At 45.9% G+C, this 144,179-nt stretch overlaps 1 protein-coding gene, 2 long non-coding RNA genes and 1 other non-coding gene across 6 annotated transcripts in view; 3 read left to right on the top strand and 1 right to left on the bottom strand.

Moving 5' to 3' along the window:
• Positions 1-27,258: 27,258 nt before the first annotated feature.
• Usp46 (ubiquitin specific peptidase 46) lies at positions 27,259-94,128 on the bottom strand. 2 transcript variants are annotated; one of them, XM_050149843.1, is made up of 9 exons: positions 93,953-94,128; positions 67,074-67,154; positions 62,594-62,807; positions 59,822-60,051; positions 47,557-47,633; positions 37,836-37,919; positions 35,624-35,821; positions 31,202-31,280; positions 27,259-30,664 (listed from the first exon to the last, which is right to left on the bottom strand). In XM_050149843.1, the coding sequence occupies exons 1-9, from the start codon at positions 93,986-93,988 to the stop codon at positions 30,563-30,565; spliced, it is 1,101 nt and encodes a 366-aa protein (XP_050005800.1). In that variant the 5' UTR covers positions 93,989-94,128; the 3' UTR covers positions 27,259-30,562. The 2 variants fall into 2 exon arrangements, with proteins under 2 accessions (XP_050005800.1, XP_050005801.1); XM_050149844.1 differs by lacking the exon at positions 93,953-94,128 and adding an exon at positions 91,450-91,581.
• A 20,025-nt stretch (positions 94,129-114,153) lies between these two features.
• On the top strand, positions 114,154-118,949 carry LOC126506336 (uncharacterized). Of its 2 annotated transcripts, XR_007593185.1 has the most exons (4): positions 114,154-115,904; positions 116,973-117,438; positions 117,665-117,729; positions 118,154-118,949. It is a non-coding gene; the product is annotated as an uncharacterized lncRNA (long non-coding RNA). The 2 variants fall into 2 exon arrangements; XR_007593184.1 differs by lacking the exons at positions 114,154-115,904; positions 116,973-117,438 and having other exon boundaries at positions 117,445-117,729.
• On the top strand, positions 117,841-117,962 carry LOC126506636 (small nucleolar RNA SNORA26). The gene has a single exon (XR_007593288.1). It is a non-coding gene; the product is annotated as a small nucleolar RNA SNORA26 (small nucleolar RNA).
• Positions 118,950-138,033: 19,084 nt separating the features above from the next.
• LOC126506446 (uncharacterized) overlaps positions 138,034-144,179 on the top strand; it is a 34,044-nt gene continuing 27,898 nt past the window's right edge. Inside the window, exon 1 of the long non-coding RNA XR_007593221.1 lies at positions 138,034-138,328. This is a non-coding gene — a long non-coding RNA (uncharacterized lncRNA). The remainder of the gene's footprint in view (positions 138,329-144,179) is intronic.

Raw genomic sequence — 144,179 nt, forward strand, 5'->3', positions numbered from 1 at the left:
CACGGAGCCAAAGAATACTTGGGAGCTTCTGAGAGGCTCCCTGCACACCCCTGAATTTACTCACCGCGACCAAAGCCAGCTCGGTATGAAGTGCTGGTCTGGAACTTGCTATATAGACAAAGCTGGCCTCAAACTCATAGAGATCCACCTGCCTCTTCCTTGAGAGCTGGGATCAAAGGCATGTGCCATCATGTTATTGACTGAATGATTAATTTATTGACTGATTGATTGGTGGTTTTGAGAAAGGGTTTCTCTGTGTAAGCCCTTGCTGTCCTGGAACTTGTTCTGTAGACCAGGCTGGCCTCGAACTCAGAGATTCACCTGCTTCTGCCTTCCAAGTGCTGGGATTAAGGGCATGTGCTACCACTGCCTAGCTCATTTGTATTTTTAAATCTAAAATTGCCATGTTTAGCTATCACAGTATAACACGTACACGATCTTGGTATTTCTGCCTCCATGTCCTTGTCTCTTCCTGGGCACCTTTCAAGGCAGCACTGACTCTGGAGAACGCTGCTTAGGATGTCCAGCCATGAGCTCACTCCTGCTTTCAGGCAATCTGTGAACGTACTTTAAAGCCTACTTCCCTGGCGGCATGCGCGTCTGAACTCCTGAAGGGTTGCCCGGAGACTGCGTGTTCACCCTTGTTCGCTTCCAAGTGTGGAGCTCTTGTTTTCATTTTCTGTTGGTAATTACATGCTGGCAGCAGAGTCTGGGCGAAAATCAATCCCAGCGGATTTAAGTGTCTCCCGATTGATCTCTGCTCTGGATTTTTCCATCACGGCCATCATCGTCATCAATGATTGCCGGCACTGATAACTTACCGTGTGCCGGGCACCAGGCTCAAATATTGTCATTTGTGTCATTTTCTGCAAAATAACCTGTGAGTTAGTTATTATTTTAATTCCTCATTTTAAGTGTAAAGCCAGGGGCCTAGTGTTAAATAGCTCAGCAGAAGACAGGCTACATGATGCCTCAGGTTGAGCTCCACAGACTTGGCAGCTGGGGCCTCTCCCCACCACACCCCCCACACTTGCTCTCGTCTTCCCTCTGGGTGTCACCCAGTCTCAGTGGCCTCTCTCCCTAAACCGTGGGTGAAGCAGAAGACGTAAACTAAGAACACCCTGGTGCCTTAACCATTCCCAATCAGGAGGCAAACTTCTGCCTTGCTGGGAGCAAGAAGAGGCAAATTTCCCCACACGGTCCTATGTATCGGGGTGATAGATTGATGCATTTGGGAGACGTCAGAAGGAACCCTCTTGGGCTTGCAGAAGCTCCTTTCCCCACTCCACACGGTGAGTTTACAGAGTCTGTGGGAGTCCTGACTTGTTTAATCGCATGACTGCATCCTTGAGGGGAATCTGAAGCTTACCCACGGCACCTACAGAGAGTGAATAACCCCTGAGCCTCCACACAGCCACCGTGGCAAAACAGACATCTGAGCCAATACTCCCCCTGGGGTGTGAACGCTTTCAAGTGAACCCTTAAAATGAAATTTTTCTCATATTTTTGCTTTTCAAACTAATGTCCATGGTCTCTTTAGTCTTTTTTTAAAGGGAATCAATAGAGTGGTGAGTTAGAAGCCAGGGGCCATGACAGAATTTACCCGGCTTTTAAGAAAACGGGAATGTATCCACAGTCATACCACATGCATAGGGCAGCTTCAGGGAGGGGGACTCAGACGGCTTCTTGGAAGGCTGTGGAGATGCCCCCAAGAAGAGGCAATCTGCAGAAGCAGAGTCCTAGCAGGGATTCCATGACAACCATCACTGGGGTACGGTGTAATAAGAGAAGCGAGCTGGGAAAACCGGCTGCCTGTTATCTCGCAGACATTGCGAATCCTCTCACTGTTCACTGCTCTCAGCGCTGTTTGGAGGTACCCGTTGTATGGGCGTGTGTGTGTGTACATGTGTGTGTGTGTGTAGCCTTTCCTAACATCATCCTACATCTCTTCCTATCTTAAAAGGCCTCAGGAACTAGCTCCGGAGCCAAGTAAGAAGGGGAGAAACTTTTGCACACAGCCTGTGGGCTGGAGAGCTCTTGGTAGGAGTGACAGGCCCACTACCACTAAGTCCTATGCACAGTGGGATTCTTTACTGAGAGTTCTAGAAAGGTTATCTACTCCGTGGCTGTCACTTGTCTCTAAGCCACCCTCGGCAGTAGAGCCACCGTGGCTTTGGGAACCACTGTTCTAGAGGTGTGGGTCCTTCCCCCAGTGACCTGCCCTGATGAATTCAGGTACATGGGGCTTCTAATGGAGGGGCCCATCTCTCCCCCTGTGATTATCGCCCTCGAGAGTTCTTCCCGTGTCCTCTGGAATGACCCCCAGCAGGCGTGAACCCAGGTGGAGTCAGCCGCGGATGGATCAGGTGAGGCTGCTCACTTGATACTGGCCGGTCTCTCTTTACACTCTTTGGCACAGCAGGGAAGAACCAGAGGAAATTTTTGCTTCTTTTGCTGCTTCCAGTCTGCTGGGAATATCATGGGATTTACATTTAAACACAGCAAGACCAGCTTTAGGGACGACCTAAGTCACCCGCTCTAACTTAGTAAGAAAACACCTGTCACACACTTGAGTCTCTACGTCTTAGCAAACACAGAAGAGAAATGGCCACACGGGACCAGTGACAGTGACTTGTGATGATCGCCCACCCTGGAGTGTCTGCACGAGATGTCACTGCCCCCACTGATAACATTCCAACTTTTAATAGCTGTGCATTCTCTACTGGACTCGGAGGCACGTGTGGCACTGATGCCACAGCTGTGGGCATCCGCAGCCTTCCCTTCTCATATTGGTCGAGGCCCAGAGTATACACACGTGTTTATCTGAAACTCTGTCCCCCAAGACACTTTAGATTTACATTCTAGATAGAGTATAGATCATAGAACTCCACAGTTAGGGATGTTGGGGTCCTCTTTTACCACTCAAGATACTCAAAGTTTCATCTTATCACAATAGAAGGCACAGGGTTAAGCAAGACGGTAACGGGCATATGCTGGCCTGGGTCTATCAGGGTCCTTTCACCCTCCTTCCGCCAGCTGTTGCTGCTGTCCTTTTCCCTGGGAAATCCTGCCCTTCTGTTCTCCCCATATGGTTCAGGGGCACACTGCCTCCCCAAAGGTGATTTCACAGAGCACGCATGACCTCAGTCAAGTGGCGTGTTCAAAATTCTCACTCACAGTCACAGGCTTGAGCTACCAGGACACACTTTTGCCGGGACCAGTGAAATGCACTGGGTCCTTCAGTGGAAACATCTGTGCGAAAACGACCTGTGTTCTTAATAAATTAAAAATCACAGACCCCGTGGGAGAGCCTTGAAACGGGAGGGCCCAGAGAATGGCGATAAACTACAGAATTGGAGTCAGGGAAAGAGGAAATGAAAGCTGGATGTTATTGAAGAGAGAAGATCCTGGGGAGGTTATTACAGCCTTGAATCAAACAGCGCTGGAAGCTAGAAACAACCCTAAGCTTCCCGGTGAATGAGTAAGCTGTCTGTCAGCTCGGCAGCGCTAGAACAAGCGCCCGAGACAACGTCCCAAGAGGCAAGGTTTATTTATTCTTCCTCACAGTTCTGGAAGAGTCGGTCCTCCTGATTGGCCCTGTTGCTTTTGGGCCAATCATGGCAGGAAGCAGGTGGCAGAGCAAAACTGCCTACCTCAAAGGTGGACACTGTCGGGGAGGTGGAGGGGGCAGCAGGAGTGGAGGGAGTGGACAAGGGAGGAAATGAGTGGGTGAATACATGCAAAGTATGTTTGAGATATAGATGACAAAAGTGAGCCAAGCACAAGATTTGATATGCAGAGACACATATATACGAAGCATACATATATGTGAACTATATATACAAATATAGAAAAGTCATACAATGAAACCTATTATTTTGTACAATAAATTACTCTTTGGGGGATGGGAACCAGAGCGCTATGGCTCAGTGGTGCAGAGGTTCCATCTGCAACACCAGTTCTGGGAGATATGACGCCCTCTTCTGGCCTCCATGGACACTGCATGCATGCAGTATACATACCTACATACGGAAAAACACTCAAATACATAAAAATAAATAAGTCTTTTAAAAATTACTTTTTAAAGAGAGGATTCCTGCAATCTAGCAATTCCCTCTGGGTATATATCCTAAAGTACCTGCCCAGATGTGCAAGGGACAAGAACGTGCATTGACTTTGGTTCTTAGTGGCGGTAGGTGTTGGATAAGAAGAAACGAAAATGTCATCTACAGGAGAAACAACTAATCACACACAGTTGCCCAATAGAATATTATTCTACAGGTTATTGCAAATAAGTTATTTTTATACATGTCAACAAAGTTCACGGAATTAAGAAAAGAGCTGATTGTGAAAGCATATGGTAGCTATTCATGTACATGGTCTTTAACACATGAGGATGCCGAACACTAAATTCTGAAGAACGGTTGTCTTCGGATGTTGGTGCAGAAGATCAATCGAAACTTCCCAGAAGTCCTGCTGAGCTCTGATCTTTACTCAGAAGCAGCCCAGTGTGCTCACTGTGACATTCTGAAACAGCTTTCCAGCTGGAAATGTTTCACAGTGCGTTAACGTGTGCTTACTGAGGGGAAAAAAGGAGAAAAGAATGGAACCTGCTTACATCATGTCTGGAAAGTGAGAGACAGGGGAGTGGGTGGGGCTAGGGTCCCATTGTTCCCCCCAATGACGTCATGCGAGGTCTCACCCTCCAGTGTGGCGGTGGACTGAGGACCACGCCTACCTACAACAGAAACACCACAGACTCTCCCATTTTTTATTTCTACATTTACAGCCTCCTGCCAAGTTGGAGTCCAGCTATTAAGCCAGTGTGGCTACCATCACACAGTAAGCAAGAAAGGACACCCCACCGATACCATTTGAGGAAAAACAGGCTTCTCCTAGCCACCAACCAGAAAGCTTTCTAGGAGAGATGGGCAAGCCACAGACCTCGACCATGTGGAGCTGGGAAAAAGGATGCCACTCAGTCAGGGAAGGCTGTGCCTCTCTGTTTACAAATTGAGGGAGGCCCTGCGGATTGAGTGTTTACAGTGAGGAGGCTAACAGACTGCCTTGCAGAATGTGATTCTCATGTGGTTCTGCCATTTGGAGTCACCCAAAGAACACTTCTAAACCCCAGAATCCCTTTTAAAGCTGGGGTACAAAGTAAACCACATGACGCTGTACAGGTTCCAATCAGTCCTGCGACATCACAACCATTTCTCGCTATCCTAAAGCTGCCCTAGCAATTTAGAGTCCTGCCCCCAGAGTGCTGGCCTACCTCCAAAACCCAGAACGCCCTGTTCTCACCAAGTGCTTAGGGTTCATTTTGTATTTTTCTTCCATTCCAAGTGTGAGCTTGGTTTCTCAAATGGATCCGCTGCCCATTGCAGCTGAGCAGACTGATCTTCTAAAGGGTTCAGTCAAGAGAAGTAATCCCCATTCATAGAAATACCCCCACCGCGAAGGCTTACCGGGGACCACATTCCACAAATCACACAGCCCCAGGAAAACCTCCTTCCCAAACACAGGACTGCACTTCATGTTTTTCCGGGAGTGCTCAAGGCCCTGTAAATCTTATGAGGGCTTCTCCATGGGATAATGAGATTTGGGAACAGGATTAATACCAGAGCGCCTATCCCTGAAGTTTCAAAGAATTCATAGTCTTTCAATCCCACTTCTCAGTTTGTTAGAAAATGAAGTTAAAAGAACATCAAATTCTCCTTGGCTTGTTGTTTAATTAAAACAACATATAGCAAGAATGTTATCTTTAGTCCACACCAAAAAGAAAGAAAGAGAGAGAGAGAGGGAGGAAGGAAAGAAGGAAGAAAGGCAAGCATTCTCTACCCAACTAATCCAGGATCTCTATCTGGGCATATCATAAAATAAAATGAGACAAAACAGAACCGTAAGCGCTGGCACCAATTCTCTCTCACACTCATTATTAAGGTTAATAACCCAATTCCAGGGGCTGATCCCAATACAGTTGTTGATTTTTTTTCCCCCTGGCTCATAGAAAGTTATGTTAGCTGTTGGAGAGGCAGCCTAATGGACCTGTATCTTACAGTTGTCCTGGGATGTCCAGGGAGCCCCTGCTTCAGCAGCAGAGGAAGGAGAGCAGGCAGAGCCACTCACGAGCCTGCTGCTAGTAATGCCCACCTCGGTTGTGGTTTAATGTAAAATGTTGCCCGTGGGTTCATGTTTTGAATGTTCGGTGGTGGTATTTTGGGAAGTTGTAGAAACTTTAAGAGGTGGGACCTGGCTGGAGGAAGCTGGTCACTGGGACTAATCCTTGAATCTCTGGGCTGGTCCTTATCTCAGCTTCCTGATGGACCCATGATGGAAAAGGTCCAGCATGCCTTCCCCACCAAGATTCAGCCAACCCGCTGACACCCTAAGTCAGTCTTCCGAACTTATGTTGTTCTTTCCAGTATTTTGGCTAAAATCAGATAAAGGTAACTAACACTATTATGTCATTGATCCTTGGGCCAGAACTCAGTATAAAATCCCTACTAACCGCAAAGGAGGCTGGGAATTACTTTTCCACTCTGCTCCCAGAAAGAGGACAGTGCTGGGTAATCCTCCAACTATTCTCTGTCACCCCTGTGGTGGCTGTCATTCGACACAGTCCTTGTCAAAACCAAGACAGTTTCTCGAGTTACAGTTCATAGCATCCTTAAATACACATTCTCCTAAATAATACTTGAAAACACTGTTAGAGAGACTATTTCTTTTTGTTATTGTTGTTTTTGTTTGTTTGGCTGGTTGGTTGGTTAGTTTTTGGCTTTTCAAGACAGGGTTTCTCTGTGTAATCCTGGCTGTCCTGGAACTCACTCGATAGACCAGGCTGGCCTTGAACTCACAAAGATGACCCTGCCTCTGCCTCGTGAGTGCCGGAATTAAAAGCATGCACCACCACTGCCCAGCTAAGATAGTCATTATTTATTTTACATACAAACTATGGTTTCCCCTCCTTCCTCCCACTCTTTCCTCCTCCTCCACCCTCGCCTCCCCCATCCATTCCTCCTCTGTCTCCACTGAGATGGAGTAGGGCCTCTCGTGGGAATCAACAAGGTCAAAACTGAGGCTGGACCAAGTTCTTCCCCCCTGCGTCAAGGCTGAACAAGGTATCCCACCATAAACAATAGGTTCCAAATGCATCAGGGACAGGTACTGGTCCCACTGCTAGGGGCCCCACAAAAGACCAAATACAGATCTGTCACCCGGATGCCGAGGGCCTAGTTGGTTCCATAGCAACTCCTTCGCTGTCTGTCCTGAGTCCCATAAGCTCAGGTCAGCTTGAGACAGCCATCTTAATCCAATTTTAAAGATGAACATACCAAGGCAAGAGAGAATGGCCCCCAGAGCTGGGTCTTAAGCCAACCTCGGACACTATGACAGGTCTAGAGAAGTGGACAAGGAACCTGCCTGTGCCACAGACTACAGATGTTAGGATCCAAGCTCTATTCAGTGACAACAGAATCTTCTACAAGGCAGTTTTTGAGCTGGGGACTCTAACACAACAAACCTTCCAACACCATGGGGAACTGATAGTTAGAAAAACATCACACCGCATTTCCGCGGACTCCGTCATTTATGAAGACATTTTCTTGTGCTATCCTCGCCCTACGTGTGCTTCTCAAGAAAGACATGGAAGACAGTATTTCCCATTTCTACAGTTCGGCAGACAGGGCTGGGCCTGGTGGTTTATGCCTTTAATCCCAGCAGTTGGGAGGCAGGGGCAGTAAAATAAAGTCCAGCAAACCAAGTCCTCGGTTATGTGATCTGGAAGAGTGGGTTGTAGGGCTAAGGATCAGCTGGGTCCTACTCAAGTGTGATGGAGGATAAAACAGCACTGCCTTTTGTGGGACGGAGCCTCTCGGGAGCCTGTGGGAAGAAGACTGCAAGGCAAGTGTTCACTTTAGAGGCCATCCTAGGAAGCGAGAGGAAAAAGGGAGGGAGGTGCACTAGAGAGCAGGTTACCCAGTGGGTATCTGAGGCTCATCTGCCGGGGAACTCCTAGAGATACTGCAGCCATCCTCCGGTTATCTATCGACAACCTCCCCCAAGGACCATTAAGTCTATTAGCTAAGGGCCACTCTGCGCAGAGCCTCCTTGGGGATTACAGTAAGATTTTTGTTTGTTTTTAAGATGGTCTCTCTGTGTAGCCCTGGAGGTCTGGAACTCTCTAAGGAGACCAGGTAAAATTCTTCGGAGTGAATTTTCTCTAAGAGTAGAATCTGACTACATTGCAGCGGAAGGCCTTTGAACAGGAGAAACTGGCCTTGATTTGCCCGTACACGGGGTGGGGGAGGGGGAGAGCACGAGGCTGGGTATGGAGGTAAAGGGGGTGAAGACGAGAAGGATTTTGGAGAAAAGGTGGCTACGATCAGAATATGTCATACAAAATTCTCGAAGAGCTAAAACTTAGACTCTTCTACAGCAGTGGTTCTCAGCCTTCCTAACGCTGCGACCCTTTAATACAGTTCCTCGTGTTGTGGTGACCCCCAACCATAACATTATTTTGGTTGCTACTTCATAACTGTAATCTTGCTACTGTTGTGAATTGTAATGTGAAGATCTGATATGTAGGATATCTGATATGTGACCCCTATGAAAGGGTCGTTTTAGGGTCACAACCCATAGGTTGAAAACCACTGTTATACTGAATAATGAGAATAAAAGAGATATGTTAAGGCCAAACAGCATTTTCTAACCATCTGTGTCAGACCAAAGGCCTCTTGCCTGGGGCCCTCTTCTCAGCCCTATCACATTCTCATGGGTTCCTTTACGTGAGGCTTAGACAGTCAACAGACAAGACTTTCTCAAGGATTGAATTCCTGGTATGGACATCACGCTTGAGAGGACGTGAATGAGCAAGCCGGTGAATGAGTGGGATGGAGATCAGCTGGAGGGAGGGTGCGGACCTGCCTTTCATGGGCCAGGCCTTTTGCAAAGCCTCCTCCTTCTGATGACGCTGCTGGTTTACTGTCCAGAACAACCAACAGCAAAGGGCAGGGCAGGGGAGGGCAGGGCAGGCCACAGCACTTCGGTTGCTGCCACTTGTATCTCTGCCCAGCATTCTGCCTGCCACATCCCACCTCCCCCTTTTTCTTACCTCTTCACTGCACATTCTGTCCCACTGTGGGTCTCAGGAATGTCAGGGTCAATTTCTAAACCCTAAATATCGCGAGCCTTGTGGCCAGAAAGTGCATCCCTTTCAATAAAAAGCACAACTTGGTACACGCATAATCCTATTGGGGGGGGGCGAGGGTTCAGCGGTCTAATATAAGGTCCTGGATTCAATCTCCCTGCAGTGCACATACCTAACACACACACACACACACACATGATGCCAATGCTGAAACATTCCGAATTTAAAGTTTTTCTTTTGAAGATGGTCTTTTTTTTATTTTTAAAAGTATTTTATTTTTTATTTCTAAAAAAAAAATTGAAGTTTAATTTCAATTTCACTAAAGGTATCCTTTGTAAAAGAGAATGGGTGCTGGTTTTACCAAGAGATATAAACTGTCTAACACAGCCTCTACTTTCCTCAACTTCAGATAGACCTGTTGTTACAATGAGAGGTCAGTCTGTATCCTCGGGTGGCCATACTAAATCACCATAAATTCCATAGCTAGAAACAGCAAACACTTACCTTCTACGTTCTGGCGGAGGACTGCGTCCTTCTAAAGACTCAGGGGATCCAATCGCTGTTTTTCCCCTCACCTGGCCTCACCTCTGCCTTTTCCCAAGTTCCTGGCTCCTGGCATACCATTCTACCCTCTAGCTAACAGTGGCTTTCCCCTGTGCTCTGCAATGATGATTTTTTTGTTTCTAAGGAGACTAGCCTTTTGGTTTAGGACTTTCCATAAGTTCCGAGTGGGCTCGCTTGAGATCCTCTACCTAATTGTGTCTACCTCTTTGCAACAGCTTCACATTCACAGGGATCAGGAGTCAGGACTTGAACATAATCTTCTGGAAGCTATATAATTGCCTATTTATAGAAAGTATAATTACACTTGCAGGAAAGAGAGAAAGGGGGAGAGAGAGAGAGACAGAGAGTTTACAAGTTTTAAGGATGCATAGAAGAACATCCGTTTCCTCTTCGCTGCCAAACATTAATTTGCTGTGGTGGTTTATTTTCTGTCTTCCCAAGATGCCCTAGAGGAAAGCAGCAGTTCAGTAGTTACCCTGAAGTTTATGAATAAACACAGGAAACAAAGGATTTGTTCCCCGGTTCATGGCCTTGGAGATGTAAACAAGTTCTTTCAAGCTAGTACTAATTATTTACTTTAAAGGCTGATAATTTATTTGCCAAAGAGCCAGAAAATAGCCAGAGATTAAAGAGCAGCTGTGGATGAATTAATTTTATCCCTGTCACATGAATGAGAGCTGGAAACTTACCAGGAACAAAACAAGTAAGCTGAAAATCCTAAGCGCGTACATTAGACTTAAGCTGATTGTTTCTGTCTGTTTTCCATAGCAGAGAAAATAAGAGCATCAAATAGCGAGCATCCGCTTCATGCTTACTGGTCATTGCTTGGAGCGCGTTGTAGGCATTTTCTCGTTCCCTCTCATGACAACCCGTGACAGTCTCATCCCACGTTCCAGAGGAGGACACTGGGGAAGCAACAGCTCGCACAGTTTGGTCCAAAGTCACTATTCGGAAAGGCTGGGTCTTAAACTACAAGAGATCAGAGTAGGCAAGATACCAGAGTGCCAACTCCCAGTGGCTGGATTCAAGGCATTGTGAACAAAGCTCACGTGAAAGACGCTGTGGTGGTTTGAGTGACAACGGATTAGTCCTCTAAAACTGTAAGCAAGCTCCCAGTTAAAGGCTTACTTTTATAAGTTGCCTTGGTTATGGTGTTTCAACACAGCAATAGAACACTAACTAAGACAGATGCTTTCTAATACCAAACCAAAAAAGTCCAGACTATGGATTATATAAAAAAATTAAAGGTAACAAAAATGTCAATTATAAGAAAAAATTAATTGAACCATGGTGTTCAACGATGTGCACTAGGTAATAAATTTATTTTCAAAGACCCAAGAAAGTGCTAGCTATGAAAATGAGGAGAGTGGTTGCTTTTGACTAGGGCAGGACACACAGAGGGACTTCCAGAGGATCTGCCAGAATTCTGTCTCCTGGCACGTAGTGATGGCAACCATGCCAGCCACTGGCTTCACGTGCTATTCTGGATCTGCTTTATTTGATTTGAAATGCACTGAAAAACTTTGAATAACATTTTGGCTTTGAAGTCATTTATATTATTTATGAATGCAGAGGCAATTACCACAGGAAATGACCAGACTAGAGGAAGGTGGTCCTTCTGGACTACTGCACACCAAGAATGACAGATGCCTGTCTTTCATCCGGAATGCTTCGGTGCTCTTTGAATCTTTCAACTGCATGGGCATAAGATAGAGATTTACAAATCAACTTTAACATGGACTAATCTAGGCATAGTAAAGATTTACTTGCGGAGCTATCAAAATGATTTATTGATAAGCACAGACCACCCGGCCTCGTGTTCAGCGTGCATTAGGTTCTTGATAAATGGTTGTGGTTATATTTATTCTCCCACACAAGACTGTAAGATGAGGCCATCAATCCACAGATTCCCCAGCACTGTGCAGCATATGCCACACACTCAACAAATATGGATTCATTAAACAAGTAAGTCAATAGTCTTTCTTTATCAAATCCAAATTATCTTCAACATAAGTGAGTTTCCTGGTACATCCTTTACCACTGTGAACCACTTAGGAAGTATGACATCACACTAAGACTCTTAGTTCTGTAGATTAGGCTGGCCTCAAACTCACAGAGACCTGCCTGCCTTTGCCTCCCACAGACAAATACTGACATTAAAGGTGTGCGCCACCATTGTGAACCAGTTAGGAAATGTGACTGCACACTAAGGCATTTGCTTTCTGTACTAGAATATATTCAGGCTGGGGCTGATGTGATTCAAAAGAATATAACCACTTCATCCCAAAATAATTGAAAAAAACCTTAAAGTTTAAAATCATAAAATAAATACATATACTAAAAACCATCGAAGCTACTGGTTTATCTCCACTTACCCAATTATGGTCTAGACTTACTGATTTATTTCCAAAAACTAAACACAGAATAAGAAATATAAAACTTTTGGAGGGTGTGATGGTGTATGCCTTTAATCCCAGCACTTGGAAGCAGAGGTAGAGAGATCTCTGTGAGTTCGAGTCCAGCCTAGACTACATAGCAAGTACCAGGAAGCCAGCTAATACTACAGATTCAATTAAAAGGAAGCCGAGGACACATAACAAAATGTCCAGGGTCATCACCTAGGAGAGAAATTGTCGTACATGCTACTTTTAATAACAACTGATGAAATGTGAATGTGGACTATTTATTAGATAACAGTTTGAATCAATGTCCAATTTCTTGAATTTGATTAATGTGCTCTGGGGTGGCATAAGAAAACGCCCACTAAGGAAGTCACAAATTGAAGTGTTTAAGAGTTAAGTGTTGTGCCGTCATCAACATACTCTCCAATGTGCCAACAGTCACAACAAATTACATCCATGGAAATATAAGAAGACATGACAAAATTATTACACAGAGGGTAAATATGTATAGTACTCTAGTCTCTAGACTTTTTGATATTATTTATGATCTTCCAAAGTGAAATATAAAATAAATCCCTTAAGCGGTTATCCCTGGAATATATTGGATGGAGCAAAAAAGAAAGTCAGACCCTGAATGAGCAAAAGATGGCTTGGGCTCAAAAGTTGGTAGCAGCTATGGAGGGATGCTTCTCTTGTTGACAGATGTCTTGAAGATAGAGGAGTAAGCCTCGGGAATGAAAGAAAGGCCATGTTTTATTTGTACATGTCAACAAAATTGCACTAGTTGGTTTCTTGTAATTGATCTATTAACATACCACTGGCTTCCAAGGGTGGCGTAATAATTACTGAGATCACCATCAGTGTGAGTGTTGTATGTCATATCATTACTGTGATCATTAACTCCATAATAACCTGGTTTTATTGTTACAATAAATTATCATGAACGAGCTCGCCAAAACTCCAACCAAATATATGCACCTGTGGTCCGTGGTCCAGGAGATGTTGAGAGAGGCAGTGTTCTTGTTGCTGTTGCTGCTGCTGCTGGTAGTGCAAGTGGTCGCAGTATTAGCACTGTTGCTGCATCAGTGGCACTGGTTATGTTGATATTGGTGGTGGTAATGGTGATTGCTGGTAGTGCTGGTATCGGTGTTGATTTTTGGTGATGGCATTGGCGTTGGTGGTGTTGTCATTAGTGTCGGCGGTATTCATAGCGTTGGTGATGTTGACAGTGTTGGTGTTGGTGGTGCCTGTAGTGATGGTCATGGTGTGTTTGTTGTTTGTGGTTTGTTGTGATGGTGATGGTGGTAGTAGTGGTAAAAAGCTTCCCACTTTCCTGAGGTACAGCCTTGGGTATAATCTGAATTCTAGAGTCTGATAATGGTGTCTTGGGCTTCTCTCAGTGTTTCAGAGCAAATCTACCCTTAGGTTGGCATGGGATAAGGATTATCCAACAAACAGAAGACTATGTAAGGGACCTTCAACCTAAAGTGAGGTGAGCTGTCATCTCTCAGCGAGGGCTTTGAATTGGCAGGCTACTGGGTCTTCTTTCCGAGCCCTGTCCTTCAGCTTTTAAATGGATACCTTTTATCTCGGAAACAGGCGCACAGAAAATCAAAAGTAAATTTTGTTTAATTTACAGTGTGTGTGGTGTGGCTTTGGCACGGATTACAATACAACTACAAATCAAGAGGGACATTTCATCAAGAAGACAAGTTTCACAGTTGGACCCGCTGGAAACTCGAGAGCCTGTTGAAAGGGCAACAGTGGAAAAAATACACGATCAACTTTCAAGCGCGTCTCAGGCTTAGGAAACTTGAGAAGAAAGAATTCCACACACCAGATGAGGACAGACGCTAAGCAAATGATACTGTGTCTTCCAGCAAGCTCCAAATTATGTCTCCGTTTGCCATACTTGCATGATCGGGTGTGCGTATCAATAAACATGAGCCTTGCACAATAAAACCCAACGGTGCTGGGTTTCTATGCTAGCTCCTGGTCCAAAAGATTCTGTGAGTCCCTCCAACTTCTTCAGTTACATTTTCTGGACTAATTGGACTCTCACACATGGATACAAGGTTGCTTAGAAAAGAAAAAAAGCAAGTAAATTATGCCCCATCTATATTTTGGAAATATATGCCGTGAATTTTATTTTAGTGGGACAGAAAGAGCTTCAAAACTATAGTCAATGACAATAAAATGACAAACATCTTAAAGATATTTAAGATGGTTTGGTATGATATTCCTTAATTGTCAACTCTTATTTATTTGTTTGTCTTAGTTTTTCAAGACAGGGTTTCTCTGTGTAGCCCTGGCTGTCCTGGAACTTGTTCTGCAGACCAGGCTGGCCTCAACCTAAGAGATCCATCTGCTTCTCGAGTGCTGGGATTAAAGGTGTGCACACACACCCCCTCCTTGACTCAACTGTATTTTAGAAATTCAGTGTTTTGTCTGTGAGCAGTATGCTGCTTGGGAAGCTGAGGCAGGAAGATCCTTTGAACTCAGGAGTTAGCTTAGTGGGACGTTGTCTCAAAATAATTGACCAGCAACCCCAACACTTAAGAGATTGAGACAGGAGGACTGTGAATTTGAGATCAACCTGGACAGTAAAGTGAATTTCAGGTCAGCCTGGACCTCATTGTTAACTGAGGTTCTCAGGAAAAGCCCATACTCATAGTAAACATTGCACAAGGTTAATCAGTTGCTTAGGAATTCACTGATTGCAGGGGGTTAAAGAATCTAATGATCTTCAGCTGTCTTAGCACCTAGGTAGCCATTTCCTGACTGACTCTGTGCTTGACCAAATAGCCTTGTAACTGTTAGGTAAATCCTTTTGGAATGCCCAAACAGACCTGAGCTTCCAGCAGCCCCAAAGCTAAGAATACGTGAGGTAGTATCTGAGGCCTACAGCTGAGATTTCCCCACCTTATAGCCTGCCTACCTGTAGTTACACACACACACACACACACACACACACACACACACACACACGAAAATATTTTGATTTATGACTTTCTTTGTTCTGTTACTATAAAAACTTCATGAAACCGTTGCCGCTTAGAACATGAAGTTGAAGGTTGAATAAATTTAACTTAGATCTGTGTTCCCAGGCTCACACTTGGCTCCAGAATAAACTATCTCTTATTCCGTTTGAACGAGAGCTGTGTATTTCACAGTGGCCCAAGATCCTGTGTCTCAGAAAAAGCAAACAAACAAAAAATGAAGTGTTTGGAAACAAAATGACTAATAATTGTCTGACTGAGACTAGGGGAGCCAAAGGCAGTTCCATAGAAGAGTCCGGAAGGAGATCCCTAAGTGGCCCCAGGAATGTCTCTTGGTTCCTGGGTTTGTGAGAGAGTGAGAGACCCTAACCTCAGCCTCAAGGATCTCTAACCACAAAGAGGCATTCTGACCATTGGAAACTGTGATACAGCAGCAACGCCATTGGCTCTTCGCCTCCAATGGCCTATCTAATCCGGAAACACGTCTGCCAGGCGACTATCTAATCGGGAGACCCGTCTGCCAGACGATCTAATTGGGAGATGCGTCTGCCAAGATACCCCTGCAGCTCCATAGCTTCCCTCATGTCTAATCCATCCCCACCTTGTCTCTCCAGACGGCTGCGGGAGCCCAGTGAGCTAACTCGTTAAATGCTGTGACGGCTGATCATGACTGCCAGCTTCACTGTGGTGAGGGGTACCTGAGTGAACCACATCTCTGTGGCTGGGAGGGTTCCAGAAACGATTACATCAGGAGGGTTCTGGCTTTACCAATGATTTAAAATAGTTTTATTTTATTTATTTTTAAATTTTATGCGTGTGTTTGCCCATATGTATGTAGGCATGTATGTAGGCATGTACGTATATATGTTTGTATATATGTATGTATGTATACCACATGTGTACTTGATGCCCACAAGGGCCAGAAGAGGGCATCAAATTTCTAGAACTGAACTTACAGATGGTTGTGAGCCACCATGTGGATGCTGGGAACTGAACCCAGCTCCTTCACAAGAGCAGCAAGTGCTCTTAACCAGTGGGCCATTTCTCCACCCCCTCTTAATCAACGGCTTAAACCATTGATAGATATATTTTGGATAAATTACTGGTAGGTGGTGGAACTGTAGAAAGCAGTGCTTTGAGACAGGAAGTGGGTCACTGGGGATGTGTCTTTGAAAGGTTCATTTTTCCACAGGCTCCTTCCCGTTCTGTCTCTTTGTTTCATGACTACCATGTGGCGAGCAACTTTATTTCATTGCCATAATGTCCTGCCTCTACAGAGGCCCTCGAACAACTGAGCCAGCCAGCAGAGGCTCAGATTTACATAAAGCCACAGCCAAAGTAAGCCCTTCTCTCAAGTGTTTGCCGTAATGACAAACAGTCTGAGCAGCACAATTGCTAGGCTTACCACCCAGCACAAAATGACTGCTCAATGAATACGTGATAGAAATAAGATATGTTTGCAAAAGAGTACCAGCCAGTAGATCAGCAAGATTAGTTTATCAGTTCATCTGGAGACAGTCAACCGAGGCCCACTCCGGGTCAGGCAGCACTAAATGAGGAAGTCTTGATGGAAGACAAGACAGAAAAAAAAAAAAAAGAATATTTCTAAAGTACAGCACCTCAGGAACACAGTGTGTGCTGGCGAAAGGAAGCAGGTGGAACAAAATAAGCAAACAAGAGCGATTAGGATTCCGATAAAAGGCTCCTAACACGGGGGTACCAGGAGACCTCCTGTGTGATGCAGTGGCCATGTGCCAGCAAGAGGAGACAGGTGACAAAGAGATGTGAATGCAGGGACCCAGGGAGAACACGCTGCTACTCCAGTCCCTTTCCCTTTCGGCCCTCAGAGAAGCCGAGTGACATTGAGTCCAGCGCCACCTCTCTGGGGAAAGTGAGCCCTGTGAGGGAAGAGAGAAGGCTGAGAGATGGCTCCGGTAAGAACAAAAGCTAAGCCTCGACGTTTTTTATGTCAGATTGATGGCTTTCAAACTATGTTCCATCAAACCCTGCTCTAGGAGGCTCGCAAATCTCTTCATTAGAATTTCATTTTTACAGTATATCTGGGCTCAGTAACCTGCCAACACCCTCCAATGAGCTATAAATGAAGTCTTAACTCACGGGAGACCCGAGGTTACCGGCGCGGTTAACTCACTTCTATGAAGAGCCCTGAAACGAAGGCTTTCTCACTGTTCTTGCTTCTTTGAACAGAATTCCAGATGTTGCACAGCAGCTGTTTAAAAACAGAACAATAACCAAAGTTACTGTTGGAAATAATACATCTGTGCATATTTGAATTATCATAATCCTATGTGAACAAAACGAAACTCAGATATTAACTGGTCACGAAGAGCGACCCAATTATCCCTGATTTCAAACATTCATTGGAAAGCTTCGTTGTTCTCATTAATTAACTTTATAAAATCACTTTGGAGGAATATATTGCAATTAACTCACATATAAAGTAACACACATGTGCATGCACACACATACACAGTTCTCTATCATTTGGAAGATATGGGGGATAAAATCCTACATATATGGCTTTAATTCTGTGTCCTTCTTGGCTGCTAAGACCACATCCTTCTTCTTCCCGCCCAGACCCTACAGACCTACATGCTTCCCTTGAGTGTTGCTTGAAGAACCCAGGTGAGAGACCGATGCAGGACTACGATGAAGCTCCCAGGAATGGGAAATGGGCCAGTCAGGAAAGGCCCGCCGCATAAGCATGAGGCCCTAAGTTCAGATCCCCAGAGCCTATGTGAAAAGTCTAGCTAGCAGAGTGTAACTGTAACCAAACTTGGTTACAGTGTCTATACTATCAAAGCACAGGGCAGCAAGAGGCAGAGACCGGAGGATCCCCCGAGTTTTCTCTCCTGCCAGTCTAGACAAACCCACCAGCTCCAAGCTCAAAGAGACCTGTCTCAAAAACTGAGCATGAAAGTCTTTGTGCCCACAGATCTCCCAAGGAACCAGGAATGTTAAGCACACAGGATTGTTTTTCCAATGGGAAAGATAAAAAACAACACACACACACACACACACACACAAACTGTTCTTCTATCCAGAAAGCTGAGAATTGGAAATGATTAACATCCTAGTGTTATCTGTTGGACCAGGCCACATCAAGCTCTTACCACCAAGCATGAGGTGGCTAGTAATCTATATGACCCTGATAGCCAGAGGCTCCCCCAAGCTTCCACAGCCAGGGCTGGAGGTGACTAACAGCCCAAATGACCTATAAACTATCTGTATGGCCGAGACCAGGCCAGACCCTTAGGCCCTTAAGTTGGCACGGGTAGCCTATCTCAAGAACCCGTCTTGTTGGAGGAAATGTGTAACATGGAGGGGGCCAGGCCCACCCAGCCCCCGAGCTGTTTAGTCCCAGAGAAAAATCACACAGATATCTCTATAAGTTATAGGCTGATTGGCCCATTAGCTCTAGCTTCTCACTTGCTAATTCTCACATCTTGATTAACCCATTTTTCTGATCTATGTTAGCCATGTGGCTCAGTACCTTTTTTTAGCTGGCAGCTCACATCCTGCTGCTTCAGTGATCTGGGCAGGAGTGGGAGGAATCAGCTTCCTCCTTCCCAGAATTCTCCTGTTCTCATTACATCATTCCTACTTTCTGTCTGGTTTTCCCACCTATACTTCCTGCCTGGCCAATCAGCATTTATTTAAAACATGATTGACAGAATACAGACAATTCTCCCGCACCACTTCCCCCCTCTTTAAAAAAAAAAAAAAAGGAAAATACCCATAGTCCATTTTGGGGGAATGTGGGCATAGTATTCCAGGCTACTTCCAGCTGGTTGGGGGCGCTGATAATCTTATGGGGACCTAAAGAAAATTTAGAGTTATGATCAAGTCCTGACTGAAGTATCCTGTGAGTCTTGATCATCTCAGGCAGCAGTCTTGAACCTGTTCTGGATGAAGAACTCAGACACCTGGGCCATATATTCCTGCCAGAAACTTCTCAGGTTGTCTTCCTTGATCAAACTAGATTTTCCTTAACTCTGAATAAATCCACAGCCTCTCATTTTCTGTGGAAACAAAAGCAAAATCTCGTCTCCAAAGTAACATACCTTTTGACTTTAACTGTGAAGTCAAGGTATTTTCAAAATACCTCTCTTGGATTAATTCAACAGCATTTATAAGCAAATATCTTTTAGCAGCTGTTGCTCCTTCCTCAGCATTCAAACAATTTAAAGAGAGCATAATAGCATACAGGATCAAGATTCTCTGTGTATTTTCCATCTTTATGTGGCTTTATTTTAACCTCTATTTCTTTTACTACTTTTACTTTTAACTTTTGGCTTTTTGAAACAGGTTCTCTGTATATCTTTGTCCTGGAATTCCCTCTGTAAACCAATAAATGAAATGATCTGTAGCCTGAGTTGAGTTTCAATGTGACTGTGCTTCTTTGTGCACCGGAGATTGTATTACACCAAATTGTACTGAAGTTAAATACATTGGAAATAAATCACCTGTTATTAGACTCCCCAAAGGCTGATCCAGGTTTACCAAGTCAACCTTATCTTCTCTCTTTGTATGACTCACTTCCGTGTAGGATACCTTCAGGGACACACACACACACACACACACACAAAGGAAGGTGGAGAGACATTGAAGGAGACACCAAGCGTTAGCCACTGCCGTCTGCATATGTGCACACACATATGGATGCACACCAGTGCATATATACAAGCACACACCAGAGAGTTCATACTTCTTCCTCCTGTGTGGATCACAGGATGAAAGGAAGGAAGGGAGGGAGGGAGGGAGGGAGGGAGGGAGGGAGGGAGGGAGGCCAAACAAAGCAATATGAGGGGGGAAAAGTCAAAAAAAATATCAATCAGATCATTTTGTCTTCCACTGATAAGCATGGGGCCTACCTTCAGTGTGGTTTATATGCCCAGTGAGAATCCATTAGAGAAAACTACTTTCTTTGCACGCCGTTGTCAGTTGGAGATTGCTTCTTGATTAGATGGGAACCCACGTCCACATTCCCTCTCAGGGCACAGACCCCATCTGGCTTAAACCCATGCAGGCCCTGTGCACGCTGCCACAGTCTCTGTGAGTTTATAGTGAATCAGTCCTGCTGTGTCTGGAAGGCACTGTGTCCTGGGTGTCCCCAACCCCGATGGCTCTCACGGTCTTTTGTCTTCCTCTTCAACAAGTTCCCTGAGCTCCGAGGGGAGGGGTTTGATAAAGACATCTCATTTAGGACAGAGTGTTCTAAGGTCTCACTCTACACATTGTCCAGGTGTGTGACCCCATTCTTCTGGGGAAAAAAAAACAGAAAAGTAAGTAGTTGGGATGATGAAAACCCTAGAAGAGGGTTTTCACTTTTACACAAATGTATGTAAAACTATACTCACAAGTATTTTCATTTTAATTTTCCAAGTAAATGCAATCCCTCCATCTACTGCAACTATGACAAAGAGGAAAGACAGGTATGGTCAATCCTCTAGAGCTGGCTGTCATCCGGACCACATCCACACCTCTCGTGTATGGGGCTGGGAAGCCTGACAAGTTGATGCTGATATTCAGCTGACTTTTCCAGTCCTTTCTGGTTTTCTTTTCAGTCTGCATGAAGGTTGGGCTGCGGAGTTGGCTGCTAGCTGCCCCTGTGTGGTAGCGCAGCCTCCTGACAGGAGGGAAGATATTCTAAATAAGAGACATTTATTTAGTGCTGTTGGGGAACAGTGGACCAAGGAGCTGAAAGTCCCCCCAGGAATCCCCTGCTGGGGAGATGGAAAGGCTGAAGTCCCAGCCCCAGGAGGAACTTGACTCCCAAGAAGAGATTTCATACAACTCAATCACTCAGCAGAGGCAAGACAGCAGCAGGCAGAAGCACACGTTGACCAAGGCTGATCATCCACGCATTCTCCTGCCCTGTATTTAAACCTACACATCATTGGACCCCTCTATTTCTTCTTCTCCCCAATATGGCCACATTGCCTAGGTCTCCTTTCACTCTCTCCTTTGCACTAGTAACTCTTGAATTAGCATGGTGTGGGCTGGTGCGTGAGCCCAGCTTGTTGAACCTTCCAGAGCCCGGGCTCTGACCCTAACAAGAACTTCAGAAACTATGGGTTCATCCTCATTCCACATTGTTGTCTACCTTTATGCACTTTTAATTATCTAGAATACGAACGTTTTCTTATAAATAAAATGTATCTGCCTTCTCCGAAGTCTGTATTTAAAATAAATTCCACAAGGTAGCTTCCTCTAAATCTTACTGTGACAGAAGTCACTAGCTAACTAGTCATGGCTAGAAAGGCGAGCGTGTTCTCTCTCCCTTCCCCTTCAGCTCGGCTTTGCAAGTCTTTACTGAATATTCTCACACTTGCACTATTCGTTTCTTCATGGCTCCTGTTTGCAGAATGTCACTGCAGACTTGCTATCAGATGCCTCGCTCCCCCACTGTGTCTGCACATGGAGAAACAAGAGACAAGTGGGGAGGCTCATGTAGTTGGGTCCTATTATGCAGCCTAGAATTGGCAGACACCATGGCAAATAAACGTCTCTGGAAAAGAATAATGAATAAGTGTTCCAAAGTGCATGCCAATTTGCCAGAAATTCTACAAAAGTAAACAGATTCTTCTGCAGCACTTTGTTGAAGGTCTTATATACTGTGTGCGTGTGCATGTGTGCTGTGTGTGCATGTGTGTATATGTGTGTATGCATTTTTTCTGTGTGCATGCACAAGTGTGTATCTGTGTGCATGTATGTTGTGTATGCGTATGTGCATGCGTGCATATGTGTGTGTGTGTGTGTGTGTGTGTGTGTGTGTGTGTGTGTGTGTGTAGGTCAAAAGAGCAGTCAGGTCTTTCCTTCTACCATATGGAGCCTGAAAATCTACCTCGGGTTGTCAGGCTTGGAACAAGCACTTTTACCCACTAAGCAATCTCACTGACTCACTATATAATGTTTGTTAGCAAAGTTCCATAGATTAGAAAGCATTGCATCAGAAGGCCGAACAGCAGCAATCAGTTCTTGGTGCTGGGCAGGACACCAAGGACTGCAGTTGTGCTGTGTCCCCTTCATGGGCTTACTTTGGACTCTCTCCCAACACTTCCTAAAATAAGAGAGTGGCCCCTAGGTCTTTGATATAAACCTTCCATCCAGTTCTTATTTTTCCCTTTCCCTTCCTTCCCCCACCAGGAGTTTTCTTTTATGCATTAACAGGTTAAATGAGAGTGGAGTCATTGTCTCTCACTCTTCCATCTCGGTGAGCCGCAGACCCCACGCATGTCATGACTGTCACTCAACAGCCTCAAGAGACCCACGTTCTGAGAGACAAGCAGGACACAGACTCCGTGAGCCCACTGTCTTCCCAAGGGTCTCTTGCTCCATGGCCTCATTCTGCAGAAAGGTAAGAGCTACCTGACTTCATCCTCGGCTTGCTTTCATAACAGCAGTCACTGGCTTGATGTTTTAGTTGGGGGTTTTGTTTCGCAGAAATCCCATAGATGAACTGTGTCTAGAATAATAGCAAGTTCCTGTGCGACTGCTCTTCTGAGAAAACTCGGGAGTGTTTTAGGCCATTCTCACTAGAGGGCACCAGACCCTACACTTGAGTCCCGGGTCACCCCTACAGTCACCTCTTGATCCAAGTCCAGCCTTAGGGTTATGGAAAGCTTCCTTAGAGTACATAGTAAGATCAGAGAGACTGGGGCAGTCTCTGTTGAGGCCAAGTGGGAATCCACGGGGAAGGCTCTCAAGTCCTTGCTTCAGGGTTCAACTCCTTCAGTGGGGATTCTGGTGCCTAAGCAAATTCAAAGGTTCTGGAGACAGACATCTGAGCCAAGAATGGATGTGGAGGTATATGCTGTATATACCCTCACAGGGTAGGAAAGACTAAACTCATTATTTATGCAAAGTTGGAAGACTGGACCCACACAACCAAGCCCTCAGACAAGAATCACCTTACTCACAGTGGTTTTTCTTCCTCTTTGACCAGCAAGGCACAGGACACGGCTTACCTCCCCTTCCAGGGCTTTCCTGTCCTCACCCTCCAGCCAGACTATACACACAATCACAGCACTGAGATACCTCCAGCACTCACTGCAGCAGAGACCATGTGTCATGTAGACCCCTGGGCATTTATGAAGGAGCTTTAGAGCCCGGGGCTTTGGCTGAGATTGTGGAGGAGGGCAACAATGGTTTTTCAGGATCGGGTACCATCCTGGAAATAGTAATGTTTCTTTGTATATCTTGCTACTCCTATCTGGGTCAGATGCAAGAGGAGATATAGTGGGAATTGGCTAAACAGCAGCCCCCCTCACTCAGACTCGGGGAGCAATGCGAGCATTTCACCATTTACACGGTGACCTTGCTCTTGCCTGTGCTTAGAGAAAATTATGAAGTTGACACATTTCTTGTCTGGCCTCGTCATGGTCACAGCATGACCTTGTCTAAGGATGCTGTTCTGTGAGATTGCTTGCGGCAAGCAAGAAGACCCCATGGCCTAGCTCTGAGCTGCAGGCCAGTCCCTGACAGCATCCGAGATGCAGCTTTCTCAGGCTGGCTCCCAGCTGTCAGCAGGGATTTCCCCTTTCTCATCTCATTTTAGTGCTGTTTTTATGCCTAGGAGTTCTCGAAGAAAAGAGAAAGCGTTGTGGGTCTGTATGTTGGCGTTCACCTCCAGACGGAGAACTGAAGCTCGTTCACTCTGGGTGTGTGTTGTGTGTGTGTGTGTGTGTGTGTGTGTGGTGTGCCTGCGTGTGTGTGATGTGTGTGTGTGTGGTATGTGCATGTGTGTGGTGTGTATGCATGTGCGTGATGTGCCTGTGTGGTATGTGTGTGCTGTATGCATGTGTAGTGTGTGTGTGTGTGGTGTGTACATGTGTGGTGTGTGCATGTGTGTGGTGTGTACATGTGTTGTGTGCCTATGTGTGCGTGGTGTGCCTGTGTGATATGTGTGGTGTATGCATGTGTGGTGTGTGCATGGTGTGCATGTGTGGTGTGTGCCTGTGTAGTGTGCCTGTGTGTATGTAATGGTGTGCATTGTGTGTGTGTGTGTGTGATGTGTGCGTGGTGTGTGTGTGTGTGCATGCCAGAGGACCTTGGGGCTTAATTTCTTTGAATTACTACCTATTACTAGTTTTATCACTTTAGAGCTGTGTTTCATGCCCCTTAAGCATCTGTGCCCTGGGTCCCATCTGACTCTTGAGGACAGAGATGGGATGAAGCTCAGTGGTACAGTAACTGCCTATGATACAATCCCAGTCCCTTAAAGGTGGGGACACCAAACCCAAATTGTGTCAGGGGACCTCCAAGCTAGAAGCTGAGAAATAATGAGTCTTAACCTTGTTCCCCAACTCTTTGCCAAAACTCAAGCCCATGCTACAATTCTTTCAGTGGTCATTTTTAGTTGGCTCAGCAAATGACTTTTTTCTGACAAGGTTCATTAAGACAGTCTCTAGAAAGTAAGTACCGTCCAGCTGGCTCACAGGAAGAGGACAGGGCTGAATATATAGAAACAGTAGTTTCAAGCGTGGAATTACTTTGCTTCCAACCATGTGAGATCCAAATCTCCATCTGCATCTCCAAATCCCTACTATCACGAGGAGAAGCAAACAGGACCAGAACCTGTGACAGCCGCCTGCCTTCCTGCCTTCCGTACAACAGGCATGCTCGCTCTCGAGAGGCAAGGCGGAGGATGAACCTGTGTTCTAACACGATGTCCCAAGGTTGACACGTTACAACCACGTGGGAAACGGACACAAGATCGAGCATTCTTTTTCTCTGTTCTCACGTCTTTCTGACCCTGGCCTCTCGCCACCAAAATGAAGTTCATCTTCATTTGTTTTTAAGTCCCTCAAAACAGTTCAAAGCAATTTACTTCAGATGGGCACCTAAAAATACCAACACTGGGTAAAAGCCAATAAAACTACTGATCACATAGCTGCAAGACTCTGAGGCCTTGACTCATTCTGATAGGTCTGGAGAGAGGCTGCTGACTTGGTAATAATGCCAACAAGTGGTTTAGAAAAGAATTCAGTTCACAAAAGCCACTGTCTGGACTTCCAAAAGGATGATTTAAAAAGAAAATTATTTTTAATCACGTGTATGTGCACACGTGTGGTGAGGATGCCCTTGGGGTCAAAAGCACCAGATGCCCCTGAAGCCAGAGGTGCAGGCACACGTGAGCTGACAGGCACGGTTGCCGGAAACCGAACTCGGGTCCTCTGGGAAAGCAGTACCAGCTCTCAGGCACTAAGCCTTCCCTCCAACCACCAGAAAGTTGACTCTTTTATCAGAAGATGAGAAGGCAAAATACTCCACCCCATTAGTGAAACATACTGGGTTCTCACTTTGTTTGAAATGCTATTGTCAGCAATGGGAACGAAAAGGAAAGCTAAGGCAATACCAAAAGCAGCGAGGAGACAGTGGGCCCCAAGGAAGAGAACAGGGCTGCTTGGAGGCCATCTGTACAGGGACGCCTGGACCAAATACCACTGCCTGCCCCATGTGTGGTATTGCAAAGTTTAAAATTTTTTCCAAACAGAATTTTTCTGAGGCAAGAAACAGGAAGTGGGGGGGGACCCATTGGTGTCATCTTTCTATGTCTCTACAAGTGTTAAATAATTAAGAATCCCTCCACCTGGGTTATCGTTAGGAAAAGTAGGTAGTTTGCTTTGAGTACTGTCCCTGAAACAAAAACTTACTCTCAAGAAAGGTGACTCAGCAAATGTCTCTCACACTCCTGTAAGGATGAAGCCCTGGCAATGGGGTTCCCCATCATAGGTTGGGCTGTTTGTTTACTTAAGGTTTATTTCCTGCGTGTGAGTGTTTTGTCGGGAGGTGTGCATATTGGTCGTGTACATGCATTGGGCAACCCTGGAAGTGAAGCTATGGGTGGATCGAAGCCATGTGGTTGCTGGGAAGCAAACGTGAGTCCTCTGCAAGAGCCGCGAGCCACCAGTGCTCATAACAGAGCCGCCTCTCTGGCCCTGTTAAAAGCTGTTTTACAAACCAATGAAAACAAAAGAACACAGGACGAAGAGGGAGGCTTCTCATTCTCCAGAAATAGTTACCTGTGTGGCTTGTAGCCACAGGCCAACACTTGAAGCCCATCTGACAGGGGACAAAAGCAAAGCCTAGGAAAGAAAATCTTATTGCCAAGGTCTCCGTTCCTCTAGTTGTCCTGCAAGTCAACAGCCTGCTTGGCCCAGTCCGGGTTGAGCGCATGAACCCAACTGAATATGCAGGAACAAGGAGACTTACAGTTACCCACAGACCTAGCCTACAGGGTTGCCTTTCCATACTGAGACCTAGTCATGGACTCAGGTCACAATTTCCAGTCCATACATGGACCCCCTTGAAGTCACTAGCTGGGAAGAAAAGCCCAGATTGCGACAACTGTGGGCTTCACTCTCAACCGCGAGGCAGAGTGAATGATCTGTACTCGTGTGTGAGGAGGAAGAGGGCTGCACCCGGCTTAGATTTCTGAGGTGAGGGTCCCCAAAAATCAAGCCAGAAGGTTCAGATGCTGGAAAGCAGTGCTGATCCAACTCCAGAGCTGGGAGCCACATTCTTATTTCAGGAATAACATGTTATAACTAACAAAATCAAGCACGAGAAATTACTGTGAAGTTTAACTAGCTGGCGCCCACATTCTTGCCACTGATTTTCTCAGGGCGCTGTTTCTTCAACAGCAGCCGCTAGCTCCTGTTACAAGAAATGAAGTACATTCTGTCCAGGACATGGGTTTCATCAGCCTCGACTGAGCCGCTGCCTTTCCATGATCTAATAAGCAAAACCTCCTTCTCATTTTCAACATTCAGTTCAGAGTGACTCCTTGCATAGGGAACTCACGCCTGGCTCACTCGGGATGCAAAGGACATGAAGGTCACAGGTGTGGTAGTACTTAGATGTGGTTCTCGACAAAGATAGGTCCTATTTTATTATTTTTTTTCTTGCAAACACTTCTAGAGGCAGAGTGTTGAAGTGAATGAAACCTCATGAGACAGCATTGCTTAAAGTGCTTGAGTTGGTTACATTTAAAAAAAAACAAAGATACAGATTATTTTAAATAAAAACTACAAGCTTTTTTTTTTTTTAAAGCAACAAAATCAAGTGAATGCCACACACATACAGTCACTATTTTGGTTACAGAAATAGGAGCCAAAAATAAGTTAATGTAATACTAGAAAACAGAAATTTAATTAGGCAGAAAAATAGGCAATCATTTCCTCTGGCCCATGCCATCTGCATGAGCTGATCACAAGGGTGCTGGCCAAGGCCCTGACCAGGTCACAACAAACCAGGAGAAAACATTTAGTGCACAATATTTTTAATACACATGAATATACAAAATTGATCAAAATGAAATGTTTAGAAGATAAAACCCATCCATAATAAAGCTACACTCCAGTATCTAAAATAAGCCTTAGTCGCCAGTTAGAACACACTTTCGAGTTAGACATGCCCGTGAGATCAAGGGGACCCATGAAAACACACGCACAGGGGCCATGCCTGCCACTTCCCGTCAGTCCGGAATCTAGCCAGGACTGGAGAGCACACGGGGATGGCTCCCTGTTCAGACTGACACCCTGATTGCATTATCCCTGGCTCTCTTCAAGCCAGTCTACCTGATGATGGCTTGCAATGGAGAAAACACGTCAATGGGACAGCACTACACGCGTCGCCATTTGACTAAAGTTTGCTTTGAAACGGAAGATTTTAGCATACTGTACCAGCATCTAGATGTTAAACTAGCAAGTAACCAAAAAAAAAAAAAAAATCTCATTTTTTAAAAAAGTTTTTAAGTCTCTTTAAAGATACTGTAATTTCTTTTTTAAATACCCAGCAATGACAGGAATTAAGAGAAACACAGCAGGCTTACTTCTCCTGCTGGAGAAAGAACACACACACGCCCATCTAGGGGACAGTTGCTGGGTCTTTGTGCTATCGCTGTGACCTTGGAGTGGTCTCACGTGCTCCGCCGCCACCGTCATTCCCTGCTTGATGCTGGGAACCAGGGACAGCAAGATAGAACATGATTTTTCGATGAAAAGAAAAATGATAGGGGTGGGGGGTGGAACAGAGCTGCCTTGAGTTTGTTTTCTTTACTGAGAAAGAGGTAAATAATTACCAGCTAGTCCTACGTTTTAAAAACCGATGGCGTGTTGATGGAGATTTGTATTTGGTCCTTCTCCAATCTTTTAGCCCTGCACCGCAACCAGCTGAAGGTTAGTGCAATAGTTTCCATGTTTATCTCTTTCTATTCCAAAAACCTCTTCATGAATACTGAATTTTAACCTACTTAAAAAAAAAAAAGTAATGACTTTGGTTACATTACTGGGGAAAGCTTTATGTGTTCACCAAAAAAAGGAAGGAAGGAAGGAAGAGAAAGAAAAGAAAAATGTGCTGAACCTTATAATAGCATTTGGGCTTCCAATTGAAACATTTTTGTTTAATAAATTAGCTTCAAGAGTTGTTTCAAAGACAATTTTAATAGCTTTTGTCCTATGATCAGTTCCAAATGTATTAGAAACCAATAATCACTTTCTTAACCTGTGTAAGCCACAGTCAAATATATGGGCTGGATGTGGGACCAACATTTCCTTCCACCAATCACTTCCATCTAGAAAGTCCTCTCTTCAATGAATAAAGGTCCACCTCCAAGGTAAGTGATTAATAAATATAGTTCATGGGGTGGGGGAGAGACAAAGTATTTATAAATATGTGTTTGCCTCTAACCAAAGCAAGGCCCATTTTCACCACTTGCAAAAGACAACGATATGAAATGACCCTGTCCCGCCTTCTCCAGGGAAGGCTGAAACACCTCCATTCAAGCATGATCAAATGAAAGATCGGCAGGCTGAGCCCTAAACAGTTCAAGATATTTCAAAAATAAGAAGTCCAGTTTTCACCTAGATAAAGTGCTATCCTCAAATGGCCACGGACATCTTCAACTGCAGTTTTAGTTCACATTACGCCAAGAGTTTGCATGTTCATCCGCCGATGTGTTAGGTCACAACATAACACGTTCACAGTATATTCTAGTGTATGGAAGTCAGCTGACGTCCCAAAGGAGGCCAAGATCTAATGACTCATTGTAGGAAAACTAAGATTAACTCAACAGTAAAAGACCAAATCAACCCTTTTGATAAAAGGTACCAATATTCAAATGCTCTAATAAATACACACATAACAAAATGGAAAAATAGTGAGATGAGGGTCTCCCAGGAAACTGTCCTAGAGGAATCTGAGCCAGAGAACCAGCCGCCATCTTGTTCATCTCTCCACTCACCCCCTAACACTTCCTGTGACCCATTTCACAATCCACTAACTCCAGCATTCCCTTCAGGGAGAGTTTTGTTTTAGCCCCGGAACTCACCAGTGCCCCCGTAAACAGACTGATTATGGTTTTTTGTTTTTGTTTTTTAAATAAAAAAGTGAAGCTGTACAATCTGCTGATGGTTGTCAAGGTGAACAGGGTTTCTGATTCATCTTCCTCATCTAGGAAGAAGGTTGGCATTAACTGGCTAACGAGAGAGATGTACCAGAGGCAGCCAACTGGTATCTCAACCTCGATACCATTGATGGCAACCCATCAGCAGGACTGGAAAGACCGCTTGGAAAAACTTAGCAGTGCCAGATCCGAGAAAAACACAACCACGGGACCTGACAGGAGGAAGCGGTCACAGAAAAGGGACAGTAGTGCACTGCTTCCCAGAAACTTGGCTTTTGGTAGAGAGATAAGTAACTTTTCACTATCCGCAAAAACATCTTCCTCTTGGCTTTGTCTGCCCTGAGCTTCGTAGTCATAGCCCCTGGGATCTACCAGCTAGGTAAGCACAGTTGGGTGCAAACACCAGCCACCATTGACAGCCTTGCTTCACCCTATTCCAAGGCAGAGGATGATCTTGGCATCGACGTCACTCGTGTTTAAACATTTTCACTTGCACAAACTTAAAGCTATGGTTGCAGCCTTAACGGGTGCACATCTATCCCCTGCCATCAGAGGAGGCAGGCAAGCTAACAATGGGTAGCAACGCTTCCAGGGATATGTCAAAGGAATGCATGGGAAGGAGACCCCGGAAACCATTCGGGAAGCCAAACAAATACTCCAAATGGGCTGTGACATTTACAGACGAAGCCACTCTAGCTTAGTCAGACATGACAAGCGGCATAACATTCATCTCAGTCTTCGAATCAGCAATGGTTATTCATCAACATCTGACTAGAAACTGACTGCAGTTCACTCTGCCTCAGACCAGAACAAACCCAGGAGTAGTGCTGCATGTAAAATCACAAAGGAAGGAAGGTTAACACTGCCAGACCAGTGGGCATCAGTGATAACGCTAGTGGGCCGCGGGGCGGGGGGGGGGGGGGGGGGGGGGGGGGGGGGGGGAGGAAGGTCTGCAGAGAAACGAGGCTCTAGTGCTTTGAGTATTTCCCCGCAGGAATTAGTCCCACGCTCCTCGAGGTTATTCTCTCGACTGATAGAATAAAATATATCCAGATTCTGAATTCTTTGATATATCTGACGTCAGACCATAGAATTCTTCAATAGCTTGAGCATCTATTTTCTGCAATGAAGAAAAAAAATATTGTAATTATTTCTTACGATTCCTGGGCAAACAAAATCTAAAATGTAAGAAATATGAGTTGGTGTAAAAGTGCAATTAGGTACCTTTGAGGGCAAATGGTTAATTCTATATATTTGACAGATGCAAACTGATGGGGGGAAAAACCAACCCTTTCATCTAACCGTAACTGTACATAGATGTCTTTTAAAACAATTTAGGAAGACTGTCTCTCAGATAGTAATCTACGGGGTCTGTGAAGAACCTCCATTCTTATCAGAGTTCATTCCCTTAGGTGACCACTCTACTAAAACAGCTACCCTAGTGGGCTAAAACAGATCCCACCTTTGAAGGTAGAGTTTATAATATTCCTTTACAAAAAAAAAGAAAAAAGAAATAAATACCTGAAGTACATGGCTGTGATCTAAATATTTCCTTACTACTGAAAAGCAGGGTTATTTTAGGTACCATTTACAACAGCTGCCCATCCCAAACCCCTTCTTTACCCTGTGCCCGTGGCAGAGCAAGCGGCATACCCACCTCTACAATGTCGTCGTCGAACAACAGCCAGAAGCCATGGCTCTTCACAATGGTGATGTAATGTCCACGGTTAGGACCGCTGGAAAAGAACAAAGGAGAGAAAGTCACCAGGTAAACAGTCCCTTCTTTATAACGCTCCAATTATCAATGCAAAAATCTAATGTCATCAAGTATAGTAGGAACACTGGCGACCGGAGACGGAGGCAGGAGGTCCAATCCAGCCTGGGCACTACAGAGATAGGCCGCTTCCAAATCGAAAGAACTGTGTACTAGCTTTGGTCTAAGTATACAATTTTGGCAGAGCACTTGGCACTGGGACTATGCTGATCATGGGGGTAAGGGAGGTGCAGTGCAGAAGCCCAGTGGGGAAAGCATGCATTCAAATGCAGTTAACATTAGGAACTACCGCCGGGAGGTGGTGGCGCACACCTTTAATCCCAGCACTCGGGAGGTAGAGGTAGGCGGATCTCTGTGAGTTCCAGGCCAGCCTGGTCTACAGAGTGAGTTCCAGGCCAGACTCCAAAGCTACACATAGAAACTCTGTCTCAAGAAACAAACCAACAAATAAACAATTTTTTTTAAATTAGGAATTACTGTGTACCTAACTACACACCAGAAAAACAGTGAGCAAGACAAAGAACCTCCCCCTTCTCTTGGGACTTGGTGTTATAAGTTGAATGTGAACCCCAAAGTTTATGAGTTATTCATTTAATTCTTGGTCCTCCACCCACATGAGAGTGTACCTGTTACAGAGCTCAGGCCCCTTTCCCCATATGATGTCTTCTACCATGTCCTAGAGACAAGAGAGCCCAGAAAGCAGGTCTGGGACTTTCTACTTACCCGCCTAAAAAAACTATGAGCCAAATAGCCCATGTTATATAAAACTTACTCAGATGAGTATTTTGTTATAATAGCACAAAAGAGCAAGGTGCCGGGGTGGGGTCTCATCGGCTATAAACAAACAGACCACATAAACACACGGGAGAAGGGCCGTGATGCTGGGGAAGCAGCACTAAAGGAGGGAGGCAGGGCTAGGGGAGAGAGGTCATGTGACCGTATGAGGGACTCTCCAGCCAAGTAGAAAGCAAATACATACCATCGATTCAGAACAGCTGGGGAGGACAAAGCGGAGAGAGGGTCAAAGGGACAGACCTTCCCTGCACCACATCACAGTAGCTAAGAGCTCTGCCTCTGCCCTGAGCACACCAGGGAGATGCCATGGAATTCTTACCGGAGGCATTATTTGCTTTACGCTTCAGAAGTACGTTACGATGCATGACTGCATACGCTAAGATGCGTGGCTCTATATACTATGCACTCTGAAAAGCAATGGGAGGAAGTAACTGCACAGCTGCATTAGATTGATACAAAAGGGAGACTTTAATCCTGAATCTAGAATTGCTTTTTAGTGTACATATTACTAAAGTTGAAACACTGAACTCTTTTCCCCTCATCACTTACCGTGTGTGTGTGTGTGTGTGTGTGTGTGTGTGTGTGTGTGTGTGTGTGTGAGTGTGTGTGTGTGTTGCGGGGAGAACATGTATGCACATGGGTGCACGTATGTGTGTATGTAAACCAGAGTTTGATATGGTGTCTTTATCAGTTGAACACTGTGGATAGCTCTCTTGCTAGGGAATTCCCTGTTTCTAGCTGCCGAACCCTGGGATGATGGGCAGGCTGCCACACCTACTTGTCCTCATTCTTGTGGAGCGAGCACTTTATACATCAGCCATCGCCTCACCCCTCATTTACGGTCTCTACACACAAGATGCTGCAGATGCTCAGTGGTCCCTGGCTCTCCCACCAGCTACTTCTGTCTCCCGAGCTCCAGCCTGCTGAGCTCCTGTCCCCACCACCACCTGTCATCCGCTAGTGCGTGGCCCCTGCCTCTGTCTTAACTCTGCCTGAACAGGGCCGCTTCTACACTTGTCGTCGTGGCCCACCCCACCCACTCAGTCTCTCCACACGGCCCTTGACTGGCCACCATCCTAGAACCAGCATCCTTCATCCCCTTCTTCTTCCTCTTCCTGCTTCCGTGCCAGAGCACCGATCAGCATCCTAAGTTACCTGGCAAAGGCTGAGTTTCGGTGATGCAGGCTGCAGTGTGTGCACTTGCCCGTCTTCCCCACCAGACTCTACACTATGTTGTGCCTTGTGTTCACTGTTTTGATATGTTCGTATGTTCAGATCCTGACAGAGAACCCAGGAAATAGAGTTCAGACCCCCAGAGGCCATCCACTCCTGTCAGCCCCATCATATATAAAGGAATGGACTTCCTCTACAGGGAGATGAAAACAGCTGTTAATATAACAAGTGAGAATTAGTTCTCAGAGTCCCTTGTGGCCAGGGCTGCTAAGACCTGAAACTGGTGAGTCCAGAGTCCGGCCTCCCCAGGGATCTGCCTTGCCCTCGATGGTCTTCCCGAGAATAGAATTGGACCCTGAAAGCTAAACTAACGTGTTCAAGCACCCTGCCCATCAGTACCTCCCCTTCCTCCTTGCCCAGCCTCCCTGAACTTCTTGCTTGTCCACTCTCTCGTCCCCACCCATGATGCTCACCAATCCCCAGGCTCTACCTGCCCAAGATCTCTTTTTCTCCACTGCATTGTGGGGCCCCCGTGCTCACGACCTGGTACTGATCACTGGAGCCCTATGTTCTTTAGACAAATTAACCACGGGAACCGTTCAGTGGAGCACAACTAGCCACTAAACAAATCCAACTTCCTGAGAAGAAAACGTCTAGCATCCTGAAATGACATGCTCAGGACAGAATATGGGGAGTGTCAAGTGTGAAGTCGTATCTGATGCCATCCTCCCCATGGCTGGGTGAGAAATTCAGCAGCCCAATCCTGACATGGTGACAGTGGCACCTGAGGTATATTCGCAGTCTCCAAACCAGGCAGAGAGGAAAAGACAATTGCAATATGACGTCCTGCGAGCCAAAACCCACGCCCACGGGGACCCTGTCCCCCTCCCAAGACAGAACGAGCACCCACTTGGCCACCCCAACCAGAGGAAGAACGGACAGAAGCAGGTGAATTTTCAATATTCTTTCCCCATGGTTATAGCAAATATGGATTTTCTTAAAAAAAATATGCAAAGAACATTCAGGAAAGCCCTTTGCTCCGTCAGACCTGGCGGCTTCCTCTCTCTATCTCCTCTAAATCCTACTGTAGAACATGGAGAAACCCAGCAGGTAGACTTGCCTGACGACTTGAGTTCAATTCCCCAGGAACACTCGGCAGATGGAGAGAGCCAGCTAACACTGGCTGACTTTGAACATCTACTCTCAGGCCGAGGTTCACACACACACACTAAATACTGTGATCTTTCTTTTGAAAAGGGTTGTGGTTTTTTTTTTTTTTTAACAGAATTGGGAACATGCTGAAAGTTTCATAAAAACATTTTTAAGAACGGATTTCTGATTAATCAAAATGCCACAAAATTATTACATCTAATCTATTGCTTCCAGGTTTGATTCATACATATTAAAATACGTTTCAGATCGTGGTTTTTATATATACACATGAGCATGTATTATGCATGTGTGGTTTTCTATATTTAATTTTTAATTACATGTGTCTGTGTGCCTGGGGCTGAGGCCAGGAAAAGTGTTAGCTCTTCTGGAGTCGACGTTTCGGGGGGGTTATGAGCCACTGGACACTGGTGTTGAAATTAAGCTCGGGTCTGGAAAAACAGCACACTCCTTTAACTGCTGACTCATCTTGCTAACACCTACACACAGCTTTGTAAAACATAAAATCAGGGAGGTAGGAGAGATGGCTCAGAAGCCAAGAGAACCCAAGTTCGGTTCCCAGCACCCACGGGAAGTGACTTACAGACATCTGTAACTTCAGCTGGCGCTCGCACGCACACACCCACATGCAGACACACACCTATATGTAATTAAAATAAAAAATAAATTCTTAAAATATACAAAGAAAATCATAGCATAAGCATTTATTTTTCCATGTTACTTTAAACCCATCACCTGGGTCACTTCTATGCAAAGGAGATGAAATTACATTCCCGTAATGATAGAACATTTGGATTATCATTGTTCTCATGTTATTTCATGTGCATTTACAGGTCTGACTGTGAACAGGCCTGTGCCCCATACTGACATGTTCTTTTCTTAATGACGTCATACATGGGTCAGGAGTACTATAATATTACATCGCCTAGTCTTAGTGTGTAAGTACCCTTGATGATGACCACATGGTGAAGTCAGGTAACGTTGTGTATCTTAGGGTACACCTCCAGATTAACCATTTCTGCATATTTTGGGGGTGATCAATATGAATTTGTGTCGCACTTCCAGACGGACTACTGCAGTCCTGTAAGGGCATAGCTGGGTCTATCTTGATGAAGGGACGAACCCTGTATTTATGACAGAAACCTGTCCCCCCCCAGCCCACTTTACCTTCCACAGTGAACAACGACAGCGACCAGGTCATACATGCGGTCCAGGTTCACAGCATCGCTGGAGGTGTTGAAGAGTCGGAGCTCCAGAGGGAAGACCACCCGGTAAGACAGCTTGGTGTACCTGTGCAACTGCTCCATGTACTTGAACCTCTTCAGGTGCAGGGCCAAAATCATGGGCAGCTTTTTTACCCTCATCCTAAGAGAGCGTGGAACAGAAAACCATTTGTGGCCCATGCCCAGTAGAGGAAGAAAACACACTATTGCCTACACAAACAAGAGCAGGGAGGGGCCCGGCAAGTGTCCAGACTTTCCACAAGCTTGTCTACGGAGACTAGCACACCCTGCAACCTTGGCTAACCCAAGTAAGAGGAAAGCACGGCCGAGCATCTCCACGCGGTCACGGCAGACATTCTCTTGCCTTGCCTCTGCCTGCAGAATGGAATGCATGTAGACAGTCCACTCCCTAGTATCCTCCGGACAGGAGGGCTGAGAAATGAAGAAAAGGGAGCTGGGAAAAGGACCGGGCAAAATGATCCAGACAGAACTTCAGGCACTAAAGACCCACAGGAGGAGGTTTCTGGCACATAACTGGGCATCAAACACCACGAAGTGCCGGGCTCCTGCCCACTCCTCACTCTTGTGATTTCTGTGCCATGGTTCTCGCCGTCAGTGTTTACAGAGTGTACGGGTGACTTTAGGGCTATTTTCACAAACTAAACTCCAAGGTCCTGGTTGCATTAGTAAATTGGAGGGTGGGGGCTATGGTCAAGTTTGAACAAGGCTTCCTCCCATTCGAAAGCCTCCACACAGAATAGTGCATTGAAGGTTTTGAGAAATACTGCCCGGGGAGGAATAGTTCTGGTCCCAACCTTACATAAACAGCTCCCCCCCACACACACACCCTGACTATCTGAACATTAATTAACATTCCTGGGCAAACTATTACACAGGAACAGATCATGTAGATAACATGGCGAGCGTGAAAAGCACCCTGTTCTCTTCGCCCAACCCTAACCCTACCCACACTGGTCAGTGTGTTGAATTAGCACAAACACCGCTGGACCTGTGCACATTTTAGTATGTATCGTTCAAAAGGGACCGATTCCAAGAGACTATTTCTTGAGGTATCTACTAAGGCAAAAAAGCCCTCTTCACAAAAATAAACAAAATCCAAACATCTCTAGGGACAGGCATGATGGTACATGCCTTATAATCCCAATGCTTGGAAGGAGGTGGAGACAGGAAGAGGGCAAGTTCTAGACCAGCCTGACCCTGCTTCATAAAAACAAATCAGTAAATAGTAATTATAAGAAACCTCCATATTTCACAAAAATATATGTCATTTTAATACATGAAACCTCCCGGTTGAACAGAAAATGCCTTCATGCCATACAGGTAGACCCAGGCTGCCTGAGGCAGAGAGAGTGAGCGCCTCAGGATAGGAGCAGAGTCAACGTCCACTAACACACAGTATCTGCTGCCTGCTACAGGGGTTGACCTTGAAGGTAGAGCCTCCGTTTTAGAGGGCGCCACTGAATATCTATGAGCTACCTCAAAATCTCCAAAACAAACAAGATAAACTTATCCCAAGTAGGAGTTCACAGGAAGATTAAACTTTCTGAGGCTAGGGAACAGCTAGTTAGTTCAGAACATCCAAGAGTTGTAACTGGCAGGTACTGGCAAGAAAAGATGGGATCGTTTTATTTAATTTTGGTTTTTGTTTGTTTGCTTGCTTTGGTTTTTCAAGACTGGGTTTCTTTGTGTATCCCTGTTCCTCCTACTAATGCGTAGTTGCCTCAGAGCTCCTTATTAAACAACAGATACTTTTTAAATCTCTGGCTGTAAAGAAGAGGGCCAAGGTCTACAGCCAAAAGCAACAATGTTGCCTGTATTGTGTGCCATGCCCAATGAAAAGTACCTTGTACAGTTTATCTTTAATCCCAAGGGGGCAGTGAGCATATCCGATCCCTACTTGCTTACCAGCATGGGATCTGGTACACTTGGTATTTGCTGAGGATTAAAAGAAGGAGCAAACTGACAAACAGCAGCTCTTCCAGGACAGTGTTCCCATCCGGGCTTCCTTGATGAGGAAGGTCACTGACTCCCAGGCCCTGTGAAGCTGAGATCCCTTCTGACAGGAGCCACCCGCCCCTGCCCCACCTTACTCCCCACCCTCCCACTCCCCCATCCCCACCTGGCCCCTCACACACCTCTTCTGAGCCTCCTGTTTGCTGCAACACGTCTCACAATAATATTTTTGTTCGCTACACAGCGTTTCTGTGTTGCTGAAGTCTCTGTAGAGAAAAATATTTTCACCTTTTAAAAAAGTCCAGACGCACTTAATGACCCACATTGAAAGCCCCTATTACCTGAAGGGTAATTTCCAAGTGAACGTGGGGAAAACAATAATCACAAAAGAGCCTTCTGAAGGCTGGGACTGCCGCGCCATTAGAACATGTCTACAGGCCTGGCTATGGCTTCGCCATGAGTGGTTTGGAAATACAGCTTGATGGAAGCCAGGCATGTTGGCACACACCTCTAATCCCAGTACTCCGGAGACTAAAGGTAGAGGACTGGGCGTTTGAAGCCAGCCTAAGCTACACTGTGAGTTCAAAAGCAAGCCCTGTCCCCAACAAAACCAAACAAAATTGTATTTAAGGGGACCGGGACAGATACAAACTAGAGTTTCTAACAGACTCAAGAGGGGAAAAGTCAATGTTCAGTAATAATAACAATACTTGTAGGTAGAAAAATACCATCTACACCAAAAGCCTACTCTTACATCATAAGGTCCCCAAAAGGAAACCATAAAATTCAAAGTGACATTTCTATGATCAGTAAAAATGGCATCTCAGCGGTTCCATATCTCAAAGATCAAAACTAACTACACACAACTGCCCTTCTAGCCAGCTAAGAAAACCCTAATTAGAGTCTGGGGGTTTAGCGTAAGTGGCGGAGTACCTGCCTAGCACACGCCAGAGAGTCTGAGGTCAGCGTAGGCTACATCACACACACACACACACACACACACACACAGCAGAGACTTTCCACCCACCCCTGTTCTCCCACACGCCCCAGGAGAAGCACTTCAGTCAACTGCCTTTTAAAAACAAAGGCCACTGTGACTGTCTGGGTATAATCTCATCAGAAGGTTCTGCCTGCTTCTTAGAGTTTTCAGTTTCTAAATGCCGCAGCCTTTTTTATTCTTCTCTGGATCAACTCTGCATTTCTGTGGCCGGCTTCAAGAGGCTAAAAACAATATCTAGAATGTACTAGCCTGCAGTTTTGAAAATGCCTGTTGACATGTCCTTCTTCACAGTCTCCCAGAAGCAGAATGATCAGGTTTTATTAAACAGAAATTGGTGCCAATGATCTGTCACTTACACAGTGTACATCAAAAGGAAGTCATTACCCACTTGCTAAATTTCCAGATAGCTGCTGGGTCCTGGGGATTTGGAGAAGAACTATACTCAGACAGAGACAGTGCAAATAAGTGTAGCTTAGTCAAAACCACTAGAGGTGATCCCCTGCTAAGACCCCTCTCCTAAAGTTTCCTCCTGCAGTCCATCTCCCACACCACAGGCCCTGGCCATTGGACCCCCGACTCCTACTCTACTCTGCCTCTTCCTGATCCGGCCACCTGGGCCTCCTGAGCCACCTGGGCTTTGGGGTGCCCTCAGCAATGAGAGGGCTTTCCAGAGGCCTCCATGGCTGGGAAGGCTAACTATTCAGAACTCAGTGAACCACCTCTTCTCCACACTGGATTTCCCTGACCACTTAAGGAACCCTGCTAGGCTCTGATCCCACTGTGGTTGGCTTTCTTTCATTTGCTTGTTTTGTTTTTAAAGGTGTGTGTGTGCACACGTATATACTGCACAGAGGCCAGAAGAGGGCATCGGATGTCTTGCTCTCCTCATATCCCTTTGAGGTAGGTTCTCTACCCATCGCAAGGCTCATGTTTTCTCAACTGGTCCTAAGATCCAGCCATCATCCTGCCTCCATACACCTCAGAGCTGTGATTACCTGCATGCACAAGATGAGGGTTTTATTATCTGGATGCTGGACCCTGAACTCTGAGCCTCAGTATTACACAGTGAGCGCTCTTAAAAGAGCAGAGAGAGATCTTGTCTGTTTTGTTCTCTGGTAGATATCCCGCCTGATCCTGATGAATGAATGAATGAATGAATGAATGAATGAACAAAAACAGAAGAATAAAGTCCAGGATGGAAAGCAGAGAGAAAACAAATGTGTACTGGAATAATCCAGGTATTTCACTAAGAGGCAATGGCCAAGTCAGGTTCTCACAGAAGGAGGCGTGTCAGGGAGACACAGATGTAAGACACGTGGGTGTGTGCGAGAGCCACAGCGCAGCCTCAGGTATTACTCAGAAGCCACACGGCCCCCACAGCTCAGTGGCTCCTGAACAGGCCTCAGCACAGGACAGACTGCTGCTTTCAACAGCACTACAGAGAAAGGCTTGGAAAAAGTCGGGAGGTAAGGAAATCCTTGACAGGCAATCAGGACGAACCGCCAGGTTCCAAGTCCTTAGAGAGCAATCAGACTCAAACGCAGCTAAATGAGGACCTCACCGAGTAACTGCTGTGGAAATTTTGCTTGGGAGTGTTTCCTTGATCGGAACAATCAGAGAAAGCACAGCAAAGAGCAAGGAAACCACGCGCATTTCCATCTTAAAAACCAAACATGCTTTGTAGGCGGGGATGGGATAAAATACAGCAGAAGCTCTCACTGATTGAGCATCCCCGGTCTCAACATCCGAAACACTTCTAGCCCCATGCATTTGGAGGAATGTGTTGATTTAAAGGCCCAGTTTTAAAAGGCGGCCACCCTCTCCAGTCCCAGCTGGTCAGAGGCACAATGCCACAAGAAGAACCATGACTGCTGTCTTGACAGTGAACCTGAAAAATGGACAGGAAAGGTAGGCCCCAGGGGCTGGCCTGGCAGTGGCGGAAGCAGAGCAACCCTGCAAGGTCACCCTGGTGGCTCTTAGAACATCTGTGCTGCACATTCGTAAATGCAGGGGCTGAGGCAAGGAGGACCAAGGGTTCAAGGCCAGCCTGGAATGCCTAGGGAGGTTCTATGCTCACAACAAGATCAAAATAATAATAAAGCAAGCAAGAAAGGTTGGGGGAGGTTTTCCAATGCCGAGTTAAAAGAATCTGGAGGCATCGAAGAGATCTTTCTAGAACTTGGAATAAATTTCTGATGCACGGAGAAGATTGAGGAAGGACAGAGTGTTCTGTGTTGCTGTAAAAAGGGTCGTAATACCTTTAATCCCAGCACTCGGGAGGCAGAGGCAGGCGGATCTCTGTGAGTTCAAGACCAGCCTGGTCTACAGAGCTAGTTCCAGGACAGGCTCCAAAGCCACAGAGAAACCCCATCTCGAAAAACCAAAAAAAAAAAAAAAAGGGTCGTAGTAGCAATCAAACACTATTTTAAGATTCACCATGGGAACAAATCTAATAAGAAATGCATACCTTTATAAAGAAATTTGAAAGCTTCACGGAGACATCCCCAGCCTGAGTAAGTGGAGGAAAACTGTTCCTGGGTGGGAAGGCGTTCCCACATTACAGACATCTAGCATGCCCAAGGAATGTGCAGATTTTTAATAGTTTCAATTAAGATACTTGTTTTCAAATAAAGTTTTTTATTACATTTGATTTTCATTATGTGTGTACATATGCATGCGGACATGCAGATGTGGAGGTCAGAGGACAATTTATGGGACCTGGGTCTCAGCTTCCATCAGATGGGACCTGGAGATTGAGCTCAGGTCACGAGGCTTGGCAGCAAGCATCCTTACCCACTGAGCCACCTCGCCAGCCTCAATTAAAATCATAACCAAGTCAATAAAATAGACCCAGCACTGAATAGTGTTATTTTTGTTTCCCCCTTTCTCCTCCTAGACCCAACCAAGGCCACACCTTCCTTCTCTCCTTAGCAAACAGTCAAGTAAGCGAACAAACCAGAATTTTAAAAAAGAAAAAAATACAACACACAGACACACTCAAAAAAGTAACAAAAAACTCAGAAACCATAATATAGAAGCAAAAGACCAGTAAGATTAAAAATAAAAAATAAACCTGCCCAAACAAAGCAACAAGAGCCAAAAGGAAAAAAAAAAAAAAACCTACAAAAATGCCACTGAGTTAGTTTGGTCATCTGTGTTGTCCACCCTGAAGTGTAGTTTGTATATCCAAGGAGACTCCATTGGAGAAGAGCAATTATTCCTTTGCAAGTGGGTGTCAATTGGAGAGAAAGAGCTTCTTGGTTAGGGTTGGAGCGCACATGCGCCCTCAAGAAAATCCTTAGGCAATGCCTCTGATGATCTCCATGACACTGAGGAGAAGCACACTGGGGTAAACAGTGTCATAGCCCACGACCTGCAAGCGGTCGTGGGTTATGACAGGGCCAGGATGTGCACAGTGTCTCCAGCGGTGAGGCGTGTACACGTACACACACACACACACACACACACACACACCTGTAACCCGTGCTCCCTAGTGCTGGGAAGCTTTGTTCAGGGATCTAGATCGCCTATCCCACCAGCTAAGCACTAGAAAACGTGATGTTGGGGGGGGCCAAGAAGATGGTTCTGTTATTAAACTGCCTGCCTGTCTTACAAGCTGGAGGACCTGGCTTTGGCCCCCAGCACTGGTGGGAAAGCACACATCTGTAACACGTAGCAGTGCTTGGGAGGGAAGTTAAAAGTCAGATCCTTGAAGCTCCCTGCAAGCCAGCTTAGCTGAATTAGTACATTGCAGGGCCAGAGAGAAATCTCAACAACAAAGTCAAAAGCAAAGAGAAGAAACAGGAAGTTGTTGCCCTCTGAATGCCTTGCCACTTCCTGCGGCTGCTTCACAGAACCTCAGCTTTGTCCTCTAAGGAGTTTGTGTTTCTGCTTTTTGATGTTTTATCTTGTTTGTAATTGTCTGTGTGTATTTGTGCAAACGGTGATGGGTGGGTTTGTGCAGGCGAGTGTGGGTTTGGCCACTGAGGCCAGAGGCGTCAGAGCCCCTAGAACTGGAGTAAAAGGTGGTTATGAGCTGCCCAACCAAAGCTGGGAACTGAACTGAGGTCCTCTGCAAGGGCAACTAGTGCTCTTCACCGCTGAGCCATCTCTCCAATCCCAAGTGCTCCATAGTTTAAAGATTTATTTCTTATGCGTGCATGTATGCCCGCACGCCAGAAGGGGGCACCATATCTCATTACGGATGTTGGGACCCACCATTCAGTTGCTGGGAATTGAACTCAGGACCTTTAGGAAGGCAGCCAGTGCTATTAACCCCTGCACCATCTCTCCAGCCCCAAGTGTTCCATATTTTAAAGGCAATCTCAACCAATACTCAGTTCTACCTTCCACTCCCATGCCAGTCAAGGCCATCAGATCCCTCCAGATAAAGCCCAGGCAAGACTGTGTTCCACCATCTCAGAAATCCCACTGAGCTGCCAGGGTGGAGAGCAGCTCTTCCTGTTCACCTGGATGGTAGCATGTAAATGGATACAGGTTCTGATCCTAAAGACCACGTTTCTAAGTGACATCCCACGCAGTGTCAACGGTGCCGCTGGGCCACTGATCTCAGCAAAGAGTTGGAACTGAGCTTCTCAAGGTTGGCGGCACCAGAATCACCAGAACATACACTCGAGACAGAAGCGTAGACTCCCTAATGCCTCTCTCTTTGCTATTTTCTCAGGTGAGTCTGCTATACACCCAAAACCTGAGAACCAGGTTTTGTTAGAGAGAGGAAAATAGAGAGAAAGAGGGGAATGGAGAGACAGAGGGACAGAAGAAGGACATCAGTACAGAGGTTCCTCAAAAGCAAACAAACTAATATAAATGCCCCAGCTTGCCATACTGGATTCACACCTGAAGGACTTTCGAGTCAGTATACCTCGGGGATACGCACATATCCATGTCAATCGCTCCTCAGTGCGCGGAACCAGCCTAACACCACAGAGACGCCTGCATGTCCACACTGACTGCTACCCGATTCACAACAGGCAGGACCATCCTAGAAGTCTATCGACAGATGAACAGATAAAGAAAATGTGGTACATATATACAACGGACTTTTACTCAGACGTAAGGAAGAATGAAATCGTGATGTACAGGAAAATGAACGGCACTGGACATTATTATGTTAATCAAAATAAGCCAGATTCAAAAAGACACGTTTTCCATATATGGAATCTGTGTGTGTGTGTGTGACTTGGAAACAGAAGGGAGCTCTAAGGGAAGGGAAGCACGCAGGAGTACACAAAGCGATGAGACAGATGTGGCAAAAAGCAGGGGCACCTGCAGAAAGAAGAGTGCCAGAACCAAGAAAAGAGTAGGAGAGACAGCAAGGGTAGTTGGGCGGGGGGGGGGGGGAGTAAATAAGAACAAAGTACAGTGTCTGAAAATGCCATAATGAATACATTACTTTGTACCCTCACTAAAAAATTCACTAAAGAAAGAAAGAAATCCGTGCATGTCACACGCGTGGAAACTTCATTTGTCTCTAAACAAAAGTCCAGCTACGTAGAAGAGAGATCCGCGCCGACGAGCAGTAAGAATCACAGTGCGTGTACACTCAGGACGTAAATTGACTTTCTAAAACAGGTAGAAAGAGGATTCCTAAAGATCCGTTTTCCCGAGGAGCAAGCTCTCAGAGGATTCAAAGGTCACTCTGACACTGGCTGACCTCTGGCCAAGAGAGGATTTCAAGGAAGAAGAGCAGAGAAAGTCCTTTCAGACGTGAGCTCTTAAGAGGCGAAGCCGGGCTCTGTGAAGAACCGCAGGGAGAGGCAAAGGCACTCAAGGAGAAGAGCCAAAACTCTGGAAAGGCTTTGGGAGGACAATCAGGACAAACCAAACACAGTTGAAGTCTTTGCTGGAGGGTATGGGCACAGCTGAGCCTTATGAAGGGGTAGGGGAGGGGCTCACCCTTTCTCCGACTCCTCTCACTGGGCTGCTCCCCTGCCTAGGACTCAGGACTGAGGTCTGAAGTCAGAGCTTTTGGCTCAAAGAACACTGTGGATTCGTGGCTCCTCTCGGTCTGTTTTCTCGATGTTATTGTTATTTATGCCATTTCTCTGGGACAAGAGTTCAGTGAGTACACTCTGGAGTCTGTCGCCCGCAGCCCTTCTGGAAGGAGAGGGCTGGCACTTAGTTCAGATCCCAGGACTTCAGCTTGACTCCTGAGCAGTCATTAAAATAAGTGCAAGACAGAAGCATCACATCAGAAAACACAGGGCATGCTCAAGAACTCCTCACTGAAACACAGATAAAACGAATTCACTCCGAACTGGGTCATGGAGGCCACTGCCACTGTCAGTCCTCTCAATTCAAAGATTTGATTTATTACTTATTTATTCATTTATCTGAGTCCTGGCTATTACGAAACTCACTATGTATATTTATACTGGGCAGGCCTTGAATTCCTAAAAGTTGCCTGCCTCTACTTCCCAAGTGCTGGAATTAAAGGTGTGCCGCCCTGCAACCACCTTAATCCAAAGATTTATTTGGCAGAAAAAACAAGACAACAACGAAACCCCAGCTAATGGTTGTGCTGGTGTTCTCCAGCCTGGGTCTCTGGTTCTTCTGACAGAAGGGTTGGAAGCTGCTGCGGCCTCATCCCAGAGCTCTTGACGGTGAAGGGCAGCAGCTGGCAGACTTCTCTTTATGACACTTGAGGGTGGGCATCGGTGAGCCAGCCAAGATCTAACTTGTGGGCTATAGAAAGTTCTGGAGTATTTATCGGGAATACGGGTCTGAACTGTCCATTCAGTTAAGGAATCTGATGGATCTAAAAGGCCGGTTTGGGAGTCATGATGGCTAATCTCTATTGTCAATTTGACTGGATTGAGGGGTATCTAGGAAACATGCTTCTGGGGGTAGCTGTGGAGGTATTTTCAGAGAAGACAACTGGGAGCAAATGGCCCAGGCATCACTGCATGCACTGGGGTCTGGGACTAAATAAAAACAGAAAGAGAAGAAGAAGAAGGTGAGGTGAACGTGAGCATTCATCCCTGTTTTTATCTGTGGACTCGTGTGATTGGCTACACCATGATCTTGTCACCATGCCCTCCCACTGTGACTGACCGTACTCTCAAACTGTGAGCCCAAATCAATCCTTTTTTCCCTTTGGTTCTCATTCGCCAACAATTTCATCACAGTCATGAGAAAGGTAACCGATACAAGAGATCGGCACACTCCCTTCCAACCGCCTCTGCCCTGCTTTCTGGGGACCTGGACCAATACTCCCATTTCTCCACGGAAACAGAAACCCGTCTTTCAGTCCTCTGTAGCACGTCTGAAGTCAGAACTAACCACTCGGCACTTTCTCTGCCTGGCTTTAATGCTGCATCTACTATTGCCACCTGCCTTCAAACAGTCCAGGAATTCTCCACGAGGCACAGTGGAGAAAGCGGCGGTACTGCTTCAAACCCAAATCTCTACCGAGCGATGGGTGATGTCCTTTGCCCTAGGATCAACATTGGAACAGCTTTCTTTTTTTTTTTTTTTTTTCCAGCCAAGTGCATCGAGCATCTACTCACTATTGTTACAAAGCTCTAGGGAGAGCCAAAGATGGTCTGGTTTTACAGGAATGTTAAGAACCCAGCCCCTTAACAGAACCAAGCTAAAGAAAGGCCAGCCTACAAACTCCCTTTGCTTGCTCTTTCTGAGAGTGAAGAGGAAAGAAATAAGAGTTGGACAGGGCCTAGCCCCCTAGGCAATGGAAAAGCTATCAGCTTCCAAGTCTTACAACCTACCAAATTCAGGTGAAACTAGAACCCCCTCCCAGCAAGCTCCTGTCTCTTGATTCCTACTGAGGCAAATCAACAGAGCCTTGTTATAACTACTATAAGATGCCCACACTTCTGGCATCTGTATGTGGAGAAGCCCACCGTTACCACACAGTCTACATTACACCTTCAGCCTCAGCCACTCTATAGGGCAGGCTTCTCCCTCAGCGCACTGAGGGTCATCGGTGTGGTCCCACTTGACGAAAGTAGCCAGGTCCTCAGGCCTTAGAGTGTGGTCATTCTGACATTCATTCCTGTAGCCTGTGTCTAGGACAGGCCTAGGAAAATGCTAAGCACCTATTTCCTGTTAAAAGGGAGTGGGGAAGGGGAATCTTGTCTTTGCAACAATCTAAGCACATTTTCCTTCCTTTATTCAGCTGTGTGTATGTGTCTGGATGTGTCTACGGAGGACTTAGGCATTGCAGCCCCCTAGAGCTGGACTTACAAGCAGTTGGGAACTGCCTGGCGTGGGTGCTGAGAACTAAATTCAGGTCCTCTGGGAGAACAGCGTGACCACATAACTCCTTAGCCATCCCTCCAGCCTCTCGGAACACATTTTCAATACATAAGTGAACAAGTTCAATCTGCAGCAGTCCTAGGTGCATACTGTCAAACTCTGGCTCACTGCTGACTCTCGACGCTAGCAATCGGCCTCTGCGTAATAAACACTGCAGCAAAGGCAATTCCGTCACAAGTTCTCACAGTACAGAAGTGTTAACTTAAGAGGTCATCTAAGAAAATGAACAATGATCAGCATTTGTATCATTTATTAACTTCATTATGTGAGTGAGTATGTGTTTGAGGCAGACAGATGCACATACGTACATGCATGCAGACACACACACACACTTACACACACACACAGAGCTAAAACATATATCTGTATCAAAGATCCCGGTTTTCATTTTAACTACGGTGACTAATTCCTTCCACCTGATCCTTTCCTCCATCCGACCCCTCTCCAGACCACATGTGTTTATTTTTGATCCCTTGGAGAAGAAATATAAAATAATATCGGTTTAAAAGCACGATTACATCTTGAAGAAATGTGAGGTTTGATTTTCCGTATGTGTTTACCAACCAGGGCAAAAGCTCAAACAAACCCCAGCTGAATGCAAGTGTTACCTCAAGCAGTGGGTGATGGAGGTGTTCTGCTCCACATCAACAGAGAGGTCAAGAAAATCTTCATCTTTGCTACTCACCTGAAGAAAAAAAAAGGGGGGGGGAGATTAGGTACAAAATACACAGAAGACATAGTAGCTAAAGCTTCGAGCGTTTATGGGTAACCCAACGCGTGCCAGCCGTGAAGGTCACATGTGGCCGCGCCAAAACCAGGGCTACTTCAAAACACCCCAACCAGACTCCCAATTCAGCTTCAGCCCTTCATAATTTCCTAATGATTCAAAACCTAGGACCTAAAACTCAGCAAGGTTTCCCGTCATCTCCAGCCATGTTCCTCATTGTTCTGACCAATAAACGTTAGACAAGCATCTATGGAGCCCATACTGGCAGAGGAGGGGGACAGAGAGAGGACAAGAGATAAGCAGCCTCCACCCCAATGGTGACCCTTCACTAAGTCCAGTCCCTTGACATCATTTCCTCCTCCCAGTGCCCAGTCAAAGACCTGTGGGACCAGGGAGCTAGACTGCCATGCTAATTCCCATGGTGCTGTCCTTCAGATGTGGTCACCATGTGCGGAGTCCTGTGCTGTCGTGCCTGAGCTGGTCACACAGCCCATCCCGACACAGGCCACTCTCAGCCAAACCAGCTCATGGGCCCTGTTTGCTCCTCAAGACTTCACCTGTCTGTCAGACTTCACCCAGTGACTGCTTCCATTCCACTCAACAAACCCTGAGGTTTTACAGTTATACGGGTGGGGTAGGAGGAAGGAGCTGACCCAGCAACAAAGCTGAAGTATCCCATCAGCCATGGGAAAATGAAGAACACACTCATGTAAAAGAGCAAAAACTGCTCTGAACCACAGATTCTGGGGGGAAAAATGACCTAGAGAAGTAAGTACTCAAAGTTGCAGACATACTCTCTGATACGATTACGATTACGAAGAACAGGGGCTGCCGCCTCTGCCTATGAAGTGGGTGAACTAAGACCGTTACTTAGACTCTCTGTATCTCAGTTCCATCCTTGGATGAGGAAGAAAACCTCCTAAGATTATTGTAAGGTAAGATAACATACGCAAGAGCTTTAACAAGTTAAGTGTTCAGGGCTGGTTAGTGAAAAATTCGTATCCCAGGACTTGGGAGGCAGAGGCAGGTGGATCCCTGTGAGTTTGAATCAACATAGCAAGTTGCAGACTGGCCAGGGTTACATGGAATTCTAATCTTTAGCAACAACAACAAAAAGCCGGGTGTAGTGGCACATGCCTTTAACCCCACCACTTAGTAGGCAGAGACAGGCAGAGGTCAGAGTTTGAGGCCAGGCTGTTCCACACGGTGAGTTCAGGACAGTCAGAGCTAATACATAGTGAAACCCTGTCTCAAAAAAAAAAGAAAGCAGGGGGAAAGCATCCAGTAAATGGAGGAGAGGCAAAGACGGTTAATGGCCGACAATGCTCATGAAGCTAGAAATGGTTTGCTACATTATGGCAGTTACATTAAATGAGAAAAGTAGGCTGTGCAATTACGCTCACTAACTCCAACTCTGTTTAAAAGGCACGGACAGCCTTTCTGGCTCCCTGTCACCTGTGTGTTCAGCACTTACTTCTCTGTGTGTGTGTGTGTGTGTGTGTGTGTGTGTGTGTGTGTGTGTGTGTGTGAGCATGCGCGCAGCCAAGCCTGGCCTGGAACTGAATCCTTGATCCTCACGCCCCAGCCCCGTGAGTGCTGGGATTTCAGATGACTACAGACAAGCAGGCATCACACACCATAGCACCCAGCTGTTCCCCCATTCGTGAAGGCAGCCCTGTATTTCCTCTCGGTCAGGGGAGACCTTAGAAAACACACTGTAAGAAGAGGCTGAATAAGCACTGGTAAAACCACTTTCTCTTTTCTAAAAGTTTATTTTATTAATTCTATCAAGGAGCTTCTACAACTCATAAACACCTTCAATAATGTAGCAGGATACAAGAGTAACTCAAAAAAAAAAAAATCAGTAGCCCTCCTTTACATAGGTGATAAATGGGCTGAGAAAAAAAATTCAGGAAACATCACCCTTCACAACATAAAACAACAAATAGCATAAAATATCTCAGAGTAACTCTAACCAAACAAGTGGAAGACCTGTATGATAAGAACTTTAAGTCTTTAAAGAAAGAAATTAAAGAAGACACCAGAAAGTGGAAAGATCTCCCGTGTTCTTGGGTAGGTAGAATTAACACAGGAAAAATGGCAATCTTACCAAAAGCAATCTACAGATTCAATGCAATGCCCATCAAAATCCCAGCAAAATTCTTCACAGACCATGAAAGTCAATACTCAATTTCATATGGAAAAGCAAAAAACCCAGGATAGCCAAAACAGTCCTGTACAATAAAGGAACTTCTGGAGGCATCACAATCCCTGACTTTAAACTCTGCTACAGAGCTACAGTACTGAGACAACCTGGTATTGACATAAAAACAGACAGGAGGACCAATGGAACAGAATCAAACACCCAGATATCAATCCACACACCTATGAACACCAGATTTTTTACAAAGAAGCAAAAAATATAAAATGGAAAAAAGAAAGCATATTCAACAAATGGTGCTGGCATAACTGGATTCAACATGTAGAAGAATGAAAATAGATCTCTATCTATGGCCATGCAGAAAACTCAAATCAGAATGGATCAAACACCTTACCATAAAACCAACCACACTGAAAAAAAAAAGCCAACCACACTGAACCTCATAGAAGTGAAAGTGGGAAGCACACTTGAATGCATTGGCACAGGAGACCACTTCCTAAATATAAACCCAGTAGCACAGACACTGAAAGAAACAATTAATAAACGGGACCTTCTGAAACTGAGAAGCTTCGGTAAAGCAAAGGACATGGTCAAGAAGACAAAATGCAGCCTACAGAATGGGAAAAGATCTTCACCAACCCCACAACAGACAGAGGGCTGATCTCCAAAATATACAAAGAACTCAAGAAAAATTGTTCATCGAAAGAACAAATAATCCAATAAAAAAAATGGGGTACAGACCTAAACAGAACTCTCAATAGATGAATCTAAAATGGCTGAAAGACACTTAAGGAAATGCTCAACATCCTTAGTCATCAGAGAAATACAAAACAACTCTGAGATTCCATCTTACACCTGTAAGAATGGCCAAAATCAAAAACACTGGTAACAACTTATGCTGGAAAGGATGTGGAGTAAAGAGAACACTCCTCACTCCTCCATTGCTGATGGGGCTGCAAACTGGTACAGCCCCTTTGGATATAAGTATGGCGATTTCTCAGAAAAAGAGAGAAGAAAAAAGGGAAGGGCAAGGGGGGGAGGGAAGGGAGAGGAGGTGAGGGAGGAAGAAATGAAAGAAAAGATATTTGTAATAAATTTTAAAGTGAGGGGCTGGAGAGATGGCTCAGAGGTTCAGAGCATTGGCTGCTCTTCCAGAGGTCCTGAGTTCAATTCCCAGCAAACACATGGTGGCTCACAGCCATCTGTAATGAGATCTGGTGCCCTGTTCTGGCCTGCAGGCATACATGGAGGCAGAATGTTATACACATAATAAATAAATCTTTAAAAAAATTTTTTTAAAGTGAGTCAGGTCAGGTGTGGTAGCACACACCTTAATCCCAGCACTCAGGAGGCAGAGGCAGACAGATCTTTGTGAGTATGAAATCAGCCTGGTCTACAGAGAGAGTTCCAGGACAGCCAGAGCTACATAATAGTAAAATTTGTCTCAAAAAAACTGAGGTTGGGGGGGCAGACCAGAAGAAAAACAGAAACAATAAAAGAATCGAATGGAAATCACAGAAATTTACATGTCTGAAAAATAAACTGGATGAGGGGAGGGGAACACTTGACCTATCAGTGGGAATTATGCCGTCATAGAATAAAGGAGAAGGATTAACAACTGTTTAGGGGCCTTTGGGACATTATTATATAGATGATCAGAACCCTAGAAGAGGGCAGAGAAAGAATAAAACAGAAAAACTATCTGAGAAATAATGGCTAAACCGTCCCTTGGTTTAGTGAAATGTATACATATAAATAAATTCAATAAACTCAACAATCACCAAGCAAGATCAGAAACAAAGAATGCCTGTCAAGAAATATCAAAGACCAATTGTTGGGATCCAAAGACAAAGAGCAAATTATAAGTATATAGAAGGAAAAAAAGAAACATTACATGCAAGAGAATGATTTAAAAGAATGAGTCTCAACCACAGAGATGAGAAGACAGTGAAATACCATCTTTAATATGCCCAAAGAAACCTTATCAAGGCAGCAGCCTTATGTGCCACAAATAAAGGCTTCAAGAATAGAGGTAAAAGGAAGAGAATTCTTTTTTTTTTTTCTTTTTTTCTTTTTGAGACAGGGTTTCTGTGTAGCCCTGGCTTTCCTGGAACTTGTTTTGTGGACCAGACCAGGCTGATCTCAAACTCAGAGACTGGCCTGTCTGGTAATAGTGGTGGTGGTGGTGGTGGTTGGTGGTGATGATGGTGGTTGGTGGTGGTAATGATGGTGGTGGTGTTGATGACGATGGTGCTGGTGGTGGTGATGATGATGATGGTAGTGATGGTGGTGATGATGATGATGGTAGTGATGGTGGTGATGATGATGATGGTAGTGATGGTGGTGATGATGATGATGATGGTAGTGATGGTGGTGATGATGATGATGGTAGTGATGGTGGTGATGATGATGATGATGATGATGGTAGTGGTGGTGGTGATGGTGGTGGTGATGACGGTGGTAGAGGTAGGTGATGATTGCGGTAGCAGTGCTGCTGCTGCTGTTATAGTTAAAGGGGATGCTCAGTTTAAACATGCATCAGAAACCATCTTTTGTGGTTGCCATCCTTGGTACCTGACATAATTTCCAGGGCATAACATGTACACAATAAATATATAATACATAAATTACTCAAATGAAGAAAAACTGAGCAAATAGAAAGACAGCTAAATCGGTGGCCTCTCAGAAGCAGAAATAGGAATCATTTTCTTTTTGATACATACTTCTCTTTTTATATTAGCCCACAAATATTACATATTTAAATTGGTAAAGCACTCTCTTAACTGAAACATCCCTTCCCTGGGAGAAAATAAAAGGATGTGGCCAAGTAGAATCACACGAGAATTACCCAGGATGGGGTACACAGAGGTAGGGAAACACAATATTCTGTGGGGTTAGATGCAAATCTGTTTCTGTTTGACAGCTGTGAGAGAAAGGTGGGCATCTCATAGGGAAACTGAAGAAAGTTGCTGCAAAGTGCTCCTGGGACGAGAGCAAGCGAGGGGTGGGGCGGGGCAGGAGGGATCAAAGTCTGACACACCTTCCCATCTAGACTTTTCTCTGTCGCCACCCCAGGAAGCCACAGCCCCCATTAGTGGTCAAGAAACACACCGGGGAGGTATTTAAAGGGTTGACAAGGAGGGGCTGTCCAGGTTTTTGTTGGTTGGTTGGTTGGTCGGGGGTGGTTAGAGGCTTTTTTGTTAGGGGGGGGGGTTCTCTTCTTCAATCAAGAGACAGGAAAGCACATTCTTCCCCCACACAAGGATCTGGTCTAAGGGAAAATACGGCTTGTCTCCAAGGAAACACATCACTAAGAAATTCCAACACTCTCAGCATGAGCAGCCTACAGCCGCTTCTCCTTTTTTTATCCTTAAGTCTGAGCCTGGTGTGCCTCTCCCCCACCCCCCCAAAAAAATTTCACCTTTAAAAAGAGGAGAAAAGACCCTTGATTCCCTTGATTCCCTTCCTGGGTTAGTGGGAAAGGTGACAACTCCTTAGGTCTCTGCCATGACAACACTGCCCTGGCTGTACCAAAGGATGGGACTGGGGCAAGTGCTGTCTCCTGGACAGCTTAGCCTTCCTCCTGCCTCAGCCAACTCCACCCTCTGTCTGTGTGGGTCTCAGAAGCTCTGCCAGAGCAATATGGACCTCTGCAAACTAGGTAATAAGAGCTGTAGACTTGGTTCTGTTAATAAAAACAGTTCTTTGCACATCAGTTTGGCTCCAGCGACAAATACAAATGTGTTGTAATGCCACCGAGAGGCTCTGAGAAGCCGCGCGCGATCTGCAAGGCCAAAACTCAGCTTTACATAAAAAGAGGAAGAATTAATAAACAACAGCAAGATTAAGCTCCAACTGGCCTAATAAATCTTAGGAAGAAAACAAAAGAACAACCCAGGGAACGGTTAGGCTCAAGTGGAAAAATCCTGAAATCCCAAATTCAGAAGTGCCTTTGTCAAGGTTGCGTGGAGAAGTGAGCCCTGATTACCCCTTAAAATAGCCCCTCCAGCTCCACTGCAGAGGAGACCATTTGTCTCCATAAAATCCTTCATTTGACATCTGCACTGCAATCCCAGGCCATGCTTCCCCAAGAGAGGCCCGCTGGAAAATCAGCCATTGTGGTGGAACTCAAGATGGGCACAAAGGTTTTCCACAATTGGAGGAACAAGAGGCTGAGGATGGGACAAAGGTGCCCTCGGGGCTAATTTGCTATTCAGGATCTAGGGTAGATTAATCCACTGTGAGATTTCACAATGGGGGCTTCGGCAATTCTGATGAAAGTGAGTGCACAGCCTGCCATAGGGCAGTCCTCAAAGCGGGTTCCCAAAGGAAAGTTAGGTCCTCAGGGCTCATGAGATTCTCTATGAAACCTAGCCCTGCACTTTGGCAGCAGGAGAAGCCCGCAGGCCATGCTCTTTCTTAGAAAGTCCAAGGCTTTCGAACAATTAGGCCTGGCTAAAAATGGAATGCATCCTTGGGAGATTGGGTTCCCTGCCTCTGGCCAGGGTCCATTGGATGATGGTGACCAGCTGGGAGATCCTAGAAGATACCCGGGCACTGGGAAAACAAGATTAGATGTTTCCTAGCAGTCTGCCCAGTTCTGAGGTCTAGGAAAACAAAGAGGGCTAGCCAAGTAATCAGAAAAGAAAAATAAGAAATCCATATAGACTCCTCTTAAATGACTTATCAATGGGGGTCCTTCTTTTTAAAGATTGTTCTGTCTGGATTGCGAAGGTTTTGCCACAGAGAAATGATAAGTATTTGAAACAGTGGATACACTAATTGTTCAGACTTGCTTTATATAATGCATACAGTTTCAAAACATCACATTGTAGTCCAATTTATACATTATATATCACTTTAAAATAATAATAAATAAACATGAGTTTTTTTATTTTGTTTTCACTTTTATTTTACGTTGCACGGTTGTTTTGCAAGCACGTTTGGCCCGGCATCATGTTCATGCGTGGTGCCCACAGAAGCCAGAAGAGGGCTTCGGATCCACTAGACCTGAAGTTACAGATGGTTGTGGGTCACCATGGAGGTGCTTGGATTCAAACCCAGGCCCCCGGCAAGAGCAGTAAGTACTCTTAATCTCTAAGCTGCTTCTCCAAAACATGCGTTTTGCCTAAATGTGTGTAAGTATACCATGTGTATACAATGCCCAAAGAGGACAGAAGAGGGTGTTAGATTCTCCTAGAACTGGAGCTACAGATGGTTATGAGCAGTCATGTGGGTGCTGGCACCAAACCTGGGTCCTCTGCTAGAGCAGCTGGTGTTCTTGACTACTGAGTATCTCTCCAGCCCCCATATGGAGGTTTAAAATCAATTATAAAGGATTGTTTCTATCCTCCAGAAAGATACACTTGTACACTATAAAATATAAACAGTTGGAATCCCATTATACAAATGCTTCCATCTAATTAAAGAATTGGGATGCAATCGTTGCATACAGGTTCCTGTCTTGGCATTTGGGCTCCACAGTAACCTCTACAGCATGAGTTATGCAATCTTTACATTTGAGGGATTAGTTGCTCTGTCCATAGATTTTTTTTTTTAAGCTATAAAAATGAGTGAGCCTGTTATCAGAGTCATCCTGGAAATCCACACAGAACACCGCCAGGGTGGAATACTAACAGTGTTAAATTACATCCTCGGAGGAGGGGCCAGCTTGTAGGTGTGGTACAGGCTTCCCAGCTGTCGTAAGGAGCCCAGTGCCACACTGCTCTGCTTTCGGCATCAGAAGCACGTGAAAGAGTCTGTGCTTCCTTCACAGGGTCTCGCGACTGTAATTCTATAACCAACAATTCATCTTGGCCTTCGGAGCTGGTTCTGTGGCAGAAACACAGAGCAAGCCTGTATCCCGCATCTTAGCTTTGCCCGGCAGTGTGTGCTGGAAAGACATTCACTGGCTGGCTATAAGGACACTTGTGCAGCCACTAGACAGCAAGGGTGATGTCAGAGGAGGGGACACAGCGCTAAGAGTGCTCTCACCCATGCTGAGGAGGGCTCTGTGGCTAACAGCACTTGCTAGCCAGCGTGAGGACCTCTGTGCGGAACTCTCGCACCTACATAAAAAGCAGGCACGGCTGGCCATATGTGCCCACAAATCCCAAGGCTAAGTGACCACTGCAGCTTGCTAGCCATCAGCCTAGGGAAGAAACAACAAGATCTTGGCACAGCAAGAGATTCCTTCTCCAGAAACTAAGACAGAGAGCAATAGAGGAAAACACCTGACATCCTCCTCTGGTCTCCACACGTGCCCATGCATGCCTGCATGCACACACATGTATATACACATATATACACTATACAGAGAAAGGAAGAGAGAATGCTCATACAGAGTGTAAGCCGGTATGACGTCGTGGGGACTGGACGCATTCTAACGGTATCAGTGACAAACCTATCATAATCTGCTACCTCACAATCTACTTCCACAAGACGTGGTATAATTTCCCAGAGAAACTTGGATTCTGTGGCGAGACTTTACGCCTTGTAAGACCCATGGCAGCACTGTTCACAGTTGCCCCAAAGCAAAAATGACCACATAGCCATCAACCCTAAAGTAGGTTAATAAAGGGTGACATTCATGCACTAAGTCACCACATGGCGGTGAGACAGAAGAAACTAAAGTACCGTGCAATGAGGCAGTGAATCTCCCCAGGGGCACCAGCCAAAGGAACCAACGCACAAAGGCTACGTGGCCATTCATACAAACAGCAACAACAAGCCAAACTGGACCATGGACCTTACGAGTGCTGAGGGAAGTCCTAGCAGCCATGTGCGCTCAGATGCCTCAGGACTCCAAGGGCACTTGCACCCGCACGCAGACACACACACCATAACTACAAATAACAAAGCACTCCTAAAAAATCGCAGAGCAAGCACTAGTAATACATACAACAGAAAATAATGATGAACTCAAGGGTACAGGGTGAGAACCGAATAAAAACGAAACTGCAAAGCAGAGGGCATCAGGGTGTTGGCAATGCTCTATTTCCGACCCTATGTGTTGGTGGCATGGGCAAGTTTTTAGTTTGTAAAATGCTGCTCCAAAATCATATTTCTCCAACGGAGTGTCACTGGGCATATCAGCCACACTCCATGGGAGGCCCCCTGCCCAGGAGAGGCTGGCCGACACGAATCGGACACCGTGGGGGTTTTATAGGCTTTTGTTTCCTCTTGGGTTTTTTTTCCCCCTTTTTATGTCTTTTTGGTTGTTTTGCTTGTTTTGATTTTCAGTTTTTGTTTTGTTTTGTTTTAAAGAGAAAGCAAGAAAGAACATGAAGCTGGGTGAGGAGAGGATGGGAATGATCTGGGAGAAGCTGGGGGAGGGGAAAAAGATGATCAAATACATTGTGTGGAAGAAAAATTAGATAAAATAAAATGCTGCTCCAAGCCTTCCTTTGCAAGTAAGTCCTCTGGTACGAATGGACAAAAGTGTTCTCAGAAACAGATCTACTAGGTAATTGCTGGCATTTTACTGTAAAAGTTACTATGAAATGAGGAGTGAGTGAGACGGCTTGGGGGGCTGGAGGGGTAAAGGGCCTGGCTACCAAACCTGATGGCCCACAAGGTGGAAGGAGTGACACCTGATCGTTGTCCTCTGACCTCCCACCATCACCCTGGTACCTGCACACGTGCGCACACACACACACACATACACACACAAATGTAATTTGAATTTTTAATTAGGTAAATAACACCACAAAGATGTTTTCAATACGGTAAGAAACACTACAGGACAAACAACCTGATTTCTCAAATCAAGGGTGGGGATAAATTATAGATTAAAACGCATGCTGCTATATGGGTATAAATTAACCAACTTCGGACTGGGGAGATGGCTCAGTGCTGAATCACTTGCTGTGTAAGCAGGAGGACTTGGAGTTTGGATTCCCAGAACCCACTTAAATGCTGAGTTTATAATTATAATTCCTGCCTTGAAAGCAAGAGAAAGGGGATCCCCAAAGCAAGCTGGCTCTGGACCAGCTGTATCAGTGAGCTCTGGGCTTGACTAAGAGGCCCTTCCTCAATGAACAATAATGTGGAAGAGTGCTGAACGATTATTCTAACATCATTCATGCCTTCATATACATGTGCACTCACATGCACTCATCCCTCCAACACACATACCCACACACATGCAACACACACCCATGCATCACTCACACACATGCAACATCCACACACATGCAACACATGTGCCCATGCAACACACTCCAACACAATACCCATACCCTCACACGTGTAACACACATAGCATACACATGCAACATAAACACCCACACAATACCCATGCATCACTCACACACATGTAACACACATACCACAGACACACAACATATACACCCACACACATGCAACACACACAGGAAAATGAAAAATTAAAAAGTATACTTAATCCACTGCTACAAGGACAGGACATAATCAGACAGACTTCAACACTGAGTGAATAATGGTGAAATTATTTTTAGGTGTAAAAAATGGTAGTGTGCTTTAAAAAAGGCTTATCTTTGAATGACAGATACAGATAATATATCAATTACAAGTGAAATGATATCTGGGATTTGCTTAAAAACAAATCAAGTTGAGAGAAGAGAGGTATGGGAAAACAAAAAATGAAGATGAGTCAAGGAGTTAGCAGTCATCAATTCTCGATCACACGCGCGCACACACACACACACGCATGTGCACACACATACACACACAAAATGCATTGTACTTTTCTCTATTTTTGCATCTATTTGAACTTGACAGAAAGAAAAAGTATAAAGGGACAGAAAAGGGAGCGGGAAAGAAGGAAGGTGGAGATCCAGATAAATATGCCTACTGTATAAACCAGTCACATAAAATTTTCTTGGGCTAAAGAAGGTTACAAGTAGGAAAGAAGTTAAGAAGCCCTGGTTTAAATCACCCATGATGGGTGGTACTGTTAACGGTCGCTGGGCAGGCCGTGACAGGGGGCCTTAGCCGAGTCTGTTAAAAGCTGCTTATCTCTCTTCCCCAGAAAATACATACTCAGACGCATCTGTCCAAATCAAGAGACTCTGGGAGTGCTAAAGAGATACAGGCTTTCTGTGGGTTTGGTAGTTAGAATGAACGACAAACAACATTCGTTACATACTCTGCTGTGTGTCAAGTACGGCGCCGCATTTAACAGACATCGCCAAATTCGCTCTTACCAGTCACCAGTGGGATGATGTGTGCACATCAACCCTGCTTTAAGATGAGGACGGTGGAGACAGAGAAGAAAGCAGCAATAGCATGTGAGGTTGGAAAAGTCTGGGAGTCAGGGCCAGCACTGAGACTCAGGCAGCTGGGCCAAACAATGAAGCCAAACAATGAAGGCACTCTCAAAAGTCTGAGTTAAGTATAAGTAGCAACTAGGTCACTCTGAGTCACTCTGTAGAGAGGATGTCCCTAAATCCAAGCAACTTTAAGGGCCTTCCATCGAAGCCAAGGTGCTAGATGCAACCAAACACACATGATACCCAATTCCCAAAAATCCCGGAGACGGGGTTCTCACCTAGCCAGCTGACTGTGTACAAGTCAGGGTTAATCTTCCCCTACCACTAGGCGGCACCATAATAGACTCCCAGAAGTCACGTAAGGGTCCACACATTACCCCTGACCTCTTTGTGATGACCTCTGACCTCTTCTTATTAAGTGGTTCACAATGTAATTCAGTACTTTAATGTTCAGCCCTAAAATCTGTTCATGGAGTAAAATAACCCAACATTTAAGGGCACACTGTCCTCCTCACTCTGTTCCTACCACCCGAGAGGGGGGACATCTTTTTTGTTCCCCCAGCTGAGACTTCATAATGAACCCACACTTCCAAGTGCTTGCGCTTGAGGTCCAGAGGAATGATAGACAGGCCGACCCACAGGTCCTGAAGACAACAGTAAGCATGTGATATCTCAGCACACATGGACAAGGAAGACGAACGCCATCATACCCCCAACCCCCACCAAGGACTCACAGTTTCACAGTTCAAGCATCGGGTTTCGTTGGTGAGTGTTCCCTGAAAAATCTCGTGGACCCAGGTGAGCTCGGGTTTGTTACTCTCTGCGGGTTCGTTCATGTTGCCATTTTTTAACTTCCCGTTTTGTTTTTCCTGTTTCTTCTCCTCCTGCAGGATGTCCGCAATAGTGTTTAGCAAATAATTTAAAAACTCGTGAGCATCCTGCTGCATGTAGTTGTCAAAGAGATCTGGAAAGGAGAAGGGCCATGATTTCACACTCTGCATCCTGGAGAGTGGACAGACAGGGCGAGCTTTCCACGACACGCTTCAGTATTTATATGGAAAGAGTGGACAGGCATGGCATGTACAGACATTTCATTGCTACTGCAATTACAGTGAGCAACTGTCCAAAGAACCATTCCTTTCTATGTCCTCCCACCCACCAAACACAAATATCCCCCGTCTCCTTACAGTCACCTATAACAATGAACCAATGTTTAATCATTCTAGAAAAGGACCAAAATTACTAGACAGAAACCCTGATATAATATCTATTTGTTTTTGCGTGTATGCATGCAGGGTACATGCTGGGGAATGGGGGCACACATGTGAGCAGGTGCATACTTGTGTGTGTACGTGAGTATGCAGAGGGCAGAGGCTGACACTGGCATCCATGTTCCACGTTCTCTATAAGGGCAGGGTCTCTGGTTAACTCTGCGACTCACTCCTTTGGCCGTTCTGGCTACCCAGCTTGCTCTAACCATCCCCTATCTCCACCCTCTCTACCTCCTGTCTACTGGGCTCACAGGCTGGCTATCAGCCTGGAATCCTGGGCTACCTGCCCAGCTTTTCATATGAGCGCCGGGGATCTGGACTCTAGTCTTCTCACTTGCTTGAGGGGTGCTTTATCGACTGAACCCCTGAATATCAACTCTTGATAGGATGTGACCACCAGTGAGTCATTCTGCTACAGCAATGAGATTCTCTTCCTGAGAGTCACATTAGACCGAAGACTGGCCTGGAAGAATCTTATATGAAAGATGATAGAGAAATGAGGAGCGTATGTGAGCAGACATCTTTCCCACGGTGTCCCTAAAACAAACTCAAGCACCTAAGCCTACTGCGGGCCCTGCTATCAGGACAAGCAAGCAGCTGGGAGCCCCTATTCTGAGTCATACTCACAACTACACTGGGAGGGCTGGCTTCTTTCTCTATTCAGGTCACTCTTATTCCAGCACACATAAACCATGACAGCTTTGAATGCTAGCCATCAAATCAAGCAAGACTTCCGAAAAACAAACACCAGGTTAACTGTGTCCGTGTATTGGAGTAAGGTGGCATCCCGGACAGATTGCAAAATCAAATATTCCCATAGGAAACTTCTAGAATACATAACGTATCTCTATCCCTATTTCTCCTCAAGAAAAACAAAAGGCCCTGATTGAAAGTCTTGTCACTGATGTTCATGTTACTCACCCCATGATTGTGACAAGATACCTAAGCACATATACCCACAGAAGGAGGGGTTTCTCTGGCCTCACAGTTTCAGGGGGTTCCATCTGTGGTTGCTCAGTCCCAGACACTGGGCAGAGCATCACCCCAGCAATGGAGTATGACAGAAGCCGGCTACCTCACAGTGCGCAGGAAGCACAGAATGAGGGAGGGACTAGTAGCCAGTGTCACCTTCAAAAGCACACCCCTGGGATCTGCTTTATAGCTAAGGCCCAGCTCCTAAAGTTCCACGCCCCCCCCCCAAAAAAAACACCACCAACAACTGAGAATCGACAGCCGTAGACTGAACATACACGAGCCTACAGGGCACATGTCATGTTCACTATAACACTCATGTTATTTCTAACACACCAAAGCCCCCGATTAGGTAACTTGTGTTTGCTTTGGTCACAGTTCATACAACAGAACTGTTCCGCTCAGTGATTACATCAATATATCTAACTCTGGGAGTGAAGCACTCAAAAGGCTGCCTTGGTCATTTTTTTTTTCTCTTACAGTGATCCTTCTTAGAATGCAGTATGTTTAAAAAAAAAAAAAAGGAAGGGAGGGAGGAAGAAAAGAGAAAGAAATCATTCTAAATGGAATGTTAAACCTCAATTTTTAAATTTCTATTCTATTTTCTGTTTCTTGTATAATGGGAAAAGAAGATATGTCTTCTGACGGGCAGTGGCGGCGCACGCCTTTAGTCCCAGCACTCACTCAGGAGGCAGAGGCAGGCGAGTTCAAGGCCAGCCTAGTCTACAGAGTGAGTGCCACAACAGCTTATAAAGGGAAATCCTGTTTTCTTTTCTTTCTCCTCTCCCCTAATTTAATTAATTAATCAATTTTAATTCATTTTTTTGTAACAAGGTCTAACCGTGTAGTTCTAGGTGACCTGGAACTCACGGTGATCTGCTGTCTTTGACTTCTGAATGTTAGGATTAAAGTTACAGAATACCACACCTGCACTCGCTCTCTCTCTGATTTTTCCCACTGTTATTTATGTGGGTGTGTCTATGTAAGTGTATATAATGTGTAGAGTATCAGATCCCCTGGAACTGGAGTCATAGGTGGCCATGAGCCATCCCACATGGGCCCTGGGAACTCAACTCCAGTCCTCTGAAACCGGAGCATGTGTTTTTCAAGTGCTCCCATCTCTTCAGTCCCTGAAACCACTCTAGTTAACCGCACTCACTCACAACTTTAATAAACTAGAATGAGCTTTCCATGTGGAGGCGACCAGAACCCCTGCTCTCGCCGTCCTCCAGGTCCGTCACCCCACAAAGGTCCGCCACTCACCGTTCTCTTTCCTCAGCCTTGAAATGAACTTCTTTGGTGGGATGACGCCGACCTTCTTCTTCTGCGTGGCGATGCTGTGGAAAAGGTCTGCCAGGCACGTCAGCAGGTTTTCCTTCTTTTTTTGCTGGGCCTTGTATGCCAACACATTCTCCCGGAAAGGCCGGCAGAAGTACAAGGCCTGCAGCACGGAGTTACAGTAGCACGTGTTTCCAAACTGCCAAGGCACAAGAGGGGTGACTGGAGTCATTTTCTGGGGATAAGCCGTCTCAGAGCAGGGGAGGAGCGTGAGATGCCAGGATGCAGGAACCTGCCAATACCTGTGTTCCCCTGTCAGAGGCCAATACGCCGGAATAGATAACCGTGGATCTGATCAACAAGGACAGGAACAACAGGGACTCTCCACCTTCCTAATGCTGCGACCCTCTAACACAGCTCCTCAAGATGTGGTGACCCCCAATCATAAAATCAGTTTTGTTGCTACTTCATAACTGCAATGTTGCTGCTGTTATAAATTGTAATGTAAAAATATGTGTTTTCCGATGGTCTTAGGCAACTCCTGCATAAGGGTTGTTCGACTCCCAGGGGGTGGCACCCCACAAGTTGAAAACCACTCAGTAACAGAGCCAACCCCCTGGGCTGCAGTTTAGCTTGCCGTACTTTCAGTTACGGGGAGTCACCCACAGTCTGTGACCGTTACGTGGAAAAATTACAGAAATCAATTATCTATATGTTTTCTATTGTGTCCCATTCCGTGCAGTGTGATGGACTCTCACACCATCCTACGCCATCCTGCCCCAGATGTGAATCATCCCTTAGCAGAGCGTAGGCATAACGTCTGTGGTGCCTGCCCACTGGCGACTTTGTAGACTTCCTGGGTATCACAAGTAACCTTTATATTACTCAGCAACGGCCCTAGTATTAAGAAACAAACTAATACTGATGAATTACTGCAATTGTTCTATTTTATTAGAACATTATTTAATCTCTTATGCCTTTACCACCAGTGTAAGCAGATAGAAAAAACATAGTCTCTATAGAGTTTGGTACTATGCAGTTTTAGGTATCCATTGGGGGTCCCAGAATGCATTCCCCACAGATTATAGAAGCCTAGGAATTCTAGTGCTTTCCTGGTCCATCAAAGTCTAACTTATATAAACACTCTGATGACAAATCTAATAGGATCTGGTACTTAGAAAAAAAGAGACAAGAAGCCAGGCGGTGGTGGTGCCTGCCTTTAATCCCAGCACGGAGGAGGCAGAGGCAGGAGGATCTCTGCAAGTATAAGGCCAGTCTGGCCTACAGAGCAAGTTCCAGGACTGCCAGGGTTTTTACACAGAGGAGCCCTATCTTCGGGGAGGTAAAGGAGGTACATAGCATGGGGACTCAGAAAAGCAGCTGGCTAAAGAAAAGTCACAATGCAATATAAAAAAATCCCTGTGACTGCAGGCATGGTGATGCACATTCGGGATCCCTGCTCTTGGGAAGCTGAGGCAAGAGGATCACTACAAGCTGGAAGCCAGCCTGTACTATGCTATGAGTTCAAGGTCAACTTGAGCTGTAACTCAAAAACAAACAAACAAAACTCCCATGACTGTGAAATTAAAAATTTAAAAAAAAATGAAAACAAAAAAAAAAACCTGAGACAACCGGGGATATAGCTCAGTGGGAGATGTGTGGGTGTGTATGTTTGCACATGTGTGCGAACCCGCACACATGCATGTGTGAGTGTATGTGTATATATGTGATATATGTTTATATGAATATATACATGTACATACACATATGTATGTAAACATATACATATACACACATACAACAGTGGGGAGGATTATTTCAGGAGTTCAGAACTACCTGTGCAGCAGAAGTCTTTAGGAAACAGGGCTTGTTTTTCTCTGTTAGGATTACAGTGGTCGCTGCCCCAGAGTGCAAAGTCTCACTCCAACGCAATGGAGCAAAAAGTGTCTCCATAGGCCACCCTCCCATCTTCCTGCCTCTTACCTCGTGTTTCCTCCAAGGTGGCAATTGTCCCAATATGGTATCACATAAGTTCCTGACCCCCCCCCCCCAATAATCAGAGTAGGGCCCACACAGCAACACTCATTCCTCTCCAGGTCACAGACACAGAGATTTTGACTGCAGAGGCAATGTCATTATCTCACTGGCTTCTAAGTGGCTGGAAGCCTAGCTCCGTGGGAGGACCCAGCTGAGACCTGTACTTTCGGCTATTCCCACACAGCAAATGAACAGGAAGAAATTCCAAAGAAATAACAAGATTCATAGCCCAAAGCACTGTAGAAGGTCAAACAGAGCATGGGCGTCTTTGCTGAACTACCTCTTGGTGCGAACATCCTCGGAGCCTAGGTATTTTAATGTTCCTTGACACAACCATGTAACAGGTGACAAACCCCTTCACGCAGAGGCTGGCACCTCCATAAATTAGCATCCCAGGAATCATAAATGAATCTATTAATAGGTACAGCCTTCATAATTCTTCTACTAGTCAGGCAAGAGTCATAATTCTCCATTGTCTGCATTTGTATTTTCTTTAGTCAAGAAAAAATTACCACAGATTGAATAACTTTCTTCAGAGAGTCAAGTGGAGGTCCCTGCACAGCGGCTAAAATAAGCTGTATTTATATTAGAAGACTGTCCTCCTGGGGCCTTGCATAGCTCTCCTCTGTCCGGTCTCTCTCTGCTTCTCAGTGTCTCTTACCCAGACACCCTTCGGTCACAGCTGGTCTGAACTAGTGATCAACTCTGGAGAAATAAGAGGATTATTTTCCAAGTGTCTACAGCATGCCCAGGCCTCCACCAGGGCCTCACCTAGGGGCTCTCATTCATCCTTCACCGTGGCTCAAGAGGGAGAAACCACTACAGCCGCTATTAAGATGGAAAGAAAGGCCAGAAAGACCAAGTTTCTTGCCACAGTTCATACCACTAGATAACAGAACATGGAGAATAAAAATTGGGGCTCTTTCCTTTACATCCAAGGCAGCATTAACTTGGAAAGAATGTGGCTAACTTCTTCAAGCACGCGCCACAGCAGGAAGCTGGCAGACTGGCAGAGAAGCTGCTCCAGAAAGCCGTGTGTCTATGAACCTCAACACATAAAACTTCTATTCAATAAAGAGGATATAGTGAAGAAAAAGCACAGGGCTGATGGGCAATACCTGACCTACCACCACCTTACCGAGGAAGCAGAGCCCAAAGAGGGCCAGGTACTAGGGCCTCCTGCCTAGCACAAAGGAAAACAGATTGTAAAACAGTTTCCTCCAAGACCGAAACTCTACATCCTACAGGGAAGCCCCTTAAGTAAGAAAGTAACCAACACAAAACAGTTTCAGGAAGTTCCTGGAGCTGACTGGATCCACTAGGCCCCTCCCTGCCAGAGTGAGCCAAGCTAAACTACAAAGGGGACTCTCAGAAGAACAAAATCTGAAAAGAAGACTCTGAGACCAGACCACTGCCTAGAAGAAGCAGAAACCAGCCCAGCCAAGCTGCCTGGAGGAGGCTTAGGCAGAGTTGCCTGGAAAGGACCCTCTCCACCCTGGTGTGCTGCCTGCAGGCTGTGCCATAGGCTCCAGTTTTGCCAGCTTTAGTGAGCTGTCTGTCACCCATGTTGGGGCGAGCCTTGGTGATCCAGCTGTCTCTGACTCATTTCCGCTCCTCTAAGGAACCTCTCATCCATATTCCTGTACGTAACCTCAATAAAACTCACTGGTTCACCAAACTGGACTTCGACGGTGTCTGTAATTTGGTCTGTCGTGAGCTCCCTACATCACTCTGGGGTGAGCGGACGGGTATTGCATCTCCTAGGAAAAGTTTTGTCACACAACAACGGGGCCAAGTGACTCTGGGATAAATGACTCTTGGATGGATCCTTGACTAACAGCTCACCCCTAGCTAAAGACATAGCATTATATATCTCTAATACAAGCTATATTATTTGTCAAGTACAGGTCACACTGTATTGGCCCAAACCAAAACGAAGACTGGAAAGTCCATGCTGTGAGAAAGGGAAGAAAATCAAAGCAAGTTCAGCCACAAATGCGAATGAAGTCACTGTAAGAGCGGCAAATCAAAGGGACTCCCCTCAAGGCGTGCAGGAAAAGGGTTGTGAGTTCAATCAATAATGTAATAATTAAGTCCTTTGCTGGGGACAACACTTAGTACATTTTAAATAGTAGATTAAAATGCCCTTCTCCAGTATTTGCCTCTACTACTAACTAAAGCACACAGTTATTTAACAATGAAAATGGTGGTAATGGCAGCAGAGAATGGTACATAAACCTCAAGTCGCAGTGCTCAGGCAGAGGCAGGAGCATCACTGGAAGTTCAAGGCCAGCCAGGTCTGCATAATGAGTTCAGACACAACTGAGCTACACAGAGCTACATAGCTCTTGTCTCACACAGCAAAAACAAAAGTCAGCCAGCAAGTCACATCAAATACCCTAAAATACTGGAAACAGTAAATACTTACATTGACCAATCCGAAGTAGTGTTCATTGATCGGAAACTGCTCTGGACCAATGTCTTTTTCCAGAGCAGAGGCATTGGTGCCCTACAAGAAAACATAACAAGAGTTTGGTGGCGTGAAAACAGATGAGGAAGTGAGGTGATGTGAGCTGGCCCACTCTGAAACGAGCACCCCTTGTCAACAACATATGGGGGATACCAGAAGTTTTCTTTCATGCCCTCACTGGACTTCGCAGCCAACTCATGAGTTGCCCCAGCCGGGCACTGTATGGTTTCAGTGGCCTCCCACGAGGAGAGGACATTTGAGATCGGTGTGTAAATGAGAAGATGATCCTCTAAATAAAACATTCCAGACAGCTGCAGCAACTTTCAGAAACAGGGTGCCTGGAAGACAGGACCACTTTCAAAGTCAATTTCTTTATGCTGATAAGGCTCCACTGCGCACCTGTTGAGCCAGGCACCCGTCTCCAGGTCCAGGCATCAATGAGAATGCTGAGGAAGCGGACACGCATGCCTGCTCTCGTGGAGTTCCCCTTTGTGTACGTGACGACAGCCTGAACCATGAAGCAAGTATTAGACAATACAGCTGTGAGACGGGCTGGGGATGGAAGGGGCATTGAGTTGTGTAAAGGCCGCACGACTGTACCTTTAAGAAGAGGACCCGGAGAGGGTCGTACTGAGAAGGCACTATGTCCAGAGAATGTTGCAGATAATGAAAGGATCCGATGTGAAACCTGACAGCTGTCGGATGCATCAGACTGCTAAGCCTGGGGATACTCCAGCACGGCGACAACTCCCATGCCCTCTGTGCCCGGGGCTGTGCAGTTCATCCTCAAGAAGCTTACACGATGACTATTCCCAGTTGCCTGTGTCTGGAAGTGATTTAAAACCTAAGAGACTGGGTGCATCTGGGAGGGATATTTTTTTCTTAATTAAATCATTTGCAGTAGGAAGATCATTTTTCATCTGAATCTTTTGAGGTGGGAAGAGCCGCCTTTAGCATGAGCCACACCTTCTGCTGGCAGCCTGTCTAAAGGGCACGGAAGAAGGAAGTTTGCTCTCTTTGTCCGCTTGCTCTCACCAGCAAGCCCATTCCTTCACTGGCATTAGAGCCTTCTTCTTTGGGATTCCAGCATATACTGAGACCCAGCCTCACGGACTAAGCAACTACATGATTCTTGGACTTTTCATTGGTAGATGAGTTGGACATGCAAGCCATTCTAATAAATTCCCAAAGGCTGAATTGGGGAGTCAGACTCAGTCTTATCCAAGTGGCTGCCAGAGCCTCGCCATCAAAACAGTGATGAAGCCCCGCCTACTTGGGGCTAGTCACCAGTAATGAATGGTCTTTTCCCACTCAGATTGAGTGGGCTGCCTGAGAGTAAGAAAAGCTCATTGAGTCAGGTACGGTGATCACTGACCCTGGGGAGCAGGTTCCAGGCCCCCTGGAAAGACACTCAGTGCCTTTACTTAAATGGTATAGTCAGTGCTTCTCAACCTTCCTAATGCTACGACCCTCTAATACAGTTCCTCATGTTGTGGTGAACTCCCAACCATAAAATTATTTCATTGCTACTTCATAACTGTAATTCTGCTACTAATGTGAATCGTAATATAAACATCTGATATGTGACCCCCTAGTGAAGGGGTCGCAACCCACAGGTTGAGAATCACTGGTATAGTAGTGGCTTATAACCCATGCATATTCTCCTATGTGTCTTTCTTCCCTACATTACTTATAATACCAGGTATCATATAATTGCTAAATAATCTGTTGGTACACTGTATTGTTTGGAGTGTAAAGACAAAGTGTGCTCAGAACAGGGGAGATGCTTAAATGCCTCCGGTCTGTATCTGACTGGTCTGTGAGTGCAGAGCCCACGCATGGACACGGAGCAATAAGCGGGACAGGAGTGCCTCGCTGATGTTGGTCCCTCGCCATCTGCAGCCTTCTTCTCAAGCCACCATGGGAAACTCACAGCTCGCAGGGACACGAGGATTTGGGAAACAGAACGGAAAGCATGAAAAGGTAATGCTAGTGGGCCTGGAGGGATGATTCCACTAAAGTGTATACTGCTCTAACAGAGGACCTGAGGTTGGGACCTCACACCTAGGTCAGATGGCTCACGGCTCCAGGGGCTGTGATGGCCTCTTCTGGGTTCCACAGACACCTGCACACACATGTGCTCACACACACATAATGTGTGAGTAAACAACAGAATAAATCTTTAAACAATTTCTAATACTGTATATTCTTTAATTTACTTTTATGTGTATGAATGTTTTGCCTGCATGTGTGTAAGTGCACTCTGTGTGTGCCTGGTGCCAGAAAAAGGTGTCAGATCCCCTAGGACTGGAGTTAAAGACAGTTGTGAGCCACGATGTCGGTGCTGGGCCAAACCTAGATCCCCTGCCAGAGCAATAAGTGCTCGTAACCATTAAGCTATCTCTTTAGCCTCCTAATGCTGTGTACTCTTAACTCATGTAATTCTCCTCTCCTCCTTGAGGAAGACATGACTATGAAGTAGACTGAAAACCAAATAAGACGGTCCCTTGCCACAAAGCACACTTTAAATAGAAAATAACTCGAACCCGAGCCAACTGAATAAAAGTACGGCAGGCTCTTACTCCCCAGCCTTGACTCCGTGAGCGCGCTCTCTCTCTCTCTCTCTCTCTCTCTCTCTCTCGCTCTCTCGCTCTCTCGCTCTCTCGCTCTCTCTCGCTCTCTCTCGCTCTCTCTCTGCTGTGCCACCACTTTAGGCTCCTTTACCCTTTGAGCCAGTTTCAGTGCCATGAGGGAAAGAGCCATCGTCCCCACAATAACATGGCTTCACTCTACTGACGGGCCTTTGAGATAACAGATAAAATTATGGCAGGATTCCACAGCGCCGACAAAAAAAAGAGCCTATCATTTTTAATAAAGTTATTTCTAAATTACAAATTAATGTAAAGATGGGTATTAAAAAGACCAACATCCTTTTTTTTCAGGAAAAATTAGAATGTATGACAGGCAGGGAGATCAGGATAAATGTAAGATATGAAACACAATGGTAGGAACAAGGTCTCATTAGCTCTTTCTTTATGAAAAAAAAAGGCAACACAGAGAAGTTAACACATGATTTTTGCTAGGTAAGTCTTGCCTGTCTTAGCACTAATTTTGCCATTTGTGGAAAGGGAGCCTGGAAGTGAGGTTGAAGATTTGTGTTAAGAACAGAGACCCTGAGGTGACGTAGTATCCACTCACACCGATGTTAACGGGCCATCAGCCCCTACCCATTGGACTTCCTACCCAGCAAAGTAGGAGCCCATTTATGAACAAACTCCATCTCTTTCTGAATATATACCCAGTCAAACGTGTTGTACTAGGAAGAAAGAAAGGTCCAACAATCACACTGACCAGACTCCCCAAATTCACCCAGTTCTGGAGGCCTTCGAGCTGGGTGTGGTAACACAGTCTTTAGTCCGGCAATCAGGAGGCAGAGGCAGATGAATTGCTGAGTTCGAGGCCAACCCGGTAGGAAAAAGAAAAAAAGAAAAATTTTGCACCAGCGGTCCAGGACTCCCCTAATTGGCTGCTCATAAGCCTATGTGTCTCTCTGTTGTAAAGAATGGAGATGCTTCAGTGATCTAAGCATCTCTCCTCAGCTCTATCGTACCATACGCTCAGCATCCCTCAGCATCCCTCAGCATCCCTCATATCTCCTGCCGTTGCTACCTCATTCTTACGTCTCCCTCAGAGCTTATCATCTTTGAACTGTTTCTGTTGAAACACATAAAAGTCCAAGGGTTTCTAAGACTGAACAAAAAAGTTCAGGAAAAGTACAGAAGGTGGTAATGTGGTTGTCACTGAGCAACAGTGTGGGTGGGTGGGTGGGTGGGTTCACTGGGCTATTCTGTTTATATTTTTACACCTACAGTTAGCCACGCATCTCTTAACCATGAGGATGCGTTCTGAGAAATATGTTATTTAGGCAATTTTATCATGAGTGGACATAGGGAATACACACACTAGCCTGAAAGTACAACCTACCACCTACCTATGCTATATGAAGTGTGTATTGCATATGTACATATGTATGGAACAACTTATTGCTTCTTGGGGCATGACAAAGGAAACAGAAGACCAAGTCGAGTGCTAGAGAAGATGGTGAGATCAAGAAGGCACATAAGGGAGCTAACTGCAGGGATGGTTCACTGGTTATGAGCACCCATTGCTCTTGAAGAGGACCCAGGTTCAATTCCCAGCACCTACACAACAGCTCACAATCATCTACAACTCCAGTTCCAGGGATCTGATGCCTTCTTCTGGCCTCCACAGGCTCCTACACCCACGTGGAGCACATAAGCCCATGCAAGCCATGTGCATACACATAAAAATAAAGTTAGGGAGCCACAAAAGACTGTATCTGGCATGACATTGCACACTCCAGGAAACACTGTAAACGGAGAGCATGCTAAAACAGCCCAAAGCACAGAAAAGACATGATGCAGATTCTTAGCTTTTACTGTCGCTACCAAGGGTTGTGTGCCCTGCCTAGCAGTGTGTGCTGTTCTTTCACACGACTAGCAATAGTTTTGTGTGGACATGTCACGATAAAAACGCAGAGCATGTCACACAGAGGAACAGGTCACGCTATCCTGTTACAGTGATGGCATTGATTCAGATAGTGCAATGCAACACTGCCCTCCAAGTTAAAAGGTGCTTTACAGGAGACAGTGAAGAGGCTCGGGAGAACCAGGGGTAAACAACTTCACATGCCCGGGAAGGCTGAAAATGGGGGTCCCTCTCTGAAGAGACAGAAGCAGGAAGCTGCGGGGATAGGGGACTGTGACCCATCGAACCACAGAGGGAACACTCTCTGACCTCTTGAGCTGCCTGCACATCATGCAAAAAGCTCCAGGGTTGCAGCTTCCATGATGCCTCACCTTGTTCTCAGGGGCAGCTTTTGAGTCCTACTTGATCCTGTAAGTAACCCTTCACCCATACGCTAGTTAAGAACCCCAACAGAAATTCATCGGTTCACCAAGTTAGACTTTTGTACAATCATTACTTTGGTCTATCCTAGGTTCCTTTCTGAGGAAAAAAAAAGACATATACATACATACACCTATATATATATGTGAGAAGTGGTATGGATGTGTGGGGAGAGAATTATGCCTCTCGGAAAAAATCTCTCTCATACAACATTAGGCTGTGAGAACTTTTTAGCTCCATTATAGTCTTATGGAATCAGTATGGTAAACGTGACCCAGCACTTACCAAAACATCATTCGGCAGCACATGGATGTGTGTATAGGTGGATAACAGTCCAGCGAGGACACCCTTGCTCTAATCCCCGAAACTGGGGAATCTATTACCTCACAGGACAGAGGAAAACTGAGATGGTATTCATTCACACATCTGAGGGTCTGGGGAGATGGCTCAGCATTTAAGAGCACTGGCTGCTCTTCCAGAGGTCCCGAGTTCGATGTCCAGCACCCACATGGTGGCTCACAACCATCTAGAGTGGAATTTGATGCCCTACTCCACCATAAAGGCAGACATGCAGAAAGAACATTCATCTATATAAAATAAATAAATAAAATCTTTTTAAAAGATACTCGAACAGGGCTTGCTCTGCATCATCCAGGGAGCTCAGAATGCTCACAACTGTCCTTCAAAGTGGGAGCATGAACACGGCAGAGCACAACACTGTGTGACAATTTCAGAAGCTGCAGGTGGATGGGACAAAGCCAAGGCACGGCTCAACCTCTGCCGTGGAAATGCCTGGGGAGGCATTGACCTCTGTGAGTTCAAGGTCTAGAAAGTGAGTTCCAGGACAACCAGGGCTGCACAAAGAACCATGGGGTGGGGGTGGGGGTGCAGCCCTCTACCAACCCGGCGTTGGCCCAGGATCTGCTTTGGATTTCAGAATTATAACAAAGCCAATGCTCCGCACGTAAAGCACTTGACATGCAAGGCTGCTGACCCGAGCTTGATCCCCAGGACCCATGTAGAGATGGAAGTAGAGAAGCAACTTCAAAAACACTGTCCTCTGACTTCCACACATGCTCTGTGGCACACATGTCCCTCGTACACATACAATAAAAAATCAGTAGTACATAAATTGGTGCTTTTAAAAGATATCAAAGGTAGATTATTTAAGCCACACAATATAATCAGCTATAGCAGCCTAGGAACCCAACGCCCTGTGTTTAATGACTCTGTAAGGATTGTCAGTACTTCCTCACCTCCATATCGCACCTAGCATCTGCAAGGACCTTAGACTCAACCCCAGCACTCAAAAAAAAAAAACTCTCCTGGATTTTACCCCCACATCACCCAGAGAAGCTACAAACACAGCAAGTTCCCCAGAAGGGGCATTTGTAGACAGCTGGCTTTTTCCAGAGGTGGCCCAAGGCTTCTTCCCTGCCTCTCTCCAGGGTCCCAGGAGATGCTACTGCAGGGCTCCAGGCAGCCGCTGCAAGCTGACCATGACTAACTGTCTGCACCCTGCAAACTTCAAGCTCCACGCTGCATTAATGCAGGCATTCCCACGTACCTATCCACCAGCCCTCAACATCCATCTACTGCAATGGGACACCTCACTCCCCTGGAATTTTCCCACTTAGTAAAAGTCCCTGCCTTCATCAGGGCTCAGGCTGGCACCTCCGGGTCACACCTGGCATCAGCTACTGTGTTGTCCCATATCCATCTCTGTGCTCTACTGACAAGCTCCTCCAATCTCTCCACTCCATACACTTCTTGTTCAGCTGCAGCTTAGACAAGGCTGCAGGATCTCTCATCCACTCTGCCACCAGCTCTTACACAGCCTCCACCATCCTCCCTAGCCACCCCTAAGCACGCAGAAGGAGGATTCTTTTCAAACACAAAACTGTTTAGAATCCCACTAGTGGCTTTCACTGCTGCCATTAATTTTGCTTGTCACTCGTTGTCCTGCACACCCTGCCTAGACCAATGGCTGCTTTCCAGTCTCCAGTCACCCAAGTTCTTTTCTATTCCCTTTCCCCTGCCTGTACCTTATAAGTATAGATGGAAGTGTCTGTCCCATTGGGTCCTGCAGCTGTTCAGTCCCAAATAAAAACACAGAGGTTTATATTGATTATAAACCATTTAGCCTGTTGCTCAGGCTTATTACTAACTAGCTCTTACAACTTGAATTAACCCATAATTCTTACCTATGTTTAGCCACATGACTTGGTACCTTTTCTCAGTAAGACATTCTCATCTTGCTTCCTCTGTGTCTGGCTTGCGACTGCCTCTCTCTGCCTTTCCTCTTCCCAAAATTCTTCTAGTTTGACTGCCACACCCATACTTCCTGCTTGGCTACTTGTCAATCTATATTTTATTAAACCAATACAAGTAACAAATCTTTACAGTGTACAAGAGCATTATCCCACAGCATACAAGTCTAAATTTTAGAGGCCAGCACCTCAGGGAAGTCTTCACAGGGCAGCCTTTCTCTGCAAAGCCAGTGATATGACTGGTAGAATGACCTCCCTCCCCAGATGTTCACTTCTTACCCCTGGATTCCATCACAATGAATGCATGGCAAAGAGGACTTTGCAGATATGGAAATGAAGGATCTTGGTACAGAACATTTGTTCTGGATGCTCTAGAAAGTAGATGAACTTGGCAGGATGCTCATGACCCCATGGGTCAGAATGAGTGAAGACAGACGATGCAGAAACAGAGCTCTGAGACACTGAAACTACTACACCTCTGGCCAAGGAGACAGAGCGGCTCATGAGTCAAGGAACACAGGCAACCTGAAGGAATCCCAAAAGCCAGGAAGCAGATGCACCCTAGAACCTCAGGAGAGTGAGCAACCTGGCCACGTACTGTAAGAAATAAGGCTGCTCTTTTTGAGCTACTAATTTAAAGTGTATGTGTATGTGTGTGTGTGTGATGTTTACACATGTGTGTGCATGTCCACATACGTGTGCATGTCCACATACTTTTGTGCAAGCATATGGAAGCCAGAGAAGGACATTGGATGTCATACTCTATCACCCTCTAGCTTATTCCCTTGAAGCAGGGTCTCCCACTGAACCTAGAGCTGGCAGCTAGTAAACCCTAATGACACTCCCACCTCCATCTCATTCCCAGCTCTGGAATTACAGATACAAGCTCCCACACTTGTCTTTTTACTTGGATGCAAGGACAGGAATTCAGGTGCCCACACTTGCACAGCTTGCCTACTAAGCCACCTCTCTAGAATAAATTACACTAGGGTAAATGTTCTTATAGCAGGAAGAAGAAACTAATACACCTCCTCCACATCTCTCCATGCACACTGTCTCCCCCACATGTGACAACATTACTATTTATATAATCATTAACATTTGGTCCCTAAAATCTTATCTATACAATGTGGCAAGCAAAGACCATATGACCTTCCCAATACCATGTTCTCAGTGATGAGCACATAGTAGGCCCACAGAATCTGTAGTTAAATGGATGGTCAGGTGGATAGGCACAGACAGGGATGGTCATGGACGTCTGTGATGCAACTGTGTGCATAATCTGAACACAGGTCTGCATATTCTCTCAATGCACTATTCAATAAGCATGAGCGGTACCCTCCAACACTTCCCCATTCTCCCATTCCCTTTATAGACACACAGGAATTGGTTTCCATGGATACAGAATATAACAGATATTGACATTTGGAACTAAGCTCTTGCTTTTACATCCCAGCATTTTCCTTTGGTAATGTGAATCTTTGTACATCTTCAACAGATTTGGGGGTTACAGTCATTAAACGTAAAGGCATCCATGACACAGCAATATAGACATGATGGCGACTCTCTCACCACACGATGATAGTAATGACCAGTGCTTAAAGGTTAATTAGGTGGAATCGATCGAGAATTCAAGTGACCATGTCCCTCAATCCTGCAATTCTACTCTAATTTATTATATAGATATAGTCTACGTGCGTACGTAGGTACAGAGAGTGTAACAAAGATCCAACTCATATTGTGACTTCACAGAATGAAAATTCATTTGTCTCTTTCACCGAAATGTTCAAGAAGACGCAGTGTAGGTCTGATGTGGCCGCCCCTTGGTGCTGCGGACAAAGGGTCCTCATATCTTGTCACTCTGTCGTGAGCAAGAGTCCATTTGCAGTTTTGGAACCAAGACGATTACTCTAACTCCTGCCACCAAACAACCTCTGTCCCAGCAAAAGGGGAAATAGAGGGATGGCCCCCTTTGTAAGGAGGCTCTTCACAGCTACAGCAGATACTTTTGCTTATAAACCCTCTGACCAAGAATCTCAGTCTTAGAGCCACACAGCTGCAAGGGAGCCGAGCATAGGTGGTGATCACCCAAACATTCGTGATCAGTTACAAATTTCTCTTACACTAAGACATAGAAAAGTAGAGATTAATGGGACAATCAGCAGCCAGAGTCTCAAACAGGCCTTGCAGCAAGGGTTGTAAAAGGAAAAAGTTATAAGTATCACAGGCTGATGAAATAATTATAGTAATCTATATAGCAAAATACCACGTCAGTATTTCTATTTTTGTGGCACAGGAAATGAATTCATAACCTCCGGAATCCAAGGCAAATGCTTTACCAACTAAACTCACTCCTTCTCTGTAGGTAATCTTTAAAGTAAAATTTCTTTTTAGGTACTGCTCTGCAAAACTGTACAAGACAAAGATAAGTAAGACACAGGCATAGGGACAAAGTACACAGGACAACCCTGGAAAGGTCTTTTATTCAGGCAACATACAACTGCCCTGTTTGTGCCTGCTATGTGCTCCACACTCTTCTGATTCTGAGGAACAAGGGGACCAAAGCCATGCAAGCCGCTGTATTCACCTAAGTGAAAATTTCCAGAATACTCGAAAAATTACTTGCTTTTGGGTGAGGGTTTGTTTTTATTTTGTTTGTGGGCTATTTTGTTTGTTTGTTTGTTTTCTGTTTGTTTTTGAAACAGGCTCTCCCTACATTGTCCCAAATAAAGCTCAACTCCTAGGTTCATGTCATCCTTCTGCCTCAGCCTCCACAGAAGGTGGGATTACAGACAAATAAATACCACTCCACCTGGCTTACACTCAAGAAAATAGCAATAACACTGCCAGAGAATGGGGCGAAGAGGTGAGAAGAACCAACCCTTTTGGGAAAACCACAGGATATGAAGCATAAGGGGGCTTTTCTTTTTAGAAGATTTATTTATGTTATGTGTATGCACGTTTTACCTGCATGTATGTATGTGCACTCCTTGTGTGCCTGGTGCCCACAAAGGTCAGAAGAGGACATAGGATCCTCTGGGACTGAAGTTACAGATGGTTGACCACAATATGAGTGCTGGAAACTGAACCTGGGTCCTCTGCAAGAATTATAAATGCCCTTAACCACTGAGCCATCTCTCCAGTCCCAAGGGCTTTCCTTTTTATCCTTTTAACTCTTAGTTTTTTACTCTGATGATATATCATTTTGGGATTCACATTTAATGAGTAAGCTAATCCTCTACACTAGCGAGCAACGTGCGCACGTCCCTCACTGCTGCCTGCCTTTTCTTGCCAGGATTTATTTTCTTTAGGTTCTGACCCTTCACCTCTCTTTGGAGTGCAGAGGTCCTGGTACCGACGTGCAACCTGCCTATTCCAAGGGCCGACAGAGAAGTGGAACGAACAGCGAAGGCTATCGGTATCACATTCACAAAGCTTGCGCTCCTACTGCGGGAGCCCGGCATAACAGCGCAGACGGCAACTGGAGGCCCTGAAAACCTAAATGCTGTATGACCAGAGGCTGAACTGAGAACCAACCCTTTTGGGAAAACCACAGGATGTGAAGCATAAGAAACAAAAGTTCTTACTCCAGTCGCTGAAAGAAAGGGGGAACCTTCTGAAAAACAACACAAAGACTTTTATTAAAAATAGACTCTGAGCTGGGACAAGTTCCAACAAGACTGCAGTGTTAGCTTTCGAAAGCACCTCTAGAGAGACCGAGGAAGCTTCCGACACACAACAAACACCCCTTGAAAGACAAACCGTGAATGCACAGGAGGGCGCAAAAAGGAACTTCTTCTTTAAAACAATGTTTAAAGGCAATTTATAAGGAAAACAAGCTAGAATCCCGCCAGGGGAGGGAGGCTGCCTGAGAGAAAGAATAATTAGAGCAACAGCGCGAGAAGGTCAAGGTCTGGAAGAAACGTGAGGACGTGCCTACAATGCGTGACAGTCCAAAACAAAAAACACTGGGGCCAGAAGAGTCCTTGGAAGTCAGCTAGGCCACACTACAGGTGTGAAAAACAATGCCAGAGAAATAAATGGCCTTGCCCTAGATCGACATATCACCTCTTTGTACTTTGTACAAAGTAGAAAGGGGACCCAGAAAGGGCCAAAGTCTGTATCTAAATTCATACAGAAGATACTGATTACAGAGAGTGAAGTAAAACGGAGGACAGGATGGCAAATGTTACTTGGGAAAACTCCAGATTTATGTTCGAAAGCGACTCTATCAACTAGATGTCCATAGGACAACGGAACGTTCAAAGGGACTGTATTCCTGGACTTCCTGTGACAAAAGGTCATCACACAGCCCAGGGACGGGATGTAGCCCAAGTGTGTGAAACGTATCAAGAGCCACCAATAAGGCTCAGGAGGAATAAGGGACCTGGTGCCTCGTGTGCACTCGATAATAACAACAGATAAGTGGAAGGCAGCATTGATCGTGTCTGCACTTCTCTGAGGACCTAGGCTTAGATCCTTCCAACAATCCAGGGAGGTGAGGACAATTATTCTTCACAGTAGGATGGGAAGAGGAAGGGGAGAGGAGAGAAAGAGGGAGAAGAATGAGAAGGGGGAAAGGAAGGGGAGGGGAGGGGAGAAAGACAGAGAGCTCGGGAGTGCACACTCTGTGCACCTGGTGTGCACCAGAATGTGGAAGCAAGCATGATGCTCCGTGTTTGTCGCAATCCCTCTCCGCCACATTCTCTGAGACCAGTCTTCTTACTGAATCTGAGCTCATCCACTAGGCTAGACATTAGTGTGGTACAGGAGCACCCCTAGGTCACAGGAATCCTCTGAAATAGAAAATGTCCCTGCCCTCTTAAACAAAATCTTCATCAGGGGAATGCAGGGATGGCTTAGTGGTCGAGAGCACAGGCTCCTCTTTCAGAGGACCAGGATTTGACTTCCAGCACCCACAGGAAGGTTCACCACTCCCTGTCACTCCAATCCCAGGGAATCCAGCTTCATGTCCTGGCTTCCTTGGGAGCCATGTACACACATGCAAGCACGTAATCACACACGAGAGGAAGACAAAACAAACAAGACCTTTCTGGGACACTACTACCTGCTTGAAGGAAATGAACCACTGGGGTTGGCAGAACCAGGACAGGAAATGTTGTCAAGGATAAAACAGTTTTCCATCATTGTTCCAAGTAATAAGATTATATTAAATTTTAAAAGGCAAAAAGAGAACTGGCCAGGCAGTGGTGGTGCAAACCTTTAATCCCAGCACTCTAGGAGGCAAAGGCAGGTGAATCTCTGTGAGTTCAAGGCCAGCCTAGTTTACAAGAGCTAGTTCCAGGACCGGCTCCAAAGCTACAGAGAAACCCTGTCAGAGAACTGAATTCTAAGGAAATAATAAAATAAGGTGCAATCTTACCCCTCTACTTTCTAAATTCCTGCACAGATATTGCAAACAATGTAGCAAAGCAAGGGAACACACAGAGAGAGGGTGAATACAATTATTAGAGTACACAGAACAAAAATAGCTCAGTCCATCAATACAGCTCATCTCTCTAGAGGGCTATGGGGGGGGGGGCGGGACTGGAGTTGGATGAACAAAATTGCACATTTTATCCAAAGCAAGCTAAAACACACCTACCATATAGAGCATACAAAAGCAGATTGGGCTACAAGGCCCTTGGCTGGAACTACTAGACCACGGCTCCCTCCCTCAGAGCCGCACCCTGTCTGGCATACTCCACCTTTCCAGAGGAGTCCACCTCACCATATGGCTTCGATATCACTTATTCCTGACCCTTCCTCCCCACAGACTTTTCCGTTTCCTTTCAGCACTCCGCCCAGTTTGTGACAGAGTAACTTCTTGGTTGCCACGTCTTCCTTCTAGAAGCTTGTGTACGGCTTACAGCTCACTGATCCACTCTAAGCTACTGCTTTTATAAAGTTTTACTGCAACCCAGCTGTGACCATTCATACAGTCATTGCAACTGCGTTCACGGGAGAACGGTGGGACCATCGAGCTGTGGCAGAGATTTTACGACCCACAAAATCTAAACTATTTACTATGTAATATTTACTACAGAAAAGCCCACCAGCTCTAGGTTACACCTGTCAATCCAGAACCTCCTCAGGAAGTGACTATGTTGGACTCAAGCCAACACCTGGCAATGCTGGCCACAGAGAGAACTTGACACATCTGCTCAAAGAACATACTTGGGAAAATGAGGAAGGCTGGGGAATGGCTCCTACTCCGTTACACCCAGCACTGCACATCTGCACGCTCACATACTCACAAATCCAAGACAGAGTCCTCCCATCCTGCACACGGAAATGTTGAAGTTCACTAAGCCAGGAAGGGCAGAGCCAGGGATCCAAACCCACAGCATCTGTCTCCAGAATCGGCTGCTGACTACGAGTCAAGCCAGAGGCTGCTTCATTCACATCCTTCCCGATTCCTTCACTGCGAGGGAGTGGGCAGACAGCCAGGAGTGTTTCCTGGCTGCTGACTGGGCACATCCTCGAGTGTTATGAATGGCCATCCTGGTTAGGAGCAAGCAAACATCGCTACAGAACTGCTGTGCCACTAAACAACAGCGAGCTCTTCCTGCCAATAACTCACCAAGGGGCAAGCCCCACCCCTACCTCCCAGGCAAAGGAGAGGCGTGGATGGTGCCAAGATCAGGTCTCAGCTGAGGCGGAAGTCAATGGCGGTCAAACTCTATAACACCCGCTCCAGGTTGGAGAACCTTCACTTGGCGCCTCTCAGAACTTCAACAGAGAGCCAGCTATCCAAGGTCACAGAGCATTTCTTCAAGGACATGACTGAGTGGGTTCCTGTCACTTATATGATTCCGGAAGGGGACAGGTTATTCAGAAGGTGTGGTGGTCTGAATGAAAATGACCTCCATAGGCTCATAGAGAGTGGCATGACTAGGTGTGGCCTTGTGAGGAAGTGTGTCACTGGGGGTGGGCTTCGAGGTTTCAAATGCTCAAGCCAGGCCTGGTGCCACTTTCTCTTCCTGCCATCAGCCCATCTGGATGCAGCCCTCTCAGCTACATCTCCAGCACCATGTCTGCCTGTGCGCTTCCATGCTTCCTGCCATGATGATGAATTAAACTCTGACACTGTAAGTCAGCCCCAATTAAACGTTTTCTTTCTAAGAATTGCTGTGGTCATCGGGTCTCTTCACAGCAATAGAACCCTAAGACAGAAGCCTAACATGACCCCACATAAGCACTGTGACATGGATGCCCAACGCCCACTCCTGAGGAAGCAAACCCTAAGACATCTGACTACACAGTGGCAATGAAGTCACCCCACAAAGGAACATCTGCTAGAGGCTTTGACGGGTAAAATGATGCCGTGACGTTAATTTCAATTCAAGAGCATAAGAGAGATGACGGAGGCCATGTCTGTTTTCCAGCTGCCAGGCACCGAGCCACTGACCTCAGTGAACTCGAAACAAGAACGTCACTGGCAACCGGATGCCCTGAGATCTCTCCTCGTGGATGATGTCCCTTTGATCCTGGCTTGTCTATGTTCTCTTCCTGTCACTTTCCAAAGATGCGGTGGTAGAGGTGGCACCCTGGCAAGGCCCCGGGCTGGAAGCCAGCTCTAGAAAACGTTACCACATGGTCATTTCACCCTTTCCCTTCCCCAGCCTGCCATCCCTGTCTCCGTGCTCAAGGTCTTCAGGGAAAACCATGAGCCAGGCAACATCCTCCCCGCACGGGCAGAACAGAGTCGTAATGCCTGAGTACTAGCTGCCTCGCCGCATTTAAGAGCCACGTCCTTCCAGACCAGTGTGGTACCATTTTAATATAATGAAATCATTGGCAATGTACGGATCGGGATAGCAGAAATATAAACTCCGCGAAGTCTCCCCTCATGCCAAAGAGCGCGGTGTGGGGAGAAGGGCGATGAGGAGCGAGCAGAACTTCAGAATAATATTGCCTGAAAGCATTAGCACCAGCCCCCAGCCGGGCTCAGAAGTGCAAACGCAGACCACGACAAGCAGAGCCACAAGCGGCCAGAGCAATTTGGTATCTGTCAGGCTAAGTCAAAAAGAAAAAAGAAAAAAAAATGAGGCTACTGTTTTATTTATCCTTGGGTTTTTATGCCATTTTGCTAGTGATCCTTTTTTTTTTTTTTTTTTTTTTAGTGATCCTTTTTTAAAAATTGTATTTTACCAAAAAAATAGGAGTCTGAGCCTGGAAATAAAAACAAACTTTGAAAATATTTGCTAAAAGCAAAACACTGAACTTAAATTGAGTTATTCTCTTACATGTATCAACAGCTCCTCACGTACACTTCTAGTAAAAGAGGTGAAAAAAAAAATTACACCAAGATGCCATTTTCCCCGCCTGGCTCAGCGTTTTTGGGTGACACCAGCTAAGGCAAGGCTGTGGGAAACACCAGCCGCACATGTGGTTGGTAGAAGGCTGTGAAATCTCTCAGAGCCATCAACAACTGTAACTCCATTCCAGGAGACCTGAAGCCCTCATCCAGTGTCCACAGGCCACAAGTTGTACACAGACATCCATGCAGTCAGAGTATCCGTTCATATAAGAAAAAAATTAAAATCTACTCCATTTTCTTTAAAGAAAGAATTGGGAAGAGATGGTACCTCACCCGCAGTGTACACGCACAAACACCCAGTGTGCACGCGCGCGCACACACACACGTTTCTGAGTATCACTGTACTTAAACTTTTTATTTGCCCTCATTTTCCACACCACGTGCCTTCTCCCAGACCAATGAGACAGAGCCCCCCACTTATCAAAGTACGCTGACATCTGGCATTGAAATGACAGTGTCCTGAATGTCAACTGGCATTGTCCCTGACCAAGACACCTGCTGCTAGATCGTGTCCGACAGACATGGCAGGGATCCTGCACCCAGGAAACCTCAACAAGGAGTAGATTTGGCCTCTGTACCCCCAATGTCACCATTCCCAAAGCCGGATAAAGACCCCCACTAACCACAAGCCACAAGTCAAAAGGAAAGCAGAGGTTCCTTGGGCCTTGAGAAATAAGCTTCGCGCTTTCAGCCAACTGAAGGAAGACACTAACTCACGACCAGAGGGAGGCAATTACAAAGAGCAACATGCACAAGGCCAGCACGGCTTGCCAAGGGCTTCCACAGGGGAGTCCCTTTGATGCCCGGGAAGGCAGGGAGGAGGACACGTGGTTGTTTGCTCTTCTTATGAAGGCATGAGGAGACGGGCTCTGAGATTTACCAAGCAATTCCAATCCCAAGCCCGTCACCTACACGGTAAGGAAGCCATCCTCCTGTTTTCCTCCTTAGATCTGGCTGCTCTAACTGTGCTCCCACTATAAGCACCTGCTCCCCCGGAAAAGGGACTACAAGGGCAACCTCTCCATCTCATTCCAGACCTGCCAATCAGAATCAACGTCCTCATAAGCTCTTTGCATTCTATGCCGGAAGAAACACTGATTTATGAACAAATTTGGAGATTTGGCTTTTTTATTTTTGTTTTCTAGGCTGAGCTGGCTTTGAACTCTGAACCCCTAACCGTCTATTCTTCACCTCACACATGCTAGGATTACAGTGTACACCGCTACACCTGGCCACAAAGCAATTTTTCCATGCTACCAAGCTAGACCTCTTTACTCATTCATCAAGAATTATTTATTGAGCATCTATTACCTAAATGTGCCAGGCACCATGCTGACAGATGGGAAATCGCCAAAAGGTAAGCTTAGCTCCTGCCCTGGTAGGTTAGCAAACTCGGTTTAGGGCCATGAGATAGCTCTGTGGGTAAAGCACTTACTGCACAAGACTGACAGTGAGACCCATTCCTGGATCCCACATCAGGAGAGACCCGAGACCTGACAGGTGTTCCCAGATATGCACACAAATCCCTTCAAAAATAACATTTTCACTTTGCAAAACAAGGTGGTTTAGCAACCTCAACAGCTCCTCAGAATTAACGATGACACTTAAAATCATACGCACACACACTCCACCAACCCAGGCTACACAGTCAGAAATTCTGAGAGTAAGGCTCTTTGGCAGCTCTTTAGCATGGACAGAACTACTTCCCAGAACACTCTGACAATACTTAACATATTTACTCCATTTTCCACTGCTAGAGCAGAATATCCCACGACTGGGTCTCATAAAGAATCTATAGCCAGGCATGATGGCACACACCTTTAATGCCAGCACTCAGGAGGCAGAAACAGGTGGATCTCTAGGTTTCAGGCCAGCCTGGTCTACAGAGTGAGTTCTAGAACAGCCAGGGCTGTTACATAGAGAAACCCTGTCTCCAAAAACAAAAACAAAGGGAGAGAAGGAGGGAGAAAAGGAAGGAGGGAGGGAGGGAGGGAGGGAGGGAGGGAGGGAGGGAAGGAGGGAGGGAGGGAGGGAGGGAGGGAGGAAAGGAAGGAGGGAGGGAGGGAGGGAGGGAAGGAGGGAGGGAGGGAGGGAGGGAGGAAGGAAGGAGCGAGCTTTATCTAGCTTATACATTTAAATTATATTTTATATATTACATTATATTATATTACACATTGTGTGTGTGTGAACATGAATGTATACAGCAGTCCAAGTGCTACTGGAAGATGGTGGAATCAGAGGACAGTTTGTGAAAACTGGTTTTCTCCCTCCACCATATGGGTCCCAGAAATCCAACTCAAGTCATCGAGCTTGGCAGCAAATGCCTTCACCTGCTGAGCCATCTCTCTGGCCCCAAGCTAACGGTGTTAGAGACTCAAAGGCAAAACAGCATATGGCAAGGGCTCTGGTGAGAGCCTCGCATGCATGGATCACAATGACAGGAGCACACGTGGCCAGGAGTGATCATACTGGGAAGCAGGAAGCCACAGAGCCCAGGGAAGAGCTTGCTCCACCAAGGCCCCTCTTATGACATCTCATGTTAAGAGTTCAGTGAATCCCAGGAAAACAACATCAATCCCTTCCTACGGTATGCCCTGATGACCTACCATCTCCCATTAGGCCCAGCCTCTTAAAAGACCCCCACCATCATACTGGGGAACCGAGCTTCCAACACATGAACCCTCTAGAGATGCCCTAGATTTGCACCCAAAGCATAGCACCTCGTAAAACTGCAGGTGGCATATCCTAAGAGAGGCATATCTACTTCGGGACTCTAGGATGCGGGTGCAAAGACTGAGCTGGGACATGCGCTGCAGCCCTGTTTGCAGAACAGAGAGGAGTTTAGATGCTATCGGACCTGCCCCTGAAGAAGGGAATGAAAAAACGGAGACACGGCCAAGTTGATGAAGCCTGTCACAAAGCAATCGGAATGAGTAAACTGGATTTCTGAGTCAACATACTCTCGGCCATAATTGTTGGGCAAAGCCAGAGAGTTGCAAAAGGCCGCCCGGCACGTCTTACACACAAACATTGACAGATGCCTAGAGAATCACAAACAAAGGCGTGCATGGTGAATGCCCTATCAGCTTCAGACATGGTCTGTTCTAGAGGGTAGCTAAGATAAGAAAAAGGGTATCAAGTGGTGGTTTCGAAGCATTACATCTGAAAAACAACCCAATAAGGCTACATTTTGATATCTGAAAAGTAGATATTTAGATCTATGACGTATATTACATTTTTTCATATTTGTGTTGACGGTTTATGATTTAATTCTTTTAAGTTTCTTTTAAAGGCTTCACAGGTGATACACGGCCAGCCCTCAGAATCTCTGTTGTGAAATGAAGAACGAAATAAAACCTCAGTTGTTTAACGTCAAGAAATACAACTGGAGAAAGGCAACAATCTCTGGCTTTTGAAGTTAAATCGCTACCTTAAATAATTTTACATTGATTTTTGAAAACCTCTCGCAGGGCAGGTACTTTCTCTAAACAATATTTTTAAGAGATTGGGGCTGTTGCCCAGGAAGTTGGTATTTCTCAAATCTTGATGGGCAGAGTGTGGGGAGTGGAAGGAAGAAGGATTAAGCATTTTAAAATGCGGATTCCAGGGCTCCACCTGAGACCTGCTTACTCAAAAGCTCTGGGAGCAGACTCCCTGAGTCTGGCTTCATTCGTTTGTTTGTTTGATAGGGTTTCTCTGTGTAACAGCTCTGGCTGCCCTGGAACTCGCTCTGTAGACCAGGCTGGCCTCGAACTCACTGAGATCCACCTGCCTCTGCCTCTGCCTCTGCTGGGATTAAATTTTTAATAAGAGAACACACAGGTGTGCTCCAGTCTTTGCTACAAAGAGTCACTAAATTACAAGGCATTTCAGCGCCTATTCTGCTCAGCGTGCCGACATTCACACAGCACTAGAGTTGGGGTGGAGAGGATATCTTCTGATACTGAGCTCGGCCCTTGCACCAGGACATTCAAGCCAAACATGATGAGGCTTCCTGTGCACAGAACCTAACCCAAAGGACAAAGAAATGCACAGTCAGAATAAGACCAACTTCTAAAAGGTCTTCAAACAGCAACTGGGTCAACAGGAAACTCCCCAAGTCCAGCCCTGCAGCTGTGCGTGCCCGAAGCGGCCTGACATGATTTTCACCAAAGCCAGTTTCGTTCAAACAAAGCATGAACTGCAGCTCGAACGGGGCTTGAAATAAGCCTAGCTAACACAAGGACAGATCTGGAAGGCACCTGCCACACTCAGGAGTCTCCATGGGTATGCGACACCATGCTGCCAGTATCCACCCCACCCCAGAGAACAGGCTGGCATTGTTTCTTCCTCTGTGTCTTTCGGTGTCTCCCAACTTTCCCCGACTTGCTTCGGTCTCCCTTATTTTCCTCTTCGTCATCCCATGCCCTGTGTTCAGACAAGACCAACGCCGATCCCGAGTTAGAAACACAGCAGCATGAACACGTGAGATGTTCAGCCTCGCTCGAAAAGAATAAAGTGCAAGTTTAAACCACGGAGATGCAATTTCACACCCATCAGACTGGCAAAATGCCACACCTAACCATATCGAGTGTCAGCGAGCGTGGAACCACTAGACCCCCTCCCCCAACCATGCTGGCTAGAATGCAAATTGGTACAAGGGCTCCAGCGAGCAATCTGTCAATATCCTACAGTAGAAGATGCTCGCTCCCTTTGACCCAGCAATCTCCTTCTGGACATCTACCACAGAGACACTGTAAACGTTTACCCAGGAAGACAAGTGGAAAACTGTTTATAACACTGAAATACACGGAACAAGAAAAAATTGCAAGCCCCCATGGTTATAAATAAACCGAATATATATATGGTAGCGCCTTCATTTGAGGGAATATTATACAGCAAGTAAACTAGAATTATGAGTATCTTGTTAAATAAACCTCGCGATTATTTAATTAATATTGGAGAATTAGTATGAGCTCAGATTTACAGAGTTTGTTTAAAGCACAAGACAGTACGATATCTGTTTTGTCAACATACATCTATCAAGTAGAAGTAAGAAACATTTGATAAATGCCAAATTTGGAATAATGGCCACTTTGTCTGGGGAGGGGAGTGAGGAGAGCCAATGTTCACGAGAGGTTTTAACTGTGTTTGTCAGAGTTCATTTCTTCGCTGGGTGGGGAGTGCTGGCTGCTGGCTCTATGATTCCACATACCTTTCTGGATGCCTAAAGTTCACCTCACCCTAGGAAGGAATCCAAGGACTGTGTCTATTTACCCTGTGAATTCTGAAAGTTGCTGGAGGGGGCTAAACCAGCGAATGGCAAGGAGAGCATGGGCAATCACTGGTCCCCTGCCCACAATCTCTATAAGGGACCCACAGCAAATAATCGCACTCACCACCACAGTGAACGGTGAACGTGGGACTTATAATGTCCCTTAACTAATCCGTAACCCTGGAACAGCAAAGGTGCAGAAAACCTATAACACCCAGCAGTGGCAAACAATACAGGACGTGTTTATCTGAAGAAAGTCTGTGCTGGTTCACTTGGGGTTTTTTTTCTCTCCAAAGCCCATTGAGGTCTTCAAAGCCCTAGACAAGCATTGCTATTACCACAAATGCCAGTCGGTTGTTAACAGCTTGGGACAAAGTATTTAGACCATCCAAGTTAGCTAAATCAAAAGGTACCACCTTTCATAACCCATCCAGTCAGCTGACTTTGCACAGGCTTCATGGGGGGGGGCAAGAGCTCCAACCAGCAAGAGGTATCCTTCTGATGATGTCACCAAGCTTAACCTCAACTACAAAGATCAGGCTCAGGAACTGGTGAGCAGGAGACCCACATTTAACTAGACAAGGTTCTCTTAGCTGCAAAGGCAATGGAGTTCAAAATTACTTTCAATTTTAACCCAAGCCCTGGAGATCCTATACTAGTCAACACGGATAAGCAAGACCTAGTGCACGGTTAAGTAGAACAGCGGGCTTCAAATGGACCTCAATCTTCAACTCTAGCCAAATACTGATGTTCAAATCTGTCTTCCCCCAGGAGTCCAAGGAAAAGAGAAAATGCTGCAGACTTAATTGTCAGGTTCTGACCTAAAGTAACTCCAACATATCTGACCTGGAAGGCCAGGAGAGCAGATATTTTTCCTTTAAACATTAACCCACCTTCCTCAGGCTGCATTTGTTAAACACCTAACAATGACGAGAATGGACCCCCATTCAGAAGTGTGACCTCTCCCAACTGATAGAGTAAACTCCACGTCCAGTTGCCAGTTATCTTTGCAAACAGAACTCATGAGTCATGGAAATAAGTTATCTCTTCATGCACATTATGAGACTGTTTATTATTATTAGAAGTCTAGAGTTGGGGAATGGTGGCGCACGCCTTTACTCCCAACACTCAGGAGATAGAGGCAGGTGGATTTCTGAGTTTAAGACCAGTCTGGTCTACGGAGCGAGTTCACAAAGAAACTCTATCTGAAAAAAGAAAGGAAGAAAGGGAGGGAAGGAAGGAGGAAAAAAGGAAATCCCGATTATTATCAAAGTACTGGCTTTAGGTAAGTTGATTTATTAAGACAAAACTTTTATTATAAAAATCCTCAGTTTGGGGACTGAAAAGATGGCTCAGCAGCTGCTGCTACAGAGGACCTGTCAGTTCTCAGCGCCACAGGGCAACTCACAACTGCACGTATCTGTGGTTTCAGATTCAACACCCTCTTCTGGCCTCCGTGGCCAGCAGGCACACACAGGGTGCACAGACATATAAGGAGGTGAACACTCAGACATGCAAAATCAAGTTCTCGGTTTTGCCGCGATGTTTATTAGCTTTACCTTTACTTCATTTGAAGATGACTTCATCTACGGCAAAGGATTCAAATCTGGCACACAAATGGGCCTCAGAAAACATCCTAGTGGTGGAGCATTTTAAACCGCCAATATCTGGTAAGTTCAAGAAGGTTTGAAAACAAGGTAGGTAGGAACTAAAGTGACTGAGTCAATTAAGAAATAAAAGACTGTAAGAAATACGAATCACTAAGAAGCATCTCATGATGAAAAATGTATTAAATAGTTTTACAAGATGAGAAAAACTAAGGTTTCTCAGAAGTATAATATACTGAAGGCCACCAACACTGTACTGGTTACGTACAGGTTAACATCATACTGGTTACAAACAGGTTAACACCGTACTGGTTACGTACAGGCTAACACCGTACTGGTTACGTACAGGCTAACAGCGTACTGGTTACGTACAGGTTAACAGCGTACTGGTTATGTACAGGCTAACACCATACTGATTACATGCAGGTTAACACTGTACTGGTTACATACAGGTTAACACCGTACAGGTTATGTATAGGTTAACACTGGGTTGGTTGTGTACAGGTTAACACTGTTCTGGAATGACAGCCAATCACACAGCTTCAGTTCTGACTGGTATTGACTACAATCATGTCCTCATGAAAAGAAAAAAAACCTCAAGCAGGTATCATGACCATGTCCTGTAGTGCTCACCAGTCTGACCACTTCCCCACCTCTAAGATTCTCCTCACCCCCATCTGTGTGACTCTTACACTGCATTGAAATTGTCTCATTTTTTTTCCAACACCGGGCCACAAGCTAAGGAACTTCTGAGCTCCTCGGGGCTGTGGACTCGAGTCTTCATTTGTTAAGAACCTGCATACAGTGTGTGCCAACACTAACACTGCTGGGCCCTTGACAGATGTCATTCATAGGTACAAAATTTGTCACACACACACACCCACACTGTCGGAGACAAAACCCAAGACTCACACAGGCTGAGCAAGGCACTCCACCCTAAACTACATGTACCACCACCTCCACCTCCACACACACACACACCCATACTGCTAGAGACAAAACCCAAGACTCACACAGGCCAAGCAAGGCACTCTACCATGCCCGCCCCCAAATCTACTGCTTGATACAGGCATTCCCCACAAAACACATCTCAACAGCGCTACTAACGCAGGACACGAAGGAGAGATGACTCAGGCCATTCTACACCAGCACAACTCACATTCGCTTCCTTTTTTAGAAAATTCCTCAATTCAAACAGGAAACAAAACATAGCCACAAATGATATCTTCCATTTGGAGGACCATGAAAGACGCGGGGAGTGAAACCCATTGCTGGGAACAACAGGGGATTATCAACAGGGGACATTTCCTTGTCCTGGGTCGCAGCTGAAGCAGTCTCAGAATTACAACACACCAGCCGAACAAGCTTTGCTATCTCCAGCCACACACTGCCGTGTGGTCAGGCTGGCTCGCCCTAAGAGAGCTGATCAGGCAGTACTATGGGAGGCATTCACAGGAAGTAAATGGGAACCAGTTCCAAAAGGACAAGGGAGCCTCAGTGGGATGGGCAAGGGGACGGAGGGATGTTACTTAGCACTCCATCCCGGCCATCCCGGGAAGGACTTGCTGCCAGGCATACTGAAGTTCTGCTCGGCTCCCCTCTGATGGAGGGAAGGAGGCAGCCTTTCAGAGCTCTATCTTCGCCCGTTTGTCTTCCTAAAGACTCCTTCGGAACACTCAACAGACAATGTTTCAAATGTATCAAACACCTTCCCACAGAGCAGCCCCAGTGTGTTGCTCTGGGACAGAGTGCTTGCCTGCCATGTGCAAGGCTCTGTTTTTGAGCTACTCGGTACCAAGTAAATATAAACTAACAAAATAAAAACAAAACAAGCCATCCCTGCTTGCTCCCCAACCCCTCAGACAAGCTGGAATCACAAGGAGAAAGTGGGAGGGGTGGAATGGGAGTCCCAGTGAGGAGCAGCCACAAGTGAGACCTAGAACAGACCTACCTGAAAACAATTCATCCTCAGGTGAGGTCGCTACACCAAGGTCCAGCAAGCTTTTACCTCACTGTGGGGACAGAGACAGCCTTCACCTCAGCACCACCATTTTCCTCTGGGAAATGAGAATGGGAGGGGCAGAAGCGACCTGAGCGGCTTTTTATAAGGGGCGGGGTTTGCAGTTCCCACCCCAACTTCTCTAGAGTGTCATTCAGCCTGATTTGCATAAGTGACCCTATGAGTTGCTTCTATTCAGGTAGGAGAAGACATGATTTCCACGACCCCTTAAGCGACTAGAAGGTAACATCATGAGCAGAGCAGCCGGAACTCGCTGAGAACTTCCTATGTACTGGGCACGGAGCCCCAGGAACTCCGTCAATGCAACCATTATCAGCCCATTTCTACCAATCAACGGCAGGCCAGAGAGCACCGCATTCAGGACACAAAGCTCCAAGGACTTGAAAGTGGATGAAGAAGAACACACCTGTCATCCAGTGCTTCAGGCCATCTCAAGCTGGAAGTCTACCTGGGCTAGCAAGACTCTGCCTCAAAAACACAAGCCACAGATAAATACTTAAGCAGGATTGAACCTAGAGTCTTGCTTTAGAATGCAAACGTTTCTCCACTTGCTTAAGACCCTGTCTGAACAGGAAGATATTACATTTACTTCACTAGGGGAAGGGGTTGCAGCGGGGGGGGGGGGGGGGAATGGACCTTAACCTGGTACCTTTCAGGTCACCAGAGGAAGTGTTGATTCTATTGACACAGTATTGGCCCATTCCTTTCATGTCCTCCCAGAAGCTTGTCTCTCTGGCTGAGGTTCACTGAAAACAGGTTGTGACATTCTGTCCAGGTGTGCCAAGAAGTCCTAGCTACAGCAAGGGCAAGAACAAGCCGGAGGCAGACTTCCTCTTGGGACAGGCTAGCTCTGGAGTTTCCACTCGGCTTCAATACTGAGACGTGTCACTGAATACAAACTGGACAGGAACAGCACCACACGCAAGCCCTGAGTCTCAGGAGCCTGTAGGCCTGAGGCCACCCCCACAGGCGGGAAAGCGGCATTCAAGTCACTGTGGTTTCACAGTTCAGGGACACTGGGAAAGACATGCATTGTCCTCTCAGGGCATCCAGCGACATTAATGCCACCAGACAGGAAGAAGCAGGAAACCTGTGTCTTGAAGCAGAAAGGGGAAATGTCAAGGCTGCAGGAGCCTCTGCCATCATCCAAGGGGAGACCAGTACCACCAAGCAGGCAGCCATCACTCCGGGAGCTCCAGCATTTGCCCTGCTGGCATGGCCTTGGCTGCCAGTGCCGAAAGCTGGAGCCAGCCGCAGCGGGTCTCAACTCCACCTGAGCTAACACATGGCTCCTTAATGCTCTGTGCCATGTGTTGATCTTGCAACAGAATGTGGGACAGAAGATTTAAGAGGCTGTGTGATGGGGGAAGGGCAGCCGATCACCTTACCTAAAGCCTTCTTAATCAGGCCTCCTCTGGTTCCCTTTAGGGGCTAGCGTTACCATCTATGAGGAGGGGGGGATTCCCCAAAATGGCAAAAAACAGCAGTGTTCCAGCTTGAAGGGCTCAGAGGGGGATCCAGAGAGTGTAGGCAGAGTACATACCCTCAAGTCCCACATAGTGGGCAAACGCCTTACCCCAAACTGACCTCCCTCAGGCTCTCACAAGTAGGGGTGCCAGCTGAGTACATCCAGGGGACCCAAAGGCTGGAAATGGGTGCCAAGGAAACTAAACAGGGCAGGAAGGAATCGGGAAAATTCAAATGGAAGTGACCACGGGGTCATGCCCCGCCCCCGAGCCCGGCAGAACAGTAACATACCAGGCAGTGCCCAAGCTAAGTGGAGAGGAGGCGGGGCAGGATGACCCCTGCAGACTTCCTCAGACCCACAGCCGCCTCACTGCCAGGGCCTGCAAACGTCTCTCCTGCAGGTAGGGGAAACTGAGGCCTCCAGAACACATTGCCGTGCTCTCCCATACCCGGCTTTACCACCGCTCTAACCAGATTCTGCACTTGATTTTTTTTTTCTACAGCTTTTACGTCTATCCAGTTTCTCCCGATAGGAGCACTGCCATTGCAAAGTGAATCTTAAATACAATCGAGGCTGAACTCCAAAAGGAGATGAGGACAGTGAGTCCAGTGAGGGTTTATTTACTGCACCAGGAGGATCTGCGTCCTCCCTCTCCGGACTCATACCCTCACGGTCCTTCCCCGGACATCAGTGTGCGGCCACGAACCCTTCACTCCCACCCACCGCCCACACCGCAGCTAGAGGGCGGGAGCACGGGGCCGCCCTGGGGATCCCCGGGATCTACTAGGTCCCCAGCTGGGACAGAGGCAGGGGACTGCGGTCAGCTGGCCCAGCCCCGGGGGCCAGGAACTTCTGGCCGCGCGGCCCCTACGGCCACCACAGCGCGCGTGCAGCTCCAGCCCGGGGTTCCCTTTCTTTGCCTGGCTCGCCGCGGGCGCGACCCCCGGAGGCTCGGCGGCCACTCACCATATTACAGATGGAGGCGATGTTTCGGACAGTCATTAGTCTAAAGGTTGCAGCGATCGCGCACCGCCATCTTTACCAGGGGAAAACGGGACTGTCCATGGTGGCGCGCAGCGAGGCCGGGCGGCGGCGAGGCGGCCTGGGGCCGGCTTGCAGTGGGGTTGGGCGAGAGAGGCCAGGCGGCGGCGAGGGCGGGGCGGCGGCGCGGGGCGGGGAGTGGCGGAGCGACGCAGCCGGGGCCGCGGCCCGCGGGAGGAGGAGCCCGGAGCCGGGAGACGCTGAGCCGCTGAACCGGGCTACGCTCACACCGCCCGTCCGGACTCGCTCGCCCAACCCCGATGGAAGCCAGCCGTTCTTGCTCCGCTGCCCCAGGATCCCGCGACGCCGGCCCCGGACAAACCCAGCACCACGGCCTTCCCGCCTGACCCAGGACCGGGCACTGGACCCTGGCCGATCGCCGGCCCGGGACCCACACCGCGGGAATACTGGAGCTCTCGGTTCCGGATTTCCTTCTACCTGCTCCTGCCGGTCTCCAACAAGCCTTAGGCTTTAGGGGTTGGCTAGGGGAGAATATGAGGATTAGGGGTGACTGTAATCCAACTTTAAAGTTTCTCGCCAAGGTTCAAGCCAGATGGCATCTGCCGGAACCCGAAAAGTAAAATACGACCAGGACATGGGCGTGGCCAGAAAGCCCTAGCCAGCCGTAACCCAGCAGCCTGGTTAAAGATCTCCCAGAAAGGAAAGAATTCCAAATCTAGGCAGATGCACTTGGGCGATTTGTGACTTTAGCAGGTACAGAGGTTCTGGGCGGGACTAGAGGCTGTCCAGGAAAGATCAAAACAAAACTTCCGTATCCCCCCCCCCCCCCCCAACCCGTGGAGCTCCCGATCTCAGCTTTGTGAGACAGATGATGCTTGAGTTTATGCACGTTCCTGCAGAGGCGGAGACCTCAGGCTCAGGCGAATGTGTATGTACCCCGCTGGAAGGATAAGTTCTTGAGAATTCAAAGAATCCAATTCAGACGTGGTGAACAATTGTGCAGACAGGGTTGCAATTCCGTGCTTCCCACAGGGACGCTGTGCGTGTGAAACGTGATAAATTCCCGAACCAATGTGGTTTTGTGCCAAATTAAATTAGGAGAGAAATTAATATAATTGAAGGCAGCTTTATCTAGCCAAGAGTAACTTACTAGGGGGAAAATAGGATTCTACACAAAATCAGTAAGAGCTGTCCATTGGTAATTCTTCTAGGACCTGGATGGAAACGGAAGCCAAACACTGCTGTCTGAAGGCTTGGGGATCAAGTGGATACTATGTTTTTCAGTGTATAGAAGGATTAATATTCCTCCTCACGCTGAGTCAGCCTAGCTAAATTTTATTTTCAGCATTTTTACTGTCAGTTATGGTATGCTGTATGATTCCTTCACCTTCTACCATGACTATGAGATCACAATAAACACAATAGCCCCACACGGCTCAGAGAGCACGGTCCTCTCCAGCTTCTGTGTTATCCTAATGGCATGGATGAAAGTGTACTAACCTCAGCTGGGCACCGTTTGGGGAGAAGACATTGGATAAAACACCCAAACTGTAACTGGCCAGAACATAGAGGCCTAGAAAAGCTTCCCAATCTGAGAAAAGTCAGAAGCTGAAGGCCTTGGTTTCATAGGTGATTCGTCTAAAGTTTTAAATATGCAAGTTTTTCTAGTGATAAAGTTTATGATTTCTTCCAATATGGGCACGCTGATTGCTAAGCCTCCAGGATTTAAGACAACTGACACAAACATGGGTCCTTAAGTTCAATCTCCCAGAACCCCCCCCCCAAAAAAAAACCTGATCACAGTGTATACATATCTCAGTGCGGGAGACACAGAACACCGGGGGCTTGTATTTGCTGGCTAGAGAGTCTAGCCAAATCGCAGGCTACCGGGTTCAGGGACAGACCTCTCTGTCTCTCTGTCTCAGAAAGTAAAGTGGATGGGCTAGAGAGATGGCTGGAAGGTTAAGAGTGCAAACTGCAGCCAGGCAGTGGTGGCTCACGCCTTTAATCTCAGCATATTAGAGGCAGAGGCAGGCAGATCTCTTTGAGTTCCAGGAACCCTGCCTTGGAAAACAAACAAACAAACAAACAAACAAACAAAGAATGTAAACTGCTCTTCCAGAGGACCAGAGTTCAATTCCTATCACCCTGAGGGGTCACAAACATCAACTTCACACTTGTGACTTCAGCTCCGAGGTATCCCCAGGTTTCCTGCGTTCATGAAACCGGCATTATGTGCACACAACACCTACACACACACACACACACACACACACAGTTACAAATAAATCTTCAAACAAAAGAATAAGGGATTGAAAAAGATACCAACATCAACCCCAGGCCTTGGCACACACATGTACTCACACATAAGCATATACCTGTTTACACACAAAAACACCATTGACGGTGAGAATGGACCAGCACCCGGCTCCTGGATGCTGTGCTAACAAGAAAAAGGGTTCTTTGCGTGCTCTCTAACCACCTAAAATTAAGTACACAGTGTAGACATGCCAGTTGAAATCTGAAGGTGGTGTCGTACAATCCAGCACTTGAGAAACTGACTCAGCAAGGCCCCTAGACATTCAAAGCTCACCTGGTCTGCATAGTGAGTACCAGGCTACTCAAGGGTGGGAGGCAAGACCCTGTCTCAAGCTCGACCTCTGCAGAGGAGAAAAAAAGTTGAAACTCAGACTGTGGGTTTGTCAGCAAATCAATTGAACATAGCAGAGTTTATCCAACTCATGAATGATTAAATGTGTTTTTACAATTGGACAGGGTTGATATTCACAAGTCTCGATTACAGACGGCTTGGGCTGAAGAAGAGATGTAACCTTAGCTTCATTCGGTGAGGAAATATTACGCACAGGTGGGCGGAGATAAAAATCTTGAAAATGGTGACTGGATGATGAGGGAATTTTGAGGGAAAGTGTTCTACATGGAGAGGACAGCAGGTATGAGATGCACAGGGAGGACAGGAATAGCCAGGAAACAGAAAGACGGCCTCCAGGCCAACATCAGCCTAACTGTATCAGAGCGAGGCGGCCACTCTGCAGTGTGTTCCTTACTGCGAAGCGTGATCCATGGACCAGCACTGGCATCAGCTAGGATGTGCTTAAGTTGTGCCTATCTCAGAACAGGTCAAGCCCTTCAGACCCTGCCTCGGCCAACCACTGTGCTGGGATATATATGAAAGGCCTGCCCCGGAATCCTTCTGTTTCCTCCAGTGGCCATTCCTGGACCTACTCTGGGGACTTAGCCTCTCCTATGTTTGACCCTGGGGTTCAGGTACATCTTACCTTGCACCTAAAGGCAGAGGACTCAAGGCCCAGCTCCAGGGACTGACTTGTTAAATAATCAGCCCTGGGACTTCATGTGCAGTGAGTGTGGGTACTGGCACACATGTGTAGTCGTGTGTGTGTGTGTGTGTGTGTGTGTGTGTAGGCATGGTTAATATTGTGTGTCTCCCTCAGTCATTCTCCACTGTATTTTTTGAGACAGGGTCTCCCTGAAGCTGGAACTCACTAATCTGGCTAGGCTTGCTGGCCAGTGAGCCCCAAGGACCCTTTGTTTCCCTAGTGCTGGTGTTATAGATGTGTGCTAACATGTTCATCTTAGCACGCGGGTGTTAGCAATCCAGACTTGGGTCCTCATGCATTCATAGCAAGCACTTTTTCCTATGGAAATGCACTTGCCTTGTTTTTGAAGACAGGGTCTCACTATTAGCCCAGGCTGACCTCACACTTTGAGGCAGTACTACCCCCAGCCTTCCACGTGCTGGGATTACAGATGTGAGCCACCACCATGCGCAGTTTGTAGTCCTGATACTTTGGTGGAAAAAAACAGGTCCTGTCCCCGTTCCTGAGGCTGCAAAGCTAGTGGGATGTGAAGCCAACACAGGAAAATGGTCCTGAGGCATGGAGTCGAGAGACCATATCTACTGCTGCCAGACCTAAATCCCAGACTTTTCAGTAACCCAAACCAGTAAAATCATTTTCCCAGGCCAGTTCAAATTGGGCACCTGCCACTGGAGACTAAAGGAATCCTAATTCCATCAGTGTCTCCTGGCTCTGGGAACTTGGGAAGCTCACTCTGAAGCTGTCCTGTTCCTGCTTCTGTTCTCTGCCCTCCAACCAGACAGCTGAAGGTCCGCCTCCTAGAATGCCCCCCCCCCCACACACACACACAGCTCCACTAGTCGTCATTAGACAGGAAGGCACAGCCTGTTCTGCCCTCATGTTACACTTGAGGAACCAGTGCGTTGTCCATGGGAACCATTATTCCTGGTCCGCCATGCATCCAAACACTGGACACCCCTGCATACAGCCTGCGGCAACCATACTAAACCCCTGCATACAACCTGTGAGCAGCACTGGAGGCTTGGGACAAACCAAGACGAGGGGTGCTGGAGCTGTTCTGGTTCTAGCAGCATTTGTGGAAGCTGTTTAGGAAAGTTTCTGCTACTTTTGGGGTACTGTTAGCATAAGGTAAGGCCAGCTTTGGAAGGACTATCACATTAGAAGTCTGCCAATACAGGGGCTGGAGAGATGGCTCAGCGATTAAGAACGTTGCCTGCTCTTCCAAAGGTCCTGAGTTCAATTCCCAGCAACCACACGGTGGCTCACAACTATCTATAATGAGGTGTGGTGCCCTCTACTGGCCTTCAGGCACACATACAGAAAGAATATTGTATACATAATAAATAAATAAATATTTTTTTAAAAAAGAGAAGTCTGCCAATACAGTGGTTCTCAACCTGTGGGTCGAGATCTCTTTGGGGGTCTTTCATGGGGTCACCTAAGACCATCAGGAAACACAGATATTTACATTGTGAGCCATAACAGTAGCAAAATTACAATTATTATGTAGCAACAAAAATAATTTTATAGTTGGGGGTCACCTAGTATTAAAGGGCTGCAGCCTCGGGAAGGTTGAGAACCACTGCTCTAATGGAATGGCTGCATCTGACATCATGCTGCAGTTCCTCATGTATTTCCCGGTGCTCTCGGAACAATCGGCCTGTTTCCACGGTCACTGAAGGACTTCTGAGCTAGATAGGGATATGATTAGACCTTTATTTGATTCGCTGTAACTGAAAAAGCGTGGCTCTGATGGCTTCCCTCCGTGAAGGGCACTGAAGATGCTCCAGGTGAAGCCGATTAGAAATCTGAGCGGGCTAGGGAGATGGCTCAGGGAGGAAAGCACTTGCCGGGTCGATGTGAGGACCAGAGGTCAGATGGCCAGAATTCACACAAATGCCACATGAGCCTAGCAGCCCACCTCTGACCAGCACTCGGAAAAGAGAGACCGGAGAAGGCTAGACTAATCAAAGTTGGTGAGTTCTGGGTTCGACCGGAATACACTGCCTCCCCCACACACACCTGACTCTGGGTTTCTTCTCCTTTCTTTTCTTATCACTACGTAGACCTGGCTGAACTAGAAATCACTGTGTAGACCAGGCTGCCAAGCCTGACCCCTAAGATCCACACAGTATAAAGAGAAACTAACTCCATAAGTTGTCCTCTGACACCCAAACATATACAGAAAAAAAAAAAAGGGAAGAAGGGGGCAGGGAGACAAGGAGAGAAGGAGGGGGGAGGGAGAGAAGGAGGGGGGAGGGAGAGAAGGAGGGAGGGAGGGAGAGAAGGAGGGGGGAGGGAGTTCTCCAGAACCATGCAAGCATCAACTCTAAAAGGTTCACTTTTGGGGGGTAGTTTGGGCAGAAGGATAGGACAAGATCAATGTGGGAAATAGTTGTAAGATAAAATGAGAGGACACAACAGACTCTGAAGGCGTTTGGCTGTGAGGAGGAGGGTCACAAAGCAAACAATGGAAGAGCTCAAAAATACCTTCAATGAGGGGTTTCTCCCTGACTGACCTGGCTCTGCCCCCTTTGTCCAGCTGTTCATCCAAGCGCATCACCCCCTCTCCACACTTCCAGGCCTGCCACCCACACTTGCCCCTGCCATCTTCCTTCTGCTTCAGGTCCACTCATTCCTCAAAACTTGCTTCCCACAGGGAGTCATCCTGGTTAAGTGGCCGGAGCCTTCACTGGCCAACCTCAGATGCCTCAGACACTTCACAGGCCAATATCCTACCAGAAACACCCAGCTCACTCAGTCTCCACCGTAGCACTCACCATCTGACGCTCCTGAAGAGGGTCCCTCTCCTCCAGGCTCTGGTTGGAATTAAGTAGAACTAGAGGCCCTGGTAGAAGAGGGAGGGCGGGGAAGGGGCGCGGGGTTTGACAGGTGTATCTGCCAGAGAAAGTTGAACCAGGCCGGCTTCTGTAGAAGTCAGGCATCCTGAAAAAGCTTGACCATAAAATTAGGAGAGCTCTCAAGCAAAAGTCCGGAGGAGGTGAGGGAATCAGTGGGCTTTTCCGTTCGTGTGTTTCTTTTGTCAAGGTTGTCAGTGTGGGAGACTGTGACTGGGTTTCTCATCTGAAAGTGAAAGACCCCCAGATGGGGAGACTCTCACTCAAGTCTCAGAATAATAAGACACCCCCCCCCCCAGAAACTCACGAGAGACCGTCCTTGCTGCAATCACATGAGGTTTATTGACAGGAACCAACGCGCTGAGGCCAAAACTCATTTTCCATGCAGAAGTAGAGGAGTTCGACCCTGAGTAGCTAGGACGGAGGTATTTAGGGGGGGAAAACGCAACCCAAAGGGGATAGGGAGGGTGTCATTGGAAAATTCCAAAAATATCAGTAATAATCACAAGGGGGTAACTCACCGTTTCTCAAGATTATTCTTAAGATTATAATCTAACTTTATGAACAGCTAGTTCCTGGAACAGTCACTGAACTGGCTAACCTAGATATTGGCTCTATTCTTCCTGCTAGAGGGGTCTGGATTTATCCAGGTCTTTCAAAAGGAAAAGGCATTGGGCCTGGTGGCAGGGTCTTTACAACCAAAAATGTAGGAGGCTTGTGCAGAAAGCAGCATGTCCAAGGCATACCTGGGCTGCACAGTCAATCCAAGACCAATCTGGGCAGTTTAGGAAGAACCCTGAATCCAAAGAAAAGCAAAAAGGGGCAGGGTGTGAGCTGTTGGCTCAGTGCTGGGGCGCTACGCGGGCATGGGTTCACTCCCAAGCACTCTGGGGGCATGGGAGTCTCACCCTTCTCGGAGCCGCTGTGCTACTGTGTGCCCTGTGAGCATCTATACAAATGCTGGTCAGTGATCACTGTCACACGGGGCAAAAAAATGTCATCACTACGGACTCGATAGCCTCCGAGGGCTGCAATGAGTTCATGAGCCTTTTCAGGATGATGAGAGCTGGTAAGTGGGTTCAAGGGTCTCAAGAGAACTAGTTGATTCAAATGTTTTATACTCTTTTAATAAAATTTTCTTTCTGTTGCAACCTTGTGTGAGAGGGGAGACACTGGACAGAGTAGAGGCTTCTGTCTTAGTCCCGCCTGCTGCTGTGTATTCTTGTAAACTGAATGAACAGGCGGATCAAGAGGTCAAGGTCTTCCTTGGTTACACTATTTATTCCTGGTCAGCCTGGACTACTTGAGAGCTTGTCTTAAAAACAAAAAACAAAACAAAACAAAACAAAACAAAACAAAAAAAAAAAACCTTTAGAAAGAGTGCAGATGGCTGGACAGGTGGCTGAGTGGTTAGAGGCACCAGCCTCAAAGCCCAAAGGCCTGAGCTCAGTCCCATGACCGACATGGTATTACTGGAGAAACGACTCCTACAAGCTGCAATCTGCCCTCCACGTGTGTGCGGTGGGGTGTGCACAAGACCACCACCTCACGCGTACATATAAATAAAAAAACCCATCGCACACTGTTCTGAGAATTTGAGTTAGGACTCAGAAAGTAAAACTTTTCCTTTTCCTTTTTCTCTGTTTTTGTTTGTTCGTTTTGTTTTTTGAGATGGGGGGGTCTCTCTATGTTGTCCTGGCTCTAGGTTTTTCTTTCACTTTCTTAGCTAAGCATGCTTTCCAGGCACCGTGGGCTCTTTTTTCTCGGAAGATATCCCTCCGCCCACTTTTGTCACGTGGTGCTTGTTGACTTCCATTGAAAACAGCTTGGTTTGCCTTCTCCGCCACCTCACTTAGGGAAACTGCCAGGACTTACAGCCTGCCTGCCCTGTTATTTCTCTCTTAAATGTTTATAAAAGTATTCTTGAGCTTCAAAAGCAAATAATAATAATAAATAGTAGGTAGACTGGAGGTGTGGCTTGGTGGTAAAGTACTTATCTTGCCTGATACCTGGCATTGAAAAAAATTAATAAATAAATACAGGGCTGGAGAGATGGCTTAGTGGTTAAGAGCAATGACTGCTCTTCCAGAGGTCCTGAGTTCAATTCCCAGCAACCACATGGTGGCTCACAACCATCTGTAATGAGATCTGGTGCCCTCTTCTGGCGTGCAGGCGTACATGGAGGCAGAATGTTGTATACATAATAAATAAATCTTTAAAAATAAATAAATAAATAAATACAAAGATGTGTAATTATGTTCTAGGACATTGGTTCTCAACCTGTGGGTCATGACCCCTTTGACAAGTTTCTATCTCCAAAAAATATTTACATTACAATCCGAAAGAGTAGCAAAATTACAGTTATGAGGTAGCAAAGAAAGTAATTTTATGGTTGGGAGCCACCACAACACAACAACTGTATGAAAGGGTCATAGCGTTAGGAAGTTGAGAGCCGCTGGGCTAGGGAGTAGGAATTAGGAGTCATTTGATAGAAATCACTGTAAAAACAATAGGCTTCAGCTCCCAGATAGAGTAGATTCTTACAGGTTATTACAACATTGAAGAACTTATCATAGCTAAATAAAAAGATTGTGCATCTTGTGCTTTTATTTATTTATTAGTTATTTTGAGGCAAGGTTTCTCTGTGGCTTTTGAGCCTGTCCTGGAACTAGCTCTTGTAGACTAGGATGGCCTCGAATTCACAGAGATCTGCTTGCCTCTGCCTCCCGAGTGCTGGGATTAAAGGCGTGCGCCACCACCGCCTGGCTGCATCTTGTGCTTTTAATGTTTACTTAAGACACAACATACACGGTACTGGAGTGCTGATAAAAACAGACACACCTGTGCGATGGCCACCCAGGAGAGGGCATAGAATAGTGCCCATCACTAGGATGTCCATCCCTTTCCCCCAGGCACCCCTCCCATCCCAGTCACTCTTCCATTTCCCCGGGAAACCCCTTCCTCTTCTCCAATGCCATAGCTTGACTTTGCATGTATTTTTGCTTGTACATGTCCATAAAAAGTGTAATTTGTGCTTTCGTTTCTTTTCCTAAATATGTTTATGAGATTCATTCATGTTGTTCAAAAAAGCCATGGTTCTGGGCTGAGCCACAGTGGTAGAGCGCTTGTCTACTATATTTGCAAGGCCTAGAATATCAACCCTAGCATAAAAATAATAGCTGTAATCAGTTGGTTTCCAACGCTGTGCAGTATTCTACTCTATTATACAAGAATCTCTTAATGCGTTTAAAATGGATTTGGGTGTTGTGTTTTGCTTTTTCTACCTTGACTTCATCACCAAAACGTAGCTGGAACTTTGTATGTCCTTCAATGCACACGGACACATGTCTGCTTGCTATCTACCTCATGAGTATGAACGTTGGGGGACGATGTGAAACGAGGTGATCCCGTTAACTTACCACCAGCAGAATGTCAGAGTTCTCTGTCCCAGTCTCTAGGGACTTAGATAACGGCTGGATAATGAATTCTAGTGAATTGCAGAACAGTTATGTTCACTGTGTAATTTGAACACTATTTTGATAAAGCAATTGTAGTTTTGCTTATAGCACTGTAAGGTGAACCATAGATAACTTCATAACGCTCCTGAATATATTTTTGTTCAGCACATAGAAGACTAAGGCAAGAGGAATTTGAGTTCCAGGCCAGCTTGGACCGTTGGCAATGGCCCCATAACATTCTATTTCCTTTCTTCCTGGCCTCAATACAAAACATCAACACGGACTTAAAATCATTAGGGAGCCAAGCATTCATCTAACATCTCCTCAGAACTAAATGAGATGGACAGGTAGGGCTGTAGCTGAGTGGCAGAGGGCTGCCTGGGGGCTGTGGGTTCAAGTCCCAGCACTGAAAACTGGAAAAATAAAATAGACGTTAGACAAAGTAAGTCAGCAAGTATAAACAGTGACAGAGAAACAACCAACTTAAAAAAAAATCAAATAAGGGGGCTGGAGAGATGGCTCAGAGGTTAAGAGCATTGCCTGCTCTACCAAAGGTCCTGAGTTCAATTCCCAGCAACCACATGGTGGCTCACAAGCATCTGTAATGGGGGTCTAATGCCCTCTTCTGGCCAGCAGGCATACACACAGACAGAATATTGTATATATAATAAATAAATATTTTAAAAAAATCAAATAAGGGGCTGGAGAGATGGCTCAGTGGTTAAGAGCTTTGTCTGCTCTTCCAAAGGTCCTGAGTTCAATTCCCAGCAACCACATGGTGGCTCACAACCATCTGTAATGAGATTTGGTGCCCTCTTCTGGCCTCCATGGATACATGCAGGCAGAACACTGAATACATAATAAGTAAGTAAATCTTTGAAAAAAAATCAAATAAAGAAGAGTGAATGAGGGCTGGAGAGATGGCTCAGAGGTTAAAAGAACTGACTGCTGTTCTGAAGGTCCTGAGTTCAATTCCCAGCAACCACATGATGGCTCACACNTAAGGGGGCTGGAGAGATGGCTCAGAGGTTAAGAGCATTGCCTGCTCTACCAAAGGTCCTGAGTTCAATTCCCAGCAACCACATGGTGGCTCACAAGCATCTGTAATGGGGGTCTAATGCCCTCTTCTGGCCAGCAGGCATACACACAGACAGAATATTGTATATATAATAAATAAATATTTTAAAAAAATCAAATAAGGGGCTGGAGAGATGGCTCAGTGGTTAAGAGCTTTGTCTGCTCTTCCAAAGGTCCTGAGTTCAATTCCCAGCAACCACATGGTGGCTCACAACCATCTGTAATGAGATTTGGTGCCCTCTTCTGGCCTCCATGGATACATGCAGGCAGAACACTGAATACATAATAAGTAAGTAAATCTTTGAAAAAAAATCAAATAAAGAAGAGTGAATGAGGGCTGGAGAGATGGCTCAGAGGTTAAAAGAACTGACTGCTGTTCTGAAGGTCCTGAGTTCAATTCCCAGCAACCACATGATGGCTCACACCCATCTATAATTAGATCTGGTGCCCAGAACACTATATACATAATAAATAAATTTAAAAAAAAAAAAGAAGAGTGAATGAGTAAGTAGTTAAGATCACTGGCTGCTCTTCCAGGGGAGCTGGGTTTGATTCCCAGCTCACAACATCTGTAACTCCAGTCCTGGGGAATCTAACGCCCTCCTCTGGCTTTTGTAGGTACCGGGCACACAAGTGGTACACACACATACATGCAAATAATTAAAAAATAAAGAATAAGCTAGAATAACTAAGCATGGCATTGAGATTCATCTAACTCAACCAAGTTAGAACCAAAAGCATTTCAGTGTCCAGAGCCTCAGCAGCAGCAGACGATGCACAATTAGAAGTTTAGCACACACATTACAGCCTCCCAGAGTTACTCCCCGTCATGACTTTTCTTAAGTTTTCTCCGGAAACTCAATTTAATGTCTCAATGTTTGGGTCCTTTTTCAAAGGTAGTAGGCTAACCATGAGAAAGACTGCTTGGTCTGTGTGTTGTAATTGGATAGCCATGCTTTCTCTCCCAGATAGTTAGCAGACAACTCTACGCCGAAATCCAATCCCCGCAGAACATACTATCTGCCTATCATTCTTCAGAAAGACAAGAGTAGTCTGTCTAAATTCCCACTGCTCTCCAACAGCAAGTCAAGGCTTTGAGCACTGGTTCTCGACAAACCCTTTAATACAGTTTAATACAATTCCCCAGGTTGTGGTGACCCCAACCATAAAATTTTTTATTGCTACTTCATAACTGTAATTTTGCTACTGTCATGAATTGTAATGTGATTAACTGATAAGCAACCCCTGTAAAGGATCATTTGAGCCCCCCCAAGGGGGTCACAACCCACAAGTTGAGAAACACTGGCTTAGAATCTTATAAAACAATCCCTGTAAATACGCTGCCCCCTTTCATTTGATGAGTATTAACCTTGTAGCAGGTCAGCCTTCCCAGACCATAACACTGGCCCACAATCCTTAGCATGTGAGTTTGGAGGAACCAGACTTGAGTGATCCATTTCATCCTGAGCTGCCAGGGGTCAAAGGCTCCCAGCCACAGAAGCCTGAATTCCGGTTCCTAACCCTAAAACCTTCAACTTGTCCCTACAAGGTCTATGGCTGGAGTCTGTGATAATGATTTTGACAAGTCTGCTATAACGCAATTTCCACTCATCTCTAAAATAATTCTCTTCTATTAGTTTTTGGTATTAAAGTATTTCAGTCCCCTAAGTCTAAAGCTCTAAGCTGATGGCCGATAGACAGATCTGGTGTAACTGTTGCTGTGTCTAAGAGCCATCTTCAGAGGTTCAGTCTGATGGAGGAAGGTCATTGAGCAATAAAGAAACTGCTTGGCTGGCCATGATAGGTTAAAGCATAGGTGGGAGGAGTAAACAGAATAGAATTCTGGGAGGAAGAGGAAGTGAGGTCAGACTCTGCTTTGCTTCTGGAGAGACCCGATAGCTCTGCTCTCTGGAGCAGAGATGCCATGCTCAGCTCTCCTGGGTAGGCCCGACAGCTCTGCTCTCTGGAGCAGAGACACCAGGCTCTGCTCTCCCAGGCACCTCCGACCCAGGATGGATGTAGGCTAGACTCTTCCCAGTAAGCGCACCTTGGGGTGCTTACACAGATGATTAGAAATGGGCTAAATTAATATGTGAGAATTAGCCTAGAAGAGGCTAGATAGAAATGGGTCAAGCAGTTCTTTAAATGAATACAATTTGTGTGTTGTTATTTCGGGCATAAGCTAGCCAGGTGGCTGGGGTGCTGGAGACGCAGCCCCTCCGCTCCTATTTCAACAGGTGGAGAACAGGGCGGCATGCAGGCAGACATGGTACTGGAAAGGTAGCTCAGAGTCCTACCACTGGATGGTATCCTGAGCACAGGAAACTTCAGAGCCCACCCCCACAGTGGCACACTTCCTCCAACAAAGCCACACCTCCCATAGTGCCACTCCTTATGAGCTTATGGGAGTCAATTATATTCAAACTACCACATCCTGCAAGCATGGAGTTTGGAGTTCAATCCCCAGAGCACACTTTAGCAAAGCCTGGCACGGTAGCAAGTCCCTGGAACCCTAGCACTAGAGCATCGGAGGCAGGAGGATCCCTGGGAGTCCCTAGCAGACAGCCTAACCTACCTGGCGAGCTTTAGGCCAAAGACAGACTGTCTCAGAAACAAGGTAGGCAGACCCTGAGGAACGATGCAAGAAGCTGACTTCTGTCTTTCCCGCATGCACTTGCTCACATGCATTGACACAAATGTGTGCATACACACAGGAACACACATAGACACAATAAAGAAATGATGTTAGCAGTGTCTTCGAGCTATCAAAGGCTTCAGCCATTCAGGGTCCACACTCCTGGCTGTGGCCAGGAGTAGCTGAGCAGAGTGGCCTCCTTCAAGGGCGACAGTCTTCCTAACCCACCACAATCTTTTATCCAGGCCTCCTCGCCTGCTATGTGACCTTCTTGGCAACAATAGGCATTTTGGTTTCCAAACCCTGACCTCAGCCAGTCTCCCTAAGGCCAGGTTTCTGCCTGGACACAATGTCAGGACATTAGCAGCAACTGAAGACTCTCAAACTGGCCTGTTGTAATTGTAACCCCTGCAAGGTCCTGGTGGAGAGCCCAGTCCTTTGGTTGCTGCCCTTTCTGTGTGCTGGGTGTTGGCAGGACTTCTCTGCCACACACCGGAACTGTGCCCATTGGAGAGTATCAGGACTTCTTAATCCCTAGGAACCTTTTCCCCATCCCTCTTCGGAAGCACATGCTGAGAAAATTGCTGTGAGATGTGATCTAGCTCTCTCTGATGAGCAAGAAACACAGCTGACAAGGAGATCTGTACATCTGAAGCTTTTTTTCCTAAGCATCACATTTTCCCTCTGTGAGTCAATGCATTCAACAATGCTATTTAAAATTCAATAACTAAAGACAAATGAAAGTATAAAAATGGAACATCTTTTATGGAAAGCCGGCTAAATACATGTTTTGTTCAAAATGTCAAGCATTAGAAGACTTAAATAAGATATGGAAAGCGTGTTCCCTAGGGGAGATGAACAATTCAGAACTCGAGTGGATGACAACAGTGCAAATTCAAATTTCAGATACAAAAGCAAGAAGGCGTGTATTACCTGGGGAGGTGGTGGAAACCGAGAAGGGGCGGGGACCTCTGGGGCCAGAGAGAGGATAGCGCAAGAAGTGACAAAGTAGATGTAGCCACCACACTGTGTCCCTGATGATCCACAAGGGAAATCAGTTCTTTGTCACGTAGAACTGCATTTTACAGGATCTGATGTTAGGGGCAAAGCCCCTAGAGTTCTAAAACTGCTGATCAGTTAAAATCCAATCAAGACTCGGCCCTTTAAGAAATCCAGACTCACAGTCCTGCTCTTGTCTGCTGGGCTCTGCCAGAGGAGCTCAGCTGCCTGTTGTGCCTTCTTGACTGTCTTGTAAATGAAGAATAACCGGGGAAGGCTCCCCTCCACCCCTCACCCTTTACTCCCGGTGTTTGATGGATTGCCCCATGAAGCTGTGCATGCTACAGTCATTTTAGAAACCCACTCCAGAAAGCCACCATTTACTTTTCCTGGAATCCATGTCTTTTTTTCTCAAAGTCCCTCCCTCAGTTATGTTTCTATCATATTACTGTAACAAAACATGGTGGCCAAGGCCACTTATAAAAGAAAGCATTAGTTTGGGGGTTCATGGTTCCAGAGGGCTAGCACCCGTGACCATCATGGAGAGCAGCTTGGCAGCAAACAGGCAGACACAACACCGGTGAAGGAACTGAAAGCCTGTATGTTGAGACAACCACCTAAAGGGCCGAGAGTCATTCTGTGGGCTTTTGGAACCCCAAAGCCCCAAAGCCCTCAGTGACATACCTTCTCCAACAAAATCACACTTCCTAATCCTCTCTCTCTCTCTCTCTCTCTCTCTCTCTCTCTCTCTCTCTCTCTCTCTCTCTCTCTCGATTCAGGCGTATTATACTGGCCTGCCCTGTTATCTGGCAGGATGTACCCAGTTAGTACCCTTGCCAGCCTAGGGTCTTAATCTGTATGCAGGTGTGAAGGTCCCTTTAAGAGACGAGCTCTGCCTACTCCTACTCTCTTCTTTCAGCTGAAGGGTCAGGCAGGACTTTTCCTGCTTCTTCTCTTCTCTTCTCTTCTCTTCTCTTCTCTTCTCTTCTCTTCTCTCTCTCTCTCTCTCTCTCTCTCTCTCCCCCCCCCCATCTTCTCTTCCCTTCCCTTTCCCCACTCCCTTCCCTTCCCCCCAATAAAGCTCCTCACTTATAGGGGGCCTTGAGTACCAGCCTCAGTATCCCTCAGGGCTGAGAATTGGATGTCTATGGCAGGCGAGGATCTGAGGGTAAAAAATTAACTCAAGCACGTTACCTCTGCATCGTCTTTATTTTTTGTGCAAGGGGGAAAAATGAAGTGAAGGGGGCATGGAGGAGAGGAGGAGGAGGAGGAGGAGGAGGAGGAGGAGGAAGAAGAAGAAGAAGAAGAAGAAGAAGAAGAAGAAGAAGAAGAAGAAGAAGAAGAAGAAGAAGAAGAAGAAGAAGGGAGGAAAGTAAGGGGAAGAAGTAGACAAAAACAAAGTAGCATGGAGGAGGAGGAGGAGAAGAGGTGGAGGAGTAAGGGCTGATCTCCACAAAGTTTCTAGTTTTTACAGACGTAGTTGGAAAATTCCACAGGCAAGGACAATGACAAAATCACAAGAAGGGCAGGTAGAACCTGAACAAAGCAGTACTCCGAACTCCAGAACAGGTGGCCCAACCCAGGAAAGCCAGCATTCAAGGGGAAGTATCTGACGTCCCAAGCCATTAGATGAAGTTACTAAATATACCTGAATCTTGGATTCACCCATTCTCCTTATCTAATCTCTTTGGTGATAACCAGTTTCCGGGACACCCAGATTTGTTTGTTAGCAAAGGTGGGGCATGCTGCCTTCTTGCCCAGTGCCTGTCTTCTATAGAAATTTCTTCTTTTTAAATATTTATTTATTATGTATATAATATTCTGTGTGTATGCCTGCAGGCCAGAAGAGGGCACCAGACCTCATTACAGATGGTTGTGAGCCACCATGTGGTTGCTGGGAATTGAACTCAGGACCTTTGGAAGAGCAGGCAATGCTCTTAACCTCTGAGCCATCTCTCCAGCCCCCTTCTATAGAAATTTCTATGTAGTTTGTTAGTAGGTAATTTTGTGGGATTGACTCTATGTAAATTTCACTGCTAGAACAAAGAGTGCCCGCCTCGCTCGAAGGCCTCTTGGTGTGGGGAAAGGATCAAGGTCATCCTGTTGCCCTGCGGCAGAAGTCACACTGCTGAGGTGTTTGGGGAACTAATCCCATTCCGATAGGAGAATCATGACTTCTCAAGGTTTCCACAGCTGTGACAGCGACTTTTCCAAAAGACAAGTCTTCTGCAGCTTTGCAAAACGAGTTGTCCCATGTGGACATGTATGTATCCACTTCCCATGGATCTGCCTATTGGTCTGTCTGTCAGTTGTGTATAGTCTTGTGGGCTCCAACACTCACTGCAAGGCATATCCAGTCACCTGCCACAGTTTGGATCCACCCGCCATGGCACACCGCAAAGGTCTCTCGGCTCCATGGGACCCACCAGTGTCCCACTCGTGCCATTTCACAACCCCCCACCTTGTTTTTCAAAACAGGGTTTCTCTGTGTAGCTGGAACTCACTCTGTAGACCAGGCTGGCTTCGAACCCACGGAGATCCACCTACCTCTGCTTCCCAAGTGCTGGGAATAAAGGTGTGTGTTACTACCACCCCATATGTCTTACCATTTCCTTAATGGCTCATGAGATCAGCGTAAATGGAACTCCATATGTGGTTTGCAGGAGGGGCATTAAAACACCCTAAAAAGCACTACTCTTCTATTAAGGGATCATAAACACATTTCCAGGAACATGAGAGAACATTTCTTCATATCCAAAGCCTTTCTGTTGTAAAATGCATTGGTGCCGTAGTGGCATGTGAGAACAGTAGTGATTGCCCTTTGTTATGGCCTACTTCTAGGCTAAAATGACAGCTGGCTTACAACCGTCAGAACTTGATTTGTTCTGGGTCAACTTAGAGAAAGTGGTATCGGATTCATAATTTCCGTTTCCCCACATTTGGGCTGGAGAGAAGGCCCAGCAGGTTAAAGTTCTTGTAACCAAGCCTGGTAACCTGAGGTGGTTCCCAAAGTGGAAGGAGAACCAACTCCCAAAGGTTGTCCCCTCTGAAGTGTAGGGTGGAATTCTCTCTCTCTCTCTCTCTCTCTCTCTCTCTCTCTCTCTCTCTCTCTCTCTCTCTCCATAAAACCAATTTCCCAATCTATTAATTAATCAGAGTGCATTTGCAAATCTGGAGGTCAATACTGTAAAGACCGGTACAATAAATTAGTTATTATAGGCACCTGGCTTTCATCACCTAGAAAGCTAAACTTGGCTCAGGGCAGGGGGCTAATAAGCGCCACATGTAATTCTCATGGCCGTCATTCTGTCAAATGTCCGCCTTCATCTCGGACCTTAGGCCCTTGTTAGTAATTCTAAAAGTTATTTGCAAATTTGTTTTAAGCAGTTTAGGGACTCTGACAGTTGTTCTTAGGGCGTTTCTTATATAATGCTAGGTATTGTTAAAGGCAAGATTTAGGGACACAGGATTTGTTTTTTATATAGCCTTCTTACATACGTGTGTCCAAATTATATTCAGTATCTGAGAACAGAGCAACTAGTGTGTTAAACATACAGCGTCCCAGGCTCCCACGGAGAGCATTTAAAATCATTCTCTGGTTTGGAGAAATGGCTCAGCACTTAAGAGCACTGTCTGTTCTTACAGAAAACCCAAGGCTTCATGCAACACCCATATGGTAATCTGATACCCTCTTCTGACCTCCTTAGCCACCAGGCAAACTCACAGCATACAGACATACATGCAAACAAAATGCCCACAGACATAAAATAAAAATAAATAAATCTATTTTTTAAATTACTCTCTGGTAATATTGTCTAGAATTCTGTACCTCTACCAAGCAGACCAAAGGATTTATTTCATGTACTAAAGTCTGACAACCAAACCTTCAAGAGCATAAAATTTCCCTCAAGTTTATGAGCTAAACAGAAATAATAACACCAGAAATAAACAATCAGTCAAGCCCTACAAACAGCAAACTTCAGGACACTGGCCTGGTCTCTATAGAGGTAAAAACTAGTAGAGTGTGGTGGCCCATGCCTTCTGTAATCTGGGGAAACAAGATCAGGAGGTCAAGGCTGGCTGTGGCTACCTACGGGGAATTCAAGGTCAGTGAGAACTGCAGGGGGCAACAAACTGACCACACAGAACCTGAGGAATGGCCAAACAAAATGCTGTCCTTTCTAAGGCAATTATTGCTCACCCACAAACTAAACTGTTGTGTGGTTTCCGCTATACCGGAGAAAGCTTGAAAACAGCTATAAACGAAGGAAGCCTGGTTTCAAAAGGTCACCTGTGTGACTCCATTTCTATGAAAAAATATAAAAAAGAAAAATCCATAGAGAATGTTTTCCAAGGACTAGGGAAGTTTTCAGATTTTTAAAATTTTATTGCTTATTTTTATGTGGATACATGTGAATCTGTGTGTGAACTTGTGGGTGTCCAAAGATGCCAGGGGAGCAAGCAAGTGTGCTTAGATGATGCCCACCGGGCTTGTTTTTCCCATAAAACACTGCAAACGATGTGGGAGTAGACAACAGTGATGATTATAAAACCTACGGGAATATTAAAAATCTCAAAAAGTTATCTAAAAAGTCATTACAAAGAAGGTCATTGTTTTTCTAGACTAAAAGAGGCTTAAAAGAAACACAAGTAAGCACAATGAATAGACCTCGACTGAGTCCTTATTGAAAGGAACACACTGTAAAGTAACATTGTATGACAACAGAGAATCTGGGTGTGAACTTGGAGCCCTGGGTTGTTTGTGCAGTTACAATGGCATTGTCCTCAAGCATGACTGTGTCTTTTCTTTCAAAATAAATACTGAAGTATTTAGAGGTGAAATAAACAAAGCTTGAAATTTGTTTTAAAATACTTGGGGGAAAAAAGAAGGCAGCTACCTAGGATGAGTTTGCAAAGCAAGTGTTCCAGGGCAAAGGGCATCGTGCCTTCCCAACCCAGGGAGAAGAGGGCACAGGTGTTCCTTGCACTCTCTTTTGTGCATGTTTGGAAACTTTCTTTCTCCCAAAGTTTATAAAAATACACTTTATCCTTCATAGAAAACTTGCAACTAAAATCATCTCACACCCTGGAAATTTTCTTTAAAATAAATTGCCTGGGTAACTTAGTGAGACACTGTTTCAAAGTAATAAAAGAGGATTTGGGAGGGATAGAGCATGAGCAGGCTAGGCCTAACTTTAATGCCCAGGACCATCAAAAACCAAAAACCACAAAAAGAAGAACAGCCTGGGTGAAGAGAGTACGCATGGCTATAATCCCAGCGCCTCAGAGCTGAAGAAGCATTCCTGAGCTACACAAGCTACCAGCCATTCAGCTCTTTATTAAATCAACCACAACAATATAGCTTCACACAGGGTACAAATATCCCACATTTCTCCCTTTGTCTAAGTAAAAAGGAAATTCTCTCTCTCTCTCTCTCTCTCTCTCTCTCTCTCTCTCTCTCCCTCCCTCCCTCCTCTCTCTCTCTGTCAGTCCTTCTTCTGAAGAGGTAAACCATTGCCACTTTCTTCCCCCTTTTCTCCTCTCTCTCTCTCTCTCTCTCTCTCTCTCTCTCTCTCTCTCTCTCTCTCTCCTCTCTTCTCTCTCTCCTCCCCTCTCTCTATCTATCCTCTCTCTCTGTCTCTCCCTCTCTCTCTCTCTCTCTCTCTCTCTCTCTCTCTCTCTCTCTCTCTCCTCTCTCTCTATCTCTCTCTTTATTTCTTCCCTCCATAACCCCCTTACCCTTATACCCTTCCCAACTTCCCAATATCTGGTAAATAAACTCTATAACCAAGCTCTCTCTGCATGGCACATGGCGTATTTGTCTGTCTCCCACCTGCCATGGTCTCCCACCTCCCACAGGGTCCTGTGGCCATGAAACTTTCAGTATTACCATCCTAAAAATATCTTTTTAGGCCTTAAAACATTCTTTTATGTTTCTAAACCTTATAAACTTTACAGCTCTTATGTAAGTTTCTTTTTTGAATTTGGTAACAAGGAAAACTATAACTAATCGTCTTCAACTCCAGTAGAAACCTGAGGATATATTACCTGAGTAAACAGGAAGTACAAAGCAAGCAACTTCCAAAACTATAGCAATCACAGAAACAGCATTTCCTGACCATCCTTGTGATAGTGTGAATAAAATGTGTTCCTCCAGGCTCATGTGTTTGAATACTTGGGCCCCAGTTGGTGGAACTTTTTTGGAAGGATAAGGAGGTGTGGTCTTATTGAAGAAGGTGTGTCTCTAGGGGCAGGCTTTGGAATTTCCAAAGACTGGCCATTCCCAGTAGGCTCTCTCTGCTTATGAATCAAGATGTAAGACCTTGTCAGTTCAGGCCATCATGTGTTTGCTCTGCCACCATGGACTCTAACGCTCTGAAACTGGAAGTCCAGTTAGATGTTTTCTTTTGGAAATTCTCTTGATTGTGTTGTTTGGACTCAGCAACAGGAAAGTAACTAAGGCAGCCTTCTTTTGTCTTGATTCCAGAAATTCTTGTTGTGCAGTTGAATATCACAGTGGTAAAGGGATGGGAGGAAACCATCACAAGTGGGTTGTTGCTTCTGAGTTTTTCAGAATAAAAATGTTAGAGCAAAGAACATGGAACCCAACACCTGCATTAAGTAGAGAAATTAAATAGGAGAGGAAAGGCTCAAAGTCTCTTCGTTACTTAAAGAGAAAGAACATTCAATCTCTGCTCAAACACTACTTGAAATTCAGCAAAGATGGAATCCATTGCTAGTTAAATACCTAGCTGATCTGAGCAATTAGCTAACTTTATATCTAGATAAAACGTGCCCTTGTATTTTCTGTGCTAAATGTTTTTGTTGTTGGAGTTTTCTATGGTGATACATTGCTTTTAGAACATAATTTTACTTTATAATCCTTTTAGATTGATTTGTCTTAAAGTTCTGATAAACACACACACACACTAAACAGCTTCTTGCCCATCTTTTCTCTTTTAAAGTTTTATTCACTCAATTTTTTAATGTGTATGGGTGTATGTCTGTACCACTTTGTGCCTGGTGTCTTCACAGGCCAGAGGAATGCACTGGGATCCCCTGCAGCTACAGTTATAGATGGTTGTGAACCACCATGTGCGTGCTGGGATCAGAACCTGGGTCTTTTGGAAGAAGAGTCAGTGCTCTTAACCGTTGAACCACCTCTCCAACCCCTCCCTTCATCTTTTCCATCTCAGTCAAATCTGAATCTGCTCTTATTGTCTCTTTGGGCAACTATAGATCCACCTAGAACTGAAAACACCATAAATTGGAAGCGCCTTTTGATGTGGGAGTGTCATATATCAATCTGTTGATTTCATTGGTTAAGTTATAATAAACCAGCTGCTTGGCCTCATGGCTTGGAACATAGATGGGAGGAGTAAACAGAATAGAATTCTGGGCGGAAGAGGAAGTGAGGTCAGACTCTGCTCGGCTCCCCGAAGAGACGCCATGCTCAGCTCTCCCGGGTAGATGCGATAGCTCTGCTCTCTGAGGCACACGCGATGAAGATGGACATAGGCTAGAATCTTCCTGGTAAGCGCACCTGGGGTGCTTACAAACATCATTAGAAATGGGCTAGTCCAGGTGCGAGAATTAGCCTGTAAGGGCTAGAGTTCATGGGCCAAGCAGTTCTTAAATGAATACAGTTTGTGTGTTGTTATTTTGGGCATGAGGTAGCCAAGCGGCTGGGGTGTTGGGGACGCAGCCCCACCGCTCCTTAATTCAACAGCCTTTAGCACACTTGCAAGCATAGCTTAGCCGATGAAATGTGCACAGAGCACTGAGGTCAGGCTACAGCTAGGCAGAATCACACACCTATCCTTCCAGGTTGTTACCGAACGACTGAATTAGGGTCCTAAGATTTCTTTATCAGTTCTAAGAGCCTTCGTTTGTAACTGGGTGGGTAGTCTGTCATTTCAACATGGTAGTGCCTAGCTGCTAATATTTATTCCTAAAATCTGTTTACTTTCCTCTTCTAAGCAAATCACCTTAGTCAAACCTTAACCAAGCCAACACCAGATCTTAAAAGTCTCCTCTGCAGAAACACTGGTACGGCTTTTGATTTTTCTCGATATGACATAAACTAGGGGCCCTCTGAATGCTGTCACCACAAACTCTCCCTGCAAGCCACACTGCCCTGTATCTTTTTCAGTTCCATTTACCCTTTGGGGCCCTCAAGTGGGCAAGCATTTTCCTTTTCTACCTCTGGGTCAAGAGCAAGCTGTTCTTTGGGCCTATATATCTTCATCTCTATAGAATGGCATCTCCAGTGAAATAGCGGCTGTTGATTTCCCTTTTCCTGCCCCACTCATTCTGCGTTCAGATGATCTGGGTTCAAATCCCAGAATCATTCTTGCTAGGCTGCTCTCTGGCCCGAGTAAGTCGCTCGCTCGTCTATACCTTGAGGGTGATTAAAATGATTCTGGGGATTTAACTTGCCACTAGATTGGAAGGCATGTGGGAAATTAGTTATCATTTTCGCAATACTCCCATTACACCGTTCATCTACTGTTTGCCAAGTTCAAGTCTGTCACCTTGAGTACACTGATGGAGGCCCACCTCACCTCTCTCTCCCCCTGTCCTACTTCTTTGCGAACATAGAAAATGAACGCGGAAAAAGGCTGGTCCTTCCAAGGTTAGGAACCGCTGAACAAGACCGGAACAAAGTCGAAACACTTCGAGCACCGGCACAGCTTTAGGAAAGGAATGTTCTTGACCTGGAGCAGCCTCGGAGATCTCGGGACCGCTCCTGACACCACCATACCTCTGCGGCGAGGAGGACTTTGCTTAAGCACCCGGTCGCCAGCAACACCGTCGAGGGAGGAGGACCCGCCGCTGGCAGCCGATAGCCCCGCCCGCCTGCCTGGTCCGAAACGTCCGCGTGATTGACAGCCCTACTAGCCCCACCCATATTCTTTCTGAGGATTGGCTGCCCGCTTCTTCCTGTCCTGCCCCCTCCGAACGGCCCTCTGATTGGCTACGGCTCTCTGGCCAGCCCCGCCCCGTTTCCTGGCGCTAGTACCCGCGCAGAGTGCCCCGCGCCGGTCTTTCCGTCCCCGGCTCGGAGGTGAGTGTCCTCCGGGAGGGTGTCCTGCGGAGTATCGTCACGTGTCCCCTCGAGCTTTGCCCGCCTTGAGCTCAGCTGCTCCCGGCGGCCAGAACGAAGGGGTAGAGCAGTTCTCGGCGGCCTGGGGGGGCGGGCGGCCGTGCCCAGCCCGGGGCCGCGCGAGACACAATGTCCCCTGCGCTCTCCGGCCATGGCGCCCTCACCGCCGCCTTTTTTATCTCCGCAGGCTGATACTCCGCAGCCAGGTCCCCAGCGCTCTCAGTCGTGCGGCAGCTTCGGACCCGAGCGCAGGTACGTCCCGGCGTTAGTGGAAGAAAGGCCCAGGCCACGTGGCCCCAGCGACCTCGTGTTCGCGGCCCGCGTTTGTTGAGCTGCATGGGTCCTCCCGAATCGCCCTTTCCTGTGCCCTTTTAAGGTTGTCGCCGTACTTTAAGAGGCTAACACAGAAGGGTAAAGGAACTCTCCATAAAACCCATGGAGGAGACCGTACACCTCCTCTTTGGATCCTGTCTGGAGTCACAGATGAACCGGAATAATTGTATAGCTTCTGGAGAATTTATGAACAGTATGACTTAAAATTTAAAAAGAACTGGGCCGCTTTGATCGAGAAAGAAGACCAGAAGGGTACATTTACTTAGAAGTGAAATTTGAGATCGACTGAGAAGAATATAATATTGTATTTTCTATTCTGAAACATTTTTATTCACTTTTATAGGAGGAAAACTACAAGAAAGAAACTCGTGAGCTGAATGCCAGGAAGTCGAAGGGGGTGATGCTCCAAGGTGAAGTAGTCTTCCCCTGCAGTGACACGGCTCGCCAGTGTCTTAGGATTATCGGCGTTGTAGCAGATGGTGTCACCCACTTGATCGATGAGATAGGTGCTGAAGCCCCATTTTACAGGAAAGGAGACTGAGGGCCATATGAGAGAACCCCAGAATAGCCTTATAATTGCACTGAAGATGGCCTCCCCAAAATACGTTTTTTATTTTCTTTTTTTTTTTTTTTGTTCTGGTGGGGGAGGTTCGAGACAGGATTTCTCTGTGCCTGGCTACCCTGGAACTCAAGACATTAGCTTTCCTCTGTCTCCGAGTGCTGGAATTAAAGGCCTATGCCACCATGCTTGGTTATGATATGTTAGGGCTTTAAGCAAAGCTGGACATTGGTGGCGCACACCTTTAATCTCAGCTCTTGGGAGGCAGAGGCAGGTGGATTTCTGTGAGTTCGAGGTCAGCCTGGTCTACAAAAGCTAGTTCCAGAACAGGCTCCAAAGCTACAGAGAAACCCTGTCTCAAACCAAAAAGAAAAACTGCAAACAAAAGGGGGAAGTAAAGGAGGACAGTCAGGCTAGATCATTGGGATTTGCTGGGCTAGGAGGTGGTACTTGTGTCACCTTGCCTGCCAGGACAAGTTCTTTGCTAGCCCAGTCTGTGCCAGTAGTCCCGATGTTATTAACCCGTAAATTGCTGTGTATCACTTTCCAGAATCTTAAATAAAAGCTTTTCCTCTGCCGATTCCTAATGGTCTTTTTCTTTGTTTAACACTGGAACATGTGGAAGTCTGTTCTGCTTAGGCTCATACTTGGGATGTCAGGCTTGGTGTTTGGGACTTTTAGCTGTTTTGGCCTTTCTAAACGTAATTCTATATTGAATGCGAAAACTGAAAAGGAAGCCAGGCGGTTCTTATGAGTTCAAGGCCAGCCTGGTCTACAGGGTCTACAGGCTTCAAAACCACTAAGAAACCCTGTCTTGAAAAACCAAAAAGGAACAAGAGAACGACTGCTCCTGGGGGAAAGGGAACATTTATTGTGGATAAAATGGAGCCTGGATAGAGGCAGGGTCATCTGACTTGAGTCTAGAGTGGACTTAACCAGACTGAGATGGGGAGAAGGGAACTCGAGGCTGAAGGCATGGAGGAGCAGCTCAGGCCCTAGGCTGTAGAGTTCAGGGTAGGGGTTGGGTTATGGCAGCCACTTCTAGGTCTGCTTTGATAGAGAAGGCTATTAGTTAAAGTGCCAGTGTTGAACCCTTGACTTCCATTTTGCTGGGCAGGGACCCTGTGAGGACAGACCAGTGCGGTTACCTGCCTTGTGATTTTCAAGGTCTCATTGTAGAGGAGTCTGGCATTGGGGATACAAAGGTGGCTGAGATGGGACTGTTAGCAATCCCGTTTGAATAACTGCTTTTTACACAACAGCTTTAATAAAAGCACTAGACTACTCAGCACAGTTGACAGTAGCTGGCGGCCCGGCAGCACAGTACAGATTTCCATTGCTATACAGGTTTGCTATAAACAGGCCTGAGTGGAGGAATAAGACTGAAATACTTTATCTGACAGGGTCAGATGAAGGGCTTTTAGGGAGAGTCAGGAAGCTGAAGGGGAACCCCCCCCCCAGGAAATGCTGAGGAAGTACTACCAGCCCCCCCCCCCCCCCCCCGGCCCCCCCCCCCCCCCCCCCCCCCCGTTGGTCCAGTGAAACTGACTAATCAATAAGATGAACATGATGCTAAAACTATTGCCAAATATCTCCCGATAGCTCACGCACTAGCTAGAAAGCAAGGACAAGGAAAATGTTTTAAGTGAAAGGTAAGATTTACAAAAATTGAAATTAATAGAACATTTTTGCCATAGATGTACAATAATATATATAGGTACATATACGTCATATGTATATAGGCTATGTAGTTTTGGCTAACCTCAAGCAAAATTAGGTAATTTGGTGGGGTTTTTTGTTGTTTATTTTTTTTGTATTTAAATACTGTTTTTCTGTATCCAGACTTGGAACTCTGTAGACCAGGCTGGCCTTGAATTTAGAGATCCACCTGCCTCTACCTCCCCGAATGGTGGGATTAAAGATGTGTGCCCCACCACTTGGTTTGGTTGGTTGTCTTTAACAGCAGTTTAAATTGGAATCTCTGTAAAGCTCTGACAACCTTTTCTAAAAGTGTAGCTAAGCAGGCTAGAGAGTTGGCTCACTAGAGCAAAGCAGGCCTACTGGCCCACCGGCAGAGGACTGGGTTTGGTTCCCGGCACCCATGTGGAGGCTCACTACCAACTCCAGTTCTAGGAGGCCTGACACTCCTGACCTTGGTAGGAGGAGACTCATAAATGCTTGTAGGCAAACACTCAAAATCTAAAAATGTATCCAAAGTACTTCATGTAGGCTTTCATGTGTTTAGGTTGTAATGTTACAAATATGAGACCACACAAATAAAGATAAGGAAAACAGACTAATTGGTTTCTGAGTATGTACTTCTTGAGTCCACTTAAAATAGAAATTTAAGATATACAGAATACAAAATGATCAAGTTATAATTTTTTTACGAGGATAAATACCCAACATTCCTTATAGCTTCTGCCTTCCCTCTCCCAATTTAATTTTTTGAGACAGTCCCTGTAGTCCTGTTGTCCTGGAACTCTGTAGACCAGCCTGGACTCTGCCTTGGATTAAAGGCCTGCACCAGTTTGCCTTGTTCTGGGTTTCCTGCTGATAAGACTAAAAAAAGCTGACTGGTGGGTGGTGATACCTGCCTTTAATCCCAGTACTTGGGAGGCAGAAGCGGGTAGATCTCTGAGTTCAAGGACAGCCAAGGCTACGTAGAGAAACCCTGTCTCAAAAAGGACCCAAAAGAAACCCTCACTCCAAAAGGAAATTTCTGTATTGTCAGATTTCTGCCTGCCAGGCCCTCTCACTCATTCCTTTGGAGACATTTCCATACAGAATCACGGTAGTCTCTAGCTTCCCATTGGCAGTTTACAGCTTGTGGGTATCTGAATTCACCTTGAACTTGTGAGACCTGTGTGTTCTCAGGTTTACAAGTTCCTCACCCTGAGCTAGCTTGCTAGACTCTGGATTAACAACTGTGTACTGCACGACCATTCCCGCTTTCATAGGCTGCGTGATGCTCCCGTGAAGCCAATGAAAGGTGTTAGCCATGTTCATTACGTGCTGACATTTACCAAGACCAATGGAAAAACCTCCGCATCCTGAATGTATACTCAAGCTGCAGTATACATTCTGGTTCCCTTTGCCTGGTCTCTGCCAGGGTCAACAAAGGTAACAGTGAGAAAGTCTGCAGAAGTTTGGCTTGTGTGCAAGCTTTCCTTCAGAGCGAGCTAACTGCAGTTGCTTTTCTCATAACCGTCTGGCTGTCGGTGCACCTCAGGTCTCCCTCAGTTATTTTCTCAGTTCTGTGGCTGACTGGATGAGATGTCTTCAGATTTAACAGTTATCGGTAATTTAGCACTTTTTGTGTTTCTCAACCTTTCTAATGCTGTGACCTGTTAATACAGTTCCTCATGTGACCCCCAAACACAAAATTATTATTATCATTTGTTTTTTCGACACAGGGTTTCTCTGTAGCTTTGGAACTTGACCTAGTTCTAGTAGATCAGGTTGGCCTCAAACTCAGAGATCTTCGTGTCTCTGCCTCCTGAGTGCTGGGATTAAAGGCGTGGGCCACCATTGCCCAACTCCAAATTATTTTTGTTGCTACATTTGTAACTAATTTTGCTACTGTTATAAAGTGTAATATAAGTATCTGATAGGTGAACCCCTGCCCAAAGGGATGGAGACCTACGGGTTGAAAACCCATGTTCGATGAACCAAGTTACAGCCAATACCAGTGATAGCTGCTGTGGTTAATTTCACAAGCTCTTCGTGAAGTATTAAAGCAGTAGGACACAAGCCAGAGGGCAATGGTGCACGCCTTTAATCCCAGCACTCAGCAGAGGCATGTGGATCTCTATGAGTTCGAGGCTGGCCTGGTCTACAGAGTGAGTGCCCCAAGACAGTCCTGAAGAACCAAAAAAAAAAAAAAAAAAAAAAGTTAGGCAGATCTCTAGTTCCAGGACAGCTAGATCTGTTACATGACAAACTCTATCTCAAAAAACAACAACAACAAAAAAAATGAGCTAGCCAGGTGGTGGTGGTCTACAAAAGCTAGTTCCAGGATAGGCTCTAAAGCTGCAGAGAAACCCTGTCTCGAAAAACCAAAAAAAAAAAAAAAAAAAAAAAAAGAGGGGGGGCTGAAGAGATAGCTCAGTGGTTAAGAGCAGTCACTGCTCTTCCAGAGGTCCTGAGTTCAATTCCCAGTAACCACATGGTGGCTCACAACCATCTGTAATGAGATCTGGTGCCCTCTTCTGGCGTGCAGGCGTACATGGAGGCAGAATGTTGTATACATAATAAATAAATAAATCCTTAAAAAAAAAAAGAATGAGCTAGTTTGAAGCTAAGGTTTTCTATGGGTACTCAACAGTGGAAAAAAATCAATATAGTCAATTTTCAAGTACATAATAAAGTGGCTGCTGATGTCTCCAGTCCGGATAATACACGTGTGTGGCTGGGTATCTCGAGTTCTTGTTCTTTGGAACCCACACTGCAAATGCTGCGCACATTTGGAGGTGAATGTAGCACACTGAAAAGGAACATTTTGTAAACTTTGAACGTCTTACTTGGTTTTCAGGTCAAAGTCAGTTGAGTTGTTTTTATTGTTTGAGTGTTTTCTCTGCCTGCTGCCTGTGAGTGTACCTCCTGCTTGCCTGAGGGCTCTGGGTCTCCTGGGAAACAGAGGCTGCCTTGTGGGTGCTGTAACCAGATCAGCGCCTCTTTGAGAGCAGCAAACACATAGCCATTGAGCTATCTCCAGCCCCCACACCTTTTTTGTTATTTGGTTGTTTTTTTTGTCTGTTTGTTTTTGAGACAACCTCCCGTTCCCCTGGTGGGCTTAGAACTCACTCTGTGACAGAGGGTGACCTTGAACTGATCCTCTTGCTTGCCTCTCAGTTTTTTCTGGGATGCTTTGGGAACAAACCTAGGGCTTCTTGCATGTTAGGTACTCATCAGCTGAGCCCAAGCCGCCCACGGAACAAGGTTTTACAATTCATCTGTACGGCAATAATGTCCAAAGAATGAATAATGCTTTATTGTGTGCATGAACAGCAGATGAATATTGTTTATCTGTTGATGGACATTTGGACTAATTTCTCCCTTTGGCTATTGCGAATGTTCAGTCTACACACTGATGTGCAAGTATCTGTGTGAATCTTCTCTATTTACTGAGAAGTGATTGTTAGATTACATGGTATTTCTGCTTTCAGTTTCTAAGGAGCCATCCAACTGTCTCCACAGCAGCTACCCCACTTTCTCACCAGGAATGCATAAGCACATCGAAACAGTGTTTTATGCACCTTCTCACTCAGGGTTTGCAATATTAAGTGTAAGATATTTTGAAGTTACTTGTTAAGCGAAGGAATTTGATCTACAATGACAGTTCTTTACTGGAGGGGTCGCGTTACCTTTGGCGGCGGGGATAAGGGCTGTAATAAGTGTTTGTACGGGAAGGGCACTTCAAACTATAAATGTCACCTTATCTCACTTCAGAAAGAAAACCCCACCTAGGGAATGAGTGGGAACGTCAGCAGGAGCAGTTAATTCCCTTAACCAGAAGTCCTGCACTAAAGAACGCTCCGTTAGGCCCAAAGAAGCTCCCTTTTCAGAGCAGGGGGAGATGGCAGTACCTTTAGGTTCCTCTAGCTGGGAGCCTTTGGTTAACCCGAGTGACTCAGAGAAGTGGAACACCTCGGGGACCTGGCAAAAGCAGCTAGGTTCTCGGGACGCCAAAACACTGGTAGACAAGTTTTCCAATCACCTATAGGTTGGTTCTGGGTGCCTGTAAGAGGTTAAACCCAAGCCGCAACTCCACCCCTTCTGCCTGAATCCCCGCCCCGCCAAAGTACGGGCCTTCTGCTAAACCCGGGAGAAGAAAGTGCCCGTGACCTGAGCTGGCTGTTGGGTTTCAGGTCGCAGGTCCCGGTTCCTTAGACCCATTTTATGCCGATCTGACGGGTCCTGTTGTCGTCTCTTTCCTAACGTCGGCCGTCTGTCCTGTGTCCTACCGTCACCCAATCCCAAACAGGGTGGTTTTACCTGTGCTTGGGGGAAGATGGGTCGCCTAGACCTTGTCAACTCATTTCTCTTGAAGCTTCTTAGCTCGCTCTTGCTCTGTCTATTTATATAAGGGGTATAGATCTCGTGGGCAATTACAACTAAACACTAAACCAGATAGTTATTCATTTTCAAGAAGGACCTCGGAGACAGTAAAACAAGTCCCATCCTGTCTGCTGTCTCCATCCACAGTAGTCTTTTTCTACCGGGTCGCGCTTGATTTGAGTCCAGCCGGATTAGCCCTGCGAGGCGCAGTCTGCTGAGGCCTCTCTCCTGCTGATCCTCTGTTTCTCTCTCCCTAATGCAAATCTGATCAGGTTCCTCAAATCCGACCTAGTCTCACAAATGTCAAATCCTGTGATCCCTTGTTCCTTACAGGTTCTGGCAGACACTTTATTCCACTATGACAGACGACAGGTAAATGCATGGAAAAGTAATGCAGTTTGTTGAAATTTTACAAAGAAATCACACTCAGGCATGGATGTAGCCAGCTTCCTGGAATGTTTCCCCTCGGACTCTTAACCACTCTCCTGCACCCTGGGGACCATATCTTGGCCTCAGGATAGAGAATTAGCTTTGGGTTTGCAAGACTGAGGCATATCAATATGCATTTTGTTTCTGGTTTCTTTAATTTGCTTTTGTGAGGTTCACCCATATTTTTTGTAGCTTATTCATGAAGCTGCATTGCATTCCCTTGTGTGAAAGCAATACAATGTATCCAGGCAAACGTCAATGGCGACTGGAGTCTCTACATTTTGAAGCTATTAAAACACTGCTTCTATGGATGTAGTGATGACATCTTTTGAAGCACAATGCATGGTAAGTATATCTCTTGGTCATAGGCCAACAAGCAGAAGTCTTGGATGAAAATTATGGTCATTTTCAGATTTACTTGATTTTTTTTAAGGTTTCCAACGTGTTTGTGTTAATTTATACCCCCATCAGCAACATATAGGAGTTCAAAGTTCCCATCAACACCTTTTCTCATTTTGGTGGGTGATAATTGGGTTGCCGTGTTTTTAATTTTCATCTCTGTGCTAAGTGCTTTCGTTTTGTTTGTTTTTATTCTGAGACAGTGTCTACTGTAGCCCAGGCTGGCCTGGGACACATCTGTAGCCGAGGATGACCATTTTAAGAGACCACTTTTTTAATGAGGGGAGGGCAAGTTGTGCCGTGGTGCACATGTGGAGGTCAGAGGACCCGGAGGTTGGCTCTCTCCTTCCGTCCTATGGGTTGTAGGCTGGGATTCAGGCTATCAGGCTTGGCAGCAAGGGTCTTTTCTGCTGAGCCATCTACCCACGTGCTGGGAGTGGTCTTGGCCTTGTTGAAGCGTGGACGGAGGTGCAGACATTTACTGCCATGCACGCCTGTTGAGCACTTTTTCATCTGCTTATGAGCTACCCAGAGTCAACTTTGAGAAGTGTCTGCTAATGTTATTTTTTTTGTGCCCCCCCCCATTTTTTCCTGAATGTTTTGTATCTTCCTGGCATCTGACTATGAAGAATCTTTGAGTATCCAACAAATTTTAAATGATTTTATAAAATTAAATCCCTTATACCTACCATACAATTCTGTTGCTACTACTTTATGAAACTGACTTTATGATATTTCCAACCTTTTGGAGGTAGGGTTTCTGTGCAGCTTGGCTGTCTTGGAACTCGCTATGTAGATTAGGCCGGCTTTGAACTCAGAGCTCTGCCTTTGAGTGCTGGCATCCCAGGTGTGGACTATCTTGCCTGGCTCTGTAATGCTTTTATAACATGGATGTGATGTTGTTACAGTGGTCTGAGCTTGGAACCACAGTACTGGGTTCCAAGAACCCAGTTCCCAAGAAGAAGGAGGGAAGCCAGAGTGGGATACACGGCAGCTTCAGCCCGAGAACTTGTCTGAAAACACCCAAGGGGGCCAATGACCTGGCACATCAGGTCAGGCGCTTGGTGCCGAGCCTGCCAGTCTGAGTTTGATCCTGGGGACCCACATGGTGAAAGGAGAGAGCCAACTCCTGAAAGGTGTCCTCAGGCTCCACATTAACTCTATTTATGCGTGCAGGTACAAGCACGCATGTGTACAGGCATGCATGTGTACACACACTAAATAAATGAATAAACAATGTAATTAAAATAATGTTTAAAAAAGTGCTGAGACAAGTATGGTAGTGCACACCTTTAATCCTAGCACTCAGAAAGCAGAGGTAGGCAGATTTCTGTGACTTTGAGGCCAACTTGGTCTACATAGTGAGTTACAGGACAGTCAGAGATCATAGTTAGGCCCTGTTTCAATAAAAAAAGTGTTAATGTTTTTAATATTCTCAATATTGGTCTATAATATATTGAAAATACTCTTCCCATTCCAATTTCCTTTTGATTCTTTTAACGATGTCCTTTGAAGAAAAATATTCTTGACATTAAAAGAGTCCAATTTTATTTTAGGGGCGAGGTGTTTGTTTTTATATGAGGAATATCTGCCTGCTCCGGGTTTAGTTTATTCGTCGTCTGCCATCCCTGGTTGGAGCACGGTGTCCTGGCTAGTTTGATCTCAGTTTCACACAAACTAAAGTCATCTGAGCGGAGGAAACCTCAAGTGGAAGAAAAGCTTCCGTAAGAACAGGCTGTAGGCCAGCCTGAAGGCCAGAGGTTCTCAGCCTTTGGGTTGCAATCCCTTTGTGGGGTCAAATGGCCTTTCACAGGGGTTGCCTGTAAAACTATTGAAAAAAAAAAAACCTGCTATTCACATTACAATTCATAACAGCAAGATTACAGTTATGAAGTAGCATCAAGAATAATTTTATAAAGGTTGGAGGTCATTACAGCATGAGGAACTGTATTAAAGGGTTTCAACACTAGGAACATTGAGAACCACCTGTTGTAGGGCATTTTCTTAATTAGTGACTGACGGGTGAGGGCTCAGCCTGGGCTAGTAGTCCTGGGTTCTATTAGAAAGCAGAAAAGCCAGGAAGCAGCACCCTTCAATGGCCTCTTCATCAGCTCCTGCCTCCAGGTTCCTGCCTGGTTTGAGTTCCTGTCTTGGCTTCTGTCAGTGGAATATGACTGGGAAATGTAGGCCCAATAAACCCTTTCCTCCTTGTGGTATTGTGAATCCTAAACTCATAGGGAGTGGCACTATTAGGGACTGAGACTTTGTTGGAGGAAGTGCGTCACAGTGGGGGTGGGCTTGGAGGTCTCAGATATGCTCCAGCCACGTCCTGAATTCTGGACCACTTCCTGCTGTGTTCCAGTCAAGATGAAAGAACTCTCAGCTCCTTCTCCAGCACCATGTCTGCCTGCATGCTGCCATGCTTCCCACCATGATGATAATGGACTAAACCTTTGCACTGTAAGCAAGCAACCCCAATTAAATGTTTTCCTTTGTAAGAGTTTCTGTGGCCATGATGTCTCTTCACAGCAACAGAAACTATAAGATAACTCCTCAAGTTGCTTTTGCTTGTGGTGTTTCATCACAGCAATGGAAACCTAGTGATTTGATAGTCTTCAAAATATTTATCTGGGGTGGGGCTGAGGAGATGGCTCAGCAGTGAAGAGTGCCCACACAGTGGCTCACAACCATCTGTAACTCCAGCTATGGGGTATCCAACACCCTCTTCTGACTTCCATGGCACACACACGCGTGTAGTACACATATATACATGTAGGCAAAACAGTCACATGAAATAAAATACACAAATTTTTAAATATCAAAATATTTATGTTAAACATTTTTACAAGAAACTCAGAACACGGTTTCTTGGCAAGCAGAAGACCCTTGAACCATGCAGATTGGAGGTGTGCCATGCCAATGTGGCTCCTGCCATAAACAGTAGCAAGTCTACACGTCTCATGTGACGTGTGTGTGCCTGGAAGCAATGTGTAGGGATTATTTTACGGTTTTGGATAGACACATAAGATACCAAGTTCTTTTGCACATGTACTTTTGGAAGCGAAAATATATAATGGGTTTCTTTGATCATGCAGGCTGAAATATGTAACAGCAACCCATAAAAGGATTCCTGTGGAAATACAGCGGTTACTAGGCAAGGGCTAGCTGCTCGGTTTGCTCAAGTGGGGGACTGGATAATGGTGTGTAAATAGGTCCACACTCTGACCCTGGAACCTTGTATGGCAAAGGGGCAAACAGGCAGATGCTGTTTGACTCAGGAGCTTGAGATGGGACAGTTGTTTTGGGCCACCTACAAGGAGGACTGAAGACGATCTGACCGCAGGATAGAAGGGAGCACAATTCAGCAACCCAAGTGGATGTGGGGGCACTATGGGCTATGCTGTTGGTTTTGAAAGTGGAAGGAAGGGACCCTAATTAAGAAACGCAAAGACCGCAACTCTTGAAACTGAGGCAGGTAAAGAAACACACCTCTAGTGCCTGACGGGTGTGTGGGGCTCTTCCAGCTGCTGTTGACTCAGTGAAACTGAGTTCTGATTCCTGTCTCCAGACTTCCAGAACTGTATAATAATACATGCACACTGTTGTTACAGCAGCCTGGGAATAAGAACAGTCTGTAACAGCAGCCACGCTGGCATGGAACACCTCAACTCCATGCTGTTTAGTCATTCTGCCAAGGAGGCGTGTGTGGCGGATCTCATGAACTCCGTATTTTCTGGTGCAGACATTCCTACATGTGTCCAACATCAACTCATCATAAAGTACTTTGTGAAGGATAATCATGACTGGACGGGTTGCTAACAGCATCTGTTATAGTGGGACCCCAGGACTTCAGTAGCTGAGGGGCTCCCTTGACAACGTCATCCATTGCTTCCCATCAGTCAAGACCACAGGTGAATGGCCTCATTTTTTCACACAAAATCTGACACCATAGAGAGATGTTTCAGTTCAATTCATTTTTTTTTCTTTTGAACTCCAGAAACATCAAGTTAGATGAAGCTCACACTTCTCTTGATAACTTGTGTCACTTAGGAAGTAGTGACTCGGAGATAATGGCAAGTCATTCTTCCTGGCCTCCTCTCCTGTAGAATTCAAGCAGCAGCAGCTGCTGCTGTTCATTAAATCTCACTGGGCATTCGAAACAGGAAGGAAAGAGTGGAGGGATGGCTCGGCTTTGTTTACGTCCCTGTGCATTCCAGGCAGGCCTGCTTCAAAGGTGTGAGGGTGGTTGAGACACCTTTAATCTTGGCTTCAAAAGGCTCCACACACAATGGTCTTCACAGCAGAGCTCTGCAGATTTCAGCTCCAGGCCCTGCTTGTCTACACACGTGTGAGGTGTAAGGGCAGCTAGCAGTTCTCAGCAGGCTGTAAGTACTGCTTCCCTTGAAACTGGTATGAGGAAGTGGGAGTGGCCGTGTGCCCTTAATCCCAGCGCATTTACAATCCCAGAACTCTGCTAGCTGAGAAAGGGTGATGCTTGCCATAGGTCTGAGGCCAGCTGGGCTACACAGTGAGTTCAGGCCAGCTTAGGGCACACAGTGAGATCCTATCTCTAAAAGTTTTGACTGAGTTTTCTGTCCTGCCTGGTTTCTGTCTGCCCACCAGGTCCCATAGCTGGTTAGCCCCAAAGAAATCACACAGAAGTCTATAATAATGATAAACTGATTATCCCATTAGCTCAGGCTTCTTGTTAACTCTTATAACTTATATCAACCCATTATTCTTGTCTATGCTAGCCACATGGCTCAGTACCTTTTTCAGCAGGGTAGGTCACATCTTGCTTCTTCCGTGTCTGGACAGGACTGCAGGGAGGAAGGGGTTTCCTCCTTTCCAGAATTCTCCTGTTCTCGTTGACCCACCTCTATTTCCTGTCTGGTTGTCCTGCCTATACTTCCTGCCTGGCTACTGGCCAATCAGCGTTTATTTAAGACATAATTGACAGAATACAGACCATGATCCCACACCATAAAAGACCCAAACAAACAAATATACAAACAATTTTTGAAATGCAAGTAGGGACTGGAGAAATGGCTTAACAGTTGAGATCACTAGCTCTTCTTCCAGAGGACTTGAGTGTGGTGCCCAGTACCCATGAGGCTTTGGGGTCCTGCAGATCCAGATGTAGAACACTCAGCTCCTCTCCAGCACCATGTCTGCCTGCATGCTGCCAGGCTCCCTACCATGATGATAATGGAATAAACCTCTGAACTGTAAGTCAGTCCCAATTAAATATTTTCCTTTATAAGAGTTGCTGTGGTCAAGGTGTCTCTTCACAGCAATAGAACTCTAAGAACACATTAGAGTGTTAGAAGGAAAACAATCACCACTAAACAAACTATTAGTCTTTCCTAAAATAAAACATCCCATGTTAGGCTCCCTGACACTGAATCTAGTTGGGAAGGAAACTTGCTGATACCCAGTGGCTCTGTGTATATGTGTACATGTGTGTTCTCTGTGTGTGTGTGTGAGTGTGCATGCGCGCGCACACACACACACACACATGTGTTTTTCTTATGTTAAAATATATGCAATCCGAGCCGGGCGATGGTAGCACACGCCTTTAATCCCAGCACTCGGGAGGCAGAGGCAGGCGGATCTCTGTGAGTTTGAGACCAGCCTGGTCTACAGAGCTAGTTCCAGGACAGGTTCCAAAGCCACAGAGAAACCCTGTCTCGAAAAACCAAAAAAAAAAAAAAAAAAAATATATATATATATATATACATACATACATACATACATACATACATACATACATACACAATCCTGACACTTTAGAGATGGAGGAGCAAAGGTTCAAGGACATTGTTGACTACCTAGGGAGTTTGAGGCTAGCCTGTGTTTCATCAAACAAATAAATTATATGAGTCATAACATGTATCCTTTTTTCCATTATAAGCATACAGTTCTGTGGCATTAAATTCATACACAATATCATGCAACCATTACCCATCTCCAAAAGATTCTCAACATTCCAAATATAAAACTCTGTACCTGCCGGGCGGTGGTGGTGCACACCTTTAATCCCAGCACTCAGGAAGCAGAAACAGGCGGATCTCTGTGAGTTCGAGGCCAGCCTGGTCTACAAGAGCTACCAGGACAGGCTTCAAAGCCACAGAGAAACCCTGTCTCGAAAAACCACAAAAAAAGAAAACTCTGTACCCATTAAATGTAAACTCACCTTAACCCACCTAATCTACTTACTTCCTGTCCCCAAGACTTTGACTATGCCCACTCCTGTAAGCAGGATCATACATTTTCTTCTTGTTTGCCTTATTTCACTCAGCTAAGGTTTACCTATATTGTGGCATGGGTCAGAATTCTCTTCCTGGATCCTTTTTTTCTTTTCTATCTCAGCTTAAATGGTTCTTTCTTGTAGACGCCATATGCAAGCTCTGCGTTTAAATCAGAAAAAGCTATTCAGTGTTCTTCTGTATGGCAGCCACCGACACTTGCTATTCAGTACACAGTCTCAGAACCCAAGGAGACAAGGCTCTATTATTATCATAGGCATCTTTAGCAAGTTCACTGAATCCCAAGAATTGGGTAAAAGCTCCAGCAGGCGGCAAGACAGTGGCTTAACAGAACTGTCACTGGATTTTCTGTCCTGCTGTCCACAAGACAACTTGCTAGCACCCCAATCACACAATCTGCTGATTTTCACTCTAGTGCGTGGCAAGGTGCTATTTCTTTGAGAATGATCCCCTCTTGACAGACATAAAGATGGTGTTTTGTCTGCGGTCTGTGTCTAGCACCTAGCATCACTGTAGCATACGCTAAGGACTCTGTGAGTGCCTTCGTTCTGTTCAGACCCTCAGCTGAGGTCTAATCACACGAGACAGAAACCAGCTTTAATTAGAAGTGTTGTCTGCAGATTTAAATCTGAATCTCAGCTAAAAACTGTCCTCACAGGGACAACCATACTGCTTGAACCATATCTTGGGTACTCCCAAACCCAGTCAAAGAACACATAAAATACCCTCAGTGAGATGCGGGCAGGAGCTGGAAAGAACAGCCAACTGTGCGGAGTGGGGCAATACTTCAGCTAAGACCTTTTTAGGAGGCTGAACGACTCAGTGTTTAAGAACACTTGTTTCTTTTGCAGAGAACCCAAGTTCACTCCCCAGCTCCTATGTCAGGTGACTAACAACTGCCTTTAACTCCAGCCCAGGAGATCTGAAACCCTCTTCTGGCCTCTGTAAGAACCCACATAAATATGGCACACAGATACATGCACGTAAATGAAAACAAATCTATAAAAAGTCTTAGTAAGATTATTGGCAAGATGGCGGCCATGAAAGTTTTGATGAACAACACCATTAACAGACACTTGGATGAAGACACTGAGAGTGAGTAGGAAGTGGGGATGCTGATATATGCAAGGGAGCTTCCTGCAAGAGGGGTGGCAGTGTGGATACTGACCAGGGTAGGTTGAAGGGAAAAAGGATAATCTAATTGCTCCTATTCCTTTTTTTAAAATTCTTTTTAATATATTTTAATAATTTACTTAACCTTATTTTATGTGCATTGGTGTGAAGGTATCAGATTCCCCGGAACTAGAGCTACAGACAGTTGTGAGCTGCCATGTAGGTACTGGGTAGTGGTGCACGCCTGTCATCCCAGCCCTAGAGAGGATTATGAAACAGGAGGAGACAGCTCTCAGAACAGTCTCATTCAGAGATTCCTGGAGGCAGGATCACCGTTTCACACTGAGCCAATAGCTGGCTGTTTTGCTTTTCTGACCTTCAGGTTGAACTCCAATTTCTGCCTCTGAGTTTTTATTAGTCGTGCTACAGGGGACAAAATATCACCTCCAGTTTCCTGAGACAATTACTTTCGTATGCATTCTTCAGTTCTAACAATGTAAACCACGATTGCTTTTGTGACCGGCTCACTTCCTTCATCTTTTATTGTCCAGACCTCAAGGTGTTGTTAGTCAATCAGGAGTCAGAAAGTTATGAGGAAATAATGAACCTGCTCTCCCTGATAGTCAAGATTGCTATATCCAAGTATTATTTTATAAAGTAGAGAGGAAGTAGCCTGAAAAGACAAACTTACGTATTCTCTTGTAGTCCATCTATATAGCATTAAAACTGAGCAAGGAGAGGGCCTGGAGAAATGGCTCAGTGATAAAAACAAAACAAAACAAAACAAAACAAGACAAGCCCTGGCTGCTCTTCCAGAGGACCCAGGTTTAATTCCCAGTTCTCATGGTAGCTGGCAACTGTACCTCACTCTCAGTGGATTCAACACCCTCTTCTGGTCATCCTGGGCACCAGGCACCTACATTGTACACAGACAAAACACTCACACACATAAAAATAAAAATAAAATTTTTAAAAAATTTAAAGGAGGAAACTGTCTCAAGGTGAATAGTTTCCTTTTGTTTCTTTGCTTCTACTTTGTACCAAGATCATCTGAATACCAACAATAACGAATCAGCTTTAGAAGGGTGACTATGTATACACATCTGTAAATCTGAGAGCAACCTAACTTTTATTCTTTTGTGGTGTCAGGGACAGAATCCAGACATGTGAGCTCTTTCTTCATCTCTCTTCCTAGTTTTTGGAGACAAAAGTCTCACAAGTTGCACAGGCTGCCCTTGAGCTGATTCTTTAAGGCAGGCTTTGAACTTGGCACCCTCCTGCGTGGTCTCTCAAGCAGCACACATAACAGCCTTGCACTGACACGTAAGGGCTTCAGCCCTTGCTCTAACTCTTGTTTCTGCTTTTTGAGACCCAGTCTCACTCTGTAGGCCAGATGGGCCTAGGATTCATAACAATTCTCCCTCAGTATCCTTAACTTTTGAGAACAATGCTTAGACTAGATACTGTTAAGCTGACGAGAAAGGCAAATTCTGTATTGGAGCTGGGAATTGATTTCTCATAGGGATATGGCTTAGCAGTCTGCACCGCATAGAATTCCAAGCACAGCTGAATTGAAGTTAGCAAATTTCAAGTGATAGGAAGCACGGCTGACTGCTATAAACAATAAAGGGATGCGAATGAAGGTTACTGTGCTGATGCCAGCACTGGGGAAATCAATATGAGCATCCTAACTTAAAGCATTCTAGATATGCAGTATCTGTGGATACAAGGATTAATATATATACACGTCTGTGGCCTAGCTATGTCCCCGAGGGAGACAATGCAGAGGAGATGCATGAATACCCAACTAGTGCAAATACTGAGTGTATCGCATGCCCAGATCTTGGTTTATCATCTATCTATCTATCTATCTATCTATCTATCTATCTATCTATCTATCTATCTATCCATCCACCCATCTACCTACCTACCTACCTACCTACCTACCTACCTACCTACCTACCTACCTACCTATCTATTTTGGTTTTTTGAGACTGGGTTTCTCTGTGTAACAGTACTGTCCTGGAACTCACTTTATAGACCAGGCTGGCCTGCAACTCACTGAGAGCCACCTGCCTCTGCCTCTCAAGTGCTGGGATTGAAGGTGTGCACCACCACTGCCTGTCTAAAAATTATTATTTTTTTTTATTTTATGCACTTTGGTATTTTGCCATGGTATCAGGTTCCCTGGCACTGGAGTTGCAGACAACTGTGAGCTGCCATGTGGGTGCTGGGAATTGAACCAAGATCCTCTGTGAGAACAGTTAGTGCTCTTAACTGCTTAGCCATCTCTTTGACCCAGATCTTGATTCTTAAAACCATTTTTTTAAAGGGCAAGGACCATGGTTTTTTTAGGGTGGGGTGATAGGCAGGAAGGGTACATGATAAGCCTGGAAGAACTATAAAATGTGTGCTGAACCCCAAAAACAAACCCAAGAAGGTCAAAGGGTCAAAGGCATGTCATAAACACCAAGGAATAAACTTTCAAGAATTCGGGCCAAAGTTGGAACACACACACACACACACACACACACACACACACACCTCTAGGAGTCCATCCTCATAGAAACTGAATAACAGATCTTCCCTAGGCAGATGGGAGCAGAAAGCTAAAGCGTCTGCCACCTGGGAGCTGGCTAACAAACTTCAGCCAATCAGTGGGCCTTGAGTTTCTTCTGACCGTAGATGTGAAAAGAGTCCCCGCCCCATCATGAAAGCTGAGAGCTGGGACCCGAGAGAGAGCTTAGTGGTCAAGAGCACCGCTGCTGTTGCAGAGGACCTGGGTTTGGTTCCTGGCACCCACAAGGCAACTCATAACGGTCTGTCACTCAAGTTTCAGGAATCCAGTGCCTTCTCCTGACCTCTGTGGGCACCACATGCATGTGGGTACTTAAAGACACATAGAAATAGAATCTCTTTCCTGTAACTTAAACTGTTTACAAAAGTTGAGTTTCAAATATGAAGGATGATTTTATGTACATCTGTAGTGATTCTGGGACTATTTCCCACAGGGTGCAAAGCCATACAAACAGAAGAAACAATAGGCCTAGCCCTCCGTGGCTTTCTCTGTCTCAAAAACAAACACTTGAGATATTTGATGAGCACTTCCTACTCTCCCAGCAGGCATTTTTAACCTGCCAATGACAGCATCCCCATTTTAGGGCTCTTCTCTGAGCTCTGAATTTGATATTGTAACTTTGCTTAAATACACATCATTCGCACTCAGCACTAAAGTTGCAACTTAAATGGTTCTTCAGTCTAAGCTCGCATACTATATCCTTCAGACCTGGGTCTTTTTCTTTTATGCTCCATCCTACTGTGGGACTTTGTTTCTTACCCTCTGTCGTGGTTTGAAAGAAAACAGCCCCGGAAGGGAGTGGCACTATTAGGAGGTGTAGCCTCGTGTGTGATACATAGTTCACTTCTTGTTGCCTGCATATCAAACTTCAGCACCAATGTAGCCAGCACCATGTCTGCCTACACCACCATGCTCCCTGCCATGATGATAATGAACTAAACTTCTGAAACTAAATCACCACTGCAATTAAATGTTTTCCTTTATAAGAATTGCTGTGGTCATGGTGTCTCTTTACAGCAATGGAAACCCTAAGTAAGACACCCTCCTTTGACAATAACCATATTAGAATGAAGAAACCTCCTTCTAAGCATCTGCCCGGGCTATATTCACAATTTGTGATTCTACACTAATAACGTATGAGTTTGGTTCAATATCCGTCAGTTTGTTTATATTCAACTTCTTTTTGTGACAAGATCTAGCCTTGTCTGGCCTTTTACTTGCCGTGTAGATCAGGCTAACTTCAAACTCACAGAGGTCTGCATGCCTCTGACTCTGGAACGCTGGGATGAAATGTGCGCACCACCACACCCAGGCCTATATTCAGCGTTTAAAGTGTTTACCTCCTTTGTCCTGGTTAGTTTTACTTGACACCGCCTGCAGATATCTGAGATGAAAGCCCTGATTGAGGCTTGCCTAGATAAGACTGACCTATGGATGTATCTGGAAGAGGGGGTGCGCTGATTATTAATTGCGCTCCCAGCTCACTATGAACCGCAGCATCCCTGGGCAGGTGGCTCTCGACTGTGTAAGAAAACCAGCAAAGCATGAGCCTGCGATCAAGGCATCAAGTATGGTTCTTCTGGAAGCTGCTGCTTCAGATTCCTGCCCCGTTTGAGTTCCTGCACTGGCTTCCTTCAGTGATCATTTGTGGCCTGGAATTATTAGCCAAATAAAATAATAAATCCCTTTCCTTGCCTATGTAGCTTTTGGTCACGTTTTTTAAAGCAACCGAGAGGAAACTGGAACACCCTTCCTTGGAGTCTTTCATGAGTTTTTGACTTACTGCCCCACTTTTGTTTACAAGTGCGTGCATGAATACATAGTGTTTTTTATTTCCTCCTCTTCTTAGGCGCTTACTCCAAGACTAGGAAAAAGGAAGCGTCTGATACAATAAATACTTCCTTTCCAACATCTGTACAGTCCTAATCTCATCCAGTGCCCAGGCTGCTAAGATGGCTGCCTTCATAGCAAAGGACACCCAGAGACTCGCAGTGGTTCTCATCCTCCTGAAAGCTGCGACCCTTCAGTACAGTTAGTTTCTCCTCTTGCGGTGACCCCAACCACAAAATTATGTTCATTGCTACTTCATAACTGGTTTTTTTTTTTTGTTTTTGTTTTTTTGTTTTTCGAGAAAGGGTTTCTCTGTAGCTTTGGAGCCTGTCCTGGCACTCACTCTGTAGATCAGGCTGGCCTCGAACTCACAGAGATCTGCCTGCCCCTGCCTCCCAAGTGCTGGGATTAAAGGCATGCGCCACCACTGCCTGGCCGCTACTTCATAACTGTAACTCTTGCTACTGTTATGAATTGTAATGTAAATATTTTTAGAAATAGAGGTTTGCCAAAGGAGTCGTGACCCACAGGTTGAGAATCGCTGCTCTAGAGTAAATCCCTTCAGGACTTGTGTGGGCAGAGGCCATTTGGCTTAGGAAATAGATTTCAGCCAGTCCTCAAATGTACAAGATGACTAGGCAGCTTACTCTCCCCAGAGTGCATTCAAAAGAAGAAAAGCCAAGGACACAAGCATACATTTGAATTTTCTACCTTTAGACAAAATCAATGTTCTCTTATTAACATAATGTGATCTATTGGAAAACTCTAGTGTGTCCCTGAGAGGAAAATTTATCTAAGTTTACAACCTGGCTTCATGGTTGGTTTTCTGATCAATAAGAAAATGGCATATTGCATACACACGCACTTATTCTATGAGGAACCCTTTCAAAAGCCAGGTCAAGGTAAGAATGGTTCGTGCCTACGTGTGTGTGTGTGTGTGTGTGTGTGTGTGTGTGTGTGTGTGTGTGTGTGGTGTAAGGCTTCAGAGGGAAGGTCTGATAAGGTCTATTTATGCAACTCAATCCCTTGGGATGCCTTCGCTCTCCAGGAGGCTCCCTTGCAGGGGGTTGTGACAGCTGACTCCGCAGAAAGGTCTGCCCGACTCATCAAAGGTCAGGGTAGATGAGGCTTTTCCCTGCAGCTGCTATTTATTCAGATGTTCCGACTCGGCAGTTTTTCAGTCATTCTACTGGGCTGTCAGGCCCTGCCCGGGCCCACCGGCAAACTGACACGAGGTTTCCCTTGCAAACAGCCAGCTCGATTGCCGCAGACAAGACTCAGGTGAGAGGTTGGGAGTTACAGCTCCATGGAGGGCAGGAACACAGATTAGAACAAGGTTGAAAAGACTCACAAGATCAAAGGGAACCGCACAGCCCCATGTTCCACTAAAACGAGCTTCCACTCCTGGAAGCAGGTCAGTCCAATTACATGACGGCACAGCCTTTATTTGATGTGGGGTATTGACCTGTTCATTTCTACACTGGAGATCAGAGGTGACTTCTTATTTACATAGGGGCAGTGCAGCAAGCCAACAGCCGCATAGGCACTTGCAGTTGTCTGCTCAGTGTGTCCAGGACACAGTTTGGGGATCCAGGAGTGGCGCTTCATAGTCTCAGGCAGTGCCGTCTCAGGGAAATATTCAGATCTGCTTTTTCTAGATAGTAAGTTTTCGAACGTGGAAAAAAGGGTCCACATGGCTCAGTGAGTTTGTGGTATGTGGGTAGACTGTCTATGAGTTGTTGGCTGCATCTAAAGGGCGCTTCAGGAGGACCTCAGGTTTGCAATCTGCCACACAGCTGATTGTCAGGCATCCCCTGACAAGACTGCAATGCTCGTGGGTCGGTGAAGGGTGTGGATGAAGCACTCTAGAGTACTGCACATCAGAGGCTGTGTATCCAGAGGAAGCCTATCGACTGATTCGGTAGCGCTTACCTCGGATTGGACAGGGAGCGTGCATGCCACCAGGGGCTCTATGCAGAAGAGGCACGCTAAAGGAGATGTGGAGCGTGCAGACTTATCCACAGGCTGACTACCAGCTACCCACACTACTTCAGAATTCAGTATCTGACCTCTGGGAAGACCCAGGAGCATGGTGTGCCAGATAGACTGGCCGCCAGGTGATGCCTGAACTTTCCCCTACAGGGGTAGTTGCTAGGGAGGTGACAGCCAAGTTCACATTATCATGATCATCTTAGATCTTTATATAACTTTTTATACATAAATTACAGAGACCAGGGCCATTTCCGACAAGGTCGGAATGGTGCCTGTGAGACACACGGTTGAATCTGGTCCCCTGTGACCTTTATTACTAGTTATGTTGGACTTTTCACATCTCTATTTTCCATGTGCCTCTGGTGGGCTCTCAGACCAAAACCAGGCAACACACAGGGTAAAGCTGGCTGTCCTGATTTATTGCTACTGTGGTTAAAAACCATGACCAAGAGCAATTTGGGGAGAAAGGGCTTATTTGGCTTACCCACCCTATCATAGTTCATCACTGAGGGAAACAGAAACTAAAGGGCAGGAATCTGGAGAGGACAGAACGGAAGCAGAGACCATGGTGGAACACTGATTGCTTCCCATGGCTCAATCAGCTCGATGCTGTTATTATTATTGTTGTTACTATTATTATTTTATTATATTTAAATTGTTTTTATTGAGCTATATATTTTTCTACACTCCCCTCCCTTCCTCTCCTCTGACCTGCTACCCTTTCCCATAATCTCCATGCTCCCAATTTACTCAGGAGATCTTGTCCTTTTCTACTTCCCATGTAGATTAGATCCATGTCTCTTAGGAACCTCTTTGTTGTCTATTTTCTCTGGGATTGAGAATTGTAGGCTGGTTTTTCTTTGCTTTATGTCTAAGAGCCACTTACGAGTGAGTACGTATTATTTTTTGTCTTTCTGGGTCTGGGTTACCTAACTCAATATGATGCTTTCTAGATCCATCCATTTGCCTGTAAATTTCAAGATGGCATTATTTTTTTCTGCTGTGTAGTATTCCATTGTGTAAATGTCCCACATTTTTGTTATTATTTTAAGTACGATTGTGGTGGTTTGACTGAGAACAGGCCCTATAGGCTCAGATGTTTGGATGCTTGTTCCAAAGTTGGTGGAAGAGTCTGAGAAGGATTAGGAGCTGTGGCCTTGTTGGAGGAGGTGTGTCACTGGGAGTGGGCTTTGAGGTTTCAAAAGCCCATGCCATTCCCAGTTAGTGTTCCCCTCCCGCCTCTCTAACTCAAAGACCAGGATGTAAGCTCTTAGCTACTGCTTCAGCACCATGTCTGCCTGCCTACTGCCATGCTTCCTGGTGTGATAGTTGTGAGCTAACCTCTGAAACCGTAAGCAACGCCAAACACTCATTCTAACTAAGTTGCTCTGGTTATGGTGTTTCTTCACAGCAATAAAAAAGTAACTAAGACAACCAAGGGCCACCTGCCTAGGAATAGCACCACCCACCACGGGATGGCCCCTCCCACATGGATCATTAATCAAGAAAATGCCTCACAGACTTATCCACGGGCAATCTGATTTTTCTCATTTGAGGTGGACATCCCTTTCCCCAGATGTCAAGCTGACAAAAAACAAACAATGTAGCACACTTGCATTTTAGAGTGACAGCTTGTGGTAGTTTGGAAAAAAAAAAAAATGGTACCCATAGGGAGTGAAACTATTAGGAGGTGTGACTTTGTTGGAGGAAGTATCTCACTGTGGGGGTGGACTTTGAGGCCTCCTATGCTCAAGCCTCACACAGTGTGGTACTTAGTTCACTTCCTGCTGCTTGTGGACCAAGGTGTAGAACTCTCAGTCCCTTCTCCTGCACCATGCCTGCCTACATGCCACCCACCATGAAGATAAAGAATGGACTAGACCTCTGAACTGTAAGTTAGCCCCAATTAAATGTTTTTCTTAATAACAACTGCCTTGGTCATGGTGTCTCATCACAGCAATAAAAACCCTAACTAAGACATAGCTCTAGAAAAAGGTGTCAAAGAAACGTCACGGTTAGGGAAGGGAATTTCTTTAAATAGTTCTTGGTCCGAGATAAAGATTATTTCATGGTGTAGTTTACTACTGGGGTCTGTGAGAAGGCTCCAGAATGTTTTAGTCTGAGGTAAACCACAGGGTGTACCTTCTGATTATCATATGATGACCTGGATCTACTTGGCCGCCATGAGTCCAGCGATTTAATTTTGATGGCAGTGTAGATGGCTAGCAGTACCTTGTAGGAGTCCTACCTGGTATGTGACTATGTGTGTCCTTCCAAACAGAGATGGATACTTGAGCATTTGGATGAAACCGATGGCAGGGACAGTCAGCGAAGACCATACACTGGCGACATGCTCCAAGAATAACAACGCTTTTCTGTGCTGGCAGCCACACTCAGGGCTAGCTTACACAGATTAAGAGACTGCTCTGCCACTGAGCCACATCCTCAGCACAGTCCCTGCATATAACAAGCTACTGTGTATGGTACTGTTTGCTCATGCTCCCATATGTAGCCCAGGATAGTCTTGAACTCACTACACAACTGAGGTCAGTCTCAGATTCGCAGCAATCTCCTCTCTGAGTTTCCTCAGTGCTGGAATCACAAGCATGTGTTATCACTCTTGGCTTCCAAAACTTACTTTAAAAGGTTATCCTCTGCTAGGTGTGGTGGTAAATGCCTATAATCCCCAGCACTGGAGAGTTGAAGGTAAAAGGGTTAGAAGTTCAAGGCCAGCCTGGGCTATATAAGACCCTGACTGAGAAACAAATGGCAAACAAAAAAGAAAGATCATTGTTTCTATGGGAAAAGGCTAGATTTTTTGAGGGGGGTGGGGCACGTTTGAGACAGTATTCATCTGTGTAGCCCTGGTTATCCTGGAACTCACTCTGTAGACCAGACTGGCCTCAAATTCAGGGAGCTGCCTGTCCATGCTTCCTGAGTGCTGGGATTAAAAGCATGTTCCACCGTCATTGTCTGGCTAGATTTTTCCCCCCTTTTAAATAAGAGACAACGGTCATTAGAGTATACTATTTGTTTCCAGTGGAGTTTTGTTTGTTTTTTGTTTTTTAATGTTTCTCTTGTCCCAAGGATTAAGAAAAGTGGAGGAATGGAAGTTTAATGGCCAGATTCCTGGAGAGCAAACTGAGTTCCTAGGTGAAAAGCTTGCTAAATTTGGAGAGTGGAGGTCAGAACTGGAAATGGATAATGCCAATTTCAGTGTTTTCAAAGAGACCAATGCACCAAGGAAGCTTGCATGGTGGCAGATGGAGGGGCTGATTGGGCATCCACTGACTACCCTGAGCTATTTTACCCCTGTCTCAGTTAGCCAGGGCCTTAGATAGCCTTTAACCACAGAGTGCAAAAGGGTATTTTCTATGTGATTCTGGTAGTTGGGCAGGGTAAGCGTGAATTCATCGCTTGTGAAGACTTCTAAAAAAAAAAACTTTACAAGGACGAAAGTTTCTTCTGGTTCAGCTGTGACTTCTTTCGAAGACTCTTGCAATGATCTTACTGGTTTCTGTGTCTTTATGATTTAGGGTGTGCCTCCGCCTCCCAAGTGCTGGGGTGAAAGGCCTGCACCACTGCTGCCCTGCTAGGGGTGTTTTACTTTTGTTTCTTTTAAAGCGAATGTCAGCCCCGGCCGCTGCAGCAGACGAGTTCGGGAATCCTCAAGCTGTCTCGGTGTCCCCGCTGTCCTCGTGCTCGTGGCCTGGGCCATTCCATTAACTCTAGGCCAGGCAGCTGCTTGGAGCCTGTTGTGGCTTTGGGATCAGCCCTGACTGGCCCTGCGGAAGTGCTGTCGCCAGGGTGACGGGAGATGCTACCCCTCCGTTCTGGCCGCCGGGAGCTTAGGGCGAGCAAAGCTCGAGGGAACATGGGGCGGCCGCTCTGATGCCTTACCTGTGGGACATTCGCCGCCAAACCCGTGCGTCCGCCTCAAGCCAAGACCGGAGCCAAACCGGGACCCGAAACCCATCAGCGCGTGTCAGGGCGGGACCGTAGACCAGCAGCCAATCCAAAGTAGAGTGCCGCGAGCAGCCAGCCAATCCCAGCGAAGACTCGGGCGGGGCCTGTGCATGTTGCAGGCAGTTCCCGGGTCTGACCATTGGCTGCTGAAGATGTTCAGCCCGCCTCTCCTTTTCCGGCCCTGGGTGTGGAGGGAGAAGTCTGGGTGCCGGACTTTCAAGCCGGATTTATCAGGCTTCCACCAAGCGTTGGTGCTCGTAGTTCCGGCGCTCTCGAAGGGTCTTTACGATTGTTCTGTCCGCACCTCTGTTCGCAGGGGAGGCTTCGAGTCCGGGCTTCCGGAGTGGCTGTTTCTTAAGCCACGAAGCTCTGGGCTCCATCCCCAATATCATATAAACTAGTAGTGGTGCAAGCGTGTAATCCCAGCATGCAGTGGGCGGAGGCAGGGAGATCCTGAGTTCATGGTTATCTTTGCCTACCTAGCTAGTTGAGATCAGTCAGTATACGTAAGCCAGGCAAGACAGAGAGAGGGAGGGAAAGGAGGGAGAGAGAAGAGAGGAAGATTCAGTGAGTTCAAGATTAGGAACCAGTTTTGGAGAGAGGATCCTCAGGGCAAACTGGCAGGCTGGATTATCTGAATCAGTGAACTCCGAATTCATTGGAGAGATGATGTCTCTTATCTTTTTGTTTGTAAGACTAGCTATAACTGCTGAGCCATCTCTGCACTTACCAACCTCCCTTCCCGTATCTCAATGTATAAGCTAGAGCGTTATCAAAGAAGATATCCAATTATCAACCTCTGGCTTGTGTACACACATGTGCATAGGTGAGCCCACACACATGTGAACATGAACACACATCCACATTACAAGCCAAAAAAAAAAAAGGAGTCAGGCCAGAGATGAGAAGCATGTGATTATGAAATAAAATCAATTCTCTTTCTGTAGAAGAGACAGCATTGTGTTGGGATGTCAGTCCATGACACAATCAGAGGGCGTGTGGGGAACACCGCCAATCAGCCCGAGAGTAAACAGTGAAACTGAAGTCAAACACATTGACCCAGGACAGTGGAACTGCAAGCTTAGCAGACAGACATGAATACAAGAACCATTTGAAGCATGTAAAACTGTCACCTAAGAGGTGTTCTGAGGCGTGGAGAGATGATTCAGTGGTT

The sequence above is a fragment of the Alexandromys fortis genome, unplaced genomic scaffold, assembly GCF_014885135.2.
Source record: "Alexandromys fortis isolate MF-2015 unplaced genomic scaffold, M_Fortis_MF-2015_v1.1 scaffold_0, whole genome shotgun sequence".
Taxonomy (NCBI): Eukaryota; Metazoa; Chordata; class Mammalia; order Rodentia; family Cricetidae; genus Alexandromys; species Alexandromys fortis.

Bases quoted from the DNA above. Each gene is read 5' to 3' on its own strand.
- Usp46 (XM_050149843.1), bottom strand. From the start codon at position 93,988: ATGACTGTCCGAAACATCGCCTCCATCTGTAATATG. The intron at 60,052-62,593 runs GTGAGTGGCGGA...TCTCCTTTCCAG, and splicing joins AAGGCTGAGGAAAGAGAACG to ATCTCTTTGACAACTACATG. The intron at 47,634-59,821 runs GTGAGTCCTTGG...TTTTTTCTTCAG, and splicing joins GATGCTTGAACTGTGAAACT to GTGAGTAGCAAAGATGAAGA.